The following is a 144,179-nucleotide window of genomic DNA, read 5'->3' as shown; positions in this document are numbered from 1 at the left end:
TTGAAATGGAACCCTCCCTACCTCACCCACCAGGAGCACATAAGGCCCACCCCCATAATCCTCCAGAAATAAAACTTTCTAAGTGGCTCTGCTATGCTTAAAGGGTCCAAAAGATAACTAGAAGGCCCTCCCGTGTTTGTGTGAGTCCCACAGCAGGGGGAGGCTTGGAGGCCTCTCAGATATTCCTCCCTGCCCCCCAGCTGTGTGTTGGTGCCTCGAAGCAAATCTCTGGCATTTATGTATTTACATAAAATCGTCTTGATATAAAAGCTTCTCTTGCTTTTGGTGTCCTCTAGCTTCCCCTCTGCAGAGGCCCCAGATGAAGGTTTCTTTGCAGGGTGGGAGAGGGGTATGTAGCTATCAGAAGCCAGGAGGGGAAGGGGGAGTTTAAGAGGAGGTGAAGAAGGACTAAAACCACAGGCAGCCATTATATTACCTCAGTTTCCCCCAAACCCACTCAAACTCAAGAGAGGCAGAATCATTCAAAGAAAAAGTACAACGATGGGTTTGAGATCAGGCAGTAGACACAAAAGTTCCAGCTTCTGCCCTCACAATGACCCTTCTCCGAGTGCTGGCTCCCTCTGCAAGACAGCTTGTCAGACTTTATTTCCATATGGGCATCTGTGTCCTCAAGGCATCCAAGTATCTCATGTATCTTTCAACAGATCAAAAGGTAGAAAGAAAAATGCTCTTGGCTCAACTCCTAAAAAAACCTTAAACCAGATTTTCCTGGGATCTTTCAGGCCAGTCAGTGCCTGTTGTTCTATACTGTGGCATTTTTTTCTTTTAAAAATATGGATTAAATGGCATGACAAATGAACAGATTAGAAGTTCACAGATCCAGCAGTGCTGGCTTCTAAACTGCTGTATCATCTCCTTATAAACTTCTGTGGGTTTTTATCACCTTCTCTGCTCTTCGGGGCACTACCTTGCTTACAGGGAAAACAGAAACTCTGAGCTTTCCAAGCAGAGGGCAACGATGCTGGTCAGGAATGTTGTAAGGGGGACCAGGCATCAATTCTAAACAGGAGTGGAACCACATGGCAGACATTCGGATTTGATTACTCTCTTGTTCCTGAAACTAATATTACAGTGTATGTTAACTGGAATTTAAATTAAAAGTTTAAAAAAAAATTCTGATTATTCTCTTGTTCATTAGAAAAGAGTTTGCACTTATAAAGAATATAAAATAGGGCGCCTGGGTGGCTCAGTTGGTTAAGCGACTGCCTTCGGCTCAGGTCATGATCCTGGAGTCCCTGGATCGAGTCCCGCATCGGGCTCCCCGCTCAGCGGGGAGTCTGCTTCTCCCTCTGACCCTCCCCCCTCTCATGTGCTCTCTCTCTCTCATTCTCTCTGTCTCAAATAAATAAATAAAATCTTTAAAAAAAAAAAAAAGAATATAAAATAACAGGTATATGGAAGATATTAGCTGGTTTTTAAATATCTACAGATGCCTATAGGTTGGCCAAATTATAAAATAAAGTTTCATTAGGACACAGCCACAACCACTTGTTTACACATTGTCTATGGCTGCTTATGCTACAGAAGCTGATCTGAATAGTTACAACTGAGTTTCTCTGGCCCACAAAGCTTAAAATATTTACCATCTGGCCTTTACAGAAAGAAATCTGCCAACCTCGTCTATAGACATTAGACCAGCAGAAAATGAGTTAAAATTAGAGCAGAAACAGGCCCAACTATGACAACATCTCTGCCAGGGAAAGGGGGAAGACTATTGTACCTTTTTGACAATTGAGATTGCTTTTGACCCTTTGCACACTGCTAAACATGAACACGACTAACTTAAAGAACACCTGAATAATTTAGGGCTGGTGTAATAACTGAAGAGATTGAAAAGTATCTGCTCTTCCCCCAGGTGATTCATGCTTAATGGCAAAAATAATATAAAGGATATATTTTGTTTTTTACTTTTAAAGTTGTAAAGTTTCCCCAAGGTTTTTCAGGATGACCGGTCAACTGTTGCTTACCAACAAACAATGCTGTTCTTTGCAAAATGCCCGTTTGCACAGAGCGGGAAGGATGGGAATGGTGACTCACAAGCTTAGGCTCCCGCCCCGCGCTGCCTTCCCAGGAGCCTCGGAAAGGGTGTGGTAGCCTTTATTAGATAAGAAGGGCAAGAGTGCCCCCTGCTGCCCAGAGAGGCAACTTAGGCCTCTCAACTTAGGCAACTCAATATTCTTTTTCCTCATCAGGGCTCTCAGGTTGGACAAGGATCAATATCCACATAGCCCCCTGAGGGAATAAAGGGACACCAAACGTTCACAATTAATGCCCAAGGCAACTTTAAATCTCAGTAGTTTGCATAACATGTACGGTAGCAAAAAAAAAAAAAAGACCACCAAAACAGAATCACCAGATGTTCCCTTCTCTTCCTAAGCTTCCCTCTCCACTAAATATAAAAATAAAAATACAGCCTTCTACAACAGCTCATTGAACACAAATTCCTTTAACAACAAAGAATTTAACTCCTTATTTGAAATCAAAAGGGTTTCGTTCAAAATAGGCCAAACCATACCAAACTGCTGATATTCCACTTGTTTGACCCACAAAAAAACGGCAATTTCATATGGTTCAGACTGAATGTAATGAGTCCATCAACAACTGACAAAGATACACAAGAGAGCCCGCAGGTAGGAAGTCGGGGGGCAGATTTCCCTTCTTGACAGACAAACACAGTGGTTAGAGGCTAGGAATACAGGACATACAGGCCTCACAATTCTCCCCTGGGACATCCTCAGACTTCCTCTGACCAGTAAAAATAGAGGCTGGGATTTTAAAGTATCTTTCTTGTCCTTTAGGCAACTCTGCTCCACATGATACATAAGGATTTTTTTAAGTTAGTCTTCTCTTTTTAACACAAGTGTCCTAATTAAAGAGCTTCAGGGAAGAGGAGATTTTAAAATCGTGGTCTCAGCATTGCCTCGCTCTCTGAGGCTCTACAGGAACGGGAACGTTGGCTAGTCAGTGAAGTGAAGTGAAACCCCCACTGACCATGACCGTGGGACCACAGTGGTGTCTATGCCATGCAGACCTGGAGCAGTCAAGGAACTGGGGCCAGGACAGACACAGACAGTGCCAAAGACCAAGTGTTAAGAGGGCAGGGACTTCTGATTTGAAAAAAGAGAATCTGGGAAGCAAACATTTAAAAGGTCTGAATACCGGGCGCCTGGGTGGCTCAGTTGGTTAAGCGACTGCCTTCAGCTCAGGTCATGATCCTGGAGTCCTGGGATGGAGTCCCGCATCGGGCTCCCTGCTCAGCGGGGAGCCTGCTTCTCCCTCTGACCCTCCCCCCTCTCATGTATTCTCGCTCTCTCAAATAAATAAATAAATCTTAAAAAAAATAAATAAACAAAAGGTCTGAATACCAAGCAAATAAGAATGTGGACTCATTAATGCATCTGAGTTTTGCAATAAAATCGATGTGGATCTGGATTACTTCACCACAGTGGCTGAAACAACAACCATTTTTCAGGGTTCGCTGTTAGCTACAAAAACCATAAGAGTTATAGGAAGTAATCTGAGTTATCTGAAGTAAAAATAACAGTGAAAGAAGACAGATAGAAAAGCAACTCAGTCACACAATACTCTTAAAAGAACCTGGTAGGACCTTGAAGGCAAGTTCCAAGTAGACTTATTTGAAGGATCAAGTCAGGAGAAATATGAATGCCCATACCCTGAGCTAGTTCGATATTTTGATGCATTCCTTAAAATGTCTGTGATGATTTAAAGCAATGGTCCCTAGGTTAAAAACACAAAGGATCATGGCTTCTGATTTCTTAAATTTGAAAACTGTGGCCAAATGCCATCCTCCAGGACAAAAACACTGAACACAGTAAAAGCCTGATTTATATCCTTAGCCTATAACATCAAACCCCTTGGAGATTCCAGTGTGCAGCTTAATGACAGGAACCACTGAGTTAAAGGATTTCTCAAATCTAATTATAGTTCAATATAAGCTTGGGAATTTTTAAGTACAAAAAGAAAGAAAATCCCACAGCCATAATTCAATAGATTCATTATCAGAACAAAGCACAAAGCCAATCATCCAGCAGAGGGAGCAAGAGATAACTACTTTTAAAGTTGCAACACGATGAAGCAAAATTTCAAGGATTTAGTATATTTAAATGATCATACAATTTTTTTTAGAGCTGAGTAGTTTAAGTAGAAATAAGTACTAGTACACGCTAGAAGAGAAGGTTTAATAATTGATAAAAATGTACAAAAATATTCAAATCAGAAATAATTCGTTTTTGATCTACCAATTTCCTATAGAAAACTTTAGAGAGGCAATGGTTTGAAGCTAGAATACTCTTTACATGCTAACTTTTGAAGGTTGGTAATGTAATTTATACTATTTTCCTTCAGTGCAGGAGATTTTTTTTTTTTTTTAAAGATTTTGTTTATTCATTGGAGAGAGTGAGAATGGACAGAGAGCACATGAGAGGAGGAAGGGTCAGAGGGAGAAGCAGACTCCCCGCCGAGCAGGGAGCCCGATGCGGGACTCGATCCCGGGACTCCTGAATCATGACCTGAGCCGAAGGCAGTCGCTCAACCAACTGAGCCACCCAGGCGCCCAGGAGATTTTTTTTAATAAGTAAATTTTAGCACATAGTCTTCGGCATTAGATTTTTTTTTATTTTGGACACTTCGAGCGATCCTATTTCAAGTTGGGATTTGGAAGAACAAAACGTTCATTTTATTTTTCCTTCACCATTCTAATGAATTTGAGAAGTTCAAACGACCAGGACTACTCTTTCCGCACCCCTTGCTACTGTTTGAATTAAATCTAGCATCCACTGTTGAAAGCCTCAAAAAAAGTGGAGGGGGAGTTATTTCTGAACTTTTCTCTGCCAAGTCATTTTTCTGCTGTGAAAACTGGCATGACTGTGGAAAATGGGAATCACTATCTTAGAAGATGTGAAGTAATCAAGTTGCTTCCTTGAGGTTAGTCTCTTATTGTATTTTAGAACCAAAAAATATAACAACTTTGGCAATAGGGAGTTGCATAGATTTAATTTTCAGAGGTCTCATAATGATAGTTAATATTGCTAATCATGTCAAACACTTGACATGGAAGTCAGTGGCAAAATCTTCAAAATGCTTCTGATATTGGCAGAAATATTAGTGTGGTGTTTCATAAGAGATTTTAGAATCTGTAAAATTTTGTTTTAATTCCATGAATGATGATTTTTTTTAAGTACAACTTTAAAGTTTTAATTTTTCTATTTAAATAAAAAGTTATTGATAGGGACGCCTGGGTGGCTCAGTCGTTAAGCGACTGCCTTCGGCTCAGGTCATGATCCCAGGGTCCTGGGATCAAGCCCCTCGTCGGACTCCCTTCTCAGCAGAAGCCTGCTTCTCCGTCTCCCATTCCCCCTGCTTGTGTTCCCTCTCTCGCGTGTCTCTCTCTGCCAAATAAATAAATAAAATCTTTAAAAAACAAGTTATTGATATGTTTTAGCATGTCCTCAAAGTAGATTCCTGTATTTCTTAGAGATACTGTCTTAACACCTCAAATTCCTACAATACAAATTCAAGTTTCTCTATAGTTCATCCGTGAAAATTATTTGACCTTAAAACAGAACTACTGAATAAACGGCAACGCAAAATAAAAAATAATAATAATAATAAAGTTGCAACACGGAGGGCTGCCTGGGTGGCTCAGTTGGTTAAGCATTGGACTCTTGATTTTGGCTCAGGTCATGATATCAGGGTCTTGAGAGCAAGCCCATGTGGGGCTCCACCCTCAGCGGGGAGTATGATTCTCTCCCTCTCCCTCTGCCCCAACCTCCCCCCCACCCCGGCTTGTGCACACCCGCATGCTCTTTCTCACTCTCTCTCACTCTCTCTAAAATGAATAAATAAACCTTTGGGAAAAAAATAAAATTGCAACGTGGAATTTAAGACTTTGGAGCCCAAATGATTCATTTTATCTTCAATGATACTAATTCCTGAAAAGTAAAAAAACTTGGTCACAGGAAAGAGAGAGTAAAATCCTACATCTCTTAACTCAGAGTTCTGTGTTCTTTCCCACGATAAAGCTAACATGAAATGATTGTTTCATGCAATCAAAATTCTTTCACTGAATAAGGAACATAGTAAAATACATTTTAATTGGTGGTAGATACCATAAAAACAGGAAAGAGTTTAAAGAAAAATACAAAGAATTGCCTTCCTCTTTAAAACAGATAAATTGGACCCCTCATGCTAATTCATTCATTCATTTATTAACTATCAACTGTGCACATACTATGTTAGACTTTGTATCCAGACTTCACCTAAGATCTCTGCACAGCCCTGTGTTGAAGCTGGGGATACTTTAGCCCCTTCTTCAGATAGCCCACTTCGCGGGATACAGTGCTGGGTATCATTGTGCCATGTCCTTATGTGGCTGTCAGGGTCACATTCGTGGCTGTAGGGGTACACTTGTACATTTGTACTCACAGTGGGGAAGGTGGACAGAATATTTCTGGAGGAGCATTCCAGAGCCCCTGCACCTTATATACTTAACGGCAGAGGAAGAAGCAGGCTCCCCGCTGAGCAGGGAGCCCGATGTGGGACTCAATCACAGGACCCTAAGATCATGACCTGAGCTGAAGGCAGAAGCTTAACCATCTGAGCCACCCAGGCGTCTGGTTGCCTTTTAGTTTTATTGGCTGTTTACTTTGCTGTGCAAAAGCGCTTTATCTTAATGAAGTCCCAATAGTTCATTTTTGTTTTGTTTCCCTGGACTTTGGAGATGTGTCTGGCAAGAAGTTGTTGTGGTCGAGGTCAAACAGGTTGCTGCCTGTTTTCTCCTCTAGGATTTTAATAGATTCCTATCTTACATTTAGGTCTTTCATTCATTTTGAGTCTATTTTTGTGTATGGTATAAAAAAGTGATCCAGTTTCATTCTTCTGCATGTGGCTGTCCAATGTTCCCAATACATCACTTGTTAAAAAGATTATCTTTTTTCCATTGGATATTCTTTCCTGCTTTGTCAAAGATTAGTTGACCATAGAGTTGAGGGACTATTTCTGGGTTCTTTATTCTGTTCCATTGATCTATGTGTCTGTTTTTGTGCCAGTACTGTACTGTCTTGATGCTTACAGCTTTGTAATAAAGTTTAAAGTCCAGAATTGTGATGCCTCCAGCTTTAGTTTTCTTTTTCAACATTACTCTGGCTATTCGGGGTCTTTTCTGGTTCCATACAAATTTTAGGATTGTTGGTTCCAGCTCTGTGAAAAATGCTGATAGTATTTTGATAGGGATTGCATTGAATTTGTAGATTGCTTTGGGTAGCATAGACGTTTTAACAATATTTGTTCTTCTGATCCATGAGCATGGAATGTTTTTCCATTTCTTTGTGTCTTCCTCAATTCCTTTCATAAGTGCTCTATAGTTTTCAGAGTACAGATTCTTACCTCTTTGGTTAGGTTTATTCCTAGGTATCTTACAGCCTTTGGTAATTGTAAATGGGATCAATTCCTTAATTTCTCTTTCTTCTGCTTCATTGTTAGTGTATAGAAATGCAACTGACTTCTGTGCATTGATTTTATATCCTGCGACTTTCCTTGAAATCCTGTTATCAGTTCTAGCAATTTTTTGGAGGAGTCTTTTGGGTTTTCTACATTGAGTATCATGTCTGCCAAGAGTGAAAACTTAACTTCTTTGCCAACTTGGATGCCTTTTATTTCTTTTTGTTGTCTGATTGCTGAGGCTAGGACTTCCAGTACTATGTTGAACAACATACAGTGGTGAGAGTGGACATCCCTGTCTTGTTCCTGACCTTAGGGAAAAGCTCTCAGTTCTTCCCCACTGGGGATAATATTCACTGTGGGTCTTTCATATCCAGCTCAGGTGAGGCCAATGTTGCAGATCCATGGACCAAACGCTGAGTTTAAGCATTACAAATTATACCAAGTAGATTAGCATTAAAAATTGAATGAATTTCTTAGGTCTCAAAGTTTTGAGTTGGCTCAAAGCATCTGATTTTGGGTCTAAGCACTAAAACTACCAATAAGCTTTTATACTTTATTATTTCACTTTATTATTAAAATTCTGACAAAACAGAAGCAAGTCAACCTTTTAACTTTCACCCATATACGACTTTCAACATGGATGGACCCAGCTGACTCACTGGCATTGCCCAGATGGACCTGAGCTCTGTACAAACAGTGTGGATGAATAATAGTAAACTTGGTGGAGATGGTTGGGAGGGTGGGGCTATTTATACATGTTGATTTAGGAACTTAATCTTTGTTCCATGGTGAGTGGTGTTTTGTTATATAGTCACAGCATTTAGCCTTCACTGACGTCAGGTTCTAAAACATCATTATGTCATGCATTATTGAGCCTAGTTGCCCCCAAGGCCTGGGTTATCTCTTTTAATTTCTTGGGCTATAAAGAGATTGTGGTGATGGGGAAGTGAAAGAGATCTTCAGCTCCTCCCAAACCCTACTTACTCTCTTACAGCTGCATACGGGTGAATATTAAGAACACATTTAGGGGAGAACAGAACAAGGTACATAATGTGCAGGGCCCAGTGCAAAATGAAAATTCAGGACCTCTTGTTCAAAATTATTAAGAATTTCCACACTGCAACAGCAGAGCATTAAAACAAGGGCTAGAAATGTCCGCAATAGCCAAACTGTGGAAAGAGCCAAGATGCCCATCGACAGATGAATGGATAAAGAAGATGTGGTATATATACACAATGGAATATTATGCAGCCATCAAAAGGAATGAGATCTTGCCATTTGCAACGACGTGGATGGAACTGGAGGGTGTTATGCTGAGTGAAATAAGTCAATCAGAGAAAGACATGTATCACATGACCTCACTGATATGAGGAATTCTTAATCTCAGGAAACAAACTGAGTGTTACTGGAGTGGTTGGGGGTGGGAGGGATGGGATGGCTGGGTGATAGACATTGGGGAGGGTATGTGCTATGGTGAGCGCTGTGAAATGTTGCAAGACTGTTGAATCACAGATCTGTACTTCTGAAACAAATAATGCAACATATTTTAAGAAAAAAGGAAAAGAAGAAGATAACAGGAGAGGAAGAAAAGGGGAGTATGTCAGAGGGGGAGACGAACCATAAGAGATGATGGACTCTGAAAAACAAACTGAGGGTTCTAGAGGGTAGGGGGGTGGGGGGATGGGTTATCCTGGTGATGGGTATTGAGGAGGGCACGTTTTGCATGGTGCACTGGGTGTTATGAACAAACAATGAATCATGGAACACTGCATCAAAAACTAATGGTGTAATATATGGTGATTAACATAACAATAAAAAAAATTAAAAAAAAAAAAAAAGCTTTTGCACAGCAAAAGAAACAGTCATCAAAACCAAAGACAACCGACAGAATGGGAGAAGATATTTGCAAATGACATATCAGATAAAGGGCTCGTATCCAAAATCTATAAAGAACTTATCAAACTCAACACCCAAAGAACAATTAACCCAATCAAGAAATGGGCAGAAGACATCCAAATGGCCGACAGACACATGGAAAAGTGCTCAACATCGCTGGGCATCAGGGAAATCCAAATCAAACCTCAGTGATCTACACCTCACACCCGTTAAAATGGCTAAAATTAAGTCAGGAAACGACAGATGTTGGCAGGGATGTGGAGAAAGGGGAACCCTCCTACACTGTTGGTGGGAATGCAAGCTAGTGCAACCACTCTGGAAAACAGTATGGAGGTTCCTCAAAAAGTTGGAAATAGAGCTACCATACGATCCAGCAATTGCACTACTGGGTATTTACCCCAAAGATACAAATGTAGTGATCCGAAGGGGTACGTGCACCCCAATGTTTATAGCGGCAATGTCCACAATAGGCAAACTGTGGAAAGAGCCCAGATGTCCATCGACAGAGGAATGGATAAAGGAGATCTGGTATATATACACAATGGAATATTATGCAGCCATCAAAAGAATGAGATCTTGTCATTTGCAACGACATGGATGGAACTGGAGGGGGTTATGCTGAGTGGAATAAGTCAATCAGAGAAAGACATGTATCATATGACCTCACTGATATGAGGAATTCTTAATCTCAGGAAACAAACTGAGGGTTGCTGGACTGGTGGGGGGTGGGAGGGATTGGGTGGCTCGGTGATAGACATTGGGGAGGGTATGTGCTAGGGTGAGTGCTGTGAATTGTGCAAGGCTGTTGAATCACAGATCTGTACCTCTGAAACAAATAATGCAATATATGTTAAGAAAAAATAAAAGATAGTAGGAGGGGAAGAAGAAGGGAGGAAATCAGAGGGGGAGAAAAAGCAGGAGAGACGATGGAGTTTGAAAAACAAACTGAGGGTTCTAGAGGGGAGGGGAGTGGGGGAGCTGGGTTAGCCTGGTGATGGGTTTTAAAGAGGGCATGTTCTGCGTAGAGCCCTTGGTGTAATGCACAAACAAATAATCGTGGAACACTGTATCAAAAACTAATGATGTAATGTATGGTGATTAACATAACAATAAAAAAAATGTAAAGGAAAACAAGGGCTAGACAGGGGCACCAGACAGTGGGTTAAGCATCTGCCTTCAGCTCAGGTCATGATCTCAGGGTCCTGGGATCTAGGCCCACTTCAGCCTTCATGCTTGGCAGGGAGTCTGCTTTTCCCTCTCCCTGTCCCCAGCCCATGCATGCTCTCACATGCACACACACACTCTCTCTCTCTATCTCAAATAAATAAACTAAATTAAATTAAAAATTTTTAAAAGCACCAGACCCTTCTAAGGTCATATGCCCATGAAACCAACCCTGGGGGGAAGGACTCTGACATAATGAAAAACCCATGAATTAGGAAACTAACCAGACCCTCTCAATCCCTCTCCTCCTCTTTCTCCCTCTCAAAACACTTCATATGTCTGAAAAGAATAGCCATGATGATAAATAGTAGCGTCATTGTTGAATAAAAAGTTGACCCTCTCTCATCTTTGGCCCTACCCTTCATTATTCACTAAAATATCTCAACCTTCTGATTTAGAAAAACCTAATGAGATGCCACTGATTCCAACAAGGGCTAAAATGAACCCTACCTTTGGCCTGGTTATGATAAGATAGTTTACCTAATCGCTGATAAGGAAATGTACAGCATGAGTATGATTAGAGGTGAGGGTGTGTGTGATCTCAAATAATCAGCTTTTCAAGTCATCAGGCAGCACATCTCAAGCATCAGTGAATCACCAAGGATCTTGTTAAAACATAGATCCTGATTCAGGAGGTAAGTATGGGACCCAGGGCACACCTATACTGTGAGACTGAGTAGCTGAGCTCTAGAACTGCCAGTAGGCAGCCACTAACCTCATGGACCTACTGAGGGCTTGTCTAAATGGAGATATGCTGTGAGTTTAAGTGGATACCACATCTCAAAGACAGTTCAAAAAGGGGGTGCCTGGGTGGCTCAGTCGGTTAAGCGTCTGCCTTTGGCTCAGGTCATGACCCCCGGGTCCTGGGATTGAGCCCCACACCAGGCCCCCTGTTCAGCGGGGAGTGTTTCTCCCTCTCCCTCTGCCCCCCACCCCGCCGGCTTGTGCTCTATCTCTCTCTCAAATAAATGAATTTTTTTTTAAAGTTAAAGAAAAAAGTAAAGTATCTTGTTAATAATTTTATAGATTATATGTTTTGGATATACCGGCTTAAACAAAATACATTATTAAAATTAATCTCACCTTTTTTCTTTTTTTTACCTTTTGAAATGTGGCCCTAGAAAATTTTAACTTAGATCTGTGGTTGCTGTTGAACAGCACTGTTCTAGGAGCGCTAATGGAGCTTCCTTTATCCATCCTCTCCATTTGATTATAAACTTCCTGGAGTGGGAACATGAGACCAGCCCTGGACATCATCCAAGGAGGGAACAACCTGATAGCTGAGTTTATCCCTCAACTTCTCACCACACTAAGTTTGCTTCTCTGGTTCCCTCCACCCCAACACACGCACATGCACACGCACACGCACACGCACACGCACACCACACCAGTGGACCAGACTTGAGGACAGGACCTTTTCTTATGCATCTTTCCATCCTCAGTGCCCAGCACAAGAATATCTGATGTATTGGTGCTCTATGTAAATCATTCATAGCTCCTCCCACTTATAATACTTCTGGGCCGCTGTACATATTTCAAAGTTATCACATGCTGTCTCAATTACATTTTCATCCAGAAGGTTGTCCTTCAGCGTACCTAATACTAGCCACAGGGGCTCAATCAGTATCAGTGACACGATGCTGCTAGTCTAGTGCACACTGAGTGGTAAATGTTAGTGGCCATTTTCTTGTTTCCATCACCAAGTTTACAATTATTGCACTTCTACTAGGCTCACTGCTGCTACTAGTAGCTACAACTCACTGAGAGCTTGCTACATGTCAGGTGTTGTGCTAAGCATTTCAAATACATCACTTCATTTAATTCTCACAACAATGCCATGCTCGTCGTCATTAACCATCCCACACTTTACATAAGAGGAAAGTGAGGCTCAGAGAGGTTAAGAACCTTACCCACAGTCACACAGCAAGTAGGTGGCAGAGAGAGGATTCAAATCTAGATCTCCAAAGTCTGTGCTTTCAACCCTTGGTATCTAGGCTATTACTAGCAGCAGATTCTGGATCAGAGAGCAGTAAAAAGGCAAAAGTGATGTTGGATGGTTTTGAATAGTGATTTTCAATATCCACACCAAGACAAAGATATTCTTTCTTTTTTTTAAGATTTTATTTATTTATTTGACAGAGAGAGACACAGCGAGGGAGGGAACACGAGCAGGGGGAGTGGGAGAGGAAGAAGGAGGCTTCCGCGGAGCAGGGAGCCCGACGCGGGGCTCGATCCCAGGACCCTGGGATCATGACCTGAGCCGAAGGCAGACACTTAACCAACTGAGCCACCCAGGCGCCCCTTCTTTAACTCTTTTACTGAGTCTATTTTTTAAATGTATGTTTTTCAGTAGAAAGCTGTCATCAATCTTTTATTCCTCCAAATCAGGGAATATGTAAATCTGACATTTCCTTTATAGCCAAATGTTGTAAGCACATGTGTATACACATTTATGAATTGTGTACGATGTGTATACACATACACAGCATTTCAAGTTTTAATATGAGGCATAGCAGAGCAACACTGAGTAAATAGGCTTCTAAAGAAAAATATGGAAGAATAAACTCAAATTGATTATAATGAATTGTTTTATGATGAAGGCCCAAGTTCTGGGATGATCTTTGAAAGATGGATTTAAAATTTTTGAGTGATTTCAGGTTTGCAGCCATTTTTTTTTTCTGACTTTATTCTTTCCTCATCAAGAGAACTGGTTCGGGGCGCCTGGGTGGCTCAGTTGGTTAAGTGTCTGCCTTCAGCTCAGGTCATGATCCTGGAGTCCCAGGATTGAGTCCCACATCGGGCTCCCTGCTCCGCGGGGAGTCTGCTTCTCCCTCTGCCCCTCCCCACCTCATGCTCTCTCTCTCATTCTCTCTCAAATAAATAAATAAAATCTTTAAAAAAAAAGAGAGAGAGAGAGCTGGTTCATCCCAAAAGGTAGATTTTACGATGGTAATTTTACCTTGGAGATTATCACCGGTGTATATAAATATCTTAGTACAATTTTAAAGACTTATTATTTGAGAGAGAAAGCACATGGGGGAAGGGAAAGGGAGGTGTCTCATGACCCCTGAGATCACGACCTAAGCTAAAACCAAGACCTGGACACAACTGACTGTGCCACCCAGGCGCCCCTCTTAGTACAATTTTAAAACTCCAAAGCTATGAAATAATATGCAAACTACCTGCTGAATCCATTTTGACAGAACTGTAAAAAGGACAAAGTCCTTAAAGATTTCTCATAGTTCTAACAAAAGATTTCATTCAAGTGGCCACACTAAGAACGTGAGCTAAAATTTCTGGAATTCTACAATGCAAAACGATGGAGACAAAATGTAATCATCGTGACAAAGTGGATTAAGGATAGTGGCTCTAACATGAGAGCGTGGCAGGCCAGAATAATTGGTTTCCATTTTAATCTATGACTAATTGATCATTGTTTCCAGGGCCAATTTTGCTGTCTGGTATTTCCATGTTGACAATGCGAAGGGCTTATGTTGGTATGAATCTGGGGTGTGGGGGCAGAGAATGAGTTAGAGATTAAAAACCTGACCTCTGGCTGAATGTCATACTTACTATGTTCAATAAACATAACTGGTGACTGAACACAAACCACAGTAAATCCTGTGCCTTTAAAAAGCCACCAGGTAAATCTTTAATAAAGCCTCCAATGACTTAGGAACAAAATGAGTCCTGCAGTAGGGAACAAAATGAATTATTGCTACAAATCAAATTGCCCAGAAACCTCATGTGTCAACATTAATGTCAGTTCCTCAGAACCAATTAATTGCTCCTTAATTACTCAGGGCTTCCAAAACCCGTAGTCCTCCTGACAGCTCATTTCACAGAGACAGATTTATTTTGAAGAAGTGTGTGTAGCTACCAGCCTATCCACTCTATCAACATAAGACTTGGCCATAAAATCCTGTTATGTTTTGCCCTGGACAGCAATTACTAACTATCCCTCAACATATGTGTCAAACATATAAGAAATTGCTCCAGGCTTTCCAATGCTTAAAAAAGTAGAAAACACCAAACAAGGAGGCCTTTGTGGAACATGAGGCATCAAAAATATTAGTAGCGTTGTGAGAGCTGAATGGTGGCAACTCGTTCTTGGAAAAAAATAGGAATAAACCAGGTCTCCACTGACACCTAGGAAGCCCCCAGAAAGGTGTAAAGCCCCTGGTTACAAGGCTAGGAACACAGCACAGGAACAAAACACAAAACTGTAAAAAAGCTCTACTATGTGCACTGGGTATTGTCTCTAGTGAATCTTGTTGCAATGATGGTGGTTCTCTGCCTTCGCTTTTCTAAATCAGGTTAAATGGTGGGGTTGTTTCCTCCTGACCCTCTGACACCCAAGCAGAATTACCTAAGGATTTATTACTTTATCATATGCTAGCATCCCAACTCAAAAATTAATATATAACCTGGACCCCCAGAGCCCGAAAGCTGACTTAACCCATCCAATTCTTTATCTTCAGGGCCCCTCGGGTCTCCATGTTCTATTCTCCCATCCCACCCTTGTTCATCTTTCTTATCCACCCACATTAAAATTAAAATTCAAGTTAAAATTAAGGGGCACCTCAGTGGCTCAGTCAGTCAGGCAGCTGACTCTTCATTTCAGCTTAGGTCATGATCTCGGGGTCCTAGAATCGAGCCCTGCGTCTGGCACCCCGCTCAGCAGGGAGTCTGCTTAAGGACTCCCTTTCCCTTTCCTTCTGCCCCTCCCCCCTCTAAAAATAAATAAAGAAATCTTTTTTTTAAGATTTATTTATTCATTTATTTGAGAGAGATCAAGGGAGCATGAGGAGAAGCAGACTCTCTGCTAAGCAGGGAGCCCAAGGCAGGGCTTGATCCGGGACTCCGGGATCATGACCTGAATGGAAAGCAGACATTTAACTGACTGAGCCACCCTGGTGCCCCTGAATAAATAAATCTTAAAGAAAATCTAAAGTTAAAATTAAAATCCATGTCAGTATTTCCTCTGCTAGATGCATTGCTTGAGAGCAGTGTCTGGCTAATTGATCATTGCTTCAAGGGCCAATTTTGCTATACGGTACTTCCATTTTGACAATGCTAAGACCCTGTCTGTGGGGTCTAGGGGAGGGAAAAAGATCTGAATTAGAGATTAAAAACCTGACTTCTAGTCAAATGTCATATTTATTACATTCAATAAACATAACTGGATGGGGGGTGGGAGGGATGGGGTGGCTGGGTGATAGACATTGGGTAGGGTATGTGCTATGGTGAGCGCTGTGAATTGTGAAGACTGTTGAATCACAGATCTGTACTTCTGAAACAAATAATGCAAGATATGTTAAGAAAAAAGAAAAAGAAGATAGCAGGAGGGGAAGAATGAAGGGGAGTAAGTCGGAGGGGGAGAGGAAGTATGAGAGACGATGGACTCTGCAAACAAACTGAGGGTTGCAAGATGGCAGAGTAGTAGGAGACCTAGATTTCGTCTGGTCTCAGGAATTCAGCTGAATGGGGATCAAACTATTCTGAACACCTACTAACTCAACAGGAGATCGAAGAGGAGAGTAGCAACAACTCTCTGAACAGAGAAGCGATCACTTACTGGAAGGTAGGACGTGTGGAGAAGTGAATCCAAGGTGATCTTTGGGAGGATAGACGGCGGGGGAGGGGGCCTCCGTCCACCGCTTCTGGCAAGTGATAGAGCCGCGGAGCACAAAATCGAAACTTTTAGAAGTCGGCTCCGCGGAGGGACGTCGCTGCAGTGGCTAAGCGGGGGGTGGAATCCTCCCGGGACAGTGTGGTCTCAGGACCCTCAGGGTCACAGAAAGACCGGGGGTGCCTGAGTGCGGCAGAGCTCCCAGGTATTGGAGCAGGGAAGCTGGCTGCAGAGACGGAGCTGAGGCGCGGGCTCTCAGCTCGGGGTTGCCATAAACTGTGATCGGTGACAGTCGGGCCACTGATCCTCCAGCAGGGACCCAACAAGCGGCAGAGCCGGGGAGACTCCCCTTTCTCCCCAGGGAGGAGCGGCGCGGGAACGGACCACAGGGATCTGCGGGGTTTGGAGATTCCACATGGGGTCAGGTGCCAGAGATAGAAATGCTCGGTCACAGGCCAGGTGAGCACGGAGTGCGGCCGGAGACCGGGGACACGGGAGTGACTGCTTTTCTCTGGGGGCGCACTGAGGAGCGGGGCCCCGAGTTCTTAGCTCCTCCGGGTGGAGATTGGGAGGCCACCATTTTCACCCTGGTCCTCCAAAGCTGTACCGAGAGCTTGCAGGGAACAAATCTCCTGAGAGCAAACCCGAGCAGCTTGCTCAGCCTGGACCGACAAGGGCGGGGCAATTCAGCCTCCAGCAAAGACTTGTGGAAACCACGGCAACAGGCCCCTCCCCCAGAAGATCAGCACAAACAGCCAGCAAGCCAAGACCAAGTTTACTGATCAAGGAGAACAGGAGAACTCCAGCGCTAGGGGAATACTGCACATAGAATTCATGGCTTTTTTTTATCATGATTCATTAGTTCATCAGGGTTAATTTTTTAACAGTTTTTTTTTAATTTTTCTATTTCCCTTTTTCAACCAACATCTTATCAATCCCTTTTTTAAAAAAAACATTTTTTATTTTTCATTTTTCGAGTCATATTTTATCCCTTCATAGTAGTTACCCTTATTTTTGGCATATATATATAAGTTGTTCTCTATTTAAAATTTTGAGATACAGTTTCTTCTAACAGATCAAAATATACCCTAAATCACTAGTGTATGGCTTTGTTCTAGTCTCCTGTCTGATCACATTCTCTCCCTTTTTTCTTTTTTTTTTTTTAAATCTTCTTCTTTCTTTTTTCAAACAACTTATCAATTCCTTTTATAAAATCTTTTATAATTTTGATCTTTACAGTCATCTTCCAACCCTTCATTGTATCAACCCTTATTTTGTACATATATGTCTTTCTTCCTTTAAAATTTTAGGAGGCACTTTTTTCTAACAGACCAAAATACGCCCAAAATCTAGTGTGTGGCACTGATCTATGCACTAGCCTGATCATATTTGATCATCTTCTGCTTTTTTTGTATTGTTCTGTTTTTGTTTTTATCTTTTTCTTTTTGTTTTTTTTTTTCTCTTTCTTTTTTCTTCTTTCCCTTTCTTTTCCTCTGGTTTCAGGTCTTTTCTGATTTGTTTAGAGTATATTTGCTGGGGACATTGTTAACCTGTTAGCATTTTGTTCTCTCATTCATCTATTCTCCTCTGGACAAAATGACAAGACGAAAAAATCACCTCAGCAAAAAGAAGAAGAGGTAGAACCGTCTGCCAGGGACCTATTCAATACGGACATTAGTACGATGTCGGACCTAGAGATCAGAATCATGACTTTAAAGATACTAGCTGGGCTTGAAAAAAGCGTGAAAAGTATTAGAGAAACGCTTCCTGGAGAAATAAAAGAACTAAAATCTAACAAAGTCGAAATCAAAAAGGCTATTGATGAGGTGCAATCAAAAATGGGGGCACTAACTGCTAGGATAAATGAGGCAGAAGAGAAAATCAGCGATATAGAAGACCAAATGATGGAAAATAAAGAGGCTGAGAAAAAGAGAGATAAACAACTACAGGATCACGAGGGCAGAATTCGAGAGATAAGCGATATGATAAGACGAAACAACATTAGAATAATTGGGATCCCAGAAGAAGAAGAAAGAGAGAGAGGGGCAGAAGGTATATTGGAGCAAATAATAGCAGAGAACTTCCTTAATGAGAGGAAGGAAACAGGCATCAAAATCCAGGAGGCACAAGGAACCCCTCTCAAAATCAATAATAATAGGTCAACACCCTGAAATCTAATACTAAAACATACGAGTCTCAGAGACAAAGAGAAAATCCTGAAAGCAGCTTGGGAGAAGAGATGTGTAACCTACAATGGTAGAAACATTAGACTGGCAACAGACCTATCCACAGAGACCTGGCAGGCCAGAAAGGACTGGCAGGATATCTTCAGAGCACTAAACGAGAAAAATATGCAGCCAAGAATACTATATCCAGCTAGGCTGTCATTGAAAATTGAAGGAGAGATAAAAAGCTTCCAGGACAAACAAACACTAAAGGAATTTGCAAACACGAAATCAGCCCTCCAAGAAATATTGAAAGGGGTCCTCTAAGCAAAGAGAGAGCCTAAAAGCAGCATAGATCAGAAAGGAACACGGACAATATACAGTAACAGTCACCTTACAGGAAATACAATGGCACCAAATTCATACCTTTCAATAGTTACCCTGAATGTAAATGGGCTCAATGCCCCAAGCAAAAGACACAGGCTATCAGATTGGATTAAAAAACAAGACCCATGGATATGCTGTCTGCAAGAGACTCATTTTAGACCCAAAGACACCCCCAGATTGAAAGTGAGGGGGTGGAAAACCATTTACCATGCTAATGGACACCAAAAGAAAGCTGGGGTGGCAATCCTTATATCAGACAAATTAGATTTTAAAACAAAGACTGTAATAAGAGATGAAGAAGGACACTATATCCTACGTAAAGGGTCTATCCAACAAGAAGATCTAAAATTGTAAATATCTATGCCCCTAACATGGGAGCAGCCAATTATATAAGGCAATTAATAACAAAAGCGAAGAAACACATTGACAACAATACAATAATAGTGGGGGACTTTAACACCCCCCTGACTGGGCGCCTGGGTGGCTCAGATGGTTAAGCGTCTGCCTTCGGCTCAGGTCATGATCCCAGGCTCCTGGGATCGAGTCCCGCATTGGGCTCCCTGCTCAGTGGGGAAGCCTGCTTCTCCGTCTGCTTCTCTCTCTCTCTCTCTCTCTCTCTCTCATGAATAAATGAATAAAATCTTTAAAAAAAAAAAAAAACAAAACACCCCCCTGACTGAAATGCACAGATCATGTAAGCAAAAGATCAACAAGGAAATAAAGACTTTAAATGACACACTGGACCAAATGGACTTCACAGATATATTCAGAACATTCCTTCCCAAAGCAATGGAATACACATTCTTCTCTAGTGCCCATGGAACATTCTCCAGAATTGATCACATCCTAGGTCACAAATCAGGTCTCAACCGGTACCAAAAGACTGGGATTATTCCCTGCATATTTTCAAACCACAATGCTTTGAAACTAGAACTCAATCACAAGAGGAAAGTCGGAAAGAACTCCAATACATGGAGGCTAAAGAGCATCCTACTAAAGAATGAATGGGTCAACCAGGAAATTAAAGAAGAATTTAAAAAAATCATGGAAACCAATGAAAATAAAAACACAACTGTTCAAAATCTTTGGGATACAGCAAAGGCAGTCCTGAGAGGAAAGTATGTAGCAATACAAGCCTTTCTCAAGAAACAAGAAAGGTCTCAAATACACAACATAACCCTACACCTAAAGGAGCTGGAGAAAGAACAGCAAATAAAGCCTAAACCCAGCAGGAGAAGAGGAATAATAAAGATCAGAGCAGAAATCAATGAACTAGAAACCAAAAGAACAGTAGAACAGATCAATGAAACTAGGAGCTGGTTCTTTGAAAGAATGAACAAGATTGATAAACCCCTGGCCAGACTTATCAAAAGGAAAAGAGAAATGACCCAAAACAACAAAATCATGAATGAAAGAGGAGAGATCACAACCAACACCAAAGAAATAAAAATAATTATAGGAACATATTTTGAGCAACTCTATGCCAGGAAATTAGATAACCTGGAAGAAATGGATGCATTCCTAGAGATGTATCAACTACCAAAACTAAACCAGGAAGAAATAGAAAACCTGAACAGACCTATAACCACTGAGGAAATTGAAGCAGTCATCAAAAATCTCCCAACAAATAAAAGCCCAGGGCCAGATGGCTTCCCAGGGGAATTCTCTCAGATTTTAAAGAAGAATTAATACCTATTCTCCTGAAACTGTTCCAAAAACTAGAAATGGAAGGAAAACTTCCAAACTCATTTTATGAGGCCAGCATTACATTGATCCTAAAACCAGACAAAGACCCCATCAAAAAGGAGAATTACAGACCAATATCCTTGATGAACATGGATGCAAAAATTCTCACCAAAATACTAGCCAATAGAATCCAACAGTACATTAAAAGGATTATTCACCATGACCAAGTGGGATTTATCCCTGGGCTGCAAGGATGGTTCAACATCTGCAAATCAATCAACGTGATACAATACATTAACAAAGAAAGAACAAGAATCATATGATCCTCTCAATAGATGCAGAAAAAGCTTTTGACAAAGTACAGCATCCTTTCTTGATCAAAACTCTTCAGAGTATAGGGATAGAGGGTACATACCTCAATATCATAAAACTCACCTATGAAAAACCTGTAGCGAATATCATTCTCAACGGGGAAAAGCTGAGAGCTCTTCCCATAAGGTCAGGAACGCGGCAGGGATGTCCACTCTCACCACTGTTTTCAACATAGTATTAGAAGTCCTAGCCACAGCAATCAGACAACAAAAAGAAATCAAAGGCGGCCAAATCGGCAAAGAGGAAGTCAAACTCTCACTCTTTGCAGATGTTATGATACTGTATGTGGAAAACCCAAAAGACTCCACCCCAAAACTGCTAGAACTCATACAGGAATTCAGTAAAGTAGCAGGAAATAAAATCAATGCACAGAATTCAGTGGCATTCCTATACACCAACAACAAGACAGAAGAGAGACAAATCAAGGAGTCGATCCCATTCACAATTGCACCCAAAACCATAAGATACCTAGGAATAAATTTAACCAAAGAGGCAAAGGATCTGTACTCAGAAAACTATAAAATACTCATGAAAGAAATTGAAGAAGACACAAAGAAATGGAAAAACGTTCCATGCTCATGGATTGGGAGAACCAACATTGTGAAGATGTCAATGCTACCTAGAGCAATCTACACATTCAATGCAATCCCATCAAAATACCATCCACTTTTTTCAAAGAAATGGAACAAATAATCCTAAAATTTGTATGGAACCAGAAGAGACCCCGGATAGCCAGAGGAATGTTGAAAAAGAAAAGCAAAGCTGGCGGCATCACAATTCCGGACTTCCAGCTCTATTACAAAGCTGTCATCATCAAGACAGGATGGTACTGGCACAAAAACAGACACATAGATCAATGGAACAGAATCGAGAGCCCAGAAATGGACCCTCAACTCTATGGTCAACTTATCTTTGACAAAGCAGGAAAGAATGTCCAGTGGAAAAAAGACAGTCTCTTCAACAAATGGTGTTGGGAAAATTGGACAGCCACATGCAGAAGAATGAAACTGGACCATTTCCTTATACCACACACAAAAATAGACTCCAAATGGTTGAAAGACCTAAACGTGAGACAGGAGTCCATCCAAATCCTAAAGGAGAACACAGGTAGCAACCTCTTCGACCTCAGCCGCAGCAACTTCTTCCTAGAAACATCGCCAAAGGCAAGGGAAGCAAGGGCAAAAATGAACTATTGGGATTTCATCAAGATAAAAAGCTTTTGCACAGCAAAAGAAACAGTCCACAAAACCAAAAGACAAACGACAGAATGGGAGAAGATATTTGCAAATGACATATCAGATAAAGGGCTAGTATCCAAAATCTATAAAGAATTTATCAAACTCAACACCCAAAGAACAAATAATCCAATCAAGAAATGGGCAGAAGACATGAACAGACATTTTTCCAAAGAAGACATCCAAATGGCCAACAGACACATGAAAAAGTGCTCAACATCGCTCGGCATCAGGGAAATCCAAATCAAAACCTCAATGAGATACCACCTCACACCAGTCAGAAGGGCTAAAATTAACAAGTCAGGAAACAACAGATGTTGGCGGGGATGCGGAGAAAGGGGAACCCTCCTACGCTGTTGGTGGGAATGCAAGCTGGTGCAACCCCTCTGGAAAACAGTATGGAGGTTCCTCAAACAGTTGAAAATAGAGCTACCATACGACCCAGCAATTGCACTACTGGGTATTTACCCCAAAGATACAAATGTAGGGATCCGAAGGGGTACGTGCACCCCAATGTTTATAGCAGCAATGTCCACAATAGCCAAAATGTGGAAAGAGCCAAGATGTCCATCGACAGATGAATGGATAAAGAAGAGGTGGTATATATACACAGTGGAATATTATGCAGCCATCAAAAGGAATGAGATCTTGCCATTTGCAATGACGTGGATGGAACTGGAGGGTGTTATGCTGAGTGAAAAAAGTCAATCAGAGAAAGACATGTATCATATGACCTCACTGATATGAGGAATTCTTAATCTCAGGAAACAAACTGAGTGTTGCTGGAGTGGTGGGGGGTGGGAGGGAGGGGGTGGCTGGGTGATAGACATTGGGGAGGGTATATGCTATGGTGAGCACTGTGAATTGTGCAAGACTGTTGAATGACAGATCTGTACTTCTGAAACAAATAATGCAACATATGTTAAGAAAAAAGAAAAAGAAGAAGATAGCAGAAGGGGAAGAATGAAGGGGAGTAAGTCAGAGGGGGAGACGAACCGTGAGAGATGATGGACTCTGTAAAACAAACTGAGGGTTCTAGAGGGGAGGAGGGTAGGGGGATGGGTTAGCCTGGTGATGGGTATTAAAGAGGGCACACTCTGCATGGAGCACTGGGTGTTATGCACAAACAGTGAATCATGGAACACTACATCAAAAACTAATGATGTAATATATGGTGATTAACATAACAGTAAAAAAATTTTTAAAAAATTAAAAATAAAAAATAAAAAAACAGGTTCTAGAGGGGAGGGGGGTGGGGGGATGGGTCGCCTGGTGATGGGTATTAAGGAGGGCACGTTCTGTGTGGAGCACTGGGTGTTATGCACAAACAATGAATCATGGAACACTACATCAAGAACTAATGATGTAATGTATGGTGATTAACATAACAATAAAAAAATTTAAAAATTTAAAAATTTAAAAAAATAAACATAACTGGAGACTAAATACACCATTCATTTATTCAACAAAGAAAAAATGATTTGATTAATTTCTTTTTCTATTTTCTCTTTTTTTTAAGATTTTATTTATTTATTTGACAGAGAAAGACACAGCAAGAGAGGGAACACAAGCAGGGGGAGTGGAAGAGGGAGAAACAGACTTCCCGCCGAGCAGGGAGCCCGATGCGGGGCTCGATCCCAGAACCCTGGGATCATGACCTGAGCCAATGGCAGACACTTAGTGACTGAGCCACCCAGGCGGCCTCTTTTTCTATTTTCAAAAGCCATTTTCATGCTTTGCCAACTGCCTAGCTCACAAAATATTGATCTTTATAGACATTTTCCTAAGACCTGTTGACAACTCCTTCCAAAATTAGATGTTGAAAAAGCTCACTCTTAATCTGCCTCTCTTGCTCTCTTGCTCTATCTCTATTTCTCTCTCTCCCTCATTTCAAGTTCTATCCTATTCCTTACAACATATTTTCAATATAAGCATCTAGAGCTTCTCTTTTAATCAACAATCTGATTTCTATAGTTTTTTTATTTTAATTTTTTTGTTATTGTTATGTTAATCACCATACATTACATCATTAGTTTTTGATGTAGTGTTCCATGATTCATTGTTTATGCATAACACCCAGTGCTCCACGCAGAATGTGCCCTCTTTAATACCCATCACCAGGCTAACCCTTCCTCCCACCCCCTCCCCTCTAGAACCCTGTTTGTTTTTCAGAGTCCATCATCTCTCATGGTTCGTCTCCCCCTCCGACTTCCCCCCCTTCATTCTTCCCCTCCTGTTATCTTCTTCTCTTTTTTTTTTTTTAACATATATTGTATTATTTGTTTCAGAGGTACAGGTCTGTGATTCAACAATCTTGCACAATTCACAGCGCTCACCATAGCACATACCCTCCCCAATATAGTTTTTTTTTTTTAACTTAAATGTGTGCACATTAAAAAGTAATGACATACCCAACCAACCTGAAATGTGAACACATATGCTGTTTGTGTTCCAAAAGACTAATTAATAATACATCTCCTCATCTGGTTTGATGTATCCGTATTATACTGTGCCTTGTTTGAGGAATATTCTGGGGCCAGTGATCACTGCCACATTGTAGAGCATCTACTTCAGCTTTGTGCTATTAGGAGCAAATGAGGGAAGATATTGAAAGAGCAAGTCTTTAGCCCCAGGGTGGAAACTAGAACCTATGGGGCATATAACTTATATTACTGGTCTCTTAAGCAGTAATTCAATCGGTGAGAGTTTTGTTTATTTATCAGGATGCTGTTTGCAAGGCAGTTTTCCTGGGTCAGGCAAATTTACTGAAAACCAATTTAGAGAGCAAACATTATGTTGATCAAGTTGACCAACTTTCTATATTTGTATTGTTGCTATAGGCAACAGATGCCCCAACAATTAACTATGAACACCCCAGCTTTTTTGTTTATAAAATGAGAAACAGGGGCATCTGAGTGGTTCAGTCGTTAAGCATCTGCTTTGGCTCAGGTCATGATCTCAGGGTCCTGGGATCGAGCCCCACATCTGGCTCCCTGCTCAGCGGGAAGCCTGCTTCTCCCGCTCCCATTCCCCCTGCATGTGTTCCTGCTCTTGCTATCTCTCTCTGTCAAATAAATAAATAAAATCTTTAAAAAAAAAATGAGAAACATGACCTACACAATTTTCAAGGTCTCTTCCAGACATGAGAGCCTACAGTTCTTTGTATATAAAAATAAGCACCATGAAATAAATACATACATACATACATAAATACATAAATTCATAAGTACATACATAAATAAATTATCTGTGCAGAGGTTTGACTCTGGAGTTCTGAAAAGACCAAGTGAACTAGAGTTATGGTGGTAATTTGTATATGAGGGATAATGTGCGAACCAAGAGAGTGAAGAAACCTTTCCTACTACTTCATTATACACCACCAACCCAGTTCTTTCCAGATCGGAGCATTCAACAGTCATCTTCATAAATATGGAAATACTTTATTCCTTTCCATATCATTTCACTTGTAACTATTTCATTAAATACAACAGGTTTTAAACACAGAGGCCATGATTTTTTTCTGAATTAACTTTGTATGGTATCTAGAACTACAACGCCCACAAACACCCACAGTTCCTATATGCCATCCTCCTCAACCAATGAGAGCAATATACCCTGAGATGTCTGGGCAAAATGACCCCCACGCCCCGCCAAAGACTGCAGATTCTATATGTATCACATCGGTCCATATTGGGGGGAAAAGAGTTGAAAATCCTCTGGCTATGTAGTGCTTATAATAACTTTCCAAATTACTGGCCATACTTAATATTAATCATTAACACCCTCAGTGGAGTCTGTCTCAGAAGTCAAAATGTACTTCCTATTAGCTATAAGGAAGTGCGAATCTAATAAATATTTATTTGAGATGCTGTCATCCAACAACCTGGAATAGCAGGGGCTCTAAATTCTAAATGACTTGTATATGAACAAGAGTCAACAGGATCTGTATCTAGTCCTCAGGTATAATTCAGAAAAATTAATAGCTATGAAATACCAGCCTGGTTTCCTCTGGTCACATTACAAGTTATAATAATCTACCAGAGCATAAAACTCAGTGCAGCAGAGGAGCTAGGAAATTCTCCTGCCCTGAAAAAAATATGTGGAAATCTTCACAAGAATTTTTCTAAGTTGGATGACTGAACTCCATAATAACAGAATTGTCGAATCATTATATTGTACCCCTGAAACTAATATAACACTGTATGTTAATTATACTTAAATTAAAAATAAGAATAGCCTTATTATATCATATTTTAGTTTAAATTTGAAATCTCAAAAAACCTACAAATACTAGCCAAAAACTACTGGAATAACAGTTATTTTTCCAAAAAGTTAAAAAATGATATTAATGATTTTAATGAGACTTTAACTGTTTCATTTAAACATAACTGGGTCCATCCAGAAGGAATAATTAGGCTAAAGAAGAAAAGAAAAATTATCATGTTTAATAACTGCACTGATATTCCTAGCTCTTAGAAAGCTAACTCTTGATTTAAATAATGCTTCTACACACCTTGATCATATGTGTTAATGTATTAAACTCTTAGCTGAAACTAATTCATTGCAAAACTTGTGTAATTTAAACAGTACAATTTTCCAATGACTTTAATCAAAAGACCTCCTTCTCCACAATGAATCATGGAACACTACATCAAAAACTAATGAAGTACTGTATGGTGACTAACATAACATAATAATAAAAAAAAGACCTTCTCCCCCATTAAGCAACAACAAAAGACATTAATTTTGTGGAAACACATATATAAAAGAACACAGTTCATGTGTTTATTATAAAAGGTCCATTGAAGATTTTAGCTGTGACAACTATTTACAAAGTAATTTAAAGCTTTGTAACAAATAGCAAGGTCTGCTTATTACATGCTCAGTTACTGGTGGTGAACACTCAGTGAGTATTGGCTGATGCGAATATGAATGGATGAAAACATAAGTAAGAGCTATCCGCACATATATCATAAAGAGCATGAAGTAGGTTTAACTCTCCCAATTTTTACTTTTATAATGTAACTGAAGCAAAGTCTAACATAAAGTATATTTTAAAATACACTGTTTGGGCAATGTCCACAATAGCCAAACTGTGGAAAGAGCCAAGATGTCCATCGACAGATGAATGGATAAAGAAGATGTGGTATATATACACAATGGAATATTATGCAGCCATCAAAAGGAATGAGATCTTGCCATTTGCAATGACATGGATGGAACTGGAGGGTGTTATGCTGAGTGAAATAAGTTAATCAGAGAAAGACATGTATCATATGACCTCACTGATATGAGGAATTTCTTAATCTCAGGAAACAAACTGAGGGTTGCTGGAGTGGTGGGGGGGGGGAGGGATGGGGGGGCTGGGTGATAGACATTGGGGAGGGTATGTGCTACGATGAGCGCTGTGAATTGTGCAAGACTGTTGAATGACAGATCTGTACTTCTGAAACAAATAATGCAATATATGTTAAGAAAAAAAAAAGAAGATAGCAGGAGGGGAAGAATGAAGGGGAGTAAGTCAGAGGGGGAGACAAACCATGAGAGATGATGGACTCTGAAAAACAAACTGAGGGTTCTAGAGGGGAGGGGGGTGGGGGATGGGTTAGCCCGGTGATGGGTATTAAAGAGGGCACGTTCTGCGTGGAGCACTGGGTGTTATGCACAAACAATGAATCATGGAACACTACATCAAAAACTAATGATGTAATGTATGGTGATTAACATAACAATGAAATTTTTTTTTAAAAATACACTGTTTGGGCGCCTGGGTGGCTCAGTTGGTTGAGCGACTGCCTTCGGCTCAGGTCATGATCCTGGAGTCCCGGGATCAAGTCCCGCATCGGGCTCCCTGCTCAGCAGGGAGTCTGCTTCTCCCTCTGACCCTCTTCCCTCTTGTGCTATCTCTCATTCTCTCTCTCTCAAATGAATAAATAAAATCTTTAAAATAAATAAATAAAGTACATTGTTTATAAGAGAGAAATAATATAGTCACGTTATTTTAGAAGAAAGATGTTTGTAAAAAAAAAAAAGTAACCAAAAAAACTCAAACTCAAAAGTAAAAAGCCATTGGTTTTCAGTGGAAGAACGACAACAAACTGAGGCACTAAAAAAGTAAATTCCAAATTCTTCAGAACGAATGTGCAGAGATTTTGGATATGCCTTGTTTTAGATTTCCTCTTCTTTATTTTTTTTTTGTTTGCTTGCTTGCTTTAATCATATACAAACCTCAAAATATCAAAATGAAAATTAATTTGAGGTGTTTTCAGTAACTTCTCCAATCCTTTGAAATACGTAACCTGATTAAGGAAACGATTTAAATGTTACAGTGAATTTTCTGGCCAAGGGGTTTGAATGAGGAAGAACAAATGAATAGATTCCATTCCATAGGTTCGACAATGTTTATCAGAGCTCCACTGGTGAGGTCACACCCAGAGCTCACCATATGTCTGGATGTCTACACACCTGCAGAGGCTTCCAGCCCAATCACGGAGACTGGGTGTAATCCCAAGGCACTACACACACACCCTGCCTATACATTGCTCCGCTGATGCCATGAGCCTGTGGACCCGTAGGGAAGATCAGGCTTCTGTGAAAACTTCTGCCAGGGAAATCCACTGGGGATTCTAGAAGGGAGCAGCTATAGTTTCAGAATGGATGGAGCAAGTAATCTGTCTCATGGTGGGTGCTGAGCTGACCTTATAACAGGGGAGAGAGACTCCTCCATGCACCAGGTCAGGTGCAAAGCACTATGCTATTTTTTCCGTTTGCAGGGAAAAAGACCTAAAGCCAGGTAGTGACTGAAAAATTTAAATGAATTATTTGGCCTTAAAACATTAGAATTAGGGGGGAAAAATTCAAAATCATCTATCCACCACTCATCTAAATTCACTTAATTCACTTCCCCAAACTACATCTCCAAATGTATAAATGTTTCATTCCTGTTTTAAATACCTGAAGCTTTGTGTTTGTACAAAATATTTTAATAGTTTTATAAAATACAACCTCTAAATAGGGATAAACTTAAAAACAAAAAAAAGCATAAAACAGATTCTGAAGAGTGATTATCCATACTTAAAAACCACTGTTCTTATGCAAATCAAAACCACAATGAGATATTACCTCATTGCGTTAGAATGGTCATCATCAAAAACACAAGAGATAACAAATATTGTTGAGGATGTGGAGAAAAGGGAATCCCTGTGCACTACTGGTGGGAATGTTAAGTGGTACAGCCACTATGGAAAATAATATGGAGGTTCCTCAAAAATTAAATATAGAATTACCATATGATCCAGCAATCCCACTTCTAGGTATATATCCAAAGGAGATAAAGTCACTATCTCAAAGGTATCTGCACTCCTATGTTCATTGTGGCATTATTCACAATAGCCAAGATATAGAAACAACCTAAGGGTCCACAAAAGGACGAAAGGATAAAGATCTCACACACACACACACACACACACACACACACACACACACACTATTATTGTGTCACAAAAAAGAAGGGAACCCTGCCATTTGCAACAACATAGATAGATCCCCAGGGGCATTATGCTACATGAAATAAGCCAGAGAGAGAAAGACAAATACTACATGATACCACTTACATGAGGAATCTTAAGATAAGAAAAAAACATCAAACTCATAGAAACAGTGGTTGCCAGGGCCTGGGGGGTGTAGGAGAAATAGGGAGAGATAAAAGGATACAAACTTTCAGCTTTAAGATGAATAAGGTCTGAGGATCTAACGTAAAATATGGTGACTATAGTTGATAATGCTACACTGTACACTAAGAATTTACTAAAAGAATAGAACTTAAATGTTCTCATCAAAAAGAAAAAGATAAACTAAAAAAGAGTTTTTTAAAACATTGTTCTTGATCACCAGTGTAACTATTATGCACCCACGTCTATCTTTTTAGGTACCTAAATTATTCACAGCATTTGCCAATATTCTTTTTTTTTTTTTTTTTTGGAGAGAAACAAGAACATTAATTTAACATCAACAATGACACTGTGTAACAGCACAGGGAGGTAGTGGAGAGAAGACACTCAGGCTTCCTGTTCCCTAACCAGCCTTGACTTTAATGACAGAGCCCCAGCAACATGGAAGCACCTCACCTAGCCTCTCAGTGGAATGGGAAAGGGCAGGGGGCTGGGAACTGGAAATCAGAGGCTCACAACTCAGAGAAGGGCTGATTTGCCAATATTCTTTATCTGTATATTAGGATGAAAAAAAATCTGCCCAGGCAGGTGCAAGGGCTAAAAGAATACATCCTCCTGTTTCCTTTTGTTGCCTGTTTAAAAAAAGGAATTGCCCCTGAGAAAAGCCTCTAAGAAATGCCTCTAGTGGTAATTTCTAGAATGAAACTAAACAGACTGCTGTACAAAGGGGAAGAAGAAAAAAACAAAGCAAGGCACGGTGGACAGTGGTGTCAATCCAAAGGTGAGATGTCAGCAGAGGAGGTGTTTCTTTCCTATGAACTCTATAAAAAGATCAGCTCATCCACCACTGGGAGACAGACTGCTCCAGCCATCCAGAAGCTACAGGTGCTCCCTCCTAAAATCCTCAATGGAATTCACTCGCAGAAGCCTCCGCAGAGGCTTGAGTTCCTCCTCTCAGGGCTCTGCACTCAGCATGAGTGGTTCCATGTATAGGAAGGGGGGCACACAGCACTTCGCAGCTGCACCCAGCGTCTATGGGGGAGCTGGAGGTCAGGGCATCCGCATCTCGAACTCCAGACACATGATGAGCTATGGGAGTGATCTCACCAAAGGAGACCTGTTTGTTGGTGATGGGAAGATGACCATGCAGAACCTAAATGAACGCCTAGCAAGCTACCTAGAAAAAGTGCAGTCCCTGGAACAGTCCAACTCCAAACTTGAATTGCAGATCAAGCAGTGGTATGAAACAAACACGCCCAGCACCAGGGACTACAGTGCATATTACCAACAAATAGAAGAGCTGCAAAATCAGGTAAGGGATGACACCTGTGTTTTCTACTCCACTGTTGAGCTGCAGGATATATACCAAGAGGGCATATACGTTAGGTGGGTCCAAACGGATGTTATAAAGCAATAAGGCTGAAATGCTACATCTATAAAATGGTACATTCTACCATCTATCCTTAGTGCTAGAGTAGCTGACTACATAATTAGATGACTGTAAATATTTTTTCACTTTTAAAAATCTAATTACATGGAAAATATGAAAATATAATCTGTATTTTTGTCAGTTTACCAGGACAAGTCTAATTGGATAGTAAATATTTTTTTCTCTGAAAAGAGCTAAAATTTTTATGTGATTATAAATCTCAGGTTTTTTTCACCTGGCTCTCATTAACTTTTGAATTCCCAGTCAACTTAGAGATAATTCCTCCTTTAATTTATGTAAACATTGTAATATAAGTATTAAGAAACTATATCATAAATTTCAATGACAAAGTGAGTCAGCATGGAAATAAGGGGAAGAGATGTAAGTATTAATGGCACCCAGATTTTTTTAAAGATTTATTTATTTGAGGGGCACTTAGGTGGCTTAGTTGGTTAAGCATCTGCCTTCGCCTCAGGTCATGATCCCAGAGTCCTGGGATCGATCCCCACATCGGGCTCTCTGCTCAGCAGGGAGTCTGCTTCTTCCTCTCCCTCTGCCTGCCACTCTGCCTACTTGTGTGTGTGTGTGTGTGTGTGTGAGAGAGAGAGAGAGAGAGAGAGAGAGAGAGCAGGGGGAGGGGCAAAGGAAGAGAGAGAATATCAAGAAGACTCTCTGCTGAACTTGGATCCCTATGCAGGGCTCAATCCCAGGGCCCTGAGATCATGACCTGAGCCAAAATTAAAGAGTCAGCTGCTTAACCAACTAAGCCACTCACATGCCTGAATGACATCCAGATTTTTAAATGCCCTGTTTAATGATCTCATCATCATCATCACAAGCAGTTCACAAACCACTTCTACAGTAACAAAATGTTCTATTGCCCCCAATTCAAATTTGTTGCAGTCATATCACAACCCACTCCCACCAGAAGGTGGAGTTCTGTTTTATCAGTTATGTGCAATAAAGGAAGTGGACTTTGTTCCTAATTGAAAAGTTCAGATATGACAGGAGCACTTGTTCTGCTTTCAAATTCTTATCAAGGAAAGAATCCCTTTCATTTTCATTTCTGTTTTAACATTCATATTCATTTAGAGCAAAGGCCGCCTCCTTACCAGCAAGTCTCTTTTTCTTGCATTTTTATTAGACATCAGTGCAATTTGAACCAGATTCCACTGGAAGTTACTTTAGGGGTTTCAGGAACTATGGGGAGGTGAGGCAAAGGTGTCTAAATTGTCTTTCTGCCAAAAGGTCATTCTTCTCAGGCTCCCACTAAAATTTACATTCAAAATCAGCAAACTATTCTTCCCTACCTGTCTCATGATTCATGTTTCTGAATCTACTTTGGATCAGCCCAAACACATAGACACAGCCATCTATTCCATTTAGCAGGGCAGACTCAGTATATGAAGGCAGCTCTCTCTGGGACTGGATCTGCTGAAAGAGACATGTCATTGTAATATCTTCTACAAGCAAAGATCCATATACATCATAAAGAACTCACCCTTAGATAACCCTGTTTTTAAGATCGAGAGCTTATCCATCCTGACAGCTCCAGTGCCTAGCACAACTCTCACATAACAGTTGTCCATTCACTCAGCCAATATTTAGTACATACCCCATGCTGGGCATTGGGGAGTATGATGGTGAACATAATGTGATTTAGGGGGGAAATAGGTACAAAGGCAACATACCTCCCACACAGAGGGATAAATTCTAGCAAGGAGGGCTGTGTAGAGCACTGAAAACACAGGCAGTTCATCCAGTTCTGCCTTGAGGAAATCACTGAGGTTTCCTTGAAGCAGATATCTAAGGCAAAATGTGGAAGAGAAGTAGTTCACCAAGCGAGAAGGGCTAACAAGAATATTCTAAGCAGGTACATCAAAGGGAAGGCACTCAACAGAGTTTGATGGCTCAAGTTGAATGAAATTTTCCTTTTGTAAAACCATAAGAAAGCTCACCAAACCCTGGAGAACAGTGTTACATTTTACGACTCAATTATGTTAAATGGCTGTATCATCACTCTTTCTATTTTCATGTGGAAATTCTTGTAATGAATATCATCTTTGATAGAATAATGTTTATATCTGAGGATACACTCAATCATTTGAAACTCCTGTCCAGTTGAAAATGTCATTCTTTCTCATATATTTTCCAGATTAAAAACGCACAACTGGAAAATACACGTTGTGTCCTGCAAATTGATAATACCAGACTGGCTGCTGAGGACTTCAAGCTGAAGTAGGTTCTAACACCATGGTAAACCTTCCTGAAAAGGGATTCCCTGTAGTAGTCCTTCATGACACTCAGCTTTCCACATTCTTGTTGGTAAAGGAGCTACCTTAAGTAATTTCAGAATCTGGGAGTTTGAAGGCTGTTAGGAGCTATCTGGTCTAGCCCAGCACTCAGGGCTACACTTTCCTCTCCCACATTCCTAACATTTTGCCACCCAGCGTGTAACTGAACACCTCCAGTAACTACTACTGTTTTGGCTGGTTAGCTCTGGCTGCTAGACCACTCTTTTTTAGTAACCTCACACCTACCTTTTCGCCCACTGAACCTAATTCTGCCCTTTGGAATAACACCAAAGCGATATACAATCCCCTTCTGCAGTATGCCCTTCTGTTATCTAAAGCGAGCCATGTGTCTACGTGTGGTGATTCTCCAAGTGAGTCATCCATGCTCCTTCAAGTGCCTGCCAATTGTAGGGCCCAACTTCCAGAGGGCGACCTTTGACGCTTCTGAGTTTGCTGGTGTTTTATAATAGAGTCTGACAAACCAAAGAACTAAGACTATGATTAAACCAGCTCAGATTGTGTTCACTCTCTTGTAACCATATCACACCACATGTGATCACAGCTGTTCCTCACAAATGGCCCCTACGCTAGGGCTTTCTCATTCTGAATGTGTACAATGCGTTGGTACTAAAAAGTCTTTTGTGGTTTAGAAGGGTAGCATTTGAATGCTACGAGGGATCAAAAAGAAGGAAATAGGAAAGCAGATCTGAAGATTAAAGCAGTAAACATTCATTAATTCCAATTTTACTAAGTCAGCACCTGGATATTCCATTGCATTATCATTTTTTAAAGTTTTGCTACTTTAATAAAAATGAGAGTATATAAGATTGTAGGGAAGAATCATAAATTCTTTAAGATAATCCACTTTTGATGCATCTGCTTACAAAGTAATAAAAATAGATCATGTGCATTAAGTAAATCTAACCATTATTTAATATCAATAATGAGAATCCTTTGCTGACACATTAATTAAAGCAAAATATTTTTTATTTCTTTTAAAATATATTTTAGAATTTAGAAACATTTAAGAGTTATTTCAGATTGCTTTTTTACCAATCACTCCAAATTACAAAGATTATATTATGGAGCAAATTATCTGATTCCTAGGTTCTCATGAACATTTTTGGAATGTATAAAGAGGGGCACATCATTAGTTTTTGATGTAGTGTTCAATGATTCATTAGTTACGTACAACAGCCAGTGCTCATCACAACAGGTGCCCTCCTTAATACCCATCACCCTGTTACCCCCTCCCCTCTGAAACCCTCAGTTTATTTCCTGGGGTCCATAGTCTCTCATGGTTCATCTCCCTCTCTCCTTTCTCTCCCTTCAGATTTCCCTCCCTTCCCCTATGGTCCTCCGTGCTATTACTTAAGCTCCATATATGAGTGAAACCATATGATAATTGTCTTTCTCTGCTTGACTTATTTGAATTAGCATAAACCCCTCCAGTTCCATCTATGTCGATGCAAATGATAGGTATTCATCCTTTCTGGCGGACTCTACATCAAAAACTAATGATGTACTATACAGTGGCTAACTGAATATAATATAAATCAATCAATCAATCAATCAATATCTGGTAGAATTTAAAAAAATAGAGAGGGACACAGTGTACTGAAATAGATCCTCCTATACCACATAAAAACATCTCATTATATTAAGACTCTGTCTTCTATAATGGCTTCAAAAGGACTCAATTATCTCTGCATACCAATTAATTCACAGGTATGAGACTGAAAGGGAGCTACGCCTAACAGTGGAGACTGATATCCAAGGCCTGAATAAGGTCTTGGGTGATCTATCCATAACTAGAACAGACTTGGAGATTCAACTTAAAGAACTGAGTAAAGACCTGGATATCCTCAAAAAAGAACATCAGGAGGTGAGGAAATATTCAGAAGTGGTGTTGGGAATGACAGAATGACTCTAATAATGATAATGGGGGGGCGGAGGCTGGTAAAGAAAATGACAATAATAATGGTGTGAGCAGTCAGGGTTCAATGACAGAGCAGTACCTAGACTAGAATAAGCCCTACCTAAGTTACTGTCTTTCTTTTTTACTCATCCCCACTGAAAAAAGCTATTAAGACCTATGTCTTTTCTGCCTAGCCTCATGTGAGAACGTGCTTCAGACTATAATCAGGATTTTCACTCTTATAGGAAGTGGACAGCCTATACAGACACCTGGGCAATACTGTCAGTGTAGAATTGGATGCTGCTCCAGGTCTGAATCTTGGCACCACCATGAATGAAATGAGGCAGAAGTATGAAGTAATAGCCCAGGAGAACCTTCAGAAGGCCAAAGAACAGTTTGAGAAACAGGTAATAACATAATTCTGAAGGGCAAGCAAAGGTGTAGAAGCTGTCCTTCAAAAAAAGATAACTCATTTTCTTTCCTCTTTCTCCTTACTCATTTATTTTTTTCATTTTTGGAACTTTAGACTCAAACTCTGCAGCAACAAGTCACAGTGAGCAATGAAGAGTTAAAAGAAAATGAGGCTCGAATAAAGGAGCTGAGACGCACCTACCAGAACCTGGAGATAGAACTCCAGTCCCTCCTCAGTCTGGTAAAACACGTCTAACTTCCTACTCTCAACGCAGTGTGTGTTTACTAAGTGCCTGTGTGAGGAATTCTGGAAATACAGAAACCTCCAGGAAATAACCCCTCATCCCTGCAGAGCTGGCAGGGAGACAGGCCAAGCCACTGACTATAATTAAAATACAGAAAGAAATCCAGGACAAGAGCAATGTGCTGTAAGGATGCAGAGGAACAAGTAGATCTGGAAGACTTCACACAGAAAGTGGCATTTCAGCTAGATCAGAAAACTCGAGATGAATTTGTAGTTGGGAGAATAGGGGTAAACAAATCAGTCTGCAGGCTAAACAAATCAGTCAGCTCCTGACAAAACTATGCTGTGTTAACAACCCCCCAATTGCAATGGCTTACAAGAACACTACAACACTACATCCATCATCCATCCATCGGCTGCAGCTCTGCTCCATGACATTCCACTCCAGGGGTAAGGCTAAGGGAGGAGACCCTGGCCAGGGCATGCCAGTGTTGTAGCAGAAAGAAAAGAGCAGTAGCCAGACCATCTGACAGTTCCTAAAGCTTCTCAGAAAAGGTACTTGTCAGTTTTACCTACCTTTCATTAGCCAAGAAAGTCACATGACCAAATCTGGTATCAATGGGATGAGGAAATCTAATCCTCCCCTTGAAGGGGCACCACAAATCACAGGGAGAGGAGGTAAATACGGAGAACTAGAATACAATATACCACAGTAAGAGAACAATGAGTGTGAAGCTAAAAACAAACAAAAGACCCTTAGAGGTCATAGCAGCTGGCTGGGGCTCAGGAGCTAGTGGTCCTAGTAGCTGGCTGAGGTCGCCTAGATGGAAAGAGTGGGAGATAAAGCTAGAAATATGAATTATGCCCACAGTGACTAGCTGTGGGAATTCTCCTCAAAAGAAATTAAAATTGAACCACCTCTTAAGTCTTCAACTAAGAAACATCCACTTTTTCTTGTGCTTATAGAAAGAAACTTTGGAGCGTACACTAGAGGACACCAAAGATCGTTACAGTGGCAAATTGGTCACCATCCAGGCAGTACTGGACAACCTAGAAGGCCAACTGACACAGATTAGGACGGAAACAGAACGCCAGAGCAACGAATACAATATCCTCCTTGACATAAAAACCCTGCTTGAGCAGGAAATTGCTACTTACCGCCACCTTCTGGAAGGAGATGACGTCAAGTAAGGCTCTTAGAATCAAGGAATATGTGCCAGTGTCTACATGCTGTGCATTAAACCCTGTCACTCATTCCCCAGCACCAATGCAATTCCTAGCACAAAAGCAATTACACACACCAACCACCACCAACAAAACAAAAATATACCAAAAGTACGCCCATCTCCAAAATACCAGGTACAGCCTTTGTACTTGAGGTCATGTGTAGGGCTGACTTAGAAGATGGTTATACAGTAAATGATACAGATTATGCTTTTGCTAATTTTTATGATTAATACATAATTGGAAGTACAATAACTTTTAGAAATTCTCCTTGAGAGGTCATGAAATGAACAGGCCACAGAGGTCTGTGGGAACCAGTTTGAGAATCATCACTATTGCCGCAGAAACTGTCTTCAACTACTACACCCAAGAAACTCAGTAAGAGAACACAAGATTTAAACTTCCACTGTAATTTTGTTACTTTAATTACAAAAGCTTATAGTACAGAGGAAATAGGTCAGTTCTGAAGATATCGATAGATAGATGATAGATATAAAATAATATGTCAAGTTGAAAAGTAAGAAACTCAAGTTCAAAGTAACAAGCATGGTAAAAGCAGAAAAAATACAAACACAGCATTAATACACACATCACACAGACTTTATTTTGAAACAGAAAATGCAGGACAGCCCTTCATTTTCAACATGGCAATAACACCTTTTCCTGTTTCTTTTTCTTTTCTTAAAAAAAAAAAAAAACAGAATTCCAGAACATGCGATAAGCATCCCAGAGCAGAAAGGTAAGTGTTCTAATTTCACATGTTTCCTGTGAGACTGACTCCTCACTCAGTAACTTACCACTTATTAAATGCCACTGTTGAAAAGTAAATAGAGATCAGTTCTCAAGGGAGCAGATACTACCCTAGGGGTTCTGAAAATCAGGCGCATTACATAAAGAAACGCCCAACATGGAAAGTTTGTCATACTCCCACAACAGGGTGATTTTCTTGGCCCAAGCTATTGCTGTCCTGAGACATCACGGGATCCTGAAAAGAAAAAAAATAAGATGAAAAAGTGCATTTGGCTTAATTCAATATTGTATATTTCTCTTTGGGGGTGGGCATAGAAAATTTGTGAATTTGGGGACAGTGGCATATTTTCTGCATTTGTTTATAAATTGGACAAGATTATTTAAGAAAAAGAATGGGTTTCTTTTTCTTTTAGGAAAAATATGTATAAAATAATAATGATTTAGAGTTGAATGTTATAGACCAGGAGAGTCATGTTCCTGAGTTAATATTTCATACTTAAATCTAAACTCAGATATAAAGAGAAAAAGGAAGATTATGACAGTCGTGAAAGAAGTGGTAGACGGCAAGGTTGTGTCAAGTAAAACCGAAGAGATGGAAGAAGATTTGTAAACAGCTACCTGGAGATGCTGCTGAGGGTTTGAAAGAAATGTAGCTATAATTTTTGCTCCCTATAAGAAAGCAGCCATCAGACAGCACCATTAGTGCTTTGTGGTAATCAGAAGGGGACAAAAGCCCATTTATCAGTCTCTGTAATTGAATATAAATTGTTTAACTCAGAGGAGCTGCAAATCACCTACAAAAATGAAATCCAACGAGCACTAGGACATTTAAAATATCATTACCACCATCTCTTTACGATGAAACACATTAATTATAAGTTAGAGACCACCTAATACCAATTCGTTAATGTTCCTGAAAATTACAGCACATTTGAATTACACTAAATCTCACAAAGCAGAAAAATCCCTGAAAATTGCAAATAAACTGCTCTCTCTAATTTTTCCTATTTCTGAATTGCAAAATCTCCTTTCAGGGGCCCTTGGATTCTTAAATGAGCCAATTTCTTGGTTAATTTCATTGGATTTTTGATATTGGTACAATCCTGCTAGCTTTAAGTTATATCTGCATTTTTTCCATTGTCTCCGCTGTCTTTTAAAACTCAGCTCAGCTCTTCGAATAATTTGAGTCAGGCTCCAAACACAAATGCTGAGCAGAATAAGAATGAAGCACATTATGCTTGAAGTGGGAGTAGATGAAATGTAAAATTAGTGAAACCCTTCTCAAGGCAGAATGCCTCTCCTTATGACAATAAACTGCATAAATCATCAGGTGTTCTCTTTCTTTATGGGGTAAACGTGTTATGAAATGTTTCTCACCTTTTTTTAAAACAACTTTAATGAGATATAATTCACACACCGTAAAATTCATCCTTGTAAAGTGCAAAATTCAGTGGTCTTCAACATATGCACAGGATTGGGCAACCATCACACTGCCTAGTTTTAGAATGTTTTCATCACTGAGAAAAGAAACCCAGCAGGAGTCATCCCTCCATTTCCCTTCCCCCCCAGCCCTGGCTACCACTAATCCACTTCCTCTATGAATTTGCCTACTCCAGACATTTCCTACAAATGGAATCATACAATGTGTTCTTTTGTGCAGAAATGTTCATAGCAGCATTATTCATAATAGCCCCAAAGCGGAAACAACTCAAACGTCCATCAACTGATCAAAGGATAAACAAAATGGAGTATGTCCATACAATAGAATATTATCTGGCAATAGAAAGAACAAGGTACTGATACATAATGCAACAGGGATGAACCTTGAAAACACTATGCTTATTGAGGGAAGTCAGACACAAAAAGACACAGACTATATTCTCACCCATTAACTGCCTTGCAAATGTTTACAAGAAAAAATCATTTTGCCCTCTCTCATTGTATTCTAGTAAATCAATAGCTTGGATTTAAATTTTGATATATAAGTTTGTAAGTAAATAGGATTTTGAGTGTGATTATATTGAAAATAATAATGTGATTCGCTTAAGGATAATAATACCCACCATCTATTGAGCACTTACTATGAGCTAAGCAGTGTGCCAGGCATTTTATATGCATTTCTCATTTAATCCTCACAATAACCCCATGAAGTAGAAGCTATTAGGTTGAATCATATGAACTTGCCAATAGGTAATCATTTTTTACCTTTAAAAAAATAGCAATTTCATCTGGTTTGATCTTATTCTATTCTCCCCGTTTTACAAATGAGGATTATATATGAAGACATGAAATAGGTACTCTCCCAAAGTCACAGTTACCAAGTAATGGAGCAGGACAGAACCTTAGGACTGTTTGTCTGAAGTCACGACACTCTTTTAAGCAATAAATTACATGACAAAGAATTGCAGAGTCACACCTGAAATGAGCATTTGCCTGTTACTTGTTTTGCTCTTTTCTGCCATTTTAACTAGCCAGACACTTAGAACAGCCAAATGTCACAAATGTGGACCAGCCAGCATCCCACATGACTGGATTTACCACAACTTTTGTTAGAAAAAAATATTATCTTCACCTATTCTCATTCCTTTCCTCAAAGTAAAGAGGTTCACTTTCATTTTTTTCTTAATTTCCTTCCAAGTCACTCGGGTTAGTAAATTGCTTTTAAAGATGTTAAGAACTTTTAGAAGTAAATTATTTTTCTCCTACTAAAATACATTCCAGAACAGTATGTAACTTCAACATGCAAATGCCAAAGACTGAGTCTGATTAGTAAAAAACTTGCAGGAGGTGGGTTTGAAATTCACTAGGCATGGCCATAGTCAGTATGACAATTGTTGCCTTTTGCCATAGACAATAATGACACTTTGTTCAAAAGTAGGTTATTTTTTTTTTATTTTTTTTATTGTTATGTTAATCACCATATATTACATTATTAGTTTTTGGTGCAGTGTTCCATGATTCATTGTTTGTTCATAACACCCAGTGCTCCATGCAGAACGTGCCCTCCTCAATAAAAGTAGGTTATTTTTAACCGAATTTCCTATCATAAAAAATGAAAACTAATCCTTGCCTTTTGGTCAATCTCTAGTTTCTTCCAAGCAATCTTTCAAAGAAAGTAGGAGAGAACATATATACATGTGGAACCAGATGTATTTATGTATATACCACCGGTGCTACCAGTAGTGACTGTGTGAAAGTAAAGTGTTAATCTCCGTATCTATATTTCTTATACGAGCTAAGAAACAGAACAGCATGATCCTATTTCTGGCAGGCATACAGATCCAGAGAAGATTCATAGTCCTTAAGTATAGGTCTCTTTATCACACATAGAATCATTATCAATAAATTTCATGACCTTATACAAAATCATCAGTGTCCAAGTGGACCCATCAAACTCAGAGAGAAACCCTAGAGGTTATGCTAGGTTGGAGAGAACTACTTTTTCTGGCCTTGGGGAATTACATCTACACAGAGCTTTATAACATCTAAAAAGAATGCTATGGAATGATATAAAATCAAAACTTGACCAGTGGACACCCTCTGCTCTCACCCTCACTAACTTGGGGGCAGTCTCAAATAACAATTCCAACTTAAAGCACTGGCTAGTGATTTCTATTTTTTTTAATTTCCCTTCAAACATTTGTCTTCTCTCCCCTAGACTCACTTCTAAGACTTGCCTTCCCAGGCAAGGAAAGATTCCAAGATTCCTTCTCCTCTCTCTCACCATAGGCAACCCTCCCTGCCTTTGAGAACACTGAGCTCTGGAGTCCAGAACTCATCCTCAAGCATGACCACCAAGGTCTTTTTTTCATCCTCATTTCAAAATCACAACATACAATGTCAGTAGCCCAATATTCTTTTAGTCACTCACAGGATCTTCAAATGTTATTCAAAGCAAAAGTGAGGGCGCCTGGGTGGCTCAGTCGTTAAGCGTCTGCCTTCGGCTCAGGTCATGATCCCAGGGTCCTGGGATCGAGTCCCACATCGGGCTCCCTGCTCCGCGGGAAGCCTGCTTCTCCCTCTCCCACTCCCCCTGCTTGTGTTCCCTCTCTAGCTGTGTCTCTCTCTGTCAAATAAATAAATAAAATCTTTAAAAAAAAAAAAAGCAAAAGTGAAAGGTGTTAGGGACCCAGTGATCAGTGAATTGCAGGAAGTGGAAGGTCTGTCTTTAATGGAAAGAACTCAGGTGGAAAACCCTGCAATCAAAGAGCAGGAAACTAACCAATGTGACATGAGAAGATGGGCATAAGTTTTACTTAATAAATCAAAAGACTTACAAATACCACATAAATAACTGTCTCTATCTTGAGTATTCCCTAAACTCTACAGAAAAGGAAGTCATGACTCTTTTGAGCAGTTCCCCCTTTCTCATCATTTTCCTCTGTGCCTCAACTTATATAATCACTTTGCCACCAAAGCCCAAGATTGTTTCTGTTTTCTATATTCCCACCCTCCTATATTTTCATAGCTGTCAGAGAAAATTATTTTTACTTCTAAAACCTCTAAAGTACACGCTTTATTATTTAACTTAGCCCTCCCTCCCAAAAAACAGCCACTGAAGAAGAAATAACTCTCTTTTCAACTTCTGAAGTTCCTCCCCATTCATAATTGGATTCAGAATAAATCTTGGTCAAAGCATACCAGCAAATTAGAGCAAAGTCACTCTCAGATGAAATGAATTTTAAGTGACATATTCAAACAAGGATTAAGTTCTTTCAAGTGAAATAACTCCAGAAGTGCAAGGATGAAGCCTAGGCAAACACTAGGCTAAGACTAAGGATAAAAAATTAGACATAGTCCCTAGCTGAGAAACATGCAGTCTAGGAAAATAAATAATATATATAGAAACACGAAGGTATAATATGTAAACATAATGTATAGGCACTGAGCAAAATTATTTAAAATTTACATATAGGCATTAGAGATGGAAAGTATACATTTCAGCACAAAATTCAGCATGGTTCCAAATTCAAGAATTCAAGTTAATCATATTCCCATATTAGGTGATCATATCACTAAGCTACAAGTCTGCATTTGGCACATCCCCTCAAGTCTGTAAGCAATGAATAGCCTGTTTCATTTCTATGGCAATAATAATGGAATCACCCTTGAAGGCAGGGGAAGGGGGGAAATGCCGCTTATAACTAATTATTAATGACCATAATGTCAAATTCCTGTGTAGGAAGTGCAAGTTGAACTAGTACTTTACATGATCTCTGACATTGTGGTTACATGTCAAAAGTATAACTAAAACTACATTTGTAGGGTGCTAAATGAGAAGAACATGCAGCCAAGAATGCTTTATCTGGCAAGGCTGTCACTTAGAATGGATGGAGAGATGCAGAGCTTCCAAGACCGGCAGAAACTAAAAGAATATGTGACCACTAAGCCGGTCCTGCAAGAAGTATTAAGGGGGGTTCTATAAAAGGAGAAAGACCCCAAGAGTGCTAGAGAACAGAAATTTACAGAGACAATCTATAGAAACAAGGACTTCACAGGCAACATGATGATAATAAATTCATATCTTTCAATAATCACCTCAACGTGAATGGCCTAAATGCTCCCATAAAATGGCAGAGGGTTGCAGATTGGATAAAAAGACAGGACCCATCCAGATGCTGTCTACAAGAGACTCATTTTGAACCTAAAGATACATCCAGACTGAAAGTGAAGGGATGGAGATCCATCTTTCATGCCAACGGACCTCGAAAGAAAGCTGGGGTAGCAATTCTTATCTCAGACAAATTAGATTGTAAGCTAAAGACTGTAGTTAGAGACACAGAAGGACACTGTATTGTTCTTAAAGGGTCTATCCAACAAGAAGATCTAACAACTGTAAATATCGATGCCCCCAATATGGGAGCAGCCAACTACATAAGCCAACTGTTAACCAAAATAAAGAGTCATATTGATAACAATATGTTAATTGTAGGAGACCTCAATACTCCACTCTCAGCAATAGACAGATCATCTAAGCAGAAAATCAACAAAGAAACAAGAGCTTTGAATGACACACTGGACCAGACGGACCTCAGAGATATACACAGAACATTCCACCCTAAAATAACAGAATATTCATTCTTCTTGAGTGCACATGGAACTTTCTCCAGAATAGACCACATACTGGGTCACAAATCAGGTCTCAACCGATACCAAAAGATTGAGATTATTCCCTGCATATTCTCAGACCATTATGCTTTAAAACTAGAACTCAATCACAAGAAAAAAATTTGGAAGAAATTCAAACACTTAGAAGCTAAAGACCACTCTGCTCAAGAATGTCTGGGTCAACCAGGAAGTCAAAGAACTTAAACAATTCATGGAAACCAATGAGAACAAAAACACATCGGTCCAAAACCTATGGGATACTACAAAGGCGGTCCTAAGGGGGAAATACATAGCCATCCAAGGCTCACTCAAAAAAACAGAAAAATCCCAAATTCACTAACTAACTTTACACCTTAAAGAACTAGAGAAAAAGCAACAAATGATGCCTAAGCCATGCATTAGAAGAGAAATAATTAAGATTAGAGCAGAGATCAATGGATTAGAAACCAAAAACACAGTAGATCAGATCAACGAAACTAGAAGCTGGTTCTTTGAAAGAATTATTAAGATCGGTAAACCACTGGCCAGACTTATCCAAAAGAAAAGAGAAAGGACCCAAACTAATAAAATTATGAATGAAAGGGGAGAGATCACGACTAACACCAAGGAAATAGAAATAATTATTAGAAATTACTATCAATAACTATATGCCAATAAATTAAGCAACCTGGAAGAAATCAATGCCTTCCTGGAAACCTGAAACAGGAAGAAATTGACAACCTGAATAGGCCAATAACCAGTAATGAGATTGAAGCAGTGATCAAAAGCCTCCCAAAAAACAAGAGTCCAGGGCCTGATGGATTCCCTGGGGAATTCTACCAAACATTCAAAGAAGAAATAATACCTATTCTCCTGAAGCTGTTTCAAAAAATAGAAACAGAAGGAAAGCTTCCAGACTCATTCTACGAGGCCAGTATTACCTTAATTCCCAAACCAGGCAAAGACCCCATCAAAGAGGAGAATTTCAGACCAATATCCCTGATGACTATGGATTCCAAAATCCTCAATAAAATCCTAGCTAATAGGATCCGACAATATATTAAAAGGATCATCCACCACGACCAAGTGGGATTTATCCCTGGGATGCAAGGATGGTTCAACATTCGCAAATCAATGTGATAGAACACATTAATCAGAGGAGAAAGAAGAACCATATGGTCCTCTCAATTGATGCAGAAAAAGCATTTGACAAAAAACAGCATCCTTTCCTGATTAAAACTCTTCAGAGTATAGGGATAGAGGAACATTCCTCAAGTTCATAAAATCCATCTATGAAAATCCCACATCGAATATCTTCCTCAGAAACAAAAATGAACTTTTGGGACTTCATCAAGATAAAAAGCTTCTGCACAGCAAAGGAAACAGTCAACAAAACAAAGAGGCAACTCACAGAATGGGAGAAGATATTTGCAAATGACACTACAGACAAAGGGCTGATATCCAAGACCTATAAAGAACTTCTCAAACTCAACACCCAAAAAACAAATAATCAAGTCAAAAAATGGGCAGAAGACATGAACAGACACTTCTCCGAAGAAGATATACAAAGGGCTAACAGACACATGAAAAAATGTCCATCATCATTAGCCATCAGGGAAATTCAAATCAAAACCACATTGAGATACCGCCTTATACCAGTTAGAATGGCAAAAACTGACAAGGCAAGAAACAAATGTAGGCGGGGATGTAGAGAAAGGGGAACCCTCTTACACTGTTGGTGGGAATGCAAGTTGGTACAGCCACTTTGGAAAACAGTGTGGAGGTTCCTCAAAAAATTAAAAATAGAGCTACCCTATGACCCAGCAATTGCACTCCTGGATATTTACCCCAAAGACACAGATGTAGTGAAAAGGAGGGCTGTATGCACCCCAATGTTCCTAGCAGCAATGTCAGTAAAAGCCAAATTGTGGAAAGAGCCGAGATGCCCTTCAACAGATGAATGGATAAAGAAGATGTGGTCCATATATACAATGGAATATTATTCAGCCATCAGAAAGGATGAATACCCAACTTTTACCTCAACATGGATGGGACTGGAGGAGATTATGCTAAGTGAAAGAAGTCAAGCAGAGAAAGTCAATTATCATATGGTTTCACTTATTTGTGGAACATAAGGAATAGCGTGGAGGACATTAGGAGAAGGAAGGGAAAAATGAAGGGGGGAATCAGAGGGGGAGAAGAACCATGAGAGACTACAGATTCCGAGAAACAAACTGAGGGTTTTAGAGGGGAGGGGGATGGGGGATGGGTTAGCCCGGTGATGGGTATTAAGAAGGGCATGTACTGCATGGAGCACTGGGTGTTATACAAAAACAATGAATCATGGAACACTACATCAAAAACTAATGACATACTGTATGGAGACTAACATAATAAAGTTAAATTAAATTTTAAAAAATATAATAAAACTACATTTGTCCACGTGTCTGCAGGATTTCATGTGTGGTGTCATTCTCTGGGTCTCAGCCTGTATACTGAGAAATGAAATTCAAGGAGAAAAGCTAAAGCTCCTGGTTGATGTGTAGGGCAGAAACCCAGTCTCACCATTGGGGGGTCAGAGTGACGCTCTGCCCTTTCTGTTTTCACCGTAAGAAGCAGGGTTGTGTTGTCTGTAAAAGGCACTGCAACCTGAATCCTATCTTTGCCACCTCCTGGCTGTGTGGTCTTGTATAAGTCACTTAACATTGTGACCCTCAGATTGCTCATTTGGAAAACTGGGACAAAAGTATCCAACTTAAGAGGTTGCCACAAGGGTTAAAAATAATGTCTGCAGTTTATCTGACCCGGTGTCTACAACATAGTAAGCACACTATCACTATCAACAATTGGAACAAGGACAAGCTCAGACAAAATGCTTGTAATATACATTAAAGGGATCCTTGCTAAAAATTTCCATATGAGGCCGAGGTCCCTGGCATTCCCACCTAACACATTTCCATCCTCTCAAGAAATGAAAAAATGGATTACAACAGCATCTCTCATCAAGCTGAGTCTGCATTTGATTGCTGCATCCTTTCTATATCTATTGTGAGTGAGAATACATAGTTTCTGTAAATGTCTTGCTCAAGACCCCTTTATTTAGAAATCCCATTGGTTGGGGTGGCTGGGTGATAGACATTGGGGAGGGTATGTGCTATGGTGAGTGCTGTCAATTGTGCAAGACTGTTCAATCACAGATCTGTACTTCTGAAACAAATAACGCAACATATTTTAAGAAAAAAGAAAAAGAAGAAAATAGCAGGAGAGGAAGAATGAAGGGGAGTAAGTTAGAGGGGGAGACGAACCATAAGAGATGATGGACTCTGAAAAACAAACTGAGGGTTCTAGAGGGGAGGAGGGTAGGGGGATGGGTTAGCCTGGTGATGGGTATTAAAGAGGGCACAGTCTGCATGGAGCACTGGGTGTTATGAACAATGAATCATGGAACACTACATCAAAAACTAATGATGTAATTTATGGTGATTAACATAATAATAAAAAAATTTAAAAAAAAAAAGAAATCCCATTGGTGAGGCACTTGGGTGACTCAGTCGTTGGGCATCTGCCTTTGCCTCAGGTCATGGTCCCAGGGTCCTGGGATCGAGCCCTGCATCAGGCTCCCTGCTCGGTGGGAAGCCTGCTTCTCCCTCTCCCACTCCCCCTGCTTATGTTCCCTCTCTCGCTGTGTCTCTCTCTGTCAAATAAATAAATAAAATCTTTAAAAAAAAAAAGGGGGGGAGGACGAACAAAAAGCATAAACAAAGCAGGAGACACATTGCTTTTCTCAACTAAAACACACTCCCAGGCTAGTGGCTCAACCACCCACCTGGTATCACCTTGGAACCTTCATCTGAGAGCCTTTCAAGCCTCTCTCTGTCAAATAAATAAATAAATAATCTTAAAAAAAAAAAAGAAAGAAAGAAAGAAAAGAAATCCCATTGGCCTGCTCCTTGTGACATGTATAGGCTGGGGAAAAATATGTCCCTTCACATGTGTCCCTTCTACAGTAAGGTAAAAGGAAGCTGGAATGCTGGAATTGGATTTCACCCTGGGTTCATCATTCCTGTCCCTGGGAAAATAAATAAATAAATAAATAAATAGGGTCACACAGTCCTTCTCCTTGCCGGAACTGACACTGAGTATTCCCTATAGGGGCCTGACATGGGCTTCGGGTGAAGTCCTCTGCATTTGCCCCCACACACCAGGGGGCACTGCTGGCTCCAGCTCAAGACTGTTCACAGGCTTAGAGAACCTCACTTTCTGGGAAGCTAGAGTCAAGGCAGAGAATATCGATATTAGAGTGGGGGGCAGGGGTTGAGAGTGCAAGCAGTGACAGAATTTTAATATACAAAAAATCAGTTGTACTTTGATACATTAGCAATGCTGGAGGTTGAGCAGCAAACAATCAGACAAGGCTCCTGATTCCACAGTTTCCTAAGAAGGTAATTCTTATGTAAAGGAAGAGCTGCTGAAAATACTATAACACTCTACTCAAAAATAGCACTTTTCAATGTTTAAGGGGTCCTTTTTCTGAATTACAAAGAAAGAAACCATGTAACATCCCAATCCTAATCTGAGATTTTAAAAGCCTTGAGAGTTCAAATTACTGTATCAATCTGGAAAACGCATTTTTATTTTAAAGATTTTATTTATTTGACGGAGACAGAGAGATAGAGAGTGCACAAGCAGGGGGAGCGGGAGAGGGAGAAGCATGCTCCCCACTGAGCAGGGAGCCCAATGCAGGGCTCAATCCCAGGACCCTGGGATCATGACCTGACCCAAAGATAGACACTCAACTGACTGAGCCACCCAGGCGCCCCCTGGAAAATGCATTTATTCCCCACCTTCCACCAGTGCATTTCACAACTGCTTTGAAACTATATTCCACTAGAAGATAGACTAGATTATGGTCAGATGGTTTACATTTAGTTTTCTAAAGGAAACAACTAGGAAATATAAGTGAAAAACTTTAAGAAGCTCAAGGCTGAGGGTGACGAACGATTAATTTATCCACTCAACAATCACTCATTGCTTTCCTACACAGTGCATAAAACACTGGACAGTGCAGAGAATCCAAGCAATGGAATAATCTGGAAGAGAAAATATCTTGTGACAACCTATCTCCACTCCACCCAGATTTCTTTTTCGTATAACAAATATGTAATGAGCACAATTATTCAATTATTTCTATACTAATGAGTTTTCAGTATGCATAAATCATTTACTGGTTGAGCTGGTCAAAAAAGGGGGGCCATGATATTTTGAGTGAAGAGAGTGAACTTTTCAACTGCAACACCCATTTCATGACCTATAAAAGGCCAACCTTTCTGCCTTACTGACACTGCTTCTTCTCAGGTTGTGGCCCCCTTCCCAAGGCTGTGGATCTTTCCAGCAACACCATGTCTCTCTCAGTGCCCACCTCCGGGCTGCCCCGGCGGATGTCTTCCCAGAGCAGAGCCAGGGGCGCGTCTGCTTCCATTGTTGGCAGTAGCTATGGGGGGAGCACCTTTGGCTTTGGAGACAGCTTTGGGGGAGGCTTTTCTACTGCTTCCATGTTTGGTCCTAGTTCTGGCTTTGGTGGTGGCTCTGGAATTTCCCTTGCAGGAGGACTGGGCACTGCTTATGGGGGAGCCCTGGGAGGTGGCTCTGGAGGTCTGGGAGGTGGCTTTGGAGGTCTGGGAGGTGGCTTTGGTGGCCTGGGAATTGGATTTGGGGGAAGCCCAGGAGGTGGCTTTGGAGGTATTCTCTCTGGCAATGATGGAGGCCTTCTTTCCGGATCTGAAAAGGAAACCATGCAAAATCTTAATGATAGATTGGCTTCCTATCTGGATAAGGTTCGAGCTCTAGAAGAGGCTAATACTGAGCTAGAAAACAAAATTAGAGAATGGTATGAAACACGAGAATCTGGAACTGGAGACGCCGGGTCACAGAGTGATTACAGTAAATATTATCCATTGATCGAAGACCTCAGGAATGAGGTAACAATATGGTTTTTGAAGGGGCTTTGGGAATTATTTTTTATTTTTCTTTTTTGCTATTATAAGATTTTACAATGACAAACTGCCTAAAACTTAAGGTACTTTTCAATTTGACTGTATTGGGAGCAATTTCTCATCTCAAGATACTTAGTTTCATTTTATCATTTATCATAAAAAGTGACTGTATTTCCACTACCTTTCTGCAAAAAAAATGTTTCTCAATTTTTAAATAAAATGATATAAACATGTTTTCTTTTAAAAAGTTAAACTGCCTTAAACTCTTAATAAAATAGCATGTTAACATCACCTAAAAAGCTTTTTAGAAATGCACTCGCATAATACTAGTATTTTACAACTTCATTTTTTGTGTTTTCCCCTATTTTGCCAGATCATTTCTGCCAGCATTGGAAATGCCCAGCTCATCTTGCAGATCGACAATGCAAGACTGGCTGCCGAAGACTTCAGAATGAAGTGAGTACAACAAAAGAAAGACTAATGATAATTGATATGCCTCATCATTTCTTCTTACTCCCTATTTCCCTGCCTTTGTTGATGGCAAATGTTTCAATCCCTCTGCAGTACGCATGCTCCACACATTTGTTGTTTTGGTAAATTTACACTGGGCATTCTAGGAAGAAGGCAGATTCAAACACAATTCACATTCACATCCTTAATTATAAGCTACTTAAACCTAGGGCTACAATCACCACCATGCTTGTAATTTGCTTTTGGCTCATAATGCAACATGATATTTACACCAATGTCCTAAACGTCAATCTTCCATGTATCAAAATGAATTAATAATGTTTTTACCTAGAAGTGAAATTATCTTTTTCCTAATGACACATACCACTAAAATATTAACCACACACCTATTTTTATATTCTTTCCTCTTTTCCCATATTCCACCCTCCCGCACACAAGAAACACTAACGCTCGTTTTGCTCCATGAAATCTCCATGCAGGATGTTGCAGTGGTGAATGATCCTCAACCTGTAAAACCTTGATAAAAGCTATTACAGAAGTATCAGTGTCTTAAATTAAATCATGAATAAAACGTAAGCAAGAAAAATTACTTTTTAATTTTCAACTGCTTTTAGGATTCCATCAGAAACTCCACCTGGAGAGGGGCTACTACTGTTTATAGCCAGGGCAGCCATCCAAAAGGGGAAACTGTTCCCTGGGATGCAGGGTCACTGAGGTTCATTGCTGGGAGAAAAGTCTCACCTCACAATTTTCTCACTTCTTTCCAACTGAGCAGTAAACTATTATGAAAAAAAAAGGAAAGAAAAATGTTAAAAAGGAAACAGAGCATCATACATTACAATGCTGCCCCTTCTACATAATCACTTCCACCAGGACACAAAACAACCCTGTAGATGATGGCAGGGGCCTTATTCAAATGGGTACGTTGACTCCGGAAACTGTTTTGCATTTGGTTTTCAGGTATGAGAATGAGCTGGCCCTGCACCAGAGCGTGGAGGCCGACATCAACGGCCTGCGCCGGGTGCTGGACGAGCTGACCCTGGCCAGAGCCGACCTGGAGATGCAGATCGAGAACCTAACAGAAGACCTGGCCTACCTGAAAAAGAACCATGAAGAGGTAGGCAGATTTCTAAGCTGCTTTTTTTCCTCCTGAATCCAAAAATTACGATTTCAAATTTACAAATCCAGAGTTAGAACAGATATGGATGATACATGATACCCCTGTTAAGTGGGCCATTTGTTTTGAATTTCAGGATGTATGTATGTGTGGTGGTGGTGGCGGGATTGATGGTGGTTCCTGTTAAAGTTTAACAGATTAGAGGTGCTTTCTGATTTTGTCATTTTCATCATTAGATAAGGACAACCAGAATTTTAATTGTCCTAATTTAGTGATTTTTAAAAATATAGTATTTTTCAAAAACAAAAGTCTGCCAATAATACATAATGTTATATACGTTTGAGAAACTGGTTATGCCCAGTGTAAAACACACAATAAACTCTGGTATGCCACATAGTATATCAAAAGCTGGTGTATAAACAGACATTAATCAGGACCCTGGCAATGGCTTCCAAAGAGCTTTCTATTGGAAATCACTGACTATGGTACAAACAGTGCACAAGCCTTGGCACTGTCTGTAGCCCCAGTTTGGCAGCTTGTGGTTGAAACCCCACTATACCTTTTCCGCCAAGCCTTCCCTTCTTTGTAAAGGCCCTGGACCCCCAAGAAGCAGGGCCAACTCATCCATTTGCCATGGTAGGCACAGCCCCGAGGGCCCATGGTAAGTTTAGGGACCCAAGACAAGGTCTTAAGTTCTTTTAAGTTAAAAGAAAAATATGAATTTGTAGGTTAAAAAAAAGTTTTAATATATTGTATTATTTCGGTCACCAACGTGGTCATAAAATATAACGTTTAATGTCTTCTCTGTTGGAAGAGACCCACGAAAGTTATAACAGGCCTCTGTGCCCCTCTTCTCATTCGCTGTCCCCAGGAGCTCCAAAGCTTCCGGGCAGATGGCCCAGGGGAGATCAGCGTGGAAATGGACGCTGCTCCAGCGGTGGACCTCACCAGGCTCCTCAACAACATGAGGGAGCAGTACGAAGCCATCGCTGAGCAGAATCGTAAGGATGCAGAGGCCTGGTTCATTGAAAAGGTACCACAAACAAAAAAAAAGGCTTTGCCACATTTGCAGAAAAGATCCACAGGAGCAACACACGCTCATGTCCCTTCACCCCTCTTTGCCGTGGCAGAGTGGGGAGCTCAGGAAGGAGATCAGCACCAACACCGAGCAACTTCGGTCCAGCAAGAACGAGGTCACCGACCTGAGGCGCGCAGTTCAAAACCTGGAGATCGAGCTCCAGTCCCAGCTAGCCACGGTAGGGCTTGCACACGCAGCATCATTTCTACTTCCAAAGAAAACGTGGCATCCGCGTTGGTAAGGTCATTGGCCGGCTGCCTTCCTCTGAACGGCCCCCTCCATTGTTCTGTCTCTGCCATTTCCCTCCCACGTGCAGAAGAAATCCCTGGAGGTCTCGCTGGCCCAAGTGGAGGGTGACTACTGCGGCCAGCTGTCCCAGGTGCAGCAGCTCATCGGCAGCCTGGAGGAGCAGCTGCTCCAGGTGCGCGCCGACACTGAGCACCAGAACACCGACCACCAGAGGCTGCTGAACGCCAAGGCCCGCCTGGAGCTGGAGATCGAGACCTACCGTTGCCTCCTAGATGGCGAGGCCCAAGGGTGAATAGACAGGTTCAAATCGGTTGAAAATAACCTCGGTGGCTGACCAACAGTGGCCACCTGATGCACTTGGGGCAATAGAAGGAAGGGTTCTTTCGTTGATGGGAAACACCACATCTCCTAACAGCGTGCCTCGGATTTATTCAATGTTCTACACTTTGCAAAGTGTTATCACGCATTATCTTACTTGATCATTCATAAAATGCTGGGATAATGGCACCACAGACAGAGGCATACCACAAACAAGCACTAGAGAAGTCACCCATTAGAGTTCTGATATCAATGCCCCAGTGCAAAGAATGACACATCAAACAACAGCCACCCAAATCACCTCACGACCCTACTGCAGTGAACTTTCCAAAAGCAGCAGCCTGGACTAGTGGGAAGAGCCCAGGGCTGTAAATCAGGAAATCTAAGTTCTGCCAGTTTGCTTACTTTGAGAGCCTGTTTTAGGCAGGGTTCGAAGATAAAAAGTCCACTGCACTAACTGATTACTCTCAGGGTGCATTATTCAATCGTTGTTCATCAAGAAATTTAGACTACCTTCTCTATTTAGCCATAGTTTTATGTACATTTTTAGCTTAAATAGCTAACTCTTTATTTCTCCTCCTCCCAGAAAGCATCATGTGGTATCATCTCTTGTTTTCTTTACAGTGACGGTGTCGATGAAACTTTACCTGTGACAGAACCCAAACCTCAAACACAATCAGTCGACTCCTCTAAAGGTATGTAGATTCCCTAAGAATCACTTAGAATAAGTCAGAATCACACTTATTAATGACTAAAATGATGAGATCACTTGAATACAGCAGTATTATTAATAATTTAAAGTATATTTGCATTCTGAGCCAAGGAAAAATATTTATGCATTCCTGCAGAAAAATGAGTAGATTATATTGTATTAAAACTTCTGGCAATGGGCGCCTGGGTGGCTCAGATGGTTAAGCGTCTGCCTTCAGCTCAGGTCATGAATTCCTGGGATCGGGCCCCATATCGGGCTCCCTGCTCCTTGGGAGCCTGCTTCTCCCTCTGCTTCTCTCTCTCTCTCTCTCTCTCATGAATAAATAAAATCTTTAAAAAAAAAAATCTCAATACAGATTTATAAAAAAAAAAAACTTCTGGCAAGCCCAGAAGGAAAACAATCTACTCTACGAAGATGTGTTATGAACATCATAACCACTTTTTAAATTTTTAAAAAGAAAAATATTTTCATTTGTGCATAAGATGACACTATTGAATACATTTCATTTTCACTGAATAAAATGCATTGTTTTAGAATGCAAAAGTCACTTTTGAAAGTTTAAATTAGATGGACTCTATCTGCCAATATCTCATTTAAGGTTTAAGTTAAACAACAACCAACTTTGGATGAATATGTGAAACACTAACTCTTGCCCCTTTATTCCATTTTTATCTTTAGACCAAACTAAATTCCGGAAAATCAAGACAATTGTGCAGGAAGTGGTGAACGGTGAAGTGGTCTCATCTCAAGTTCAGGAAGAACTAATGTAAAATTTCACAAGATCTGCCCCATAGTTGTTCCTTAGGAACAGGAAATTTACAAGTAGAAATTATCCCTTTCTGAGTAAGATACTATATTAGTTCAATTCTACTTTAGTCTGTTTCATTTTCCTTGGATTCCCTATTCACTTTGAGTCCCTTTTGCTCTTTAATTACAAGTCACTATGGCCATGTTGGTCTTTATAACAAGCCAAAATCACCTTATATCTTTCTGGACCTGGTGTAGTCTTCTAATAAACTTTCTTTTGGTGACCTGGAACATACTTTAATCACAGATTTTGATCAAGTAGTATTGTTTTAATAGAATCAAATAAAAGATAAATGGTAATATTGTGAAATATGTACCTTCTTGATTCCAACAATAATGTCAAGAGCATAGTGAGAGGTTTGTAAAATACTACTAGTAAAGTAGACAAACACTGGGATGAAGATGTGGAGGTTGGAAATTAAGTTAAGAAGTTTCTTTCAGAAGTTCTGTCCTTTTTATATCAGCCCATCAAGGTTATAGCAAAATTACGTTGTCCACTATGGGGGATAACAGTTGTCCTGTTCATTTCCTAGGACCTTCTTTCATTCAGTCAAGAAACACTTATGGAACCCCTACAGTGTGCAAGGCTGGAGACTCAAAGACGAGTAAGATAGGGTCCCTCCCTGGAGGAGCTCACAATTGAGGGCAGAGACAGACATCTACTAGGGATGGTGGTACATAGATATAGGGCACATGGAAGTTCAAAGGACACATGGAGGAAGAAGTGAACAATTTGTCAGGGGGCCACTAATTGCTTCGTACAACAATCAACCAGGCAGGGGTGCCTGGATGGCTTAGTAGGGTGGTCATCCGACTCTTGATTTTGACTCAGGTTGTGATCTCGGGGTCATGGAATCGAGCCCCGAATTGGACTCTGTGCTCAGAGCAGCGTCTACTTGAGATTCTCTTTTTCCTTCTCACTCTGCCCCTCCCCCCCCACTCTCTCTCTCTCTCTCTCTCTCTCTCTCAAATTAATTAATTTTAAAAAAGAAAATAAACCAACCAGGCAGAGAAGGGAAAAAGGGAACAGAGGAACACATCTGAAAAAACACAAGGGTATAAACGAACATTGCTTCGATGTCCCTTCTCCTGTCTGGCACCGGGGAGGCCCAGAGTGGGGTTTCCTTTGGGGTGGATCAGACCCACAAGTCCATAACACATATCATGTTCTGGGTTGTGGCAGGAGGTGGCCAAAGTCTAAGCCTGAGTAGATGGGGATTCAAACTCGAATGCCAAATTCAAAACCCTAAAAGGAAAAATAGAGCAGGATTTAATGATTAAGAGCCTGGGCTCTGAAGCCAGACGGGCTCTGCCACTTCATAGCAAGTAACCTAATCTCTGTGTGTCTCAGTTTCCTATCTTTGAAGTGGGTGGGTTTTGTGGAGATTAAATGAGATAACATACATAAAGCACTAGGAGCACTCTCTGGCACCTAACAAGTACTCAGTATTTGCATTCTATTATTATTAGTGTATGGAACCAAAATGGGATGCAGAAACCAGGGGAACTGATGAGCACGGAGTGTCAAGGGGAGCAGAAGGGAGAGGGAAGAGTCACGCAAGCCTGGAGGAATTCCCCTGTAGAATGCAGAAGCCCATGGAAGGTTATTATGCCATTTTAGCTGACTTGCTTCAGCATGCGGCTTTCTGAAGTCACACGTCCTTTTAATGTTTGCTAGTGGTTTCCAATGCTCCATTTATCTCCCTGTACTGTGCACAGCAATTCAACTCTCTGCCTAGCTCTCCCCTTCTAGAACATGTCATAGGACAACTTTACCTTTTATTTTTTTTATCTTTTAATTTTTTATTGTTATGTTAATCACCATATATTACATGATTTGTTTTGATGTAGTGTTCCATGATTCACTGTTTGTGCATAACACCCAGTGCTCCATGCAGAATGTGCCCTCTTTAATACCCATCACCAGGCTAACCCATCCCCCTACCCTCCTCCCCTCTAGAAACCTCAGTTTGTTTTTCAGAGTCCATCATCTCTCCTGGTTCGTCTCCCCCTCTGACTTACTCCCCTTCATTCTTCCTCTCCTGCTATCTTCTTCTTTTCCTTTTTTCTTAAAATATGTTGCATTATTTGTTTCAGAAGTACAGATCTGTGATTCAACAGTCTTACACAATTCACAGCGCTCACCATAGCACATATCTTCCCCAATGTCTATCACCCAGCCACCCCATCCCTCCCACCCCCCACCACTCCAGCAACCCTCAGTTTGTTCCTGAGATTAAGAATTCCTCATATCAGTGAGGTCATATGATACATGTCTTTCTCTGATTGACTTATTTCACTCAGCATAACACCCTCCAGTTCCATCCACGTCGTTGCAAATGGCAAGATCTCATTCCTTTTGATGGCTGCATAATATTCCATTGTGTATATATACCACTTCTTCTTTACCCATTCATCTGTCGAGGGACATCTTGGCTCTTGCCACAGTTTGGCTATTGTGGACATTGCTGCTATAAACATTGGGGTGCACATACCCCTTCGGGTCCCTACATTTGTATCTTTGGGGTAAATACCCAGTGGACAACTTTACCTTTTAGACCCAAAGAGATTATCAAGGTCTTTTCCTCAACAAGGTCCACAGCCCCCAAGTAATATAGGATGCCCCTTTTCTGGTCCTCAAAAGTGGCCGTAATAGTTACCATTTCAAATAACATCTGTTTTCCTTATAACTACATTTGAATTGTGTGAGACTCAAAGGAGAAAGGGGGTTTGCACAAGGATAAACCCAGTTTATTGGTTCTTAGTTACTATCCTAGTTTCTCAGCATTCCTTTCTTTTGGAAGCATTTCTCCACTGGGCTCCCTTAGACAATACCTCATCTGCCACTTTTCTCAGACTCTTCTTTGTGACCTCTGAATGTTGGCCCAATCTTCCTGTCCTTTCTCTCTAGACTCGTTCCCTAGGTGATCTTAACTAATCCTGTCGTTCTAAAATAACCATCTATAGCCTTATTGTGGTGATCATTTCACAATATACACAAATATTGATTCATTACGTTGTACACTTGAAACTAATAAACGTTATGCGTCAATTATACCTCAATAAAAAAACAAAGTAACCTATGCATGACTTCTGTGGTAGCATCCAAGATGGTCGCAGGGATTCCCACCTCCTGGTACTCATGCCCTTAGCTATAGTCCCCTCCCACAATGAACAGAACAGATCTACTGAAGAAGTGACCGTGTGTGATTTCCAAGGTTAGGTCACAAAAAGCATTCCAACCGTGGGGCGTCTGGGTGACTCAGTCGATTAAACGTCTGACTCTTGGTTTCAGCTCAGGTCATGATCTCAGGGTGGTGAGATCAAGCCCCATGTTGGGGTCTGCGCTCGGGGTGGAGTCTGCTTGAGATTCTCTCTTTCCCTTCTCCTCCCCACCCCATCCACACCTGGGCTCTCTCTCTCAAAATAAATAAATCTTTTTTAAAAAGAAGAAGAAGAAGAAGGGGAGCCTGGGTGGCTCAGTCGGTGAAGCATCTGCCTTCGGCTCAGGTCATGATCCCAGGGTCCTGGGATCAAGCCCTGCATTGGGGTCCTTGCTCAGCAGGGAGCCTGCTTCTCCCTCTATCTCTGCCTGCCGCTCCCCCTGCTTGTGCTCTCTCTCTCTCATTTGCTATCTTTCTCTCTGTGTGTGCCAAATAAATAAAGAAAATCTTAAAAAAAAAAAAAAAAGCATTTCAATTCTGGCTTGGTCTCTTGGATTGCTCACTCTGGGGAAAGTCAGCTGGCCTTAAAGTTATATTATGGCGGGGGGGAACTACCTGAAAAAAATCAGTGATATCACAAAATTTCCCACTTAAGCTCCAGTGGTGAGGATCTCATGAACAGCCATCAAATCCAAAATTGCAGTCCTTTTCTGGTAATATCTCAGAATATTCCATAGTCTTCAGTTGGCAAAGGACACATTAGGTTTATTATTTAAGTTCATTCTGCCCTATTCTCACTGCTAAGAAATCCAATTAGCACAGCATCCTTATCATGAGATTCCAGCCCTCATTCACTAGACCACAAGCCCTAATTCAACACAGACATAAAAAGTCCTTTTGGACTCAGGAATTAATGAACTGAAGAAGTAAAAGGTCTATCTTTAGAGAAAATAACTTATAAGAAAAATTCCAAGTACAGGATCAGACAACCAAAGACAAGCACATTGTTCATGATTATTTTAAAATCTAAACCTTCACAAATTAAAATGTTTACTTTTTATATGCATTTGTTGTACATACAGGCCACAGAAAGGTCTGGAAAATATTGTATATACTAAGTTGTTACAGTGGTAATCTGGAAATTACCAACGACTCTGCAGACTATTTTATTTTTTCTTATGTACATTTCTTAAAATGCTTAACAAAGAACATGTATAACTCTGATATTAGGGAAACCATGAATTTTAGTTACCCAGAACAAATGGGTTTGCAAGTATGTCCCAGCAGGAAGGAAACCATCTAGAAAACATCCTAGGTTGCCAAAGCAGTCACTTCTTTAGGCTTTGTAAGAGTGCCACCTACTGGAACTTTAGGAACTGAACTTTTAAAAGAAATTAACCCTGCTTTTCAAGCCACTTGAGGTATGTTTGATACTAGAAAGTTTTTGCTGTTGTTGTTGTTGTTGTTGTTTAAGGGCGGGGTGGGAAGGACAGAGGGAGAAGAGAGAGAGAAGCTCAAGCACGTTCCATGGTCAGCACAGAGCCCGACACAGTGTTAGATCTCACAACCCTGAAATCATGACCTGAGCTGAAACCAAGAGTTGGATGCTTAACCTACTGAGCCACCCAGGGGTCCCTAGGAATTTCACTTTTAAAAAAAAAAAATAGAGAGGTAAAGAAAAGACAAAAAAGCAAACTTTTTTATAAGCATCAACTTAATAAATTAAAACGCTCTTACTTAAATAACGAGTGGCTTTAGTTTCCCGAAAGTCCACCAGTAAGGAGGCAAGTTGTCTCAAGGCATAAAGAAGAAAGGTAGTGATTATTCAGAACCAGACAGACAATCTGAACTACTCAAGCTTTTAAAAACATACTCAAACATCAACTGAAAAATATATTCACATAGCTGAGAAAATGACTTTTTAATGGGCTAATAAATGTTTCTTAAGACTTGGAGCTGGACCTAAGATTTAAATGTCATTTAATTTTAGTATCATAAACTCAAAATAAAACTAAAAAATATCAGTGTCCTAACTGAATATATCCTCTTCATCCCATGTCACTTCCCGGGCTGAACTTGGCTGGTCAGAATATGTGCATTTAAGGTGTCAGCTTGGAACACACCTCCTAAAGTTATATACACATTAAGTTTCTGCTAAGTGCATCCATCTGGGGATATTTCATTTATTTGCAAATACCATGGGATTTTTTTTTTAATCATTAAGGCTGCAATTTCATATTTCAAATGAACAGAGCTGCAAATACAACTTTTTTAACCAGTTGTATAATTTTTAATTTTTTAAACAATGATCAGTTGGTATATTTATGTATACATGCAGGGAATCACATATTTTTATTTATATATTCATTCATTCAACCAATATTTATTTAGCACCAACTATATGTAAGTTTTAATATATTGAAAATAACCAGCTTTTATGAACTAAAGGTAAATACATGATAAAGTTTCATACATTATTCTCCTCAGTCGCATTGGTGCAAACAGAATAAGGCAAGTTGCCTTCAGCTTAATTGGCAAAAGTGTCATTGCTCCATACACAGTAAATGTGATTATTTAACAGAAGTATGAAGAGACTTAGCCAATTCCTGTTGGAAGATAGGACACCTCTTCATTCATTTTTAGGAGTTTTATAAGTTTTTTTAAGGGGTAGCTTACACTGTTAAAGAGGTATTTTCAGGGTATTTTTTAAATATTTATATTTTAAGTAATCTCTACACCCAAAACGTGGGGCTTGAACTTACAACCCCGAGATCAAGAGTCGTATGCTCTACCAACTGAGCCAGCCAGGTGTCGGGGCATATTTTTAAAATTATGATACTCTTAAATATTTAATTATATTTTACATTACATTTTTCATTATTTTAAGTACTTTCAAGGTACTTTAAGATGTTTTCACTGGACACCCATTTTACACAACCTCATGTGCTGATTCTGGAATGACAGAATAATTTTAATGTTAAACTTCCCTATCTTAACTGATAAGTAACTCAGTAGTTGATAAATAATAAGGTAAATTTTCATCATGGTTTTAAAAAACAAACATATAGAATAGCATCTAATCAAGAGAGAATCCTGCAACAAATACTGCAGAACTAGATCAAGACTAACACAGAATTCACTGTCAGTGTGCTATAGATAAAGCATAACAATAAAGTCCAGTTTCCCTATCTCATTAAACAGAGGTTGGGGGCAAGGAAAAGTCGCCCAAGGGATGACGACGGTGGGAGAATCTGACTCGGTTCCCCAGCGGAGCCTTCAGTAGTAGCTTCCTCTACGTGACTCTGGAAGGTGGTTTTTGTGTGTGTGTTGTTTTTTGTTTTTTACAGCTTGCAGAGCAGGAAGGAGCAAGAACTGAATGCTAACCAGTGGGAAGATGAGAATCGCTCTAGGGGAAGGTAGGTCTCAGCAGGGAGGAGAGCCCGATGAACATTTTAGTCATCATTATCATCAACATCTGTCACCTCCAGGGTACACAGCAAAGGGTGTATGTCAGAGGAGATAATTTCTGAGGAGTTAAAGAACGATATAACATTGCAATTGCCCAGATAAAAAGCTAAAGCAGCAGGTTACACAATTCTTTCCTGATTTCTCCAGAGGGAGATTGTTTAGCTGCATTTTCCAAAGTATCAGCATTCGGAAAACCTAATCATATAAAAACCACATTCCAAAAATGCATGCTATGTGTCACAAAACACTTGCTATACAAAAATATATCCAAACACCCTACATCATCATAACTTGTCTATGTTTAGAATGTTTGTGGGTCATTTATGTTTGGTTTAGTCAGAAAAATCATGAAATAAGGGTTATTTTAACAAGTTTATACATTTAAGTCAAAGTGTACTTTGGCTAAAGTGTACAAGCCAGGAAAAGTTATTCCATCAATATTGGTCTAAAAATCCTTCCATTATAACTTAACTAGGTCAAGCTCCGTGTCTCCTGGGTCCATCAATTTATTTATTCATTCAACAAATATTCTAAGCACATCCTGGCCACATCTGGCATTCTTCCCCCTAAATATCTATGATCCAGTTGCTTTCCTCCATCCCCACCACCACCACCGCCCTGGTCCAGGCCACCGCTCATCACCACTCGCCTGAAAACCACACAGCTTCCACGTGCACCTCCCTCCCTTCTATTCCTCCTGCCACAGTCAGGGAGAGATTGTTTTGAAAAGACAAACCTGATCCTGTCACCCTATTGCTTAAAACCCTCTGAAGGCTTCCTATAGTCCTTGGACCAAAATCTAGCAAGGTCTGGCCTGGCCCCCTTTCCCTTCTCTCAAATTGTGTGCCTCCCCCTGTCTTCACCTCCCCCTGCTGGCCTAGTTCAGCTTTTCTATACCCTGCTCCTTCCCACTGGCTTTCCCCTCATTGCCTTGAATGTGCTTCCTCTCCATTTTGGCCTAACTCCTACTCACCTTGCCAGGTCTGAATTCAGATATCACCTCCTCTGAGACGCCTTGAAAGTCTCTATCCCTCCTCCTTCCCCCACGCTGATAACCACATTAGGTTCTCCTACTATGTGCTCTCATAGTACACTGTAGTCTTCTTATGTATTTATTTGCATGACTACTCAATTAATGCCTGCTTCTCCCACTGTAAGATCTCTAAGCTCTCTACTGTTTTGCCTTCTACTGTAGCCCTGGTGTCCAGCCCAGTATATAGAACAATCTAGCCCACTGTATAGGAAAAAATCAGTATTTGTTGAATATGTGTGCATGGAATTGTGTACAAGTGCTAGACTATTCACTCAATAAAAGGTGGAACAACACTACTGTGGGATCCCCAGGACTTAGCACTGGACTACCACATAAGAGGCACTCAATAAACATTTGTTGCATGAATACTGAAAAGTGTTGATATATTTCTTCTATTATTTTCTTGAAACATTCAACAGATTTGTCTCTATTTATTTATTAACTCTAAAATTTATTTATTAACTCAAATTTTCCACAACTTACCTTTGGTAAGACTGAATAAACAAACCCAAATTTATCAATGCACAGCAGCTAAGCAGTATCCATGATATGAGAGGCATTAAGAGAATGCTTTGCAGGATTATTTACAATAGCCAAGATATGGAAGCAACCCAAGTGTCGATCGACAGATGAATGGATAAAGAAGATGTAGTATATATCTACACTGGAATATCCCTCAGCCACCAAAAAAAAAAAAAAAAAGAATGCAATCTTGCAATTTGCAACATCCCCTCTAACATGGACCTAGAGGGCACAATGCTAAATGAAATAAGGCAGTCAGAGAAAGACAAATACCAGATGATTTCACTCATATGTGGGGTTTAAGAAACAAACAAGCAAACAAACAAAAAAAGAGATAAAAAAAAAACCAGATTCAAATACAGAGAACAATCTAGTGGCTGCCAGAGGGGAGGTGAATAGGGGGAAATAGATACAGGGGATTATCTTGATGAACACTGAAAAATGTACAGAATTGTTGAATCATTATATTGTATACCTGAAACTAATAGAACACCATGTATTAATTATACTTGAATAAATAAAGAGGATGCTTTGAATATATTTAATCTGAATCTATTGATTTTCGTTATTTTTTTAAAATGTATGAGTCACATGGAAAGGAATTCCACTTACTTTATTCTCCTTAAATCTTAATAAAAAAAATTAGACTGTCAGAGACTAAAACACCATGAAGAAGTTGCCTGCATTTTACTGAGAAATGTGGTGAATTCAATTAATATTTTCAGAAAACCTTCAGGATACTTGTCACTTTATGGAGACATAACTTTTTTATCTAGAATACACAAATTCCCACTTGGTAATTTCACAAGGCATATTGATATAAATCATATTGCTCAACACAGTATCTGATGACTCAGTAGAAAGTGATCTTCAGTTTCAATAAGCAGTCTTTACATTAATGATGCTGTTTTTGTTTTTTTATTTTTTTGTTTTTGTTTTTGGGTTTTTTTTTTTTTAGGAAATTAACCTGAGGACTTTTTCCCATATATCTAAGGAGTGCCAGCAGTTGTTTTCACAAAATACAGTACCTCGGTCTCTATGAAGTCTTCATAAGGAAAAAAACAAAAACTGTATCCATTAAAGTTCACTTATGAAGCAACCCCAGAGTCCTCTTATTCATCATTAGAGTGTGCTTTGTATACAGGCAATCAACTCACTATGGATACAAAACTGAGTTCTCTTAAAGCAACTGAGGGAAGACAGATTGGCTTTCCATGTAAAAAAAACAAAAATTGTATCCTTATAATACTCCTGGCAATCTAGACCAAAATAGAACTTGTTCCTCCTTTGTTAACCAAGGTGGTCTATCTAAAATAGATTTTTCTTTCAAATATTTACTGGCCATTACAGAAGCAACTGTGAGCAAACATAGACATATATGCAAATAACATTACCTTGACATATAAAGACACCTGCCTAGACCAGAAAGAAAATGCAGATGAGGTGCTACAGAAGTTGGTGAGGGAGAGGATATATAGGGCTGGGGCATGAAGACCAGGGGCACTCTTATGGCAGAAAAGCATTTGAGGATATAAAAATCTCAACGTATGGTGTTAAATGGAAATGGGCAGGCAGGAACAGAACCAAAAAGCATCTCCCTCGGAATGCTTTTCCACAAGACTAAGTGACCTTCTTCTGAGAATCCTATGTTCTTTGACCATGGTGGTCTGAACTTTATATTATAGATGAGTTTGTGTGTCTGATTCCTCTTCAAAGGCAGGGCTATGTATTATTGACCATCCAGAAATACATTCCCAGCACTTAATGCAGCATCTGGCAGAATGTAGGTATGCCAAACATGTTGGTTGGAGTGAGGTTTAGGAACATCACATTCAGTCTATACCTTGTCAAAACGACTGAAAAATTTAGGGGAAAAGATGTGCTGAAATCCAAAGAAAACTATTTGTTAAGCCCATCATTTAGCACAGTTTAAAATAAAGCATATGTTGACTGAATTTTTCATTTTGGCACCAATTATGCTGTCACACAGGTATGGTTCTAGTTATGAGTCACTCAAAATTCTGTAATCTGGGAATAATAATCAGTGTATTTTAATCACTACATTACAGCAAGTGAGGACACAGGAAAATAAAACCAACAATACTGCAAAGCGCCCACTGATCAATTTGTTTTAGGAAGAAAGTCCTACTCAGCAGTGCTATAACAGTAACACCTAACAGCTAAACAACCTGGAAGAAAAAATATGTATTGTCAGGGAAAGTCTGCTTAGAGTGAAATAAAAATCCAATGTGTATTATGAGATTTTGCAATAGCTCATGTTGTAATACAGAAATATGATTTTAACTAAAGGAGGAAGATAATTATAGCTTAGGAGCCAACTAGCTAATCAACACTACAATCAGAAATGTCTGAGTGACAAGCCTTGGCCTCACACCCAAGAGTGTGAACCCAAAATGTGAGTGAAACAAGCTTCCATTACAAATGTGTTCAAGACACCTGAGCCATCCTGAAACCAAGGTGGGGGCGGGGGTGGGGAAGGCAAGGGTGTTAGGTTACTAATGACTAATATATTAAATTTAAATAATTTCTCTAAGAGGAAAACAAGAAATTCTGTGCTGTATTCTATCTCTGGAAGTACTGTTATGCTGGAGACTGGTTGCAATGTAATAAAACACAGCATGCATTCCTTAAAAAAATATATTTCTTTAACACTTAGAGACAGAAAAAAAGAAGTTCAACCAATCCTCCGTATTTAGAGGTGATCCAAGTAATGGTAACCCAGATGATAATGGAAGTGAAAACCATGTCCTCCAAGGAGCAATTGAATGAACTGATGACCCCTTAGCTTAGGAAAGAAACAATTTAGGAGGGTAGAGTAACACTCTTTAAATATCCAAAAGACTCCAAAGCTAAGTTTTATGTGGCAGAGAGCACACTATATTCTGTGTGGCAGATTTCAGTTCAATGTAATGAGAGAGTTTTTAGTAGTTAGAGCAGCTCAGAAATGGAATGCCCAATGAGATAATGAGCTTCTCTTCACTAGGAATATTTAAGGAGAGATGGGAGATATTTGATTAAGGGAGTTCTGCTTGGTGTTGAATGTCATCAACAAGAGAAGCAAGAAGGGAACTAACATTTGTAGGTACCTACCATTTGCAAGACACTTTGCATGTGTTATCTAAATGGGCAGTCTCTACCTAATTAATTTTTTGTATTATTTCCCACATGAGGATACTAGGGCTCAGAGATGTTAAGTAACTTACCACACACCCACGAAGAGGCAGAGCTAGGATTCGCAACCTGGGAACATGTAAGGTCCCTCGCAAATTGTGTCTTGGTTGACACCATGACAGTCAATGTGTTAGTGACCTAGATGATTCTATTCTGACATTTCTGTCAATCTTTCTAGTCTGATATTATTTCTGTCAGAATATCTAGAGGCTTTTGGTCAAAGGGCATAGTAGTTTTCCCCATGACATCAAACTCAAAAGATAAACCATCCTTTAGGTCCTTTCCAGATGAATTCTATAATTTTGATGACCAGAATCCCTAACAACGCATCTAAACTAGAAAGGGCAGAGAGTTTTAGCTCACATGGATCCAATCCAGGAAACTGGTTGCGGCTTCTTGGATTAAGGTTATTAATAAGAGTTACACAGCCAGTCTAGAGTCAGCAGGAAAGAGTGTCATTATCAATTAGTAATGTCTGCTATGAGTACAGAAGAGTAGCAGCATGAATATTTTGTTTTTGTCATTTCTAATCTACACATTTCTTAAACTATTTTCTATTTTCCATCCTCAATTCTTGAATGGATACAAGCTCCACTTTTTAGTAATGCTGCCTGCTATTATTCCTAAAACCATTAATGGAGGGTATAGGAATATATAATGAGGCAGACAGAAAGCAGCCCACAAGACTGATTATCGAAGTACTTTTTAAAAAATATAAATTAGAATTATGGAAAGCTTACCCTGGTCCAGAATCTGTTCCTCTCAGCCTTTCGTGTCCAGAAACTGGACTTTACCAGTATATTCAGACGTGATGTGGAACTTCATGACGACTTAAAATGAGTGTATTCACACAACACTAATGTACAGATTAGAATGCCAGCTAATTAATTAACAATATGGGACATGTCTTTCCAGGTATTCAAGGCCACTCAGAACACTGACTTTCCTGCTGTACATGTACCTGACAGGATGAATTGGGAATCAGGAAGTTGCTGCATACGCAAAGAATTTGAACAGAAGTTAACAGAAAGACTTGAGGGACATTTCCTCCAGATCCCCCCAAGGCCAGGTAAGATATCTCTGCCATATGTTAGGTAACTCCCCTCTAGTGGCTGGACTATGTACCCAAATTCAGCATCTCTCTCCTTAAGATGAGGCCAAAGGAAGCTTCCCAGACTCCCCTTTTGATATCCCTTGCTGACCACACTCCTTACCCAGTTGTTGGCCCTGGGAGATAATTATATTTTGGTTTTATTAGTTCAGTTAGGAAGGCAACTATATTTCCTTTTCTCCCAAGTTCATGGGGATACCTCACTGTCACATCCATATTTATAGCTGAGACTACCTCTTTCAAGTAGCAAAGGGCAGCCCCTTGGTCCACTGTACATAAGAATGAAGCCTTATTATTTTAAAAGTACAAAAGAGATTCATAACTTATAGGCTCCATGTATATTTACCACCATGACTCTCCTAAAACATAGAATTTTTCCAGTCATTTTTTTTAATACCATGTGTCTGTTCTTTAAAGGTTCCCTGTGATGAAGCTTAAATTAGTCATCCAACAGGTCATTTCCTACATCATTGAGGCTTCACTGTGTCTTGGATCACTATTATTTCTTTATTAAGTTTTAAATTTTAGGGGCACCTGGGTAGCTCAGTTGGTTAAGCATATGACCCCTGGTTTCAGCTCAGGTCATGATCTTGGGGGTCATGGGATCAAGACCCAAGTCAGGCTCTGCACTCAGTGGGGAGTCTGCCTGAACATTTTCTCCCTCTGCCCCCCTACTTTTTCTCTCTCTGCCCCCCAAATAAATCCTTTTTAGAAAAGTTTTAAATCTTAATTCCAATATAGTTAACATACAACGTAACATTAGTTACAGGTGCACAATAGAGTGATTCAACAGGATCACTATTGTTTCTGATCACTCTTTCCTTCCAGATACCTAAGTGCTATTTCACTTCTTGGTTCTTTGCGTGTTACCCTTTTCTTGCTTTCCCCAGATGCCCTAAGGAGCTATAAAATTCTACTTGCTTCTGTTCTCAAGTGCATTCCACACCCAACAATCTTCACTCCACCCTTGTTTCCCTCCTCACAATTCTTTTGTCTTCTATGCCCACTCATGATGCTGCAGCAATACAAGACACAGATGTCTTCATTCCATCTCCATCCTTTCTTCCCTGATGACAGACGGTCTGGCTTCTGTGCCCTACATTGTCCGGAAAATTCTGGCTTTCAGACCCCAAGGATCTTGTGGCAATATCATGGACATTGTTGTAGCCCTCATTCTCCCTGATCTCTCTTGCAGATTTTGAAACTCAAGACTTGGAAGAACCCCTGGGAGGTTCTAGAAACCCCAGCAGGTGAATCATTCATGCTTCAATCCATGATGTGACTTCTGGGGGCTCTTCTAGCTTTCCAGATCACTCCTTATTCGCTCCCTTTACCAGGTAGTTACTTTTCCCTCTATGCTAAGCCTAACTTTGAGGGTTTCCTCATCATTCAGTCTTAACCTTCTACTCTTCTCTCCCTTAAAAAACTCAGTTGTTCTCAAGGCTTCAACTATCACCCTGATATGGATGACACCTAGCCTCATGCACTCACCTAAATTCTTCTATCAATTCTCTTTTTAAAGGGAACTTAAATTTTCCTTTAATTTGAACAAATGGTCATGTTATACAATCGGCAAACTATAAAGACTGAGAGTATGTATGTATTTCAGTTAGTAGCTTTGAGAGAACCCACTCCCCAATGCTTACATGATCTTTCCAACGGCCGAACTGAAAAGTGACTTTGCAGTCCTTGTCCTCCTTGCCATCTCTGAACTACTGAAATCTTCCAATTTGCTGATCACTCCGCCTTCTTGAAATTCTCTCCCTTGGCTTTCTTGAAACTTCTGTCTCCTAGCTCTCTCCTTTTCCCTTTGTGTTACCTTTCAACCTCTTTGGTTTCTCCTTAAATATTACAGTTCCTCAAGGTTTTATCCTTGGTCCTCATCTCTACCAATTCTCCCTGCAAAATCTCATCCAGGTTCATGGTTTCTCTTTGCCAGTAACTTCCAAATCTAGCCACAATTTCTGAATCCCAGACCCACACTGCAACTGCCTTTGGAATATCTATACCTGGTGCTGACAGGTGTTTCACCTCCAATCTTCCCTATCCTGAACTAATTATCTTTCCTACAAAACCTGTTCCTCCTTTGCATTCCCACATCAGTTAATGGTACTTCTCAAAGTCCAAAATTGGAAACCTCTTGTCATTTAACACTCCCTCCTTCTCCTTCATCAACCCCAAACTAAGCAATAATCAAATGCAACCATTCCTATCTTCTATCTTCCCCTTCCTTCCACCCCACTACTTTCTTGAAGTTCTCATTGTCTCTTCCCCTCCCCCCAGACTCTTGCAAATCCTCCTATCTCATCTCCCTGCCTCCAGTTTCCCTATGATCCATCTAGTTTGCTGGCAACAATGTTATCTTTCTAAAAATTAGGGTCATGTTCATCCTCTGCTTAGCAACTTTTATTGGTCCACCCCCTGATTATAGGACCAAGTCCAAATTCCTTAAGATAGTATTAAAGGCCCTTCCCCAACTGGTTCCAACCTATTTTTCCAGTCTTATCTCTTGGAAGTCACTCATACAAACTTTATGCCTCAGCCAAACCAAACTTTTCAGTTCTTCAAATATGACATGCATATTCACACCTCCTTTATACACACGGGTCCCTCTGCCTCGAAATTTCCCCCCCCACACACTCATTTTTTTAAGATATCATTCAAATGGCATCTCCTATGTCCTCCAGAGACTGGCTTCTCTTTCTTGGTGTTTCATATACTTACATAAACCTTTATTATTAAAATCATCCTATTCCGTAATTATTTGTATCTTATCCCCTACCCTCTACCCCCTAAGATATGGTTTCTTTGAGAGCAAGGACCACACCTTACTTATCTTTGCATCTTCAGAACCCCATAAAGGGTTTCTGGTATATAATATATATTCAGTGAGTGACTTGTATAAAAATGGGGAAATCAGAGCCGAAGTGCCGGTGACCCTTCCCTGCAGAAGGTGAAGGGAAAGGCCTAGAGACAAAAAAAGAACCCTCTTTACCCTCTTTTCTGCTTCACCTGATATAACAGTCAGTTGTACTAACTGAGAGAATACAGAAAAGTCCTTCCTGCAAAATTTTTACCACCACAATGCCTGAAATTCCACTTAGGTAAAAGATACATTTTTTAAATGTGAATAGCTTTGGTGAACACCTCTCCACCCCTACCCACCTTTGTCAGTAAGTCACACCTTAGATGAATTAGACTAACCAGATGGTTATCCTCCTAGAACCTATTCCCACAGCAGGCTGAAAAGTCTCAAAGAGAAGGAGAAGAAAACAGGGAAATGGAGCATATCAGGGGAGGACAAATTAACTGGGACGTGGCTTTAGCATGCCGGGGAGCCCCTCCAGAGCGTGGGACGCTGGGGAGCTGGAGGTGGAGGGCTGCTGAGAAGAAGAGAGCAGCAAAACAAAAATCCAAATTCAGTGACAGAAACTTCAGTAGGTACTCATTCTTCTACTCCTCCCCAGAGATGGGGGAAACACCCTCTCCCACACTCAGCAAAAGCAGCCCCACCTGTGAACGCAGGTTTGGCTCTTCAGGGAAAGAACTCACCTTCCATTGTTACATCACTCCTGCTAATTCTTGTAACCTAAGTACTGTTCCCACCTACTGCCCCCCTTATCCTGCCTTTCATCTAGGGAGGAGGTGAGGCACAGAGGGGTGAGCCGGTTTCTGTTGTCTCAAGACATAGGCTGCCACAGTGGATCAGATCTCATTTGATTCTATGACCTGAGACCTTCTCTTTTCTCCTCCCTTACCTGCAGCATCAAGCAGGGTTTCTGAGAGGAAGGTTGGAAGGAAGAAGCCCAGAGTGTTTCCATAGAGCAAACGTAACAAGTAACCAGGAACATTTTCAGTGCTACGTAGCGTGTGTCAACATACCTTAAAGAAACTAAAAGCCAAGAGCTGTCTGGGAGGATGCCCGATTCATACTGACTGTATGACTTTTGTTGGGGTTTCGGTAAACTAGCCTTCCAGAGCACCCCAGTTCCTATCCTCCGAGCCCTGTTCTCTGCCTTCCTTTGATTCTAGAAGGCATTGATATTCTTCCAGTGAATTCCCTTGCTTGATGCGACCACTCTGTTTCTGATTGCCACGATTAGCTACACTGTGAAGCCTACCTGGATCCTCCTGGAACAGATGCTCAGTTCCATCCTCCATTCCCCATACTCTAGGCATAAATCTACCACCCTGTTCTCTACCTAGAATTATGCTAAGTGTCAGGAAAGAAATATAAATAATATATGGTCTCTGCCTTCAAAGAGCCTATACTCTGATAAGCATGTATTTCACGGTATTGCAATCATTCACTTTCCTATTAACCTCCTGGCCTGCCATACAGTAGAACCCAAGCAGGAAACAGCAGGCACACTGGCATTAGGAAAAACTAAGGAGAGTCTAATACATGGACTGTTTGCAAAAGTGTGGGCATGGTGTAGGGAAACCACCAGTAGCTATTATTAAGCTATTATTACGCCCATGCCCAAAAAGACAAAGGAAAGGCATTCAGAATGGGAAAGTCAAATAAAGAGCGTCATCTTGAAAGGAGCTGTGGCTTTTAATGAAAGGCCACACCCAACTGGCAGGGGCCAGGGGAATAAAGACCCCAAACTCATTCTCCTCCCTCTCCTCCTCCCATCTACTGATTGGGTCCCCACTGGCCAAACCTAATGAAAGCCTGAGAGCAGCTCTCTTCCTGGAGCAGGAGAGCAGGAGATAAAAGGGAGAAGGCGGATCCAGAGGGGCAAATGGCTTTGCAGGGTTGGCACTCAGTACACGTTTGCTGAATTAGATGATTACTACTACATGTATGCAGACAATTTCTAGGTTCGCTTTTCTCTTATTAGTTCTCAAGTAGCTACATTAGTGTCTTACTTGACAGTTTTCCTGATACACACAAGTTTAACTCTCTTCTTCCTCCCTGCTACAGAAATATATATACCTACATTAAAAAGACAATTGTCAAAAAAAAGACAATTGCCTTGAATCTAACTTCCCCATAATCAGCATCCACTCTTGAAACCCTGAAGAAGGCTCAGACTCTTCTGTCTTTCCCTGCATTCTCACCCCCTCCCTCCTGTGCACCTAAGTGTAACAAAATCACGGGCCCCTAGGGGAAGACGTGAGAAGGCAGAACAATCCCCTTGCTCTGGGCAGGGGGTGCAATAGACAGACGTGGAGATCACGGCATGAGGGAGTGGGCTGGCACAGAGCTGCCCCTTGCAGACATCTGGGATGCTTAGGACGGACCAGGACATAAGGAAGGGAGAAGTGCCAGAGAGAAAGTCGGAAGAAGAGGTGACTTCCAGAAATCAGGAGCAGACATCTGGAACAGAACTCTGAGAAATGGGCATGGAAGCAGGAAGAGACCCGTGCATACATTAAGAAATAAGAAAATTTGTGCCTTCTCGTCAGTCTATTTCCCCACACACATCCTGACAGATTAAATCACATTTTTGCTTAAGGCTGCCCTTTTAAGTGCAAAACTGTGCTTTCAACAGATTTCTGCCCAAAATAACCTCTCTTCTCCTTACCAAGAACTGAAAATCCTATCATGGGGAACAATTTCTCATTTCTCAATTGAAGAACAAGCTCAAAATGCAAATGCTTGGGTATCTGGAATAGCGCAGTGAATAAGGCTCTATTTCTCCTTGTGTAAATGAACACTATCATATCTCTTCCTTAGACAGAAAAGGGGGTGAAAACACAAGAAAGCCCACGGCTGGGCGCCTGGGGGGCTCAGTCGTTAAGCGTCTGCCTTCGGCTCAGGTCATGATCCCAGGGTCCTGGGATGGAGCCCCGCGTCGGGTTCCCTGCTCGGCGGGAAGCCTGCTTCTCCTCTGCCTGCCACTCCCCCTGCTTGTGTGCTCTCTCTCTCTGAAATAAATAAATAAAATCTTTTTTTAAATTTTTTTAAAAGAAAGAAAGAAAGCCCTTGGCTTCGGATGAAGGGCAGAGAGATTTCAACCCAGAGAAGAAAGGGTGAAGAAGAAAGACAGCCAATGACAAAATTTAGCAACTCCACAGTTCCGTCCAAAGGAGTGTGAGATATGCATGGATATCTAGAACCGGCACATGCTCAGTTGCTGAACGTAGGAGGACCTCTGGTCAAGAGGCATGCACAACAACCATCAAAAATCTAAAGCCCATAACTGTCCCGTGAGGGCCCCTGGCACATACTTCAGCATTCAGTAAGTATGTCTTGAGTAAACGTGTGATATAATTAGGGTTATGAGTTTTAAAGACCACTCTGGATTAACGTGGGGGGGTAGGGAGGAGAAGAGGGTAAGGGAGAGAACGAGCACTTACTGAGTGCCTACTGTGTACCAGGCACTAATACTTGTTTCTCATTTGTTGTTCCAACATCTTTTGGAAGTTGTACAGATGAGGAAACTGAGACAACCTCATAAGGAACTTTTATCCAGCCTGGAAAACAGGGAACACACGTCTGTTTGATTCCTAAGTATATACACTACCGGGCACAGACCCCCTGGGAGGGGACTGGTAGTTGGCTTGCAAAGCTACACAAAGAAGAAAGGAAACAGAGCAAGGCTCAAGAGCATGAGAACGTTACGAATACAGGGGTCAGAAGGAAACAAAGCTTTTCTGCGAGAGGCATGCCTGCAGGGTTTCAATAAAAAATGATCATTTATCATGGTTCAAACCCAGTCATGAAATGAACTCTGTTTTTCCCAGCCTCACATAGTTTCCTGTCATACATAACCAACACCCTGGGGAGGCACCATTTGAGCATATATGGCCTATCAAGCTCTAAATTAAGTAGAGAAATTAAGCTGATGCCCAAAAACTAGGTATTTTTTACACACTGTTCTTTAAAGATGATGCAATGTTACACTGTTACATATATAAAGCTCTGCAACATCTCCACAGTGCACTGACTTTGAGGTTATATACTTTGACCTTAGACCTCTGCTACATTTGCACACAATGGCTTATGGCTCTGGGTTCTGACAGCACAGCAGGGCTGGAAGTGGCTATGGTCTGTTAAGGCCCTGGGGGAAGCTATGACATTGTAGGGGGCTCAGAGAATTAGAGGGCATTAGGCTCTCTTTTCAGCAGGGAGTCTGCTTCTCCCTCTCTCACTGTGCTCTCTCTCTCTCTCAAATAAATAAATAAAATCTTTTCTTAAAAAAGTATTCATTGTTTATCTGAAATTTAAATTTACTTAGGCATTCTGTACCTTTATTTACTAAATCTGATAACACTGGTAATTTTGTAATCTCCTGGAAATTTTTTAAAACCTTAACAATGATCTCTAAAATCTACATTTCCAGTTTTATCTTTTTAATCTATTTGCATTATCATATTCCAGATGCAAAAACCAAGTAACCTGTGACATTTCAAATTATTTTATTTTGGATCAGTACATGAAGGGTACCATGAAAAGTATCTCATGTTGAAGTTAATGTAGAAATCAGTGTCGCAGGAGTGGACAGGACTGCCCTGCTGGACCAGATGAGGAGGCAGTATGAGGTCTTGGCCGAACAAAGCCATAGAAAGGCTGAGGCCTGGTTTATGGAAAGGTTAGCCAATCAACATGAAAAAACAATCATCCAGCACTAAGCTGATACCAAGTGTTTATACTTTTATTCCACTCTCAGGCTTCAGAGTAAAGAACTGAATGGGCATGCATTGGCTTCTGCTGACGAGTACCAGCAGGAATAAGATGGCTGAGTTGCAGCAAACCCTCCAGACACTGGAATTAAAGCTTCAGGCCCAACCATCTAGTAAGAATGTTGCAATGTGTTATTCTGAAAGTCCAAATTGTTCTCCATATATGACAAGTTACAAGACTGATCACAGATTACTCAAACCATTTTAGGTCTCCATAGAATAATCTCTTCACTGTAAAAACTAAAAGCGATTCTGTTTAAGGTTAAACAATAGAGGAACAGTAAATCAGAAAAAGAGAGGAAGGCACGGTGCCAAGAACAGTTTATTTAAAATTACAAATCAAGTTCTGTCTGGTAGTAGTTTTAGATTATGTTCTGTTTTTCTACATTGCTCTGTTTTTCTACAATGCTCTGTTTTTCTCCACTGTAATTTTTAGTGAATCATCTTTTCACTTTTATTGTCCATTCCTGCAGGAACAATCCTTTGAATCCAGTTTGACAAAAACTGAAAGTAACCAACTACTATGGTCAGCTTTCACAAATGCAAGAACTGATGAGCAATCTGGAGGGTCAAGTTCAACAAATCAGGACTCAAGCAGAGAGCCAGATGTTGACTATGAACAACTCCTGAGATTTGACCGGTGAATGAGATTGAGAAGTACTATAAACTAATGAATAGAATGTCTAGGTAAGTGATAAAATAATCCACTAAAACCCTAGCCCTCTATTAAATACTCAGTTCTTAAATTGCTTGTGTATATATACTAAAACCTAAAATATCAGGCCAAACAGCACTTGCCATGAAATAATTTACCACTGTGACTGACCCACTCCTACATAATCAAATCCATTCCCCTCAAAACATACCACATCACAAGGTGTCTGCAGAACACCTGTGAAAATAATATTTTAAAATCACTTAAACAAAAAGGAATGTTCTTCAAATCTGCTTACTTTTTTAAAATTCCATTTAGCTCATTTACAAGTAGGAAATGTAAGCCCATCCTAAAACAGGCCTGGTTACAATAAAAAGGTCCCCTCCTCACCACAGTTTCTGGGACGGTCTTTGAAACCACAAAGCAAAGTTTAATTGAATATCTGACAGTGAAAGGTAGGGGTTAAGAGTGTAGGATCTAGAGAAGACCAGAGTTGGTTTCAATTCCGGCTCAGATACTAATAGCTGTATCACCCTGTGCCCGACATGTAAGCACCATACATATGTTTCAGTTTCCTCCTCTGTTAAAAAGGGTCTAAAAATAGTATCTGCCATACAGGGTTGTTCCATGAGAAAATGTACATAGAGCCCTTAACAGTGTCTGGCACAGAGTAAATGTTAAATAAATGTTAGTGATGAAAATTCTTGCTATTCATAATATTCTTATGCTTAGCAGCTTGATGGCTATCAGTGTGACTGACTATTATAGCAGTTATCCCCATAGGGTTACAGAGTCCATGTTACTGGATAGTTCATGTTTGTTTTTGTTTTTGTTTTTTTAAAACAATTCTACTAGATTATATTTAGATTGTAGCATTTATATTCTAAATGTCAAAAAAAAAATACAACATCTTACGGTTCTATAAATATCCACTCATTTATATGTAAGCTCTAGGACTAAAAAATTCTAACCTTAGCTCCATATTTTAACCAAAATGATCACTATAGGAAATATTAGTGAGTCACCAAAAAATGTGGTACCTTTTGGATTATGGCAGTTGGAAAATCCCAAAGCAACAGAATCCCTTCATGGCACAGTTTACTTTCAAATTAATTTAGATAATATACCACTTGCTCAAGACTTAGAGTAAAAACCTTATTAAAAGCAGTTAATCTCCATAATGGGTGTTAGCTGTCCAGAAAAGCCAGCATAATAAAAGGATTAGCACTGCAATTATGCATGGTGGCTAATTGCTCTGATTTATTTTAATGACTGGTCTGGCGCTGAGGACAATCCCGGAAAGAAGCAGGAACCTCCAGAAACCCAAGAGGAAGGACCCTCAGAAAGTTAAGGCTGAGTCTAGCCAGGGTACAAGACAAGTCTGACTCTTCAAGAGCAGAATTCTTGCCCCATTAATTCTTTATTCGTCTGTTTTTTCCATCACAAATGAAATTATATTAAAGAAGGCTTATCTAATCTGAGAAAGAAAATAGAATCCCTATATTCTTGTTACTTTTCTAAGTTACAAGACTGGAAAATACAATTCTAGGTCACCTCGAGTTTTAAGTTACTTGCTACATTAAAGTGAAAGCTCTAAAGATAGATCTGTATTCAAATCCCAGCTGAGTCCTTTCACTGAACAATTCTGGGCAAGCTACTTAATTTTTCAGTTAAAAGCTACCTCACACAATTGCTGTCAGGATTTGATGAGACAAAAATTCAGGTCAAGTGCTTGGCACGAGTTCTGGAACCTAGAATAAGTCTCAATAAGCTTTAATTATCTGAGGACTGACTTTGCAAATGTTACTTACACATTTATTTAATAAATTTAATCCAAGAAATTAAAGTTCTTTGGGTGTTATCTCTCATCAACCTTGTAGAGGGAGGCCACAGAGTGGTCATGGTAAATTTTCTCCATTGCTATTCTGTGTTACATTTAAATAATAATTTAAATCTATTCCTTACCATTCCCACCACACACACACACACACACACACACACACACACACACACAAAGTAATTTAGACAAAGAGCTATTCTGTTTGTTATGAAACTGACAACCTGTTCGATTTTTTTTTTAAGATTTTATTTATTTATTTGACAGAAAGAGACAAAACAAGAGAAGGAACACAAGCAGGGAGAGTGGAAGAGGGAGAAGCAGGCTTCCCGCTGAGCAGGGAGCCCGATATGGGGCTTGATCCCAGGACCCTGGGATCATGACCTGAGCCGAAGGCAGATGCTTAACGACTGAGCCACCCAAGCGCCCCAAACTGTTCGATTCTTTAAAGTATTTTAGGGGCACCTGGGTGGCTCAGACGGTTAAGCGTCTGCCTTCCGCTCAGGTCATGATCTCCAGGTCCTGGGATCGAACCCCACATCGGGTTCCCTGCTCGGCGGGGAGCCTGCTTCTCCCTCTCCCTCTACTGTTCCCCTGCTTGTGCTCTCGCTCTCTCCGTCAAATAAACAAATAAAATCTTTAAAAGAAAAAAATAAAGTATTTTAAAAATCTCTAAGCAATAAAATTAAGAGATTAACTTCATAAGATTTTTTAAATTTAAGCACATTACATATATTCATTTAAAATTACTAGAGTGGGGGATTACTGTTTATTATATTTTTAACCTCTGTGTGTACCATTTTGAATTCAAAATGTTCCCTATTTTTTCAGGATCTGCCCAGATTCCCTAAGTAAAAATTAACAAGACTTGATAATAAAGTTACTTTCCCTCATTACCAGCCATCTTTGAGATGATCAATTTTGATAAACTACCACAAGTGGACCTAAAGGAATTTTCTTGGATTTAGGAATGAGGAAAAAAACAGCCACTGTATTTTTTACAGTGTTGTTTTGATATCTTCAGACTGGAGCCTGTAGAGGTTGGTTGGTTTGTTGGTTGGCTTGTACTTTAATCTTTACTACTTTTTATGAAAACCAAAAGGGATTATTATGTTTCTGTTTTCTGTTCTACATTGGTAAATTCTCCTCCTAATGCAGGTAATTCATAGTGACCAATTGTCTTTCATGGAATGAAGTCAAAAGGAAGAAACCTATGCCATGCTAACAAAACATAAAAGCTAAGTCACATAACATTTAATCCTTACATAGCACCAAATTCATGGGCTATCTAACTAGAAAACCAACTAAAATAGCCAATTCTCCTCATAAAATTTTGAAATTTTAGACTAAAAGTACAAATATATTTTTAGCAGTTTGCCAATGTCAAGATCATCTCAACAGATCCAAAACCAAAAAGGTGATCTTTAATGAAGAGGAAAAAGTGAGGGCCAAAATGTTTTCTTAATATATATTAAATATATATATAGTCTAAGGTATATATCTTTATATGTTTTAAGATATCTTAAAACTTCTATGCAGAATAGTGGATATCTTATCATTCTTATGCAACATTCTCACATCTAAAAGTATTATAAATTACTTTAAAGAAAAATTAGTTGTCTTCAATTAGCCTTTATTTTATTGTGAACTTGCACCATTGCCAAAACATATGGAAAGAGTTTAGAGAACAAAATGAAGTCAAAGAAAAGAAAGCAGAAAAAGGCCTGGGGTGATATGAAAACATTCCAAGAACAGTAAGTATCTGCCAGGTACCAAATGGGTATAAAGTACCCTCCCTTCTCTAAAGGGACTTAAATGCCTTATCTCATTGGGAACAATAATAACATAGCATATTATAAAATACTAGGTTACACACACAGGAAATGAAAGAGACAGGCATGACTATATTAATGGTGAGAAACCTCATGAAAGAGAGGGCATTTAAGTCAGAGCTTAGAGTTGAGGTAGAATGTTTGAATAAGCAGTCAAGTGGAAGAAAGACATTCCAAACCAAACTTAAATTTACAGATTAAAGCATGGTATGTTGGGCAAGATTTAAAAGAAAGGCTTGCTTATAATTAAAAAAATTTTTAATGGAAATGCTTTTCATTGGATCATGGATTACTATACATATTTTAATATTTACTAGTACAGGCATCCCCTGCTTTTTGAAAGTTCACCTTTATGCAATTTTGCCTTTTTTTTAAGATCTTATTTATTTACTTACTTACTTATTTATTTTAGAGAGACAGCAAACAGGGGGAGGAGCAAAGGAGGAGGGAGAGGGAGAGTGAATCTCAAGCAGACTCTACACTGAGCGCAGAGCCCGACCGGGGGCTTAATCTCACAACCCTGAGATCATGACCTGAGCCGAAACCAAGAGTCAGACACTTAACTGACTGATCACCCAGGCACCTCTCTGCAATTTTGCTTTTACAAAAGATCTACATTAGTACCTGTTTTCATTAACTGGAAAAAATCCAAAGAGGATTTTCACTTTTACAACAAAAGGCACAAAGCAAAAATAGCACTCAGTGTTTCCTGAAGTGAGCCATTATTGTGGTAGCAAGAATGGTACCATCAAGCTCCTTCCCTGAGAACTACGTTCAGCATCTCAGCATCAAGCCGCCACAGCTTTGAACTGGATCTGTGAGCACCTGTGCTTTATCTCAATCTGTTTTGTGTACCCGTTAGCAAGATGTATCCCCGAGTATCAGAAAAGTCTATAAGAGGTTATTTTGGGGATCTGGGGATGCTCAAATTTTTTTCATATAAATTAACAGTAATTGCTTCTTTGCTTCACAGGAACACTCTACTTTCAAATAGCAGGGAAACCTACATTACTACCCATATTTTATAGGATAGTAAAATGAGACACAGACAGTCTGAGTGTCTTGCCCAAGGCCACATAATTACATCATGAGGAGAACGCAACTCTCCTTCCATGTCGCCATGCTTACTCACCGCAGGGAGCATTAAGTTGGACAGAGTCAGGCAAGGCTGTTGAGAAGACTTAATCCAACCACAAGAGAAATCCATCATAGGTGCTTGAGTACGTTGATGAAGTCATGACAATACTTTTTCAAGAACATTAATCCTACAGCGGTAAACAGGAAAGATCTTAAGTAACATAGCACTGAGCCAAGAAAACGTCATCAAAAGCTGGTGATGTAATATCCATGACAGAAGTGCTGAAAGCCTGGATGAGGGCAGCTGCAGTGGGACCAGACAGAAAGAAACAAATACATCAGCTATGATAAAAGAAATAGTGACAAAACGCGATTTGGTGGGTGTCGGAAGTAAGAAAAGAATGAAGTTAAAGATGAAAGCACATATCCTGTAGAGAAAAACAGATGACATAGTTTATCACGAAGTTATCAATAAAACACACCTTTCCAAATAATCTTCGACAAAGCAGGAAAAAATATGCAATGGAAAAAAGACAGTCTCTTCAATAAATGGTGCTGGGGAAATCGGACAGCCACATGCAAAAGAATGAAACTTGACCACTCTCTAACACCATACACAAAGATAACCTCAAAACAGATGAAAGACCTCAATATGAGACAGGAATCCATCAAAATCCTAGAGGAGAACATAGGCAGTAATCTCTTTGACATCGGCCACAGCAACTTCTTTCAAGATACATCTCCAAAAGCTAGTGAAACAAAAGCAAAAATGAGCGTTTGGGACTTCATCAAGATAAAAAGCTTCTGCACAGCAAAGGAAACAGTCAACAAAACAAAGAGACAACCCACAGAATGGGAAAAGATATTTGCAAATGACATACAGATAAAGGGCTGGTATCCAAGATCTATAAAGAAGTCCTCAAACTCAACACCCAAAAAACAAATAATCAAATCAAAAAATGGGCAGAAGACATGAAAAGACACTTCTCTGAAGAAGACATACAAACGGCTAACAGACACATGAAAAAATGTTCATCATCATTAGCCATCAGGGAAATTCAAATCAAAACCACATTGAGATACCACCTTACACCAGTTAGAATGGCAAAAATGGACAAGGCAAGAAACAAGAAATGTTGGAGAGGTTGTGGAGAAAGAGGAACCCTCTTACACTGTTGGTGGGAATGCAAGTTGGTACAGCCATTTTGGAAAACAGTGTGGAGGTTCCTCAAAAAATTAAAAAAAGAGCTACTCCATGACCCAGCAATTGCACTCCCGGGTATTTACCCCAAAGACACAGATGTAATGAAAAGAAGGGCCATATGCACCCCAATGTTCATAGCAGCAATGTCCACAATAGCCAAACTGTGGAAAGAGCCGAGATGCCCTTCAACAGACCAATGGATAAAGAAGATGTGGTCCATATATACACGGGAATATTACTCAGCCATCAGAAAGGATGAATACCCAACTTTTACATCAACACGGATGGGACTGGAGGAGATTATGCTAAGTGAAAGAAATCAAGCAGAGAAAGTCAATTATCATATGGTTTCACTTATTTGTGGAACATAAGGAACAGCATGGAGGACATTAGGAGAAGGAAGGGAAAAATGAAGGGGGGAAATCAGAGGGAGAGATGAACCATGAGAGACTATGGACTCTGAGAAACAAACAGGGTTTTAGAGGGAGGGGGGTGGGGGGATGGGTTAGCCCGGTGATGGGTATTAAGGAGGACACGTACTGCATGGAGCACTGGGTGTTATACCAAAACGATGGATCGTGGATCACCACATCAAAAACTAATGATGTACTGTATGGTGACTAACATAACATTAAAAAAAAAAAAAAAAACACCTTTCCTTTGTCCACACTCTCCCTGGCCATTTTTTCCTCTTCGGTAGACATTTTCCAACTTCTAACCTTATCCTTTCATTCTCTCATGTTTTGCTGGCCTATTGTGGGTTAGACAGCAGCTTAGGCTCTGAGAAGCAGATCACAGTAACAATAATAAAAACACATGTCTTAAGCACCTATTCTATGTCTATCAAACACTGTTCTAAATGCTTTACATTTTTTAACTCATTTAACTCCCACTACAACACTGCAGCGTAAGCAAAATTATCATTCCTTCTTTAGAAATGAAGAAACTGACGTAAAGCCACACAGTGAGTTGTGGGGCATGAGTTATAACCCCAGCAGTCTGGCTCCAGAGCCCACCCACTTAACCACTCTGCTACATTCACTGAAAAGCCTGCATGCAGTGGCCATATTTTTGTGGCTTCCATCACAGTGCAGTCCCAGAAGTTTCAGGAAAATTGTGTGATATGGGAGTGTCTGCAGATTTTAGAGCCCTGAATTTTAGATGTTTTCCAATGAGAAGCCATGGGCTTTACCAATATCTTAGCTAATTACTAATTACTGCCTAGTTACTTGGCCCTCTGGAAGGAGGGTACCAAATCCATCAGACAGTTGTACAACTTTCCACTTGGCTTTGACTCTGTGGGTGGTAATCACAAAGGCACATTCAGCAATTTACACAGTCAGAGATCATTCAAGCAAAATATGCCTAACTTTCAAACTTTATGTGATAAACAATAGAAAATTCTAAACATTTAGCTCATCAATCCTGCCATCTTGAGACATAATCTGCATTACTAGAGTCATCTTTCTGTAACTACCTAAATTACTCATTATATCTCAATTAATCAGAGAAAGAAACTTGCAAATAGAATTTTCAACTAGAAACTTCTAAAGAGAATTTTACTTGAAGCAAAATAAGGAAGAAATAAGAAAGACCCAAATCCCAACAGTGAGACAAGTCAAGCTGGTAACACAGCTGAATCAACAACATGCTTTAAGAGCCCCAACCAAATTAACCTTATGAGCATAGCATTTATGCCCACGATAACCATGATCCCAAATCCAGAAACAATTAAAGAAGAAATTAATACACTGGATTACATGAAAACAAAATACAATAAGCAAAGTGATCAATTCTAACATTAGGTATACATTGTGGACCACCCCACCAAACTCCACTAAACCTCCCCCATGGAAGGATGCCAGTGGTTCCTAACTGCCAAATCAAGTCTTTCTTCAATCTCCTTTCTCCTTGACCACTCTGCAGACCAGCCCACTTATCTGGGTTCCCTCCTTCCTTGGCTTCCATGATCCTTCCTCTTTCCCTATTACAGGTGCCCTCCTCAGTATTATTCTCTAGCTCTTCTTCCTAGCCCCTAAAGTGGCCATCCCTCAAAGTTCAGGCTTAGACCTTCTGCTCATTTCTTTCTAAATTCCTTCCTACCTATCCTGAAGTCTGCTTGGATCTCTCTCCTGAACTGTAGTCCTACGAGCCTAACTGCTGAAAGACATTTTTACATGAATATCCTGGTATTAATTCAAATTCCCATCTTAAAACTAACTTCTCAAACTTCACTCTTCTTTCATTATGCCCTCACATACATCACACATCACATACACACACACACCAGACTGCTGGAACCCCTCCCTACACTACTTCAACAACCTGTCCATGCCTCAAGTGTAGCCCAGATTACCCTAGATTATAATCTCTGATTTGTGGGTATGTTTGCTTCCCTCTCCCAAGTAGACTGCAAATTCCTTAAGGGGCAGAAAATGTATCTTAATCACCTGTGTATCCCCAGGGAATATTGCAGGCGCTCAATAATATCTGTTAAGAGAAATAAATAAATATAGATGATCTGTTCCAGCCAAACTGGTCCATTAAGAGTCTCCACCTGTTTGGCATTTTCATAGTCCCCACTCCCCAGAAGTGTCCTCTCTCCACTGCTGCACCCATGGAAAAATCCTATCAATCCTTTACAAGACTCAGCTTAAATTCCACTGGCACCATGAAATCTCGTCAGATGACCCTATTCCAATAAGACTCCTTGCTCATCAGTCTTACAACGACAGTTCAGTGTCATGAAAACAGGATCTTTGAAGCTACATAGGTCTGGTTCAAAACCAGGCTCTAGCATATGCTACTCTGGGCAAATTCCTAAAGCCTTCTAAAGCTTAATTTTTTTTCAGCTATAAAATGAGGTAAATGATACCTATCATAGAGAATTTGGGGAGGATTAAAAAAGAGTAAACCATCTCGAACACAGGAGACGTTCAGGAAATGTTAACTCCTTTTCTCCACCCCACCTCCCTTTCACGTCATTTACCATTCACATGGTGTTTAGGCTGATAACGTTATGTTTTGTCTCCTCAATTAGATTGTAAGGATTAGCAAAATCCTTAAGGGTAAGAGCTGAATCTCACTCATCTCTCTGTCTGCTAAATACCTATCGATGTGCCTTACAGAGACAAAATAAAAATCAACAGCAACAAAATTACAGCTACAGTGGATTGTGGCAATCAAGTGTAAATGGTGCCAAGACTAGAACTGACAGTCATAAATTTTCACCCAATTTAGCTGTAAAATTGTTACATGGCCCCTCTGTAATTTCACTCCTGCCAAGGGCAGATTTCAACAAATGACGGTACAAATTAAAACAGATCATTTTCTAGAGTATGCAGGTTAGTAAGTAATCTTCTATAATAACCTTAAAGGTGATTTAAATTAAGTATTACAGTTGGTATTAGAAGAGTCTCTACACATGTATTTGTCCCCATGTACTTTTATGCAACTGTTTCCTTTCCCATACTCTTTAAATATGATTGTAACATAGTTCTTCATACCACTTGTTAAATAACTGAAAATAGACTGAAATTTTGTATTTCCCTACCAAGGTTAAAAAAAAAAAAAAAGTAAAAGCTAATACTCAAGCAAAACTGGTAAGATCAAGATTCAAAATTTGTGATAATTGCAGGTAAAATCTATCAAAATCTCTCTTTAATTAAAATGGTTTCTTTCTGAATTGCTTTCATTAATATCAAAGCTTCAACATCCTTTCTGAACTTATTGGAATGCTTTTTTTTCTATCCTGATTCTTCCTCTACCATAGGCTATCTTTAACAGGCATCAATTCCCATGGTTGGGTTTCATTATTTCTTTTAACTACTGCCCCACTTGCATGTGCTAACAAGTTGGAGGAGCTGCAGTGTGCTGGGTAGTAACCTCTAACAATTGGCTCTTCATTAACACTCCCAACCACATTCCCTTTCCCTGAAGAAACTATTTCTACAGTTTTCATAGACTGTGCAACTGTAAATCTAATATGAAAAAGCAATTAGTAAGAGAAGAGCATGTGCCAAATACTACACGATTTCAGTATTTTCTTGCTTCCAAGTACTTTTTGTTTTGTTTTGTTTTTTCCCCCTATGGAGAAGCTTATGGTAAGAAACAGAGGCATTCAATTCCATCAGATCAAATCCACCAGAGTAGAGAGTATACAGACACTTTGGTAGAGGAGGAAAGAGCCAAAAGCCAGGCATCAAAAGACCAAGTTTCTAATCTCAGTTCAACCACCTATTTTATATTGTTAGGCAAAACCATAACCTCTCACAGCTTCAACATCCTCTTTTATATACTAGAGATAATAATCACCATCCCTATTTCAGCAGCTTGTTTCAGAGATTATAAAATCACAGGATCACAAATGGCACTGTGTAATTATAAAGTGTGTGTATGATATACATGAACATATTTTTGAATAATAGCAATGTCATAGCCTATGGGTAGATAAAAAATAATTTTATATCATGTATTAAAGTCCTAATTAAATACTTCATTAGACAAAATCTACATATGGTGTATCCAAGGAAATTTTTTTTTTGAGAAACAGAATCTAGCTTGGATACATATGTTCACAGTCCAGTTCATAATTTTTGGAGCAAGTATCATTCTCCAATCTGATGGGCATTGAGGAGGGCACTTGATGTAATGAGCACTGTGTGTTATATGCAACTGATAAATCACTAAACTCGACCCCTGAAACTAATACACTAATTTAAATTTTTAAAAATCTGGATTTATATTCTTGCAAGCAAATTTTTAATCACAATCATAACATACCTAAACTCTCCCTTTTGGGATCAATCAAACTTAGAGTAAAGAAAGTACTGGAGGTTAGTTTTTCATGCTAAGAATTTCTGCATTATGGTCTTCAAATAAGCCTTCACTATGATGAATTTAAAAGTTAAAAAAAATCTGGAATAACTTCATGATTTTAGATTTTTTTAAGGTTAAAAAAGAATAGCACCATTAAATTAGCAGATTCCTAAATCATTACTCACTTCCAACTCCCTAAGCAAAGTATCAATATACTTTCCTTCTCCAAATAAATTAAAAGATTCCCTATAAATATATACACACACATTTCCTAATTGTGTTTTTATGGCTTTAACTTTTTATATATGGCAACTTTTGAAATTGTATAGCATATGTTTTTTTTCTTTTCTTTTTGGTTGCTTGCAATTTTCTACAAGATCTCCATTAGAGCATGATTCTGGCAGACTTCATGTTAATTGCTGTTCCAATTCATTAAAACTGTTTAAAACATGAATTTGAAAAAAAAATCTTATTTTAACTATAATTCTGTAGCTAAAATTCTTTTTCTAAACTTTGCAAACATTCTGTGCAATCTAGATTAGTGCTAAGAAAAAAACTGGATTTAGGTTGCTCAATGTTCTTCAAAAGGTGAAAAAGCATAATGAAACATAAGCTCATCTGAACAACACCCATTTTCAATTTCAACATAGTAAAACTCCTATTTGTTCTTAGGGCAAATTCAAAACCATACATATTGGAATTGGTTATTACTAAAGATAACGTATGCAATCATAAGTAAAGATGCTAAATTGGCAAAAAGAAAACCATGCAAGTAAGCAAACTCTAACACATGTGGGACACACCCTCTCAGTATATAAAGGCTTGTCACTGTCCTTGGTAGCAAGCACTCCCTGGGCTAAACAGCATCACCATGTCTGTTCGATACAGCTCAAGCAAGCAATACTCTTCCTCCCGCAGTGGGGGAGGAGGAGGTGGAGGAGGAGGATCATCCTACAGAATTTCGAGCAGCAAAGGCTCCATTGGTGGAGGATTTAGCTCAGGGGGGTTCAGTGGTGGCTCTTTTAGCCGTGGGAGCTCTGGTGGAGGCTGTTTTGGGGGCTCATCGGGTGGCTATGGAGGATTAGGAGGAGGTTTTGGTGGAGGTAACTTTGGTGGAGGCTATGGAAGCAGCTTTGGTGGGGGCTATGGAGGAGGCAGCTTTGGAGGGGGTAGCTTTGGAGGGGGCGGTTTTGGTGGGGGCGGCTTTGGTGGAGGCAGCTTTGGAGGCTATGGGGGCGGATTTGGAGGAGATGGTGGACTTCTCTCCGGAAATGAAAAAGTAACCATGCAGAATCTGAACGACCGCCTGGCTTCCTACTTGGACAAAGTTCGGGCTCTGGAAGAATCAAACTACGAGCTAGAAGGCAAAATCAAGGAGTGGTATGAAAAGCATGGCAACTCAAGCCAGAGACAGCCCCGTAACTACAGCAAATACTACGAAACCATCGAAGATCTTAAAAATCAGGTAAGGTTCATATTAAAAATCCAACTTTAAGCCTATTTTTTATCCATGTAATTCAAACAGATTAATCTAAATTAACCACAATGTAGCTATTCACTGTGTTTGCCTATATTACTTTCTTGCTTCCAAAAACAATCCAGTCTTATCAAAGGTAAATATTTGTGACGAGATGGTCATTGAAATCTTCAACACATGTGTTGCGTATCTTACAGGATGGCGGATTACTGAGAATTTTTTAGGTTTTAATGAGTATATGAGTCCATAGCTAAAATACTAGATCATTTACAAATTCAGGAACTAAAAGAATTATTAAGTGAATCAAAACAAAATATTATTCAGATTGATAACAAAAAAAAATATTCATTACCAATGACAAGTAACATAAATTCTCCAGGATGGAAATGGGATAGTCTGCCCCTAGAGAATTTGTGAGTTCTACCTACTGTGAGCCAGCCCAGAGTGTATTCCTTTAGAATATATATTTAAAACAAGTTTTAAACCAAAAGATATGAGTCAGTCAAAAGTTGGCTGAAATATATGGAAATCACCCAGGATAAAAGTGGGGGGACACACATGCAGGAACACAGCTTATAATTGCAGTTAGTTTTCAGAAAAGGACGATACATAAATAGCAAAGTATAGAAACTTCAAGAGAACGAATGACTCAAATTTAAGTATCTGGGTAATCCTGCAATATTTTATATTTTGTAAGATTTTGTAAGAGAACATAAAAATGCAGGTCATCTATGCCACCATAAAAACCATATCTGTATCTGATTTCTTTGCCTCTCCCTCCAGATCCTCAATCTAACAACTGATAATGCCAATATCCTGCTTCAGATCGACAACGCCAGGCTGGCAGCTGATGACTTCAGATTAAAGTAAGCTAAGTGAACGTGGCACAACACTGTTGTAACAGATACATGAGTTGCTTTTAACAATGACTTTGGATGCCCACAACAGCGTTTACGTTTTCTTGAGTTCATGCAAAGTTAAACAGTACGGGAGTCGTCAGAAAATTTTTCAATCTTACCTTTTGGGCAATATTACCTTTTGGGCAATATTAAAAGAAAAAAATGCATTTTAAAGTAACTGCTAAGCTTCTCTGCATTAAACCACTGATATCCCTACGTGAATTGGTATACAAGAAATGTTGCCATGATACGAACTCAACTCTATATTTGCTTCTTAAACAGTCTCAGCCCAAGTATACCTCCCATATGTAAGTTATATCCAGTATTTGTACTATGTCTGTTTCAGGTATGAGAACGAGGTAGCCCTGCGCCAAAGCGTGGATGCTGACATCAACGGCTTGCGCAGGGTGCTGGACGAGCTGACCCTGACCAAGGCCGACCTGGAGATGCAGATCGAGAGCCTGACTGAAGAGCTGGCCTACCTGAAGAAGAACCATGAAGAGGTGATGCAAAAAGTTATACTTCCCCCAGCCAAGAAAAGGGTTCATTGTGGTCATGTTGCAGTCATTAAATTTTTCTGTTCCTCAAACAGGAAATGAAAGACCTTCAAAATGTGTCCACTGGTGATGTAAACGTAGAAATGAATGCTGCCCCGGGTGTTGATCTGACCGAACTTCTGAATAACATGAGAAACCAATATGAACAACTTGCTGAACAAAACCGCAAAGATGCTGAAGCCTGGTTCAATGAAAAGGTAATTCATATTTCTTCACAATGAGGCCAGTGGACGTTTGGTTATCATTTCAGACTTTTCTCATCTTTTCCCCTGTTTTTAAAACTCTAGAGCAAGGAACTGACTACAGAAATCAATAGTAACATTGAACAAATGTCCAGCCACAAATCTGAGATTACTGAATTGAGACGCACAGTTCAAGGTCTGGAAATCGAACTACAGTCCCAACTAGCCCTGGTATGTTAATAATTCTCTCTCTTGAAATAACTTCAACTTTGTCACATAAAGTTTCATGCCCACATAAGAATATGTAACTCAATAGAAAAGAGGGGGTAAGAAAGGAGAAATAAAATTGGAGCTCTTTGTTAACAGGTGAAAAATCTTAGCGGCCCTGCTCTAAACGTGCTTAAGTTAAAATGTTGCCATTAAACATAAAACACAAATTCTATTCATTTTCTTTATTCTATTTGATGTCTTATTAAATGATTAAATAATCTTCACTGTATTTAATTAAACAGTGAGGTCGCTAAGTCACCTTCTCTCCTCTTTTTCAGAAACAATCCCTGGAATCCTCGTTGGCAGAAACAGAGGGTCGCTATTGTGTGCAGCTCTCACAGATTCAGGCCCAGATCTCCTCTCTGGAGGAACAACTCCAACAGATTCGAGCTGAAACCGAGTGCCAGAATGCTGAGTACCAACAACTCCTGGACATTAAGATCCGACTGGAGAATGAAATTCAAACCTACCGCAGCCTGCTAGAAGGAGAAGGAAGGTGAATCATTAACATGTTTAAATTATCCCAATTAGTTTTATTGAATGTTCTAAATCGCCAGGTTGTTCCAAGACCCAAACAAGTGCCAGAGGATGGGAGAAAGGTAGGAGAAGGGAGAAAGCAAGAAAAAGGCGTATGCAACCACAGCTTCCGCTTCCCATGGATATGATTCTTAGGGTCGTGTGCAACATAAAACTGTTTTTAAGTAATGGGTTTTAGAATCCATACTTGACAGGGTTTTTTTTTTCCTTTCTTTTTTTCCCCTTGAAACACGTTTTGCTTATTTTTAAAGTAACAGTAAAGTGGAAAGTGACCCACCCTTTTTCAAAAAGTTAGAGTTAACCGAACGGGACCCTTCCTCCTGGTAGTTCCGGCGGCGGCGGCTACGGAGGCGGGCGCGGCGGCGGCTACGGCGGCGGAAGTTCCGGCGGCGGCTACGGCGGCGGAAGTTCCGGCGGCGGCTACGGCGGCGGAAGTTCCGGCGGCAGCCACGGGGGTGGCTACGGCGGCGGAAGTTCCAGCGGTGGCGGCCACGGTGGAGGAAGCTCCGGCGGCGGCAGTCACGGCGGCGGCTACGGCGGCGGCAGCTCCGGCGGCGGCGGCGGCGGCCACAGCTCCGGCGGCGGCGGCGGCCACGGCGGCAGTTCCGGCGGCGGCTACGGTGGCGGCAGCTCCAGCGGAGGTCACAAATCCTCGTCTTCTGGGTCGGTTGGAGAATCATCTTCTAAGGGACCAAGGTCAGCAGAAACTAGCTGGGGTAATCAGAATTAGTTTTAACTTTCTGTGATGGTTTTGTTGTTTTTTTACGCTCTAGAGCTTTTTAAAAAATTAAAATCTCAAGATTCCCACTAGCATTTTTTAGCAAACTGAACTCTTGACATCCATCTTGAAGGAAAAATGTGATAGTCCAAGCTGCTGTTGCTTAAACATTGTTAGGATTTTTTTTAAGAACTTAAAAAATGAATTTTCTTTTTTTATGTAGGTTTTTTTGGTTTTTTTTTAGAAATTTTGATTAATTAGTAAGGACCCTACAAATCGCTTAGTCTGAATTCTTTTTTTCATGATTCACCTACAGATACTAACAAACCCAGAGTAATCAAGACAATTATTGAAGAGGTGGCACCTGATGGTAGAGTCCTTTCATCTGTGGTTGAATCGGAAACCAGGAAACACTACTATTAAGCCGCATCAAGAGGAAAGAGTCTTCCTTCACACAGATCATTATGTACAGATGCATGAAAAACAAAATCACCAAAACACTTCAGTCCTAATGGTCTATGGAAATAGGTTCACTCCTTGAAAATAAGGTGTCTAAAAGGTGTTTTGTGGTTTCTGTATTTCTTCTTTTCGCTTTACCAGAAAGTGTTCTTTAATGAAAAAAACTTTTCTATTCTCATTCACTAATGAATTTCAATAAACTTTCTTACTGATGCAAGCGATCCAATTTGGTCAGAATTGTCTTTATTTAAATTAATTGATATTTTTAACCTTAAAGATTGATGAACCATAGCCTTTGAAGTTTGATTTATCCAGAAATTCTGAAGACAGAATTATCATTATGATTTCTCTTGAGTAAACGTTTTAATCTTGTGGGTATGTTGGATCAGTGTCAGTAATCTCACAGAGTGGAAAGTCTCTGAGACAGTCTTACTGTTTCTTAAAGATACACAATATATGGAAAACACCTAGTGCTCTGGCTTTGAATTATTTCAATCCTGAAAATTCTAAAATATCTCAGACCCCAAAGGCAGTTATCGGAAGTTTCACATTTTCTGATTACTTGGCTTCTCACATTTACCTACCCTCGTTTTCTTCCCATTCATTTCTGCCCAGTTGCTATATAGCTTAAGAGATATCATCCACCACTTACAAGGCCAGTAAAATCGTATCACCCCAACAAATTTATTTGGTGTATATCAGATGAACAGGAGAAACACTGTCAAGACGTGATGATGCCAGTTTTACCAAAGGGACAACTAAGGTCCCTGCCTTTGCCAAACTCTGTCTAGTGATAAAGGCTAAAGACCTGGTACTTGTCAACCCAGTTGCATCCTTCAGCCACTAAGAACCCAACTGACATTACTTGGTACTCTGCTAGTATATGGAATAGGTGGATTTATTAAAGGCTGGATTTATTTGTTGCCCCTAAGATTACCTTGTGTTCCCTGGTAAGTTCCTAGATTACCCATGTCTACCAAATAGCAGCCTTCCTGTGTATCCTTACTGATTTGAGCTTGTTTCCCCCAAGACCTGAGCCTTGGTCCCCAGTCATTTACTTGGGATTCCTGCTGGGTAAACCCTACCCTCTACTCCAGACTGATGACCAAAGCCATATTTCAAAATGAATGGACTTCCGTATAGTCAAGGCTCCGTGGCCCATCTAGCACCAAATATTACCGTAGTTTAGAAACTGTCCACTGTAGTTGGCGTGTCTTTTTATGTGGATACCAGCCTCCCTTCTTGGGAGCCAGTCTCCTAAGCTTCACTGTTGAAGTCCCAACATGCCACACTGCAAAACCCTAAAACAGATGTTGCTGGGTAAGGCCTCTGAGCTGCCACTGTGTATATACTGACTGCCGTTCAGAAACACTACCTTTTAAAATATCTAACAAAGTTAGCCAAGTCCTAGGATTTAGAGTAGCATTAATAATCTGAGATGCCGTTCTCCTTATTCTGAAGAAATAAGTAGTTACATATTCAATGACACAAATATAAATATGTTACTATGAGATAGTTGTGTTTGTTATTAAACTTTGTCTTTTTTCACCCATTCCCACCACCACCACCTACCTGACCCCCCACGCCAAGCCAGGATCTCAGTTGGTCACAGTTCTTCATCTGGTTGGGTGGTAACCCAAACCTCCATTCCTGAAAGGTCTAAATCCTGCTAGTCCTGCTTCTTACCTGTTCCGTCTTCCAATACCTTCTTAAACAATTATTTATATTACATTTTCTCTGATAAAGAGCTACTTTTTTGGGCACCTGGGTGGCTTAGTTGGTTAAGCAACTGCCTTTTGCTCAGGTCATGATCCCGGAGTCCCAGGATCAAGTCCTGCACAGGCTCCCTGCTCAGTGGGGAGTCTGTTGCTCCCTCTGACCCTTTCCCTCTCATGCTCTCTCTCACTCTCTCTCAAATAAAATCTTAAAAAAAAAAAACTCTTTGAATGTAAACTTACTGCAGTAATCATTTCTCTGTATAGGTAAGTCATTATACACCTTAAACCTTGCAATATGTCAATTATATCAATAGAACTGAAAAAAATTTTAAATAGAACTTTCTGAACTGGACTCAAACTACAGTTTAATAAAGACAGTCTGTCTAAACAAGTTTAATTTTAACAAGGACATTGGTATTTATAGTTTAAAAAAATTACTGTTATAACTATACAGATCACTATTCTTACAACATGGATTTATCATGTAGCCACTTAAAAAATCCTGTACACATTCCTACAAATTCTAAAGTTGTTTTTAAGCAGGACAGTGTCCAGTGAGACTAGCAGAGCCAATTCTGGCACTCATGTGGAATCCTATTAAACAGCAAAAGCTTGTCTCGCCAGAAGGATTTGCGTCATGCTGCTTAAAGCTTTGCACAATGAATCTGATGTCTGTGATGGCTCAATTTTGCTAGGGCATGGTGAAGTAACTTAGTTATGGTCAGGTTTATAAGGGAAATAGCTTGAGTAAGGTTAACTAAATAAGGTCCACCCAGTACCCCATCTACATTGCATCTGGAGAGTGAGAATTAGGGAAAGAGGTCATTTCTGGCTTTAAGCATCCATTTCAAAATCAACGGTTCCCGTTCTTCATATCCTGGCACTGGCATTTACAAATCATGTAACGTTTGGACAAGTTACTTCAACCCTTCTGAGTCTCAGTTTTCTTATCTATACAATGGGGACAACAGCTACTTAGAGATTATTGTGGGGATAAAATGAGTTAATGCCTATAAAACCCTTAAAAAAATGCCCACCATGGAGTAGACACTGAAGAAACAGTATGCTATTTTGCACAGCGAAGAAAACCATCAACAAAATGAAAAGGCAACCTACCAAATGGAGAAGATATTTGCAAATGATATATCTATCTAATGGGAACTAATGTCCAAAATATATAAAGAACTTATACAACTCAAAACACACAAAAAATCCAACTAAAAGTGGGAGAAGACATGAATAGACCATTCTCCAAAGACATATGAGAAGGTGCTTGACATCACTAATTATCAAGGAAATACAAATCAAAACCATAGTGAGATAGCATTTTACACCTGTCAGAATGGCTAGAAGGAAAAAGAGAAATAATCAGTGCTGGCAAGGGTGTGGGGAAAGAGAACCCTTGTGCACCATTTGCAGGAATGTAAGTTGGTACAATCACTGTGGAAAACAGTATGGGGTTTCCTCAAAAAATAAAAAATAGAAAAACCATATGATCCAGTAATTCCACTACTGGAATATTACTCGGCCATAAAAAAGGATGAGCTATCTTGCCATTTGCAACAACATTGATGGACCTAGAGGGTATTATGCTAAGTGAGTAAGTCAGACAGAAATGCAAATACCATATAGTTTCACTTACATGTGGAATCTAAAAAACAAAAAGCAGAAACAGACCCATAAATACAGAGAACAAACTGATGGTTGCCGGAGGGGAGGGCAGTGGGGAGATGGGTATACTGAGTGAAGGGGAATAGGAGATACAGGATTCCCAGTTATGGAATGAATAAGTCACAGGGATGAAAGGTACCGCATAGGGAATATAGTCAATGCTATTGTAATGGCATTGCATGGTGGCAGATGGTAGCTGCACTTATGAGCACAGCCTAAGTATTGAGTTGTCAAATTGCTACGTTGTATACTTGAAACTAACATAATATTGTGTGCCAACTATACTTCAATTAAAAAACAAATACTATATATTTTGAAAAATATTTTCAAAATATTATCAAAAAAAGTGGAAAAGTCCTGAAATTTGGTAATTGCTATAAATTTTTAATTCTGTTCCTTCAATACATCTGCTTTTATTCTGCCTTTATAATGTGTACTTTTGGTATGTATTAAATAAATCCAAATAAATGAGGGTTTTATAAAACAAGCCAAAAAAAAAAAAAACTAACTATTTTGTTGACTAAATAATCTAGTTTCTCCAAAGATGGACAGGAGCATAACAATAGGTTGTTAGAGTAGGTGATCATTAACATGGTCTGCCATGGGGTAGAGATCAAGGTCAGGTTGCTGTCCTGGGGCTGCAAAACAAAATTCCAGACAGTAGGAATAGTGGTGAGAGTGTCACAAAGGGGATTCGGACGAATGTAGTCCTATGAACCTGAGGTTCAATAAAACAGAGCCAGAGGTGAAGGTAAGTGGGAAGGACCAGATGATTGTTCCAAAGGTTTGAGAGAGTTGACCATCCCTAAAAGCTACAGCTGTGGTCACCCTCATCATGAGGCAAATGACCTATGCTGCATCTTTGAGTGACAAAGAGAAACAAGTTATCACAACAAAAATAAATCCAGTCTGGAAACCAGGTATGAAGGATATTTTTTTTTTAAGGATACTTTTTGAACCAGATTGTCCCACAGAAATTCATGCCAAAGGAGGAAGGACTCCGAGTTATCACACTGCTTTTCAGGGTCTCTAAATAAAAAAATATAAAAAAAAATCTCACACCCCAACACTGAATAAAAGATCTTTGCAGCCTAGTACCAGTTAGAAAAGGGATTACTGTGAGTTAGTACAAATATTAGATATTACCTAGGGGAAGAATGTGAGTAGTGCTCTGAAAATAGGTTTGTCTTTCAGGGTTTTAGCAAAGAAAAAAAATCTCATACTTAAGCTTCTAATTTCCTACTCTGAATAAGTCACTTCAGGAGAAATGCTTGAAAAGCATGAATAAATAGGTTCACAGGCTACCTGAGCCATGACAAAGCTAATGACCTTTCTGGAAGAAGAACTCTCATTCAAGTTTTGATCTTTGAGCCTCTGGAAGGTTTTCTAAAGTAAGAAATTTGAAGGGAAAACTAGAAAACAAAATGGTACCAAATGCATCTCAGTAGATTGAAAACAGTTGTAAAGATAAATGCAAGGGGGTATGCTAATAAGCACACAAAAAGATGCTCAACATCACTAATCATTAGGGAAATGCAAATCAAAACTGTGAGATACCACCTCACACCCATTAGGAAAGCTACCATTAATAATAATAGTAATAATAATAGAAAACAGCAAGTTTTGAAAAGGTTGTGGAGAAACTGGAATCTCTGTGCCCTCTTGGTGGAAATAAACGGTACAGATGCTGCAGAAACCAGTATGATGATTCCTCAGAAAATTAAAAACAAAAGTTCCATATGATCCAGAAGCTTCACTGCTGATACTAAGGTCTAGAAGCAATATCTGTATGTGTCATGTTCACAGCGGCATTTTCCACAGTAAAAACTTGGAAGGCATTTGTTTTCTTCCACTCTGTATGCCCCGCTACTAAAACAGTGCCCTATGCATAGTAGGTGCTCATTAAATACTTCTTGAATGAACAAAGAAATGAATGAATGACACCTGATAGGCAGCATAACTGTAGTCACAAGTTTCATTTTGCTATTGACTAGAAATTCTGAAAAGAATTTTGTAAGAAATATGCTTATGTTTTTCATTAAAGAGATTTTGGCATCATTGAAGTTGCTTTTCTATCTGACTTTAAGATAACTGTATTTAACAAAAGGACCGCCACACTGAATCCCAAGGCCCATTCTGGCCTGACTCACCCTGCTTCATGCTGTGTGTCCCTGAACAGTCCTTGTCCTCCATTTTCTCATCCTTAAATCAGAAGAAGGAAAGCTCTCTTCCAAATTCCCAGATTCTTTATAAGGTTCAAACGAGATAATGTACAAGAAATCCCTTCGGAAGCTGTAAAGCACCATATAAATGTAAGGAAATCTTGTCTTTATACTCATCGTGCTCTGGAACTTTGAGAAGATAAATGTTGAGGTTGCTTCTTACTAGGGGCTTAGTAATTTCCAGCTGAGGGCTTGGAGAACCCAGGCTCAAGTGGCGATTCAGCCCCAAGCAACATCCATTTGCAGGTGAGTCCTGCCCCCTGGTGGAAATAGAGGGGCAGGGACAATTTTGCGGTGAACAGTGTGGGATCACCAGGGGCGAAGCTAACTGGGGAAACAAGTTATTTCAACTTAAATTTGTTTAAAAAACAGCTTCTTTCCCTTTTTTTGGCCATAAAATGTCCTTTGGAAAATTTTTTTTACATATGCAGGATGCATACACATTACACCAATAACTTGTCTAATTACTATTTACAGTTAATCAGGCACTGACAATTTACAATTCTTCAGATATTTTAATATTCTAATTCCTATTTCAATGTCAATAATTCAATAACTTAAGAGAATAATTTCACAATTAATATAACATGTTAAGACTGTTGAGGGCAATATATAAAATAGGTATTTATATGGGCATGGATCATTTAGAGAAATTATTTGTATCTAAAATACACTCATGGTGACAGAATCTCTAGGCTATCTAGAACATATGCCAAGTCTTCACCCGGCATGTTCCTGGTGACTGTACAAATCATTTAACATTTGTGGGTCTCAGTGGCCTCATCTGACAAAGAGGCTGAATTGGGTAGTGTCTAAGACCCCTTGCTGCTCTAAAAAAAAAAAATCCTACAACTTTGCCCAGAAAATGCATTTAAAGACCATGCGGATGACAGCCACAGAGCCAGCTAGCCAGGCTTCAGAATGCTTGTGCCAGCCCAGTTCCAGGAGACACCTGACTGATCTGGAGGCAAAACAATTTTATACCTGTCTTCTCCACAGAACCAGGAACCAGTCAAGCCCGACCAAATCCCTCCTCTCTCTCTCTTTTTTTTTTTTTTTTAAAGATTTTATTTATTTATTTGAGAGAGAGAGAATGAGAGATAGAGAGCATGAGAGGGAAGAGGGTCAGAGGGAGAAGCAGACTCCCCGCTGAGCAGGGAGCCCGATGCGGGACTCGATCCCGGGACTCGATCCCGGGACTCCAGGATCATGACCTGAGCCGAAGGCAGTCGCTTAACCAACTGAGCCACCCAGGCGCCCCCTCCTCTCTCTCTCTTTTTCCTGTCCTCTCCACCTTCTTGACCCGCACCTTCCTGGCCACTGCCTCACGAGGAGGCTCCTCAGGTCACTTCCGGCTCACCTCTCCTGCCCTCTCAGGTGGGACCCCCCCGCCCCCCGCTCCCTTCCACACACATACCCAGTCATTCCAAACTCTTTGACACAGAAGGCTAAACATGATCCAGCTTCTGCCTGATCCTGACCATACATTTCTTAAAGACTGGACCCATATCTTTTTCATCTTTGCATTTATTTACCACCATGTCTTCATTTTTGCATTTAGCTTTGAACACCAGACATAGTGGCCATATATGTTCAATAAAGGAATCAGTTAATACTTACTGTTATTGTTCAAGGTAATACATAGATGTCACAATCATCGTAAGACCAGAGAAGTTACCAGGATCATATTTTTTTAAATAACACAATTTTTTTTTTTCCGTGGCAGGATAAAATATGTGTTTCTTTAGTAAATGGCTCTTTATATACCTCTCTGGTAATTAAGACCCTACTGTAGCTAGCTGAAGGTACCCTATCACAATCTTACTTAACTTTTAAAACTTTATAATATCTGGTGCCAGATAATGACGGTATATTCCTAGGGTCTAGATGAAAGTAAAGGATTACTCACCCAAAATTAGAAGTTAAAATAATGAACTTAATATAGAATGAACCCTGTTATAGTTAAGATAACAAATATCCTGAAGCAACAGCCAGAGATGTTAGACAGCAATTTACAAAAAAAAAAAAAAAAATCACCTAATTATACATAATTTCATGCTAATCGGAATGATGCCATTTTTCTTCTGGCATGCATAACTCAAATAGAAACACCCCAATAATTGTGTATAAAAGCCCAAAGAAACCATCAGCCCATGATATTCTGTTCTCCCTTGAAGTTACAGCTATCTTGTTACAGACAAGGTGAACGTTGCTCATTCTATCATGTCTCTCCGATTTTCTAGTGGGTCCAGGCATATTTGCTTATGGTCTGGAACTGGATCTGTCAGACCATCCAGTGGAGGCTCGGGCTTTGCAGGCAGCAATGCATGTGGCAGCTCTGTTGCTGGAAGTGGATTTTCCTGTGCCTTGGGAGGGGGCCTGGGCAGTGTTCCTGGCGGGAGCCATGCTGGTGGTGTCCTTGGAAATGCTGCTTGTTCTGGCTTTGCTGGAAGTGAAGGGGGACTTCTGTCTGGGAACGAGAAGGTGACCATGCAGAATCTTAATGACCGCTTGGCATCCTACCTGGATAATGTGCAAGCTCTGGAGGAAGCAAATGCTGAACTAGAGAGGAAAATCAAGGGTTGGTATGATAAATATGGACCAGGATCTTGCCGTGGACTTGATCAAGATTATAGCAGATACCACCTAATCATCGAGGATCTTAAGAATAAGGTGAGAAATCACAAACCTGGAGATACTCAAAGTATTTAAAACTAAGATTGACGTAGCAAAAGACACAGAACATGAACAGGAAATGCTTCATAACTATTATCTGTCATTTATGTTCATATTTATTTATGATTTATTTTCATAAATCATTCTTTCTCTTAGTCAAAAATAGGCACTTTGATGCATGAATTTCAAGTAGTTTAAATGTTACTGGTTTTGAAATATCTTTGTTGATAAGAAAATGTTGCATTCTGAAAGTTAAGTGAGTAGATGAGAAGAAATAACCACATTTGTAATTTTTAAAAATGAACATTTTAAATATGTTGGTTGTCACTTAAGGAAATAAAATTTTTATGCAAAAGTGAATCGTGTCACATTTTTTATTTCCCCGAGATAAATTATGAGAGTGGGCTTATTTGTTGTGTCCTCCCTTTTGGTTTCTTCTAGATTATCTCGTCTACTACTGCTAACGCTAATGTAATTCTGCACATTGACAATGCCAGACTGGCCGCTGATGATTTCCGGCTAAAGTAAGTGATAGAAAACAGTCACTCTCTAGAAGAAGTTTCCTGTCTATTTTAATATGCTAAATAAAATTTCAATTTCATCCCAAGTAGAATAAACTATAAAAGATTAAAGGAAGTAATGCATGTTATAATACGACAATATCCTGACACAAGGCATGTTCTTACAATCAGCTACACTCGCAATTTATATATATTTATTACATTCTTGGGACAAAATATCACTGTATTTCTATGCCTGCCTGGAATAGTGCCAAGCACAAAGTAGTAGCTCATAAGTATGCATCAGGTAAGGAAAAATAGTCACTGAGATAAAATTCTAAAATGGGGGGCACCTGGGTGGCTCAGTCAGTTAAGCGCCTGCCTTCGGCTCAGGTCATGATCCCAGGGTCCTGGGATTGAGCCCCAGATACAGGCTCCCTGCTCAGCGGGGAGCCTGCATCTCCCTCTCTTCCTGGCTTGTTCTCTCTTTCACTATCTCTGTCTTTCTCAATCTCTCTCTCTAATAAATAAAATCTTTTTAAAAAAATCTAAAATGGCATATTTTTAGTTAACTGGGATCCTTTATCAGAATTTGTGTCACTAAATAACTGCACGGAACTGGGTAAAAGAAGTGGAGGAAGGCATTCACTGTATACTTTTATAACATTCTGAGTCCCATTTCAATTTCCGATGTGCTGCTTAAAGCGACTGAGGTTTTATTTTTCCGCCTCTTGAGGTTGTCTAACTTGTGCTGAAATTCATTTAATGCCCGCCAAGGTACGAAAATGAGCTCGCCCTTCACCAAAACACGGAGGCTGACATCAACGGGCTGCGGCGAGTCCTGGATGAACTAACACTCTGCAGAACCGACCACGAGCTGCAGTATGAATCCCTGAGCGAAGGGATGAGGTACCTCAAGAAGAACCATGAAGAGGTAGGAGAAGCTATACTTCTAGTCAAATCGTGATTCTGTACATTTTAAATACTTTGGGGGGGACCTTAAATTATAATAGTATTTCGTGCTCATTATAATAATTTAAACAATGCCAAGGCATACAGAGAAAGAATTTCCTTTCTCCTGCTCTCTGCCCTTCTAATCTCATCCCCCAAGGCTGTAAATGTTAACCATTTGATCTGTACCCTTCCATTTTTTAGGCGGATAGAACAGCCTATCCTTTTGAAAATGGTGCATTGCTTTTGCATTGATACACCCGTCTTTGTTTGCACTAGATTATTTCTTTCATTCATAAAAGCCTATCCTGAGGTCCACCTTCTCCTAAGGACGTCTCTGACTAGGAAAACATGTGTTTTCTCCACTTAATGAGCCTGGCTTTGCTTGAATGATGAACCCTGCACAATAATAAACCCATTACCTGACATGTTATACCAGCCAGCTTCAAACCCCCTAGGGGGAAAAAAAGTGCCTATCCCCAAAATAGTCTCCAAAACAATGGATGAAAAATTTTCAGAAAACACTCTAAGACAGGTTAGAAAAGCCTAAAACACCAGCTCTACTTGCCCCCAAGGAGAGAATTATGGGGGACAGAAAGGCCAGGAAACGTGAAAAGAGAAAAAGGGCAGAGGGCTGGAAAGGCAGGAACGAGGCAGAGCGATTTTGTGCACTGACCATAACCTGCCCCTCGAGTCCTGCTCACGTTTCCCTGCAGGAAATGAAGGCGCTGCAGTGCGCGGCCGGAGGGAACGTGAACGTGGAGATGAACGCGGCGCCCGGGGTGGACCTCACTGTCCTGCTGAACAACATGCGGGCGGAGTACGAAGACCTGGCCGAGCAGAACCGCAGGGACGCGGAGGCCAGGTTCAACGAGAAGGTGAGGCCACGCACCCAGCCCCCGCCTCCCCCGGCCCGCCCGGTGGGTGCAGGCCCTCTCACCCCTCTGCACCCCACCTTGCAGAGCGCCACCCTGCAGCAGCAGATCTCCGACCACGCGGGCGCGGCCACCTCGGCCAGGAACGAGCTGACCGACGTGAAGCGCACCTTGCAGACCCTGGAGATCGAGCTGCAGTCCCTCCTGGCAATGGTAGGTGAGAGCGCGTGGGTCAGCCTGCATTTTGTGACTCTCGTGGAAACCCTCCTCTTCTTCCCAGTTAGAGCTTTACCTCCAAAAAGAGAGCAGGGAAGACAGACACAGACACTCAGAGAGACAGACAGAGCGTTTCTTCCTCCCTGAGGTCACTGAGGATTTCCTTCCAGGCCTCTGCTCAGTGTCCCTTTCATGAAAATGGCTCACGTTTCACACAGTCCCTTCCTCAGGCCAAAGAGCAAGAAGCCAGGGGTATTACCCCACCTGAAAATTAAGTGTCACGCCAATGTCAGGTGGCCACACAGGTAGACCTAGCATCATCAGCATCTCCTAGTACTGATGAAGGCCAATTAAAGCTACTTGGTGCTTGTCATCAGGCAGAGGAAAAGAGGGTACATATCTGAATCGCTATGAGCCCGGTCAGCCCATTTATCCCCACCCACCTCACAGAGCTGGGCATTCAGCCACCTTGGCGCCCACTGCCAATTATTTCAGAGGTTACCATGGAAACAATCCAGGACTAAAAATGGCTCCCCTTCTGGTGTATGAGCTGGCAACACCCAAAAAGCTTGATTTTGAGAATTACCACATACCTGTGACCCAAGGGTTCCCATCCTCATCAGGGGTTTCATGCTTCCTGAGAACAGGAAGTTGTAACCCAAAGAAAAGAGCCATTATTATAAAAATGAGTGCAGTGAGCAGAGAAGGTAAGGATGACTCAAAACTACAGGAAGACCATTTGGATTTAGCCACCCTAAAAAGGTACAGTGCTCTCTCACCATTATGAGGTTTAGATTAGAGACTTATTTTGACCACTGACTAACCCCCAACTTAACCAGGGTACCCCTCTCCTCCTGACCCTGGTCCCCACTGCTGGCTGGTAATCCAACCCTCCCGCTGCCACTCTGGGCTCCCAGAGCCCTGCTCTCTGCCCCGTTCCCTTCATCCTTGCAACTAGGACCCCGAGGACCTGTGCCAGCTGCTATATCCCTGAGCACCAATCTGCCCTCGCATTTCTGAGCTACACTGAAGCAAATGAACTCCTGAGTTCCCAGATCAAAATGGAAGCATTTTCACATAGGAGATGATGTTAGAAAGTAGTTAATTCTGTGCAACCGGGAGTACCATAGTTTGGGCTCCAGAGATAATCCACACAGCGTAACTGAATTCTAGAATAACGGTGGTGTAGAACCTGACTACCATGCTTGAGATTCTTTTGTCATAGATGGATTCTAAGCAGGATCTTCTATAGTTTAGTACACAAATCACGTGTAAGTTGGGACTGGTCTAGATATGTAAACTTTTCCTATGCTTCCTGTAGTATGCAAACTCGCAAGTTCATCCTGTCTTTCTTCCTTATCTACAAGCTAACCTTTACAGTGAACAGCTGTAGAGATAGGGATGCTGTGCCCTCTGATTAAGAAGAGTATTAGCAACCTTAAAAAGGGATGCCAGGGGCACCTGGGTGGCTCAGTCGGTTAAGCATCCGACTCTTAATTTTGGCTCAGGTCATGATCTCAGGGTTGTGAGATCGAGCCCCTCATCAGGCTCTGCACTGGGTGGGGAGCTGGCCTGAGATTCTCTCTCTCCCTCTCCCTTTATCCCGCCCCCTCTCTCTTCCTCTCAAAAAAAAAAAAAAATGGAAATAAAATGAATACCATATGAATGGTATTCATCCCTGGAGAATACATCATCAGGGAAATTAAAGTTTTGAACAGCTGAGCACACACCTCCCTGATGTCTTGCCACTTGGTGCCTGCTCCTCCCCATTACCATCCTGGTCACGCTCCACTCCTTTGCCCTGGAGAGCCCAGCACCACCCATGGGACGCACCAGTCGGCCTATTTATTAAGTCAGTGGTTCTTAGCCCCATCAAACCCCACGTCCACCTGTTATGATGAATATTTTGTAACTCCCTCTTTATCCTAGAATGAAGTCAATAGGGGATATATTTAGCAATACAAAAAAAATTTTTTAAACCACTATCATGCCATAACTGCAATAAAAAGGAAAACTAGAAGTATTTTTAAATAAAATCTATTTAATATGTAAACGCCTGGGCCCAACTACCCCAGGACATGTAATGAGAGAGACAGAGGCTTACCCTTCCCTTGATAAATAAATTTTTGTGTTAAACAAGGTAAGATCAGGAGTGGCTCCACACCAGGACAGGAAAATGAAAGAGTGCAAATGGGGCTGGACCTTCAGATAATAACTAATATCAGGAGAAGTAATAACCACCCAGAGGTACTTACCTATGATAAGGGGAGAGGAGAATTACTTTAATTGAAGTAGACACCACATGATGAGACAGATGACAGGCTATGCAAGAGGAAATGAGGAGGTATAATATTCATGAGAGTAGTGGGGAAATAACGACCTGGAGCATGCTGTGAAATATATCTGTGGTGTTGAAAGCCCGCCCCTGGTGAGGCATTCATTCTCTCTCTAGTGCTTCATGAAAAGGCCTCTGAATAACAACAAGCAAACCCCGGACAGATCAGAAAGACAAAAAGCAGCGTGCAAGGCCTTGGAGCGGTGGTGGGGTAGGTCTCTGGAGACAGGGGCAGAATGAGATTGAAAAACAAAAACGAACCCAAAAATAAGTATGTACCTTCAATCTATAAAATTTCCAATATGATTTCTTACTGCGCTGTCCTCCAAAAAGAGGTTTAGTGTGTAGGCTGACCATGATAGGAAATATTACCTAAATATCATGAAAGTCCATTGGAACGGTCAGAAGTCTCGTGGGCAAGGGTCATTTACGCCACATCAGGTCCCCCAGCGTGCCGGGCCCCCACCTGGGGAAATGCCTGTCACTTCCCCTTCCTCTGCACCTCCGCTGTTGTGACGAGCCCCACAGATCTCCAAAACTCACCTAGGAAGCCGTGCTGCCATTTGCTAAGGAGCTCTGGTCTGCATAGTCCTCCAAGTGGCTTCATCCTTGCTGTGACATCCCCTGTCCTCAGAAACACTCCCTGGAGTGCTCCCTGAGCGAGACCGAAGGCAACTACTGTGCACAGCTCGCCCAGATCCAGGCTCAGATCGGGGCCCTGGAGGAGCAGCTGCACCAGGTCAGAACCGAGACGGAGGGCCAGAAGCTGGAGTACGAGCAGCTGCTCGACATCAAGGTCCACCTGGAGAAGGAAATCGAGACCTACTGCCGCCTGATTGATGGAGACGGGAAGTAAGTAACACCATTTGAAAATCTGGTATTTTACCAGATAGGTTTTTACCTATAAGCCACAACCGTGGACTGTCCATCCATGTTCCATGCCTCCAAGCCTCTTCTTCTTCATTCCCACCGCAGAGACGTGTGTCTACCTCTTCCCTCTGCAGTCATCCCTTCCATATTTTATATATCACAGCCCCTTCCTTATCTGCTTTGGATGACCCCAGTCGTCCCTGCAGAAGATCCCATTCGGTATCCATGTTCATCATTTTAGGTCTCAAGATTACCCCCTACCAGCCTTTACCCATCTTTCACTCCGTTCCTAATATCATCGCTGCTCTGAAATAAACGTACTCTATACAAACCCCCAGGATCTGTATGCTCCCCCAGGAGCATGCAACTCTTGATCTCAGGGTTGTGAGTTCGAGTGAGTCCCACATGGGTGTGGAGATTACTTAAATAAATAAAACACTTAAAAAAAAAAAAAAGAAGTAGGTGCGCCTGTGTGGCTCAGTCAGTTAAGCGTCCAAATCTCGATTTTGGCTCAGGTCATGATCTCAGGATTGTAAGATCCAGCCCCTCACTGGGCTCCCCACTGGACAAGGGGTCTGCTTAAGATTCTCTCTCTCCCTCTCCCTTCGCCCCTCCCCTGCCTCTCTCCCTCTCTAAAAAAAAAGTATTATTTTCATTTAAAAAAGTATATATTCACATATGTGTATATAGAATATATTACATATGTATATGAATATGTATATATATTCTCTGTAGGTTTTAAATTCTTGAGTTTAAAAAAATCAAATGAAAACAAAGTAGTTTTATATCCTCTCTTTAGAAGATATTTAATTATTTTCACCTCCTATACACAAAAATTTTAATATTTTCCTTTACAGAAAACTAAGATCTGTTTTTGGCATACAAAGTTCCCTTGAGTTCATGTTCATCATTTGACTCAATGAATATTTCTTAAGTGATAACCTGAAATATTAAAGAGTAAACTGGGGTGGGTTTTTTTGTTTTTTGTTTTTTGTTTTTTGCAGCTCATGCTCCAAATCAAAGGGCTTTGGGTCAGGAGGCTCAGGGAATTCACCTAAAGGTAATAAAATCTAGTTCTGTTTCTGCTGTAACTACTTTCACGTTAATGGCAATCATATACTGTGGCAACATCTGTATTTAAGTAATTTTAACTAAAGTGCTCTGAACTTAAAGTATTATTTTAAGTGGATAAAATTATCCCAAACTATTATAATAAATCTCTCTCACCAAAATGCTCTCTCACCAAAGTGTACATAATATGTTACATCATAACCAGCACTGGAATTCTTCCTCATGTAATCTTTTAGCTGGAATATGTGTATTCACAGGTGTTTTATTTCTAGAATTATCCAAAACCACATTGGTAAAGACAGTGGTTGAAGAGATAGATCAACGTGGTAAAGTTCTTTCATCGAGAGTTCACGCCTTTGAAGAAAAGACATCTAAAGTGGCCAGTGGCAAAACAGAGCAAAAGGTTCCATTCTAGCCACCGTCGAGAAAAAACAATCTGGGAAAAAGGATCCTGTACAACTGCATTATTCTAAATATCAAGGAAATTACAAAAAAAAAAAAAACAACTTTCTACCCTTACCGATAATTTACTTAGCAAAAATACTTGTTTTCTTAGTTAACTTTTACAGGGTCTTGGGTGTTTGTTTTCAAATAAATAAAAAAATAGATGTGCACTCATTTCCATTCACCCATAACTAATAAACAATTATTTGAGATTTATTTTTTTCCTACATCTCATTCACGGGCATTCATTTATGGAATCTATTTTCATTGCCTTTCACTCTAGTTTTAAATAATAGTCAATACCACGTGGCATTTAAATATTAATATTCACCAGGTATAATCTTTAAATATCTCAGCTTGCATGGGCAAATAATCTGGGGGAAAAAATCAGAAATTCCTCTGTGATTGAAAAATCCCATCACTAGATGGCGCATTCTTAGTCTTTTACCAATGACCTTACCAAACTCTTCTGGAGATCTGGGTACTTCCCAGTATACTGTTCCCCGTATAATCAGGATTAACTCTAGAAAGATCCACAGCAATGAGCCTCATGTGAATGACTTTTTTCTGAGAGCAAACTTTCCGTCAAGCCCCAGATAGCAACGAGTTCAAGCTTAGCAGGCCATAGGTCTCTATTTCAACTACTCGGCTAAGACATTGTAGCAGAAAACAGCACAGACAATAGGTAAATGAATGAGCATGACCGTGTTCCAATAAAACTTTATTTATGGACACTGAAACTCAAACTGCAACTAAGTTTGATGTATTATGAACTATTATTCTTCTTTTGATTTTTTTCCCAACCATTTAAAAATGTGAAAACCATTCTTAGCTCATGAGCTGTACAAAAACAGGTGACAGACCAGATTCAACCCGCCAACACCTGGTCTAGAACTTAAAATCTCATGAGGTTGATGAACATTATGGTTATTGTGTCTTTCTATGTTTCGGATCAAAATGTATGGTAAGGAGTCCTAACAAACATTAAATTCCCTAAAAGGAGAGCAGCTCTCCTATTTCAGTAATATGTGTCCTGATTCTAATGAGAAGCTCCAGTGAAGGTGGGACTTCTACCCAACAAGGCAACCGCCACATGGGAGTTCAAAGAAGTTGCAAAGGATAGGATGTGTACACAATCTTGAGCCAAAAGGTATCAAATGAAGCAAATACTAGAAATTCATGGGGAAATAATCTCCCAAATATACCATGTACAGGAGCAGCTGTATAATTTGCAGGGCTAAGGGCAGGATGAAAATGTGGAGTCCCTTGTTCAAAAATCAGGGGGAGAAAGTGTCATTAAAGGCACTAAAATATAAAGTTTTTTCCTTCCTTCTGCAGTCATGCACTCTACTTGTCATGGTTTGTTTTTTCTTTTTTGTCATTTAATGTCATTCTAAGTAAATAAAAAAGTGTTAAGTTATTGGCATAAATTTTGCCATTCATTTTTATATTGGGAGATACCCATTTTAAATTCAAATATAAGAACATTTAACTTGTGTACAGAATCACCAAAATAACACAATCCATATTTTGTGGCTGATATATGTGAAGGGAAGGAAAAATTCTTCCTCGACTCTTCAAAGTCTTCCATCTAGACTAAGAATTAATTTACATGAGTCAGATTAATTGGAGAAAAAGACAAAGTCTTATTACGTCTGCACAGAGACCCAATAATGAATTTGAGACCCAAAGAATGACCAAGGCAGGCAGTTTTTATACTTTTTAGACAAAGAGAAAATAAATCTGTGAGCAATTGACAGTAGAAAGAAAATGTAGCTTTGGGGACTTCAATTAGTAAGGCATTCTAAATAGAATTCAGGCTGCAGTAGTAAATCAGTAAAAAGTAAGAAGAGTTGTTTATACAACCTTCTTGGCTCTAAATTTTCCATCTTCAGTAATAAGGACGTCTCTTTACCTCTTGGTATAGAGAGGGGAGGGTATGTTTCACATGGGAGATTTATTTCCTGCTTTCAGGGGGACAGAGGAGGTCTGAGTGTCCTTCTTGTACAGGCTATCACTTAAGTAGCTTTTATTTAAAACAGTCAATATGCCAGGGGCACCTGGGTGGCTCAGTCGGTTAAGCATCTGCCTTCAGCTCAGGTCATGATCCCGGAGTCCCAGGATTGAGCCCCACATCAGGCTCCCTGCCTGGCGGGGAGTCAGCTTCTCCCTCTGACCCTGCCCACTCTTGGGCTCTCTCTCTCTCTCTCTCACTCACTCTTTCTCAAATAAATAAATTAAATATTTTTTAAAAATTAAAAAAAATAAAATAAAATAGTCAATATGCCAAGGTGGCATATTTTGGGGCAGCCTGCCTTTGGTTGGCCCCTCACATGCATATGTATTTTGTTCTTACCAAAACAGTGGAAACACTGCATCAAACCAACTCAATGGGTTTTCTTTCACTCCTTTATCTGCTCACATTCTGCCAACACTACCCACCATTGGCATACCGATGAGTAAAAAAAGACAGGAAAAGATGCTGTGGGTTGCCCTATCCTTCTGTAGCACTGTTTTCAGCCTGAGTGGTTGGCTCATACAGGAATGTAACAGTATGTGATAAGGTTCCTTGGTAATTCTTGTTCCTTAGAACACTATTGCCTCCTTTCTGCATTTGAAACAAATTCCATTTGAATGGAAGACCTCTCAGGGTTGTCAGAAACCCTACTTACCCAGTCACAGACATACTTACCTTGCACTTGCTTTGAGTTTCAGCAAACTCCGCAGGATGGGTGCACCAGAATGCTGTGCACCTGGGCTTTGCATATGCTACATGCTGCTGAGGCAGTAAGGAAAAACTGCAGACAAAGGTTATTTCCGTCCATACTCCTTTGCTCAAACGTTTGTCCCAGCAGGCTTCACTTACAAGACACAAGCTCGGGAGATAAAATTATTAAGAATACCAAGATGGCTAACATAACAATAAAAAATTAAAAAAAAAAAAAAAGAATACCAAGATGGCAACAGAAGAGCATTAAACCAAGTGTGGGGCACTTCTGAACGGGAGACCGTGTCTTGCACAGGTTTCACGCTTGATGAAGCCAGCTCTGCTTATCAGGTGTGCTCATAACACACTGACTTTAAAAAACACTGTCTTCATGGTGATCGGCTTTTCATGGTGCAATACTGTGAATTATAAGAAATATATTTTTGTCCCATTCCTGGCACAGAGCTCCTAAAACCCTTGGAACTGCCAAGATGTCCAGAGCTATCAAGGTTCTTTTGTGATGTTAATGAGGTGACTTTTGGAAATCTTATAAAGAAACTAAAGAGGGGGGTGGCTGTCCGTCGTCGAGCCAACCATGTGAGTAGAGGTTTAGAACTTTCAGTCCCATCCCCAACCCCACCTCCTGGGAGGGGCGGGGGGGTGGAGTTTGAGTTCAATCACCAAAGGCCAATGATTTAATCAACCTGACCTATGTAAGGAAACTTCCATAAAAACCCAAAAGGACGGGGTTTGCAGGGCTTCCAAGTTGATGAACATGTGGAGATTTGGGGAAGATGGTGCACCTGGAGAGAGCACAGAAGCTCCACACCCTTTCCCCATACCATGCCCTGTGCATCTCTTCCATATGGACTGCTCCTGAGTTCTATCCTTTAATAGTAAACCAGTGATCTAGTGAGTAAAATATTTCTCTGAGTTCTGTGAACCACTCTAGCAAATTAATCAACCCAAGGAGGGGATCCTGGGAAAACCTTTGATCTACAGCCAGTGTTAGATGCGTAAATGACATTCCAGACTTGAGATTGGGGTCTGAACTAGTTGGAGGTAGAGTAAGCAGTCTTACAGGACTGAACCCTTCACCTATCTCCAGGTAGACAGTGTCAGAATTGAGTGGGGGAGAATTGTTGCTGGTGTCAAAGAATTGCTTGGTGTAGTGGGGAAAAACCCACACCCTGGAATTGAAATCAGAACTATACTCTGGCGGTAGGTAGTATGGGGAGCACACATTGTGCTTTGTGGTAAGGGTACTTTTGATGTGACAAGATTCAAAAGAAAAGCAAATAACTCTCAAGTCATCATTTTGTTAAAAAAAAGAAAGAAATTACAAGCCTATAATGAAGTCATATGCCCCCACAACAGCAAACCAGGACTTAATTAACTACAGTTTCAACCTTTTCCAGGAATGTGACATTTTAACAGTCAATCTGAAATTTCCTGATCAGCACTAGTGAGGTCATCTGCATTATAAAAAAAAACCCTGCCCTTCTCTTCCCACCCCCAAAAGAAGAAGTAACAATCCTTTTGTTTTTTCTGTTGCTAATAACTGCTGGCCCCACCCTCCTTCCTATAAAAGCCTTTCATTTTGTACAGCTCCTCAGAGCATTTCACTGCTTGTAGAATGGGGTGCTGCCCAATTCATGCATCGCGTCATAAAGCCTATTAGATCTTCAGATTTACTCCATTGGATTTTGTTTTTTAACAATTTCTTGCCAAGAGAACAAACCAGAATTCCTGTGTATTTATTTAGCAAAGGAACAGATGTAAAATTAAATTCTGGGTGGGTTTCCTTAATGTTCTATTGAGTTCATAGGATCAAAGCAAATATCCCATCCTCAAAACTTAGTCTTAAATCTGTTCTTCCTTTCGAGGAGAGTAAGAATTCACCATGGCCTTTAGGTCTATGATTTTCCTTCACTCGGCAGAATTCTAGGGCTCCTGAGTTCTTCAAGAATTCTACTAATAATTACATGTTTTTCTCCAATCCTTGAAGGGTACTTTTTGCTGTGGGGAGCTTCCAAGGAGTTGGTTGCCATCTGAAGGAGAAGGACTTAAGATACTGTGCTTAGGAGGTTGTTAAAGCAGAAGCCCCAAACTGATATCCCTTCTTTTAACAAACACCCAAGATTTGTGGATGCTCATTACAAAAGAAGTGAATTACCGTTTGTTGTTGGGTGTTGCAAATGTGTTGCTATTGCTGTTTCTCTTTTAATATTTTTTGTCATCACACAGAATTTTATAATACATTATCATAAATATAGATAAATTTCCATCATAGATTCAGAGTTTTACATCTGCTGAGAAAGGCCTTTGTCATTCCAACATGATAAGTAAAATTGCCCATGTTTTTCTTTTAGTACTTTTGAGATGATCATAGGATTTTTGTCATATGACATTTTATACATGTAATATTTAACCATCCTCATTTCCTATAAATCACTCCCTTGGAATAGTATATGCTATTTAATATACTATTGAATTATATTTGCTAACATTTGACTTAAGATTGTATATTACCAGAATATGTCTTTTCTCTGGGAACTGATTTCCCCTAAACTTCTCATTGCCTGTGTTTGGCTCTTATTCAGTGTAATGATTTTTTGTTGTTGTTGTTTTATTTCTACTCCTTTCCTAAGTTCTGTCTTCTCATTTCTAAGTGTCCTAATTATGGTTTATGTTGATTATTTTTTCTTCCATCATTTTTAATGAATTTTAGATCACTTTGAAATTGTAAGTTATATCTTAATCTGTTTTGTGGACATGTCTTTCTGGCCTCCTCTCATTTTCTATGGAGATGTAATTCAGCTCCTAATTTTTTTTTGTTTTTGTGTGCTACCATTTTGTGAGATTTTACCTCAATCCTTTTCTTCTGCTCATTTTTATAGGCAAATCATGTTCCTTAACCTTAGAATGAGTATAGTTCCACATGGCTTTTCTAACTGCACATAGATCCCTTTTCTCATTTTTCATCTAGGGTTCAAAAATATATTGGCTTGATTTCAAATTTCTTTTCTCCTTTCCTCTCCTCCACTGTATCTGGACCTTCTCTTCCCTTCATCTCTACTGACTTATTCTGGTCAGTTTCGATCCTTCTTCCAGGGGTTTCTTCTCATGGTGGGGCACTCTCCTGGAAGGGAAACACAGCTGGTCAGTTTTGAGAATTCACAAGGTCTAGACCATTTCCGTCTGAGCTCATTCAAGACTCTTTCCACTCACCGACTTCTGAATGGGCAAAACTCTCCCAGTTTTGTAGGTAGATAGGGTTAGAGATCCCCAGAAAAGGAAAAACAAGTCATAGCTTTCTTAATGTAAGAGAAGTCATTTTAGGCCCCAGCCATTCTGTGGTCTGTGCCTGAGCAGCCATTTTGTGATCTATGCCTGACCAGCACTCCTTGTCCAAGCACATTTCTTGCAGAACTTCCTAGGAAGCGTTGGAATGACCCAAAGTACAAAAATCTCAGGAGTTAAGGATTCTAAAGGAATAATGGGAATGCAGAAACTAAGTCTCTACCAGGCCAGGAAATAGCCTAACCATATCAGAGACAACAAATCAACGATAAGGCTTCCAGTACTATTTCAAAAATAAAGATTGACCTAACACACATCCTTGAGTTGTTTTTTACAGGACTTAAACCCTTTTGAGCACTCAAACACCAGACTCACCAGAACAGAGAATTGGTGATGCTGACCCTCCATGACTTCAATCAACTAGAACCTGGACTCTGTCCCCTTAGGATGACTTTTGCCCCAACTCTTTACTGAATTCTCCCTTGCCAAGCCCCATCCGTGAATACACATGCACCCTTACCTTAAAACTTCCCTAATTTTGTTGTTTGGGGAGACACAGCTTTGGAAAATATCCAGGATGTTCTCCTGACTTATTGCAAGTAAAACCCTTTCTTTTCCTATTCTTTGGCTTGGTTGTGTCTTGGCTCCACACCTACCAAGAGGCAAACCCAGTTTCAAGTTATAGTTTTACCTGATCTTCTCAAATTCACCTGCTGTCCTTTTCAGTTGGCTTTCCATAATTCTCCAATAATCAGACCCTTCGGATGCCTCTGGATTCCCTCTCCTTCCCACAGAAGTCTAATGGCTAATGGTAATTTGTTCTACCAACTTACATTTTGGGTTTCATGGTAATACCTTGTCACCTAGATTTGTTATAAAAGTTGTGCACAGGTCTCTGGTTTTGTGATATAAATGTTCTGTGTGATTTCTTTGTGAGGATTCAAAAATTCTGCAACCATTGCCATGATTTCCCAGAATCCATACCTTATTCTTGAAAGACAGCTTTGCTTGGTGCTCAGTTTTAATGTGATAATTATTTTTTCTTAATATTTTGTAGAGAGGTGCCTGGGTGGTGCCATTGGTTAAGCATCCAACTCTTGGTTTCAGCTCAGGTTATGATATCATAGGATGTAAGATCGAGCCCTGCATCGGGCTCTGCTCTCAGCACAGAGTCTGCTTGAGTTTCTCTCTCCCTCTGCTCCTCCTACCCCCTCTCTAAAATAAATAAATCAATCTTTAAAAAAATATATCTTGTAGAAATCATTCCAGTAAGACACTGTTGTTGCTCGTGGAAGCTACTGACAGTCTAATTATGGTTCCTCTGTAGATGCACTCTATTTTCTCTGGCTGCTTTAAGGTCTTCTCTTTGTCTTTGGTGTTCTTCCACATCACTACGATGTGACTAGAAGTAGATTCTTAAATTCACATTGCCTCTTCAATTGGAGGACTGTTTCTAATCTATTTAGAAGATCTTACCCTCTGCCCCATTAGTATTGTCTCTAGGGAGACTCCAATGAAAAGTATGTCAGAGTTTCTCTCCAATCTCCCTTTCTCTCCCTCTTTCTCTTTCCCTCCTTCCCTCACTCCCTCCCTCTGTCTCATTCTCTTTCATTTAGAATAACAACCTTTTATTTTTCCTACAATTTACTTATCCTCCTTAGTTGTGTCTTATCTGTTGCTTAATCCTCAGTTAAAATTTTTAATTTTAGTCATTATATTTCCCATTTCTTTTTCTTATTCAAGTATAATTAACACACAGTGTTATATTAGTTGCAGGTGTACAATATGGTGATACAACAGTTCTGGGATGCTCAGTGCTCATCTAGAAAAGTGCACTCCTCATCCTCCTCATCCATTTCTTTTCCATTTAAAATTGACCTAGTCATTTTTAAGAGTTATTCATTTGGAACACTTCCAGTTCTCTCTTTCACTTCTCTAAACACACACACAAAAAAAAAACCACACTTTTTTTGCATACAATTTCTTGTTATCTCATTATCATTGGTCTTTGACATTCTATTTTGTAGACTGTGTTTAGTGTTGGCTCTTAGTCATACATGTTTGTTTCTTCACATGTTTATTTTATTTTATTATGACTGTGTACGTGGTTAGAATTTAACTTTGGGAGTCCTGCAGGGCCAGAACTGAGATGATTTCTCCAGGGTACTATGAAGCAGTACCAACCTGAAAACATCTTTTAAAAATTTTTTTTTATTTTTTTTTTTTTATTTTTAAGTAAGCTCCACACTCAGCGTGGAGCCCAACACAGGACTTGAACTCACAACTCTGAGATCAAGACCTGACCTGATATCAAGAGTTGGGCACTTAACCAACCAAGCCACCCACACACCCCAACCTGAAAATGTCTTAAATGAATTTCTTGGATTGGGGTTCTCAGACTAAGTGGGCATAAATTCAAATCGTAAGACTGTATCAGAGTAAGGCTATGATTATAAGTCATTATCAAGTATTAATAATATTCATTGTATTGAATTCTTAGTCAGTTCCATTGGCAACAGAATGACCTGCTGATTTCTCCACTTTGCCAGCATGGAGATTTTTCTAACTTCATCCTTTCTACTGATGACATAGCCTTTGGGGCATACAGCTTTAAGTGGGGTCTCAGGTTCAGCTACGACACTTGGTCAGGTCCAAATCTTATTCCTCACTAGGGCTCTTAACCAGAAAAATCTGTTTCTGTTCTGAGCATATTTCTAGAGCAGCTCAAGCTTCTGTGTCTGCTCACCACTCACGTTTCAGCTCTTTGTGTTTTCTTTTTTTTTTTATGTCTTCCTTTATTTTCTTTTGAGCTTAGATATGAATTTAAAAGGCATTTTACAATAATTTATCCAGCATTAGGATATTTCATCTAGTCTTATTTAACTGCTAGACATGGAGAAGCCATAGTGTCTATTTTTTAAACTGCATTCTGTATCAACTTTATTTGTAAATTTTACAGTGAAACCTCTGACATGCATTTGGGATTTTTTTTTTCTTGGCTAGTTTTAAATAAATTTTTACTTTTTATCAAAGTAATGAATGTACTTTGTTTTAACAGTTATATCATGCTAAAAGTAAAAATAAAAAACAACAGTGTCTTTTTCTCTCCCTTCTTCTACCTCAAGCCCTGCTCTCCACAAGCAACCATTTACAACTCTTTTAGCTATTCATTGTCATCTTTACCTCTAGACTTTTAAATAATATGCTTTATTCAATATTTCTTGATTTACCAGTTTTACATATTATATATTGTGCTCTTAAAAGAAAGTTGAGAGTTTTGCCTTTACCACTTTTCTTCTCTTCCTAACATAACTGTACCACAATCTTTGGTTAAATCAATGTTCAGTCTTCGCACCATTATGACTAGGTAGATAGTGTTCATTGTTGTGTTGAGCAGTGTCTGCCACATTTTCTTGTACAACTTTTTGTTCTTCATACAAGCAATATTTTTCTAACATTTTTACTAACTTGGTTTCCTGTGTATCTTAATCTCTCATGCTTCTTTCCTACATGAACAAAACTATTGATCATTTTCATCTATCCCCTGCAGATCTCACACTCCGAGTCCTCCCACCTTGTATTGGATTTCCCAACTTGCTACCCAGCTATCATCAGGGTCATGCATTTGGTGCACTTGTACTGGGACCCCGTTTCTTGGATTCTAAGCTTTCTCTTTTCTTGTTCATTTTTCCCTCTAGTGGTTTCCTGACAAAGTGTGTGAGGGAAATTGATTTTTTGAGACCTTTCATGTCTGAAAATAGTTTTATTCCACCCTCACTCATGATCAATTGTCAATGTAGAGAATTTTATATTGGACATCATTTTCAAGTAGAATTTCAAAATATTCTTCACTGGAGTCATGGCTTCCAGGGTAGTTGAGAAGTCCAGGGCTGTTCGGATTTCCCCATCACTGAATGGGTGTTGTCTTTTCTTGTGACACTTTAAGAGTTCTCTTTTTCTCCGTGGTTCTCTGAAATAAACTGAGCATGCGCTCTGCTGTGATTCTTTTTCATTTATTACTCATAGTTCTTGATGGCCTCTCTCAGTTTAGAAGCTCAGTCCCTTAGTTCCAAGTAGTATTAGAAGATATGTTTATAAAATAATTTCTTCATCATTTCTCCTTTCTCTCTTTCTGAAAGATTTACTTAAGGTTGCTCTTCTTGGACTAAGCCTCTAATTTTCTAATCCTATCTTTTATCCATCTTTTTGAACTTTGTTCAACTGTTAGGGAGATTTTTTTTTTTTTTTGAAGCTTATTTTCCAACCCATCCATTGAAGTTATTTTGGAAGTTATTTTAGGACTTATTTTTTTCATTCTTAGAGCCCATTCTTGTGCTCTGCTGTTTAATTTTAATGATACTGTATTCATGTTTCAAAAATGTAGTATTTTTGTTACTTCTAAGGGCATTAATCATAGGTAGTTTTTTTTTTTTAAGGTTTTATTTATTTGTCAGAGAGAACACAAAGCAGGGGGAGCGACCAGGAAAGAGGGAGGAGCAGACTCTCCGCTGAGCAGGGAGCCTGATGTGGGACTCGATCCCAGGACCCTGGGTTCACGACCTGAGCCAAAAGCAGTTGCTTAACTGACTGAGCCACCCAGGCATCCCTGGTTTCTTTTTTTTTTAAGTTTTCTTCAGCTTCCTTTATTGTCTATTTCTCAAGTGCCATTTTTTTGCTTCTTTCTTTGAGTCTTTGTCTTTCATGTTGGAGTGTTTTTTAATGTATGGTGATTTTTAAAATTCTGCTCATCTTTAAGAGTAAGGCCCTAAAAATATTTGGAGCCTCTGTGTGTGTGTGTGTGTGTGTGTGTGTGTGTGTATTTCACTCCAGGGTGAATGGGTAGTAAGCATTCTTTTGTGGGAAACACTCAAGTATCTGCAGGTGTTTTCTCTAGAACTTTTCAGCTACCCCAGAGAAGGACCCAACAACCAGAGATAGCTACCTAATTTGTGGGCCCTAGTGCAAAATGAAAAATCAGGTCCCTTGTTCAAAAGTCAGGAAGAAGTTCAGTTAGAGGTACTAACACATACATTTTTTTTCTTTAAAAATATTTTATTACTTAAAACATATAGTAGAGGTAGTACTAATACACACATAATATAATCTTATAAATTGCAAAAAATAACACTTTTGATGTCATAATTTAGTGTAATACAATAAATTCTAATATTTTATTAATATGATTTCTTGATTGATCAACAGATTTTTCTGGCTTGCTTTTCTGCAAATTCACTTATTAAGTCATGAAAATTTATATTTTTAGCAATTTCATTTGCAATCTATATAATTGAAAGGGATGTCCATTGTTCTTGGCAAATACAAGATCTCAAATAATCTCAACTGGAGAGAACAACACGAGCAAAGACCAAAAGGAGGGAGGGGAGAAGAACGGTAAAATGAAAGAATGAACAAGTCAGGTAGGTACAACCTCCCTCAAGAAGAAACTTACATGTCAGGCAAAGGAGCTTTATCTAGCTTATAGTCCATTGACTTTAAACTGTAGGAAAGTGGGAAAAGGAAAGATATACTTACTGACTACATATTATTGACAAGCATAGTTGCTTTACAAATGTAACTACCAGAGGGCAGAGCAAGATGGTGGAGGAGTAGGAGACCTGGATTTCGTCTGCTCTCAGGAATTCAGCTGAATAGGGATCAAACCATTGTGAACACCTACGAACTCAACAGGAGATCGAAGAAGAGAGTAGCAACAACTCTGAACAGAGAAGCGACCTACTGGAAGGTAGGACATGCGGAGAAGTGAATCCGAGGCGATATTCGGGAGGGTAGACAGTGGGGGAGGGGGCCTCCATCAGCCGCTTCTGGCACGTGATAGAGCCGTGGAGCACAAAATCAGAACTTTTAGAAGTCGGCTCCACTGAGGGACATCGCTCCAGTGGCTAAGCGGGGGGTGGAACCCTCGCGGGACAGTGTGGTCTCAGGACCCTCGGGGTCACAAAAAGATCGGGGGTGCCTGAGTGCGGCAGAGCTCCCTGGTATCGGAGCGGGGAAGCTGGCTGCAGAGACGGACCCAAGGCGCGGGCTCTCAGCTTGGGGTTGCCATAAACTGTGATCCGCAGCCCAGTCGGGCCACTGCTCCTCCAGCAGGGACCCAACGAGCAGCAGATCCGGGAGACTCCCCTTCCTCCCCGGGGAGGAGCGGCGCGGGAGCGCACCGCAGGGATCTGCTGGGTTTGGAGACTCCACACGGGGTCGGGTGCCAGAGACAGAAACGCTCGGTCACAGGCCGGGTGAGCACGGAGTGCGGCCGGAGACCAGGGACACGTGAGTGACTGCTTTTCTCTGGGAGCGCAATGAGGAGCGGGTCCCTGAGTTCTCAGCTCCTCCAGGCAGAGATTGGGAGGCCACCATTTTCACTCTCGTCCTCCAAAGCTGTGCCGGGAGCTTTCAGGGAACAAAAGCTCCTGAGAGCAAACCCGAGCAGATGGCTTAGCCTGGACCGACAAGGGCGGGGCAATTCCGTCTCCGCAAAGAGGTTTGGGAACCACGGCAACAGGCCCCTCCCCCAGAAGATCAGCACGAACAGCCAGCAAGCCAAGACCAAGTTTACCGATCAAGGAGAACGGGAGAACTCCAGCGCTAGGGGAATACTGCACATAGAATTCATGGCTTTTTTACCATGATTCATTAGTTTTTCAAAGTTAATTTTTTTACCTGTTTTTTTTTTTATTTTTTTTCCCCTTTTCAACCAACATCTTATCAATCCCTTTTTTAAAAAAACATTTTTTATTTTTCATTTTTAGAGTCATATTTTCCCCTTCATAGTAGTTACCCTTATTATTGGCATATATATATAAGTTGTTTTCTTTAAAATTTTGAGATACACTTTCTTCGAACAGATCAAAATATACCCTAAATCACTACTGTATGGCTTTGTTCTAGTCTGCCTAATCACACTGTCTCCCTTTTTTTTTAATCTTCTTCTTTCTTTTTTCAAACAACTTCTTATCAATTCCTTTTATAAAACCTTTTATAATTTTCATCTTTACAGTCAACTTCCATCCCTTCATTGTATCAACTCTTATTTTGTACATATATAAGTCTTTCTTCCTTTAAAATTTTAGGAGGCACTTTTTTCTAACAGACCAAAATACGCCCAAAATCTACTGTCTGGCACTGATCTATGCACTAGCCTGATCATATTTGATCATCTTCTGTTTTTTTGTTTTGTTTTGTTCTGTTTTTATTTGTATTTATCTTTTTCTTTTTTTTCTCTCTCTTTTTTCTCTCTTTCCTTTTCTTTTCCCCTGGTTTCAGGTCTTTTCTGATTTGTATAGAGTATATTTGCTGGGGACTTTTTTAACCTGTTAGCATTTTGTTCTCTCATTCATCTATTCTCCTCTGGACAAAAAAACAAGACAAAAAAAAACCACCTCAGCAAAAAGAACAAGAGATAGTACCGTCAGCCAGGGACCTACTCAATACGGACATTAGTACGATGTCAGACCTAGAGTTCAGAATCATAACTTTAAAGATACTAGCTGGGCTTGAAAAAAGCATGGAAGTTATTAGAGAAACGCTTTCTGGAGAAATAAAAGAACTAAAATCTAACCAAGTCAAAATCAAAAAGGCTATTAATGAGGTGCAATCAAAAATGGAGGCACTAACTGCTAGGATAAATGAGGCAGAAGACAGAATCAGCAATATATAAGACCAAATGATGGAAAATAAAGAGGCTGAGAAAAAGAGAGAGAAACAACTACAGTATCACGAGGGTAGAATTCGAGAGATAAGCGATACGATAAGATGAAACAACATTAGAATAATTGGGATCCCAGAAGAAGAAGAAAGAGAGAGAGGGGCAGAAGGTATATTGGAGCAAATAATAGCAGAGAACTTCCCTAATGTGGGGAAGGAAACAGGCATCAAAATCCAGGAGGCACAGAGAACCCCTCTCAAAATCAATAAAAATAGGTCAACACCCCAACATCTAATAGTAAAACTTACGAGTCTCAGAGACAAAGAGAAAATCCTGAAAGCAGCTCGGGAGAAGAGATATGTAACCTACAATGGTAGAAACATTAGATTGGCAACAGACCTATCCACAGAGACCTGGCAGGCCAGAAAGGACTGGCAGGATATCTTCAGAGCACTAAACGAGAAAAATATGCAGCCAAGAATACTATATCCAGCTAGGCTGTCATTGAAAATAGAAGGAGAGATAAAAAGCTTCCAGGACAAACAAACACTAAAGGAATTTGCAAACACGAAACCAGCCCTATAAGAAATATTGAAAGGGGTCCTCTAAGCAAAGAGAGAGCCTAAAAGCAGCATAGACCAGAAAGGAACACAGACAATATACAGTAACAGTCACCTTACAGGCAATACAATGGCACTAAATTCATACCTTTCAATAGTTACTCTGAATGTAAATGGGCTCAATGCCCCAATCAAAAGACACAGGCTATCAGATTGGATTAAAAAACAAGACCCATCAATATGCTGTCTACAAAAGACTCATTTTAGACCCAAAGACACCCCCTGATTGAAAGTGAGGGGGTGGAAAACCATTTACCATGCTAATGGACACCAAAAGAAAGCTGGGGTGGCAATCCTTATATCAGACAAATTAGATTTTAAAACAAAGACTGTAATAAGAGATGAAGAAGGACACTGATCCTACTTAAAGGGTCTATCCACCAAGGAGATCTAAAATTGTAAATATCTATGCCCCTAACATGGGAGCAGCCAATTATATAAGGCAATTAATAACAAAAGCGAAGAAACACATTGACAACAATACAATAATAGTGGGGGACTTTAACACCCCCCTGACTGAAATGGACAGATCATCTAAGCAAAAGATCAACAAGGAAATAGAGACTTTAAATGACACACTGCACCAAAAGGACTTCACAGGCATATTCAGAACATTCCATCCCAAAGCAATGGAATACACATTCTTCTCTAGTGCCCATGGATCATTCTCCAGAATTGATCATATCCTAGGTCACAAATCAGGTCTCAACCGGTACCAAAAGATTGGGATTATTCCCTGCATATTTTCAGACCACGATGCTTTGAAACTAGAACTCAATCACAAGAGGAAAGTCGGAAAGAACTCAAATACATGGAGGCTAAAGAGCATCCTACTAAAGAATGAATGGGTCAACCAGGAAATTAAAGAAGAATTTAAAAAATTCATGGAAACCAATGAAAATGAAAAATGAAAACACAACTGCTCAAAATCTTTGGGATACAGCAAAGGCAGTCCTGAGAGGAAAGTATATAGCAATACAAGCCTTTCTCAAGAAAGAAGAAAGGTCTCAAATACACAACATAACCCTACACCTAAAGGAGCTAGAGAAAAAACAGCAAATAAAGCCTAAACCCAGCAGGAGAAGAGAAATAATAAAGATCAGAGCAGAAATCAATGAAATAAAAACCAAAAGAACAGTAGAACAGATCAATGAAACTAGGAGCTGGTTCTTTGAAAGAATTAACAACATTGATAAACCCCTGGCCAGACTTATCAAAAAGAAAAGAGAAATGACCCAAATCAACAAAATCATGAATGAAAGAGGAGAGATCACAACCAACACCAAAGAAATACAAACAATTATAAGAACATATTATGAGCAACTCTATGCCAGCAAATTAGATAACCTGGAAGAAATGGGTGCATTCCTAGAGATGTATCAACTACCAAAATTGAACCAGGAAGAAATAGAAAACCTGAACAGACCTATAACCACTAAGGAAATTGAAGCAGTCATCAAAAATCTCCCAACAAACAAAAGCCCAGGGCCAGATGGCTTCCCAGGGGAATTCTACCAAACATTTAAAGAAGAATTAATACCTATTCTCCTGAAACTGTTCCAAAAACTAGAAATGGAAGGAAAACTTCCAAACTCATTTTATGAAGCCAGCATTACCTTGGTCCCAAAACCAGACAAAGACCCCATCAAAAAGGAGAATTACAGACCAATATCCTTGATGAACATGGATGCAAAATTCTCACCAAAATACTAGCCAATAGGATCCAACAGTACATTAAAAGGATTATTCACCATGACCAAGTGGGATTTATCCCTGGGCTGAAAGGTTGGTTCAACATCCACAAATCAATCAACGTGATACAATACATTAACAAAAGAAAGAACAAGAATCATATGATCCTCTCAATAGATGCAGAAAAAGCATTTGACAAAGTACAGCATCCTTTCTTGATCAAAACTCTTCAGAGAACAGGAGTAGAGGGTACATACCTCAATATCATAAAAGCCATCTATGAAAAACCTACAGTGAATATCATTCTCAATGAGGAAATGCTGAGAGCTTTCCCCCTAAGGTCAGGAACACGGCAGGGAAGTCCACTCTCACCACTGCTATTCAACATAGTATTAGAAGTCCTAGCCACAGCAATCAGACAACAAAAAGAAATCAAAGGCATCCAAATCAGCAAAGAGGAAGTCAAACTCTTACTCTTTGCAGATGATATGATACTGTGTGTGGAAAACCCAAAAGACTCCACCCCAAAACTGCTAGAACTCATACAGGAATTCAATAAAGTAGCAGGCTGTAAAATCAATGCACAGAAATCAGTGGCATTCCTATACACCAACAACAAGACAGAAGAGAGACAAATCAAGGAGTCGATCCCATTTACAATTGCACCCAAAACCATAAGATACCTAGGAATAAATTTAACCAAAGAGGCAAAGGATCTGTACTCAGAAAACTGTAAAATACTCATGAAAGAAATTGAAGAAGACACAAAGAAATGGAAAAACATTCCATGCTCATGGATTGGAAGAACCAACATTGTGAAGATGTCAATGCTACCCAGAGCAATCTACACATTCAATGCAATCCCCATCAAAATACCATCCATTTTTTTCGAAGAAATGGAACAAATAATCCTAAAATTTGTATGGAACCAGAAGAGACCCCGGATAGCCAGAGGAATATTGAAAAAGAAAAGCAAAGCTGGCGGCATCCCAATTTCGGACTTCCAGCTCTATTACAAAGCTGTCATCCTCAAGACAGTATGGTACTGGCACAAAAACAGACACATAGATCAATGGAACAGAATCGAGAGCCCAGAAATGGACCCTCAACTCTATGGTCAACTCATCTTTGACAAAGCAGAAAAGAATGTCCAATGGAAAAAAGACAGTCTCTTCAACAAATGGTGTTGGGAAAATTGGACAGCCACATGCAGAAGAATGAAACTGGACCATTTCCTTACACCACACACAAAAGTAGACTCCAAATGGTTGAAAGACCTAAATGTGAGACAGGAGTCCATCAAAATCCTAAACACAGGCAGCAACCTCTTTGACCTCAGCCTCAACAATTTCTTCCTAGAAACATCACCAAAGGCAAGGGAAGCCAGGGCAAAAATGAACTATTGGGATCTCATCAAGATAAAAAGCTTTTGCACAGCAAAAGAAACAGTCCACAAAACCAAAAGACAACCGACAGAATGGGAGAAAATATTTGCAAATGACATATCAGACAAAGGGCTAGTATCCAAAATCTATAAAGAACTTATCAAACTCAACAGCCAAAGAACAAATAATCCAATCAAGAAATGGGCAGAAGACATGAACAGTCATTTTTCCAAAGAAGACGTCCAAATGGCCAACAGACACATGAAAAAGTGCTCAACATCACTCAGCATCAGGGAAATCCAAATCAAAACCTCAATGAGATACCACCTCACCCCAGTCAGAATGGCTAAAATTAGCAAGTCAGGAAATGACAGATGTTGGTGGAGAAAGGGGAACCCTCCTACACTGTTGGTGGGAATGCAAGCTGGTGCAACCTCTCTGGAAAACAGTATGGAGGTTCCTCAAACAGTTGAAAATAGAGCTACCATCTGATCCAGCAATTGCACTACTGGGTTTTTACCACAAAGATACAAATGTAGGGATCCGAAGGGGTACGTGCACCCCGATGTTTATAGCAGCAATATCCACCATAGCCAAACTGTGGAAAGAGCCAAGATGTCCATCGACAGATGAATGGATAAAGAAGAGGTGGTATATATACACAATGGAATATTATGCAGCCATCAAAAGGAATGAGATCTTGCCATTTGCAATGACGTGGATGGAACTGGAGGGTGTTATGCTGAGTGAAATAAGTCAATCAGGGAAAAATATGTATCATATGACCTCACTGATATGAGGAATTCCTAATCTCAGTAAACAAACTGAGGGTTGCTGGAGTGATGGGTGGTGGGAGGGATGAGGTGGCTGGGTGATAGACATTGGGGAGGGTATGTGCTATGGTGAGCGCTGTGAATTGTGCAAGACTGTTGAATCAGAGATCTGTACTCCTGAAACAAATAATGCAACATATGTTAAGAAAAAAAAAGAAGAAGAAGAAGATAGCAAGAGGAGAGAATGAAGGGGAGAAAGTCGGAGGGGGAGACGAACCATGAGAGACTATGGAGTCTGAAAAACAAACTGAGGGTTCTAGAGGGGAGGGGTGTGGGGGGACGGGTTAGCCTGGTGATGGGTATTAAAGAGGGCACATTCTGCATGGAGCACTGGGTGTCATGCACAATGAATCATGGAACACTACATCCAAAACTAATGATGTAATGTATGGTGATTAACATAACAATAAAAAATTAAAAAAAAAAACAAAAACAAATGTAACTACCATTTAATAGCCTCACAAAAACACAAGTCATGTCTCCATCTTAGAAATGGAGGCTTGGCAAGAAGGAACTTTGCACTGGTCACACAGCCAGAAAGTTGCAGAACTGGGATGTGAATGCTGAGATGTTTGATCCAAGAACTCACATTCTTTCAGTTACATGAATGGTGGTGTATTATTTTAGGAATGATACCTCAACTTACTGCTCTGCCTACTGACCAGGATGGAAAGGAAAAAGACTTGAACCAAAAATCCAATCATTGAGCTGAAAAAAAAATGATAGAAGAAAAATAGAAAAGAGAAAAATGCTTCAAGAGACAGTGCAGAAGTAGATTCAATTGGAGCTAGTGACTTGCTGGATGCAGGCTAGTAGAAGATGATAGAAATGATATATTTCTTAGCATTACCCTGAGCATGACTCAGGGTAATTCCACCAACAGGCAATGAAAAAAAAGATACAAAAGATCAAAGTTTGATGACAAGGTGATTGAGTGTTAAGCTAGAAATCATCCAGTAGAAATGTCTGGTGGGCATAGTGAGGCGCGGGTCTAGAATGGGACACAGGCCAGTGTTAAAGATGTATATTTAGAAACGATTCACCTACAGTCAAAGTGACAAGAAGGGATGACAGCACCAAAGGACAATGTGTAGAAAACAAGAGTGCGAATCACAAAACTATAAGGAATGACAAGATCTAGAGCAAAGATTCACCAAATGTAAGAAAGAAGAGGAGGGAACAAATATTCTAATAGAAGTATTTTTAGAAGGCAATTGTTCAAAATTCAGTAAGCCTGGTCAGTATCAAATGGGTCCAAGAGGGTGTAGGAGAATAAACATGAGACTGGATTGGATGTGGGATAATTAGCAAGCTGAGAGTTAATTTCAATGAAGTGCTGGGACCACAATTTGGGAGTGAGCAGGATGGGAAGTGAACGCAGAAAACTTTTCTAGAAATAATGAAAAGAAGAAATGTAAAAATACAAGAAATCTGGGAATAGAAAGGGAACATACAGGCCGGCCATTTTAGTCCCTTCATTTTGCAGATAAGAAAACTGGGCCCAGAGAAATTAACCAATACCTTTATTTATACCTTAGACAGAAAACCAGCAAAGATGAAATGGTAATTCAGGAGGGATAGGATCAAGGAAGACTTTCTGTCTCCAGAAAGAGACAGAAATGGACTCCAGAAGAGTCCATTTAAAACCTCATTTCTCATTTAAGATGCCTCCTTCCTCTGGTACTATGAGCCCATAGTCTTGAAATCATTTTCAATATATCTGAAAGAAAGACCATATTATCCACTGAGACCCATGACTATGATGGCTCACTTGCTGGAGAAAATGTAATATCGTTGGTTTGAGCAAGAGAAAGAGAAATCTGTCTATCACACTTTTTTATTCTTATAGGAGTTTTGTAGTCCTGAAACCTGGAAGACAGGAAGGATTGCTCATACTAAATTTGAAATGCATCACTGTAATAATCTTGATAATACTCCTCCCTATCCCATTTTGGAGATAACAAATAACCCCAAGGTAACTATCCACCTACAGAAATGGACACAGTAGGGTGAAGGCATTCATTAAAAAAAAAAAAAATCACCCAATTATGAATAATTCATGATGAGCTGGCAAACACCAGTTTGCTATGGGTAGCTAGGTTCATCAAGAAACACCCTGATAATGTGTATATAAAGACAAACTCAACTGTTTGAGCAGGACATTTGCCATCAGAGCTTCACTCCAGGAACAATCTCTCTGGGTCTGGACATCATGTCTGTGCGCTTTTCTTCTGCATCCAGACGCCTTGGCTCCAGCGGGGGAGCAGGTTTTGGGGCTGGAAACGCATGCGGTGTGCCAGGCATTGGAAGTGGCTTTTCTTGCGCTTTTGGGGGCAGCTCATCTGCAGGAGGCTATGGTGGGGGACTGGGCGGGGGAAGTGCTTCTTGCGCTGCCTTCACCGGGAATGAACACGGCCTCCTGTCGGGCAACGAGAAGGTGACCATGCAGAACCTCAATGACCGCTTAGCCTCCTACCTGGAGAATGTGCGAGCACTAGAGGAGGCCAACGCCGATCTGGAGCAGAAGATCAAGGGATGGTATGAGAAATTCGGGCCTGGTTCTTGCCGTGGTCTTGATCATGATTACAGCAGATACTTCCCAATAATTGATGACCTTAGGAACCAGGTAAGAAGCACAATGTCATGAGGGTTAATACCGCTAAGAATATTCAGCCACACAAGCACCCACAAATGCGTAAGCTGTCACACACAGCAGGGCTTTGCTCTCAGCCTCGGATTTTCCGTAGTGCATTATGAATATTAAAAATAATTTCTTTTCAAATCCTAATCTTTGAACATGGCTCACCCATACCTGGTACGAGGTATGCATGTTTATGCTTTTTGTAATATGAAAATATCAAAAACTGCCCACCATCTCCTGCTATATTATTTATAACTTTTTCCATAGAAAGGGTTTTTTTACGGGTGGGGTGAAGAGTAAAAAAGGCTATACTTAATTTCCCATTTGCAAAAGAATCATCTTATTGTTGGAGACAGAATGCCAGAAAGATTACTATAATTTCAAAGGTGACTTTCTTTCAAGGAAATGTGACATTTCCTAACTCCTAACTAACTTCCCATTTATCAGATCATTTCTGCAACTACCAGCAATGCCAATGTTATCCTGCAAAATGATAATGCAAGACTTACGGCTGATGACTTCAGGCTAAAGTGAGTAGAGCTGAAGAGAAACTAAAGAAGTTATTTCAACATTTCCCCCTTTAATCTATCAGAGGTCACCTCAATTGTTTGACTTTGTTTATTTGCTTTAAACCAAATGCATGTAAGAATGACCAGCTGAATGATATATTTTACTTGGGAAATTTAGGAACCGACACAAATGAATGTCAAGATCATATGAAAGAGAATTTTGAGTGTTCCCATTCTCTTGCTTCAAAGAAATTTGCTGATTGCATTATGGGCAGTCTAACTGAAGCTTTGAGTGTATTTTAATAGTTTGACCTTGAAGCATGGTTGGCGTTTTATGATGACCCAGAAAGTGATGGGACTAAGGTGATGCAACTGTCAAATATTTTCTAAGGTTTGAAAATGAACAGGCCCTTCACCAGAGCGTTGATGCGGATGTCAGCGGTTTGCGCAGGGTGCTGGATGAGCTGACTCTCTGCCGAACCGACCTAGAGATCCAGCTGGAAACCCTGAGCGAGGAGCTGGCTTACCTCAAGAAGAATCACGAGGAGGTAGGTCCTCTGTCTCCCCCGATTCCACAATCCGCCTTGCTCCCAAAACTTAAAAATGAATTTCAGGTGACAGGTATAACCATGTCCGCCATCAATATTCCAGAAGGAACTCGTCAGTTTCTCTGCGTGGCTTAGATTGTTTGGAAATGTTTCTATCCATAGGCCTCCAAAGAACAAACCTTTTTAAAAAAGTTTCTAACCTCATGCATCCTGTCGGTCTGGTTGCTCTGAAAATATTCAGCTCCTAACGTGGTCAAACAAATTTCTTTCAGGAAATGAAGGCGCTGCAGTGCGCGGCTGGAGGGAACGTGAACGTGGAGATGAACGCGGCGCCCGGGGTGGACCTCACGGTCCTGCTGAACAACATGCGGGCGGAGTACGAAGACCTGGCCGAGCAGAACCGCAGGGACGCGGAGGCCTGGTTCAATGAGAAGGTAAAACCCCACCAGGGCACGCCTGCGTGGCCCTGGGCGCTGATGCAAGGCCGGCAGCACCCTAACACCCCCCACCTCTCCAACCTTTCAGAGCGCTTCCCTGCAGCAGCAGATTTCTGATGATGCTGGTGCCACCACCTCAGCTCGGAATGAGCTTACCGAGATGAAACGTACTCTTCAAACCCTGGAGATCGAACTCCAGTCCCTCTTGGCAATGGTCAGTAAAAAGTATCAAAAAAGATTGGTTTCAGAAGTGGGGAAGAAATGTAAAGAGCATTTCTTTCACGTCTTTTTACTTACCTTCGTTTTTATCCATTAATCGCCGGACTTGACATAAGCCACATTTGCATTTTTCACAGCAGAACCCTCTTGGCCTGAAAAGTAGACCTAGGTGCTCATAATTATGAAACATTGGAAATTAGCAAGTACAGTTATTTTGAAGTACTCGGAAAAGAAAATAGTTTCTACCCTGAATCTTCTCTCCCAAGTCAAGAGATAAACCATCCTCCCCGGAATGCAAAAACGCGTTCCCACCCCTCCTATCTTCTTCATCTGGCATTCCTTTGGGCCACTTTAATTAAGAACACTTAGAAGTTCCTTTTTAAGTGGCATAAACAAGAAGCAAAGCGGAGGCATGAATGTTGCCTCTAAAGCTAAACACCTTTGATAATAATAGTAACCTTTTCATTAAGGTTTTGCCCAGCACTTTCTCCCACTTGAGTCCACAATAACCCTGGGGCTTGGGCAGGGCAGACTTTATAATTCCTATCATTATTTTCAAAAGAACAATCTGAGATTCAAAGAAGTTAAGCAGTTAAAAAAAAAAAAAAAAAGTTAAGCAGTTTTCCCAGAGCCCCACAGTTGAATACGAAGGAACCTGAACTTCTCTCCAAATTACCTAACTCCCGCGTGTATACTTCTCCCGCTATGGCTAGTAGACAAACCTTCAGAGTTTATCCACAAAAGAGGGTATGAATGTATATATAATTAGGACTTGGCATAAAAATTCTTGCAGCTGAAAGAGGAAGACACTTTTATTTTCATTCCACCTACAAGTATAGCGAGCATCCCTCTTTAGGAGAAACACTTTATAAACCCATTTGGATTCACAAACCATTTAAAGTTTAAAAACATCATTCTTTTCTTTGGGTCAGTCTACTTTGGGAAAGTTTACCCAGTTCACTATGGGGTTATTAATTTTATAGAAGAGCTACAATCTCCATGAGACAAGACTGTCATGTGATTAGAAACAAAGTAGCAAACTGTAGGGGGACTTTGATTCCTGGGAAATGTGGCAAATTGTGCCAGACCCTGGAAGCAGAGGTGGGGCAGAGGGATCTTTAGACTGTGCCCTGTGAAGAAACAAGTTCATCTTTGCTAACACTCCTGGACATATGAGTGACATTCACCACCAACTGTGTCATTCTCAAACAGAAAAACAGTATGACATCTAATAAAGGCAACAATTAATATTGAACAAGGGGGACTCTTTGGGGGTAAATATGGTTATTTGCATCGTGTAAGTTAACTCTTTTAAGTATCTCTTAAGTGGTCTGCCAACACTGTGACACTTTCTACTAAACTATGTCTTCCTGATCCATAGAAACACTCCCTGGAGTGCTCCCTGAGCGAGACCGAAGGCAACTACTGTGCACAGCTCGCCCAGATCCAGGCTCAGATCGGGGCCCTGGAGGAGCAGCTGCACCAGGTCAGAACTGAGACGGAGGGCCAGAAGCTGGAGTACGAGCAGCTGCTCGACATCAAGGTCCACCTGGAGAAGGAAATCGAGACCTACTGCCGCCTGATTGATGGAGAGGATGGGTAAGCACAGCTTCTACTGAGAAAACACTTTATACTTTATTTTAAGGTTATTAAAGGTTTTTAGAAACCAAGTACAAAGTATTTGTGACCTATATCATGTATAACTAAACCCCTTCTAGTGTTATTTCAGAATCCAGAGATCTCCCATCTTAAATCCTTGTTTTCCAGTTTCCTTAGCAAAATAGAGTGAAATAATTAATGCAAGCTCTCTATATTGTTACAGCTCTTGTGTTAAATCAAAAGGCTATGGAGGACCAGGAAATCAGATAAAAGGTAAACAAAAGCTGTGTTGAGCATTCAAAATGTACCTGTATAAGTTTCAAATGATGAGTTAATTATTTCCCCTTCATGGATCTGATAAATTCTAACAATTCATGTGTCATTTTAGAGTCATCTAAAACCACCATGGTTAAAACAATTGTTGAAGAAATAGATCCTCGTGGCAAAGTTCTCTCATCCAGAGTTCACACTGTGGAAGAGAAAGCCACCAAAGCCAACAACGTGAAGAGTGAACAGAGGGTGCCTTCCTGAGCCCCAGAAGAAGAGCCCCTAAATTAAAATACCAAACTGAAGCTAGGTTCCTAAATAAAAGCCCTCTTATTTTTCTGCTTTTCTTCCAATGAATTAAGACAAGCTGTTTGTAGAATGGTAACATCTCTTTAACTTTCTCTATGGTGGTGTGTCAATAAAAGTTCTTCCTGTTGCAAGTCATCTTCACTGGTTCTGGTCAATCTTTGCATTTTAAACATACCCACAAGGGGAGCTGAATCTGATTTTGTTTGTTTGTTTGTTTGTTTGTTTAATTCAGTGGCCTTCACAAGTTAGGAGTAAACTTAACAGGTAAACTGGTTGGAGTCTTTTAAACATCTCTGTAAAATTTTAAATCTTCCTCCTGCCTTCTATAAATACTTGTTAAGCACACTTTCTAAGTGCTGGCAATGAGAATAAAATAGTCTATAAAATCTAATTCCTGAATGCAACATGCTTATAGAAGTGGAAATAAGAAGAATCAAAAACATCCTAAAAATAAAGGGAAAAAACTGTAAATGGTGATATTTGAAGGTAGAAAGGAAGAGAGAGAAATATGGGAACTAGATAGGGCAAGATAGGGAAATTCTACAATGTTAGGCCACAAAACACATCTTAACAAACTGAAGAAAACTGAAATCATATCAAGTATCTTTTCTGGCCACAGTAGTATGAAACTAGAAATCCATAACAGGAGGAAAATTGGAAAATCCAAAAATATGTAAAAATTAACACACTCCTGAACAATGAGTGGGTCAAAGAAGAAATCAAAAGGAAAATTTAAAAAAAAAAATCTTGAGACAAATGAAAATATAATATACAGGGATATATGGGATGCAGCAAGAGCAGTACTAAGAGGGAACTTTATAGTGATAATCATATATTAAGAAAGAAGAAAGTTCACAAATAAGCAATCTAACTTTACATATCAAGAAACTAGAAAAAGGAGAAATTAAGCCTAAAGTTAGCAGAAGGAAAGAAAGAATAAAGATTAGAACAGAAATAAATTAAAGAGACTAGAAAAGAAATAGGTAAGATCAACAAAACTGATAGTTGGTTTTTTTGAAAAGTTAAAATTGAAAATCTTTAGCTAGTCCAGCCAGAGGGAGAGAGAAAGGACTCAAATAAAAATTTAAGTGAAAAAAGAGACATTACAAGTGATGTCAGAAATACAAAGGATTATAAGAGAATACTGAAACATTTATATGCCAACAAATTGGATAATCTAAAAGAAATAAATTCATGGGGCGCCTTGGTGGCTCAGTTGGTTAAGCGACTGCCTTCGGCTCAGGTCATGATCTCAGGGTCCTGGGATCGAGCCCCACATCAGGCTCCCTGCTCAGTGCGAAGCCTGCTTCTCCCTTTCCCACTCCCCCTGCTTGTGTTCCCTCTCTCGCTGTCTCTCTCTCTGTCAAATAAATAAATAAAATCTTTAAAAAAATAAAGAAATAAAAGAAATAAATTCCAAGAAACATGCAAACTGCCAAGACTAAATCATGAAAAATAGAAAATCTAAACAGACCAATGATGAGTGAGGAGATTGAATCAGTAATCAAAAACCCTTTCAACAAAGAAAAGCCTAAGACTAGATGATTTCACTGGTGAATTCTACTACTTACAGAAGAATTAATGCCAATCTTTCTCAAGCTCTTCCAAAAAATAAGAGGAGAAAACACTTCCAAACTCATTTTCTAAGTTCAGCATTACTCTTATACCAAAGCCAGACAAAGATGCTACAAGAAAAGAAAATTACAGGCCAATACCCCTGATGAATATAGATGCAAAAATCTTCAACAAAACTCTAGCAAAATAAATTCAACAGCACCATAAAAAAATCATATACCATGATCAAATGTGATTTATCCCTGGGATGCAATAAATGTGATACACCACATTAACAGAAGGAAGGGTAAAAATCATATGATCATCTCAATAGATACAGAAAAAACATTTGACAAAATTTGACACCTTTTCATGATACAAATGCTCAGCAAATTAGGTATGGAAGGAATGTAACTTAACATAAAAGCCATATATGAAATTACCACAGCTAATATACTCAGTGATGAAAAACTGAAAGCTTTTCCTCTATACCAAGAATAAGGCAAGGATGTCCACTCACCACTTTTATTCAATACTGGAATTCCTAGCCAGAGCAATTAGGCAAGAAAAAGAAATAAAAGGCACCCAAATTGGAAGAGAAGCAAAATTGTCTTTGTTTGCAGATAGCATGCTCTTATATATAGAAAACCCTAAAGACTTCACCCAAAAACTGTTAAAACTAATAAATAAATTCAGCAAAGTTGCAGGACACAAAATCAATATTAAAAATCAGTTACATTTTTATACACTTGCAATAAATTGTCCAAAAAGAAAATTAAGAAAACAATCCCATTTATAATAGCATCAAAAAGAATAAAATACTTAGGAATAAATTTAACTAAGGAGATGAGAGACTTGTACACTGAAAACTACAAAACAGTGATGAAAGAAATTAAAGCAGACACAAACAAATCAAAAGACATCCCATGTTCATGAACCCAAAGATTAATAATGTTTAAAGGGCCATACTACCAAAGCAATCTACAGACTTAATGCAATCCCTGTCAAAATCCCAATGACATTTTTTATCATAAATAGAAAAAACAATCCTAAAATTCATCTAAATACAAAAAAGACCTTTAATAGCTAAAGCAATTTTGAGAAAGGACAAATCACCCTTCCTGATTTCAAAATACCTTACAAACTACAGTAAATAAAACAGCATGGAAGACATAAAAATATGGAGAAATTAGAACCCTTGTGCACTGTTGGTGGGAATGCAAACTGGTTCAGCCACTATGAAAAACAGTATGGCAGTTCTTGAAAAAATTGAAAATAGAATTACCATATGTTCCTGCAATTCCACTTCCTGGTACATACCCAAAAGAATTGAAAGCAGGATCTTGAAAAGATATTTGTACACCCATGTTCCAAGCAGCATCATTCACAACAACTAAAATGTAGAAGCAACCCAAGTGATCATCAACAAAGAATGAATAAGCAAAATGTGGTGTATACATACAATCAAATAATATTCAGCCTTTACAAGGAAGGAAATTCTGACACATGCTACTACATGGATGAACCTTTGAAGTCACTATGTTAAGTAAAATAAGCCAGTCACAAAAAGACAAATAGTATATGATTCCACTTATATAAGGTACCTGGAGTTGACCAATTCATAAAGAGAAAAAGTAGGATGGTGATTGCCAGGGGCTGGGGGGAAGAGAATGGGGAGTTATTGTTTAATGGGTATGTTTAAATTTTACAAGATGAAAACAGTATAGCAATGTATGTTGGTTGCACAACATTATAAATGTATTCAGTACCACTGAATTGTACACTTTAAAATAGATAAGATAATAATTTTGTGTTCTGTGTATTTTACCACAGTAAAAAGAATAGAGAGCCCAGAAACAAATCCATATATATATATGGTCAACTTACCTTCGACAAAGGGGCCAAGGATATGTAATGAGGAAAGGATAATCTCTTCAAGAAATGGTATTGGGAAAACTGAATATCCACATGTAAAAAGGGCCCCACATGAAATTGGGCCCCTATGACACACTATACACAAAAATCAACTCAGAATGGATTAAATACCTAAACATAAGACCCAAAACAGTAAAATTCCTCAAAGAAAACACAAAAGATGAGATTGGATGTGTTCAGGGTGGTATGGCCATAGACATAGGAGAAAGCCCCTTGACATTGGTTTTGGTAATGATTCCTTGGATGTGACACCAAAATAAAGGCAACAAAACAAAGTACATGCAGGACTTTTTACATAACTTCCAGGAAAGAATCAATCATCATGATATCCAGCACTTTGAACTCTATTCTAAGCATCATTGTAATTCTCAGAACAACCCTATGAGATAGATACTATTATCATCCTCTTTTTATACATAAGGAAACTGAGGCATAGAGTGGTTGAGTAACTATCCCAAGGTCACACAGCTAATAACTAGAGTTGCTAGAACACTAATCCAGCCAGTCTGGCTCATAGTCTGTGCTTGACTCCAACATAATACTATGTTATTGAGAACCTCATGATTCCACCTTCCTTCTAGCAAGAGAAGGGAGGTAAAAACTAAGCACATTCTAAACTCCACTCAATCTAAAATTAAGCCATTATCAGAGTCAGGGACCCTGCAGAGTGCCTTTTTAGTATCTGATTTCTTTCCTCAGGTCCCCTGTTCCCTTCAGTGCAGAGTGGGAATATCAAAACCAGGGAAGCCATTTTGTGGGAAGAGTTAGCACACCAGATTCTGATTCTTAGAAAAACTAGGTATCTAATGACAAAACAAACCTCATTCATGTCCAAGAAAAATACCGTTTCAACTTGGGTAACAGAAATGTAGAATGTAAATTTTAAACAACAAAGATATTGAAAGACCTAAAAGTGATATAGGAATCCATCAAAATCCTAGAGAAGAACACAAGCAGCAACTTCTTTGACTTCAGCCATAGCAACTTCTGGCTAAACACATCTCCAAAGGCAAGGGAAACAAAAGCAAAAATGAACTATTGGGACTTCAACAAGATAAAATGCTTTTGCACAGCAAAGGAAACAATCAACAAAATTAAAAGGCAACCTATGGAACGGGAGAAGATACTGGCAAATGACATATTGGATAAAGGGCTAGTATCCAAAATCTGTAAAGAACTTATCAAACTCAATACCCAAAAAACAAAAAATCCAGTCAAGAAATGGGCAGAAGACATGAATAGACATTTCTCCAAAGAAGACATACAAATTGGCTAACAGACACATGAAAAAATTCTCAACATCATTCAGCATCAGGGAAATACAAATCAAAAACACATGAGATACCTTACACCAGTCAGAATGGCTAAAATTAACAACTCAGAAAACAACAGAAGTTAGCGAGGATGGAAAAAAAGGGGAACCCTCTTACACTGTTGGTGGGAATGCAAACTGGTGCAACCACTCCAGAAAACAGTAGGGAGGTTCCTCAAAAAGTTAAAAATAGAGCTACCCTATGACCCAGCAATTGCACTAGTAGGTATTTATCCAAAGGATACAAAAATAGTGATTCAAGGCACATGTACCCCAATGTTTATAGCAGCAATATCCACAATAGCCAAAATATGGAAAGAGCCCAGATGTCCATTGACAGATGAATGGATAAAGAAAATGTGGTATACACACACATACACACACAATGGAATATTACTCAGCCATCAAAAAGAATGAAATCTTGCCATTTGCAATGACATGGATGGAACTAGAGGGTATTATGCTAAGTGAAATAAGTCAGTCAGAGAAAGACAAATACTATATGATTTCACTTATATGTGGAATTTAAGAAACAAAACAGATGAACAAAGGGGAAGGGAAGGGAAAATAAAATAAGATGAAAACAGAGAGGGAGACAAACCATAAGAGACTCTTAACTCTAGAAAACAAACTGAAGGTTGCTGGAGGGGAGGTGGGTGAGGACATAGGGTAACTGGGTGATGGGCATTGAGAAGGGCACTTGATGTAATGAGCACTGGGTGTTATATGCAACTGATGAATCACTAAATTCTACCCCTGAAACTAATAATACAGTATATGTTAACTAAATTGAATTTAAATAAAATGTTTTTTAAAAAGGTATTTAAGCATGTTTGAAACTAAACACTAAATTTATTGGGGACAAAATTAGCCTACTATTGTTAGAATAAGATAAAGTGATAAATGTCTTTATCCTGAGGTGAGCAGACATTTACACTGCATAACTTACAGTTTAATTCAATTATTTCTGAGTACCTAAAATATGCACATTATATAATGAATGTTCTAATACCTAATACAGTTCTAATACTTAAATACCTAATAGAAGAAAGGATAATGATATGTGGCTGAATAAGTGTTTCTGACTATGAATAAAATAAGCTACTCTCAAGGAAGAAATGTATGGATAGAATCCATTAAGTCTATCTCCCACTTCTGGAAAGGACTAAAGTATACCTAAACTTCTGTAGCAATTGTTAGTGTAGAGGAAATCTATGAGTAAGAAAAGTCAAGAGATTTGCCCTGATGAGCAAACAGATGACAGTGTTTTCAGAAGGAGTTAAGCATCATTCATTCCAGTCCTGCTTGGATATAAAAATGCTTTGTGATCTGTGTTGCCGCTTAGCTTCACAGCCAACTCATCCCCAGAAGATTCTAATAATATATGCTTAACTTGTTCCCCAAAAGATTACAAGTTAATTAGTATTTATAAAATATCTAGAGATAAGTAGATTATGTTAATAATACTTTGCAGCCTCATAATACCTCTTATTCAAGAGACTCAAGATTACACTGACCCCATACTCTGTTTTTCTTGTTTTATTCATGGGAAGTTTGGACAAAAGATTAAAATTGTGACCAGGTCACAACAACATCAATAACAAGTCTCTGAATGTGAGCTACAACTCTTATCACACATTATTCTAAACCTGTAGCAATGGTCTGAATTACAGTTTTACATTAATTATCTTAAAATATTTTAGTCAAAAAAGTCCAGACATTCTGGCCCACCATTATTACGTATCTTTTAGGAGCAGTAATGTTGGGTGTTTTTCAAAGTATATGATACACACCACATTGAAAAATCTCATTCAGAAAAAAATTACTGTTTCAAAACAATCTAAACCTAAAATCAGTAACCAATCAAATTGTACCATTATAAGTCATAGAGACCTGACCCTGTCTGACATGTTCACTTTATGATAATAATTTAAATAATTAACATTTACAAAATGTTCGTGCCCTTCAGACTGTTTTATAGTCATTAATTATTGAAACTGCTCAACATTCAGTGTTATTATTTCCATTTGCCCAGCAGGGAAATGAAGCATAACCAAATGGGATAACTTCCCATGGGCATCAAGGAAAGAGAATGAAGAGGTTGCTTACCTATAACAACTAATCTTCCATCTCGAGTACCATAATTATTGGTGTTCTAGGTAGGGATGAAAACACATCTCTCCTTCATATATTTTACTCCCTAACTATCAATAGGAAGTTCAGTTCTCAAAATAATTCCTAATACCTTAAATACATAAATTTAAACTAAAATACAGTAAACAATATTTTTGAGGTAGAAAAATGAACAATGTGGAGACTCAGAAGTTTGTTGAATGGATATTCTGCTCCTGGACTAAACCAAGAAATCTCAGTAAAAATAATTTTCTGTCACTGACACATATTCATTAATTTTAGTTAAATTGATAAGCAAAGTATTGCAGGACTTCTGTTACTTCAGTTTTCAACTTAAAAAAATCAATTAAAAAATTCCCACTACCAACAGATCACTATATTTTTTCTTTTTTTTATTATGTTATGTTAATCACCATACATTACATCATTAGTTTTTGATATAGTGTTCCATGATTCATTGTTTGCGTATAACACCCAGTGCTCCATGCAGAACATGCCCTCTTTAATACCCATCACCAGGCTAAGCCATCCTCCCACCCCTCTCCAAGCCCAGGGCCAGATGGCTTCCCCGGGGAATTCTACCAAACATTTAAAGAAGAATTAATACCTATTCTTCTGAAACTGTTCCAAAAAATAGAAATGGAAGGAAAACTTCCAAACTCGTTTTATCAGGCCACAATTACCTTGATTCCCAAACCAGACAAAGACCCCATCAAAAAGGAGAATTACAGACCAATATCCTTGATGAACACAGATGCAAAAATTCTCACCAAAATACTATTCAATAGGATCCAACAGTACATTAAAAGGATTATTCACCACGACCAAGTGGGATTTATCCCTGGGCTGCAAGGTTGGTTCAACATCCGCAAACCAATCAGTGTGATACAATACATTAATAAAAGAAAGAACAAGACCCATATGATCCTCTCAATAGATGCAGAAAAAGCATTTGACAAAGTACAGCATCCTTTCTTGATCAAAACTCTTCAGAGTGTAGGGATAGAGGGTACATACTTCAATATCAGATCACTGTATTTTGAGAGTATCTGATATTAGTAAGGAAGGAAATTGCCCATAGAAATACTCCATAAACATTTGCAGGACAAAAGCAGTGGACATTTCTCACGTAAATTATTAATTTTTTATTGTCTGGCGGAAAAAAAAACTAGACTCTCTTCCAGAAGTCAAAAAGATATATGCTTACTCATGTTTAATTTTGACCTTTAAAACTATGATTTAGTATTACTTCACCAGGCACCTTTTCATAGACCAAGATATCCTTGGGGCACCTTTCCACCTACAGACTGGACACTCTTAAAAATCACCCAATTATGAAAAACAACAATTAGGGAGCGAGTAATATTTTGTTAGAGATTGAAAGTCAAGACTGAAATGACCTACTGAGTCCTATAAAAGGCCAATGGAGATCACTTCTATGGATGGTGTGCTTTTGCTTCACTCCTCACTGAGAAAGGGTCGCTCTGCCGTACTGTCGCCATGTCTTTTCAACTTTCTAGTGGATCCAGGCGAGTCTGCTCACGAGCGGGCCCAGGGCGGCTGTCTGGTGGAGGTCCAGGCTTCGGGGCTGGGAATGTGTGCCATGGATCGGGAGCAGGAAGCAGCATTTCTTGTACTCTTGGGAGCATTTCTTCTGGAGGTGGCTTCTGTAATGGTGGTGGGGGTGTCTGTGCTGGTTTTCTTGGAAATGAGCATGGCCTGCTTTCTGGGAATGAAAAGGTGACCATGCAGAACCTCAATGACCGCCTGGCATGCTACCTGGACCATGTACGAGCTCTGGAAGAGGCCAACACAGACCTGGAGCAGAAAATCAAGGCCTGGTATGAGAAATACGGGCCTGGTTCTTGCCGAGGACTAGATCATGACTACACGAGATATTTCTCAGTCATTGAGGATATTAAAAGGCAGGTAAGAAATATGGATTTGCCTACTTTTACTATAGACTTTTGGTGTACATAACCTAAAAAAGACAAAATATAAAATGTGCTTAAAATTTTGACATGATGTAGAATTGCTCACTCTCTATTCCCAGTGCTTATTAAAGCAATGTCTGGCCAAAAAAAAAAAAAAAAAGTTGTAGAATTAAAGGCAAATAATTTCAAAACAGATATAATCGCCTTGCTGACCTTATATTTAGCTCATATTTTTTGATCAAGAGTAATAAAAGTATCTGTGATTGTAAAAGCTTACACTTTGGCTCTTAAGCTCTGGACATTCACTGTCTGAAAAAAAAAAGCCAGACTCCTTTCACACAGAAAAAATATTAAAGTAGATATTTGATGGGTTGAGAAGATAAGAATCATACTGAAATCTGGACTCTCTCTTGACTTTCAGTACCTAACTATTTTGCACAATCTACCCTATTTAGATTATTTCTGTGACTACCTGTAACTCCAGCACTGCTCTGCAAAATGACAATGCCAGACTGACCGCTGACGACTTCAGGCTGAAGTAGGTGAAAATAACGTAATTAACTATAATAAAGGTAAATACTACAGTTGGAGTAAAAACCAGACCTTTTGCTTTAAAAACCAACATGTTTTTATGAAGTCAGACTAAATCACTGAAGAAATTAAATGTGCCATTATAAAAAGAGCTATCCCAAATTTTAAACATTTTGATTCAACTACGAGGCACATCGGATGATAAAAATTCTGAAAAATCAATTCCTCCAAAATAGTCATCCTAAATCAGTAGGTATTCCAAAGTGTGTCTTCTCTTTGCCGATGCAATAAGCTTTAGAAGCCTAGACAGAACATCCTGTCATTCAGTATACCAGATGTCAGAGAAAGTTACGCTTTGCACCTGCCCACGGTCACAATTCTCAAGCACTTTACTAAACTTCCAGGTATGAAAACGAGCTTGCTCTACACCAGAGCGTAGAGGCTGACATCAATGGTCTTCACAGGGTTATGGATGAGCTGACCCTTTGTACAGCCGACCTGGAGATACAGTTTGAAACACTCAGTGAGGAATTGGCATACCTCAAGAAAAATCACCAGGAGGTAAAGGACCCCCCAGCATAGCTTCCGATAGTACCTGATTTCGTTCCTCTGGCCCACTGTTCACTTCAGAGCAGAGTGGGAAGATCAGTCAAAACTCTACCTTGAGGGTTAATACTGATCCCTTTTCCAGGAAATGAAAGTCCTGCAGTGTTCGGCAGGGGGGGATGTGAACGTGGAGGTGAACGCAGCCCCAGGAGTGGACCTAACTGTCCTGTTGAACAACATGAGGGCCGAGTACGAGGACTTGGCTGAGCAGAACCGCAGGGACGTGGAGGCCTGGTTTAACGAGAAGGTACGTCTGTGGCAGATCACACACCAAAGGCTTGGTCAGTAAACCACCAAGCTGGTCGCTAACCGTTCCGATGATTATGCTACAGAGTGCTTCACTTCAACAGCAGATTTCTGATGATGCAGGAGCGGCCACCACAGCCAGGAACGAGCTGACGGAACTGAAACGCAATCTGCAAACTTTGGAAATAGAACTTCAGTCTGTTGTGGCCATGGTTCGTAGAAGTCACCACTGATCTGAATGTGTGTGTGTGTGTGTGTGTGTAGGTAAATGCACATCTATCTAAGTATATATAACTAATTACATATAACTAAAAGTATAAAATGTGGTAAATAATAAGAATGCTGTCCATAAACATCACTTCTAACTCACCAATCCCAATACTTAAAAATCAAACTTTTCTCAATGGAGAGAAAATGGTTGGGTTTTTTTTTTTCTTTTTTTAAAGAAACCTGGCTTATGCTGATTTCTGATCGAAAAGATTTAGACCTTGTACAAATGCTTCTTTCCACCTTGAGAATGTCTCAAATATGAACGTGCTGTTTATCTGTTCCCCACTTGCTTTATTCTTCTTTCAGAAACATTCCTATGAATGCTCTCTGGCTGAGACAGAAGGCAATTACTGCCTCCAGCTCCAGCAAATCCAGGACCAGATTGGGGTGATGGAGGAAGAACTGCAACAGATTCGCACGGAAACAGAAGGCCAGAAGCTGGAGTATGAACAGCTTCTAGATATCAAAATATTTTTAGAGAAAGAAATAGAAACGTATTGCAAGTTAATAGATGGAGAAGAAAGGTAAATACTAAAAAGAATCCTCTCCCATCAACTAGGTTTTCTCAGTACCCACATACACCAGTATCATATCCTAGAATTTCCTACTCTAAGGACCATACTCATCTGTTGGTCTCAGGAATTTATTATTGCATCCAAATGACATGAAAACGGGCAGCCAAATCAAATGTGCAAGTATGTGAAGTGTGCATATCTATAATAACATATAGGACATTTAAATACCAAATGTTAAACAATTCCTATACTCTGGGGGGGGAGGCGTGGGGGGGATTGCTTTCTGTGATTTAATGTTGGAGCACGTTTCCTATAACACCACACTCTATTTTATCGGTACTTCACTAGTGACCACGCATGCACCCTGTATTAGGTGGGTTATTATGTTTTCATTTGAAAGATGAACAATAACAGTTTCCTTGGAGAAGTCACTATGGCTTGTTAGCCAAGAGCAACAGCTCTGGGTGCAGATCACACCACTGGGTGAATTTGAACACATGGTTTAACCTCTTTAAGTCCCATTTTCCTTATTGGTAAGATTGTGAGAACATCAAAACCACACTCTTTACCCATGACCATAGCGCATCACTATGGAGGTAGAGTGTTCAGGAGAGTGGCTTGCACACAAAAGGTACTCGGTAATCTGTGGCTGTTACTAAATGCTTGCCCATGGTCACACCAGGAGTCCGTACCATCTCATGCATCTGCCAAGGCTAGTGTCAGCCCTCTACAATCTATTCTCATAGGAACTCAACCGTGATGTTCCCTCCTTCAAACAAAGCTCTCATTACAGCATTCACTAGTCCCTTCTTTCACTACACCTTTCAAGCTGTGTTCCAGCTAAATTTTTACATGCATATGCTTTATTTTCAATGGTATAAACTGCTTGTATCATCACTCTATATTTTCTACAGCACCTAGCCCAGCACCTTCTGCACTGTGGCACCCTGAACTTGCTCATTGCCCCGGTGATTGACTGAAAAGTCAGAGTCAGAAACTGGAGTCTCTAGAGAGTGAGACCAAAGAGATGATAGCTGGTCACAAGGGAATTTCTGATCATAAACACTCATTTAATCTCTCCCTTCACAACACTGAGGTCATGAAAGGCTTACTTATATATCTCTTTATATATCTCTTAAGCACAAAAGGAATTTAATATTGCAGAAACTAGAATTCCTAAACTTTTATTCCCCACTCAGTTATTTCTGAGCTTCCTCCTGAAAGGAAAAAAAAGAAATGCAACAATTTACTCTTCTCTTCACAGAAAAAGCAAGTCCACGTGTTACAAATCCAAAGGACGTGGGCCTATACATTCTGAAAATCAAGTCAAAGGTACAAAAGGCTTTTTTACTTGGCATAAATCTTTT

The 144,179-nt window shown here is 39.8% G+C and overlaps 6 protein-coding genes and 1 long non-coding RNA gene across 8 annotated transcripts in view; 6 read left to right on the top strand and 1 right to left on the bottom strand.

Annotated features, from left to right (window-relative positions):
- Positions 1–30,593: 30,593 nt before the first annotated feature.
- KRT20 (keratin 20) lies at positions 30,594–39,348 on the top strand. The gene is made up of 8 exons (XM_025859322.2): positions 30,594–31,061; positions 33,334–33,416; positions 35,201–35,357; positions 35,636–35,797; positions 35,917–36,042; positions 37,012–37,232; positions 37,971–38,008; positions 38,532–39,348. The coding sequence occupies exons 1-8, from the start codon at positions 30,657–30,659 to the stop codon at positions 38,627–38,629; spliced, it is 1,290 nt and encodes a 429-aa protein (XP_025715107.1). The 5' UTR covers positions 30,594–30,656; the 3' UTR covers positions 38,630–39,348.
- Positions 37,936–90,752, bottom strand: LOC141370998 (uncharacterized). 2 transcript variants are annotated; one of them, XR_012375579.1, is made up of 4 exons: positions 90,599–90,752; positions 80,433–80,565; positions 51,161–51,349; positions 37,936–38,254 (listed from the first exon to the last, which is right to left on the bottom strand). It is a non-coding gene; the product is annotated as an uncharacterized lncRNA (long non-coding RNA). The 2 variants fall into 2 exon arrangements; XR_012375578.1 differs by lacking the exon at positions 37,936–38,254 and adding an exon at positions 49,748–49,884 and having other exon boundaries at positions 90,599–90,750.
- On the top strand, positions 49,506–55,102 carry KRT12 (keratin 12). The gene is made up of 8 exons (XM_025859320.2): positions 49,506–50,084; positions 50,473–50,555; positions 51,531–51,687; positions 52,559–52,720; positions 52,818–52,943; positions 53,082–53,302; positions 53,957–54,027; positions 54,723–55,102. Exons 1-8 carry the CDS (start codon positions 49,506–49,508, stop codon positions 54,812–54,814), a joined length of 1,491 nt encoding a protein of 496 aa, XP_025715105.1. The 3' UTR covers positions 54,815–55,102.
- KRT10 (keratin 10) lies at positions 87,271–91,719 on the top strand. The gene is made up of 8 exons (XM_025859323.2): positions 87,271–87,864; positions 88,660–88,742; positions 89,122–89,278; positions 89,368–89,529; positions 89,620–89,745; positions 90,063–90,280; positions 90,649–91,037; positions 91,356–91,719. Exons 1-8 carry the CDS (start codon positions 87,271–87,273, stop codon positions 91,460–91,462), a joined length of 1,836 nt encoding a protein of 611 aa, XP_025715108.1. The 3' UTR covers positions 91,463–91,719.
- Positions 91,720–99,332: 7,613 nt separating this feature from the next.
- On the top strand, positions 99,333–107,018 carry KRT28 (keratin 28). The gene is made up of 8 exons (XM_025859321.2): positions 99,333–99,782; positions 100,227–100,309; positions 101,063–101,219; positions 101,953–102,114; positions 102,199–102,324; positions 105,297–105,514; positions 106,537–106,592; positions 106,876–107,018. Exons 1-8 carry the CDS (start codon positions 99,333–99,335, stop codon positions 107,016–107,018), a joined length of 1,395 nt encoding a protein of 464 aa, XP_025715106.1.
- Positions 107,019–127,459: 20,441 nt separating this feature from the next.
- On the top strand, positions 127,460–131,731 carry LOC112813987 (keratin, type I cytoskeletal 27). Its single transcript, XM_025859274.2, has 8 exons — positions 127,460–127,873; positions 128,336–128,418; positions 128,789–128,945; positions 129,218–129,379; positions 129,471–129,596; positions 130,983–131,200; positions 131,424–131,473; positions 131,589–131,731. Exons 1-8 carry the CDS (start codon positions 127,460–127,462, stop codon positions 131,729–131,731), a joined length of 1,353 nt encoding a protein of 450 aa, XP_025715059.1.
- Positions 131,732–140,210: 8,479 nt separating this feature from the next.
- KRT26 (keratin 26) overlaps positions 140,211–144,179 on the top strand; it is a 4,648-nt gene continuing 679 nt past the window's right edge. Inside the window, exons 1-7 of the mRNA XM_025859271.2 lie at positions 140,211–140,639; positions 141,100–141,182; positions 141,580–141,736; positions 141,867–142,028; positions 142,114–142,239; positions 142,604–142,821; positions 144,077–144,144. Of these exons, the coding sequence (XP_025715056.1) occupies positions 140,211–140,639; positions 141,100–141,182; positions 141,580–141,736; positions 141,867–142,028; positions 142,114–142,239; positions 142,604–142,821; positions 144,077–144,144 (1,243 nt within the window). The remainder of the gene's footprint in view (positions 140,640–141,099; positions 141,183–141,579; positions 141,737–141,866; positions 142,029–142,113; positions 142,240–142,603; positions 142,822–144,076; positions 144,145–144,179) is intronic.

The sequence above is a fragment of the Callorhinus ursinus genome, unplaced genomic scaffold, assembly GCF_003265705.2.
Source record: "Callorhinus ursinus isolate GAN/ISIS: 27379988/994484 unplaced genomic scaffold, GSC_fseal_2.0 scaffold52, whole genome shotgun sequence".
NCBI classification, from domain to species: domain Eukaryota; kingdom Metazoa; phylum Chordata; class Mammalia; order Carnivora; family Otariidae; genus Callorhinus; species Callorhinus ursinus.
Note: the sequence above shows the minus strand (reverse complement) of the source record. Positions and strands in the feature narration are given on the sequence as shown.

What these genes read in the sequence shown, in the direction of transcription:
- KRT10 (XM_025859323.2), top strand. Translation starts at nt 87,271, where the DNA reads ATGTCTGTTCGATACAGCTCAAGCAAGCAATACTCTTCCTCCCGCAGT. An exon ending in CTGCTAGAAGGAGAAGGAAG is followed by an intron (nt 90,281 to 90,648) that starts GTGAATCATTAA and finishes TCCTCCTGGTAG; the next exon opens with TTCCGGCGGCGGCGGCTACG. An exon ending in GTCAGCAGAAACTAGCTGGG is followed by an intron (nt 91,038 to 91,355) that starts GTAATCAGAATT and finishes ATTCACCTACAG; the next exon opens with ATACTAACAAACCCAGAGTA.
- KRT28 (XM_025859321.2), top strand. Translation starts at nt 99,333, where the DNA reads ATGTCTCTCCGATTTTCTAGTGGGTCCAGGCATATTTGCTTATGGTCT. An exon ending in AGGCCAGGTTCAACGAGAAG is followed by an intron (nt 102,115 to 102,198) that starts GTGAGGCCACGC and finishes CCCACCTTGCAG; the next exon opens with AGCGCCACCCTGCAGCAGCA. An exon ending in TGCAGTCCCTCCTGGCAATG is followed by an intron (nt 102,325 to 105,296) that starts GTAGGTGAGAGC and finishes CCCTGTCCTCAG; the next exon opens with AAACACTCCCTGGAGTGCTC.
- KRT12 (XM_025859320.2), top strand. Translation starts at nt 49,506, where the DNA reads ATGTCTCTCTCAGTGCCCACCTCCGGGCTGCCCCGGCGGATGTCTTCC. An exon ending in AGGCCTGGTTCATTGAAAAG is followed by an intron (nt 52,721 to 52,817) that starts GTACCACAAACA and finishes TTGCCGTGGCAG; the next exon opens with AGTGGGGAGCTCAGGAAGGA. An exon ending in TCCAGTCCCAGCTAGCCACG is followed by an intron (nt 52,944 to 53,081) that starts GTAGGGCTTGCA and finishes TCCCACGTGCAG; the next exon opens with AAGAAATCCCTGGAGGTCTC.
- KRT20 (XM_025859322.2), top strand. Translation starts at nt 30,657, where the DNA reads ATGGAATTCACTCGCAGAAGCCTCCGCAGAGGCTTGAGTTCCTCCTCT. An exon ending in TCCAGTCCCTCCTCAGTCTG is followed by an intron (nt 36,043 to 37,011) that starts GTAAAACACGTC and finishes TTGTGCTTATAG; the next exon opens with AAAGAAACTTTGGAGCGTAC. An exon ending in AAGCATCCCAGAGCAGAAAG is followed by an intron (nt 38,009 to 38,531) that starts GTAAGTGTTCTA and finishes ATCTAAACTCAG; the next exon opens with ATATAAAGAGAAAAAGGAAG.
- LOC112813987 (XM_025859274.2), top strand. Translation starts at nt 127,460, where the DNA reads ATGTCTGTGCGCTTTTCTTCTGCATCCAGACGCCTTGGCTCCAGCGGG. An exon ending in TCCAGTCCCTCTTGGCAATG is followed by an intron (nt 129,597 to 130,982) that starts GTCAGTAAAAAG and finishes CCTGATCCATAG; the next exon opens with AAACACTCCCTGGAGTGCTC. An exon ending in CTGATTGATGGAGAGGATGG is followed by an intron (nt 131,201 to 131,423) that starts GTAAGCACAGCT and finishes ATATTGTTACAG; the next exon opens with CTCTTGTGTTAAATCAAAAG.